The following is a 118,854-nucleotide window of genomic DNA, read 5'->3' on the forward strand; positions in this document are numbered from 1 at the left end:
AACCCACCAAAAAGAACGCCTTTTTCCGTTACCCTCACTCGTAACCATCAGATCCAGGCCACCACCGTCACCGTAACTACCCATTCCAAAGAAAAAGGGGAAAAAAAATAAAGAGCCTGAAAATTTTGATTGCATGTGAGGGAGGGAGTGAGTGTGAGAGAGACAAAGAGAACAAGAGGAGGAGGAGGAGGACGACGAAGAAGAAGAGCGAATGGGCATGGATTACTACAACATTTTGAAAGTGAACCGAAACGCGAGTGACGAGGACCTGAAGAAAGCGTACAAGAGACTCGCAATGATCTGGCACCCCGACAAGAACCCCCTCAACAAGTCCGAAGCTGAGGCCAAATTCAAACGTATCTCCGAAGCATACGATGTTCTCAGCGACCCTCAGAAGCGTCAGATCTACGATCTCTACGGCGAGGAGGCTCTCAAGTCCGGTCAGTTCCCCCCGCCTCCGCCGTCGTCGTCGTCGTCATCATCTTCCTACTATTCTTCTTCCTCTTCTTCGCGCCCTTATCAGAACGGCAGCGCACACCACCACCAGCGCCAGAACCCTGGCACGTCGTCGTCATCCTTTCGGTTTAATCCCCGCGATGCTGACGACATTTACGCCGAGATCTTCGGCAGCGAAGGGGGTGACGTGGGCAGCAGTGGGGCGAGGGGAGGTGGTGGCGCGCGGAGGGATGCGTTCTTTAAGACGTCGAATGGGTTCGCCGGGGCGGCGAGGAAGGCTGCTGCTGTCGAGAACGTGCTGCCGTGTAGCTTGGAGGAACTATACAAGGGAATCAAGAAGAAGATGAAGATCTCCAGAACAGTCTGTGATACTTTTGGGTAAATATGAACCAGTTTCGAACCCTAACCCTAACCGTAACGTAACATGAAGTACATTTATTTTATGGAGTGCTTTTTTAGTTTATGAAATTTGAAGAAAAAACAAAAAGACAGAATAAGAAAATAATCAGAAGCAGACAGATAGTTACATTTGCTTTCTTCTCTCTTTTATTTTAAATTGTCTCTTCGTTTTTGAAGATGTGTATGCAAATGCAATCATATATGTCTGACAATTTAATTAGTTATTCTAATAGAGCCTCTTCTTTTTTTAGTCAAACAATGCTATATGCTGTTTTGAACTAAATAGGCAGCAAAGGTGTGGTTGGTTGTGTGGGTGAGGGTGAAAATACAGACCAAATTATACTAACTTTCAAGGTAGAGTGAAATTGAAATACATAATTTATTCTATATTTCAAATTTCCACCTACTCTATCTATAGGTCCTAAGTTTCGTTTCCTTGGTCTATGAGAGAGTTCTAGTTTCCCTACTTAAACTTCTAGTTGCATAACAGTGATCTTGAAGTCGAATCCTTGATTCATAGGTAGACAGGAAATGATGTCTTTTTAGTCTCTGACAATAAATGATTTCCATTTCCCTTCATTTTTTTTAATCTGTTGTAGTGGAATGTTTTACTAGTAGAGTGGTTGATCCCCTATATCTAAGGCATAGGATTTGTGGCTTTTGTTAACAATTTCAGATTTGATGCAGGATAATGTGGCTTAAGAAATGAACCTTTAGGGTATTGTTAAGCATCAATCACCCATGATTGTTGGGATATGCATATGAAAGTTAAATATGTGAAAAATTAATCTTTGCAGTGAATGTTATTAGGTTATCAATTTTCTCAACCAAGAAGAACAATTGTATAAGTAATTTTTTTTATTAGATAAACTAATCTCATGGCTTTGTCTTATTTTGTTTCTAATTTAACACAACAATCTTCCTTAAAAGACTGAATTGGTATTCAAACAAATGGATGGCATTCATAATTCACAAGTGTAACTTAAACTAGTTGTGTTTGCTGACATCTTCGGATCTTGGAAGTGTTAGTTTGTTGTGCTTCATACTTATTATCTTCATAGTGCCAAAATGACAGTGTACTTGGTGGGGAAAAGGCAGTAGCTAGTGGGATATAGCTTTGACATTTATGAGTTGTACTTAGTTAAGAGGGAATGTACACTTTGCACTTGTGTGGCTGAACTTAATTGTATAATGCATTGGAGGCGAACATATATGGTTGTGAATCCATTGCATACGCATCTTGATTTGAATCTTCCATTTTAGCGGTCACTTTAGAGGATGAACCTTTTGTTTCCCCACTTGGATATCAAGAATAATTTTATTAGCCTCTACATTTGCAGCATCCCCCACTGTTACAGTGTTACCTAGTCTTGTGAAAGATACAATTTAAAATGACACACCTCTGAGGATGTGGAATCAAATGATTAATATATCAAACTCTTGATTTGAAGAATATATCTGAACATAGCTGAGTTGAGCATGTTAAATAGTAAATTTGCTAGTAATTATGAGTTTTGGCCTTTTATAATATTGAGGATCTTACTGGCATTTCCCCTGGCTATTTGGACATTCTAAGACCAGCAATTGGCTAAGAAATTCTTTTCTGCTTGTTCTGTCTGGAAATTTCCTTTCATTATTAAAAGTGGTATTAAATTTAAATTATATTAAATTGATCTCTCTTATATTTGCCATTAGGAAAATCTAAATCATGTTATTCTTCCGTTAGATAATTTATGTTCATTTTCTTGATCTGAAGATTTTGGTGGCCTTGGCTTTCTAGGAAGGTAAATGTTTACCCTGCTTTTTTTTTTATTTTTTGGAATTTATATATATGGAATTTTTATAATATTTAAAATCACATTGCATATGCTTACTCAGGGATAACTTGTTGACCGTTTTTTACTTTTGGTTGATATGTTTTGATTAATGATTATAGAAATCCCACTTTGCTTTCACTTTGTTTTCTGTTTTCAAAATTATGTCAAATAATGAGAAAAAGATAAATCGATCCCTGACTTTTTGGTCCACGAACATTTAAGTCCCTGAGGATCTAAAAGTACATTTAAGTCTCGGACCTCTTCAAAATCTCGGACCTCTTCAAAATCTAGACACATCGATCCCTGGGTCTAATTTGTCCCATTTTAAAAACTCTCTCATATGTGCATCCGTATCAACCAGGTCAGTACAATGGGAGTTATGTTTGATTTTTCTGTTGGGTCTGACAGACCCAGGTGAACATGAGGGATTGATGTCTAGGTTTTGAAAAGGTCAGAGACTTAAATGTATTTTTAAATCCTTGAGGACTTAAATGTCCTCGGATCAAAATGTCAAGGGCCTATTTGCCCTTTTCTCTCAAAGAATTGTTGAAAATCAAAGTAATTTTGAAAGCAGGATAGGAAAAGAGAAGAGAAAGCGTTATTTCTGAAATCATTAATGGAAACATGTTAATTGGAAATGAAAATGGAAATCCAACCAAACTGCCTGTAATTATATGTATTGTTATCTCCTTCTTGTGATAGGTGTGATGATGCTGTGTGTATACTAGTCATCCTGCAATTTTTGACCAAAAGAAAGAAAGAAAATAGTCATCCTGCTATAAAATTTGGTTTGCTTGACAGATGATTTGCCTTTTGTAACAAGTCTACTTCAAATTAAATTTGTTTTGGCATAACTATTGTAGATTTTGATTGAGAAACCTGAAAAGTAGGGGTCGAAATAGATAAACATGATGGTATGGGTGTTATGCAGCTAAGTATAGAAGCCCATTATGAGGTTGTCATTGAATGGATGACGAGAATGACAACTAGATTAGTTCAGTTGGGGATTTAGATTATAAATAAATAAAATGACATGGGTTAAGGTCTTTAATAGTCTTTTCTGCAATGATAAGATTGTTTGTGCACCCTGTTGGTTATGGATTCAATATCATAAGTAACAGACAGCCTATTTATCTGTTCTCAAAAACTGACAATTGTGGACCCTCATGCAGTATGTTCATGCTGTTTGTGGCCCAAGTTGTGGTACCTCTTCTAGAGTTCTGTATCATGCTCTATACTGGTCTTGGGAAATATTGAACCATATATAATTTGTAGTTGTCAAGATAATTTCAGTTAAATAAAAAAAAATGTGCTTGAGTATAAATTTTGGAATTTAATTCTGAGATGCTGTTAGTGGAAAAGTGTCTTGTACATTTATCCAATTATGTACTGCCGTGTTATTAAAAATATTTGACTTAGTAGGTTCTTCAAAAGTCATAATACTAGTATCTTTTTGTTGAACAGTGTTAATTACTATATTCTGATTATGTATCAAAATTAACTTTATACTGCGAGTGGTGTATGGCCATGTTGTTAGAGAGAGAGGGGGGGGGGGGGAGAGAGAGAGAGAGAAATGAGATTGTATATGAGAGAGAAGAGAATTAGAGTCATTTAGCTTAGAAACTAGGCCGAACAAAACCCAGACGAGATAATAGTCTCTCAAATGCAACTTGTATCTTCCTTTTCTTATATTTCTTACATCCCACTAGTCATTTTCAGAGGCAAGAATGATATTGAGACATCAATGTATCATTCAGCCCCTCTGCCTCTCTTCCATCTTCCTGTATTCTCTAATCTATCCTTCTGCATTATCTACTATAATACTCTATATTCTGCTTTATTCTTTGTATTATCTGTTTAGTTTAGGTGCATTGGTACTAGTATCTTACACTTTGCCTTGTTATACTAATTGCATGATCATGTCTTCAGAAAAGAAAAAAATTCTGCTGTGGTTCTTTTACACCTAGTTGAGTTGATTTCTATATTTGTTTGCTATTTTGACACAAGCAATTCTATTTCAGAAAGTTCCGGAATGTGGAGGAGATTTTGACAATCGAGATAAAACCTGGATGGAAGAAAGGAACAAAGGTTACTTTCCCGGAGAAGGGTAACCAGGAGCCAGGTGTCATCCCAGCCGATCTTGTTTTTGTGATAGATGAGAAACCACACATTCTATATAGAAGGGATGGTAATGACTTGGTGATACACCAGGAGATATCACTTTTGGAGGCTCTTACAGGTAAAACTTTGGACTTGACAACTTTGGATGGAAGGAGTCTAATGATCCCACTCACAGATATTATTAAACCTGGTGCTGAGGTTGTTGTCCCTAATGAAGGAATGCCCATATCGAAAGAACCTGGGAAAAAGGGGAATTTGAGAATTAAGCTTGATGTCAAGTATCCTTCAAGGCTAACTCCAGAGCAGAAATCTGATCTCAGGAGAGTATTGGGTGGAGTCTCATAGTCTTGGTATATCTTAGTGATGTGGAGTGTGGTGTTTAGCGACATGTAAATATATTTATGTTAGGCCTGATTGGTTTCTGCTTGCATTGAATGCTTTCCTTTTCAGTGTGCTCTATTTTCAAAATTTTGTGAAAGAAAAACTAGAAATAGTGAAAACAACTAAATCTTGTTGTCACTGTTTCTAAAATCTTGAAAATATAAAATATTGAAAATGGAAAGAAATTGAATAGGCATGTTTGGGTGCTATATGGTGGATGTGAATAACAAGAAATGGAATACTCTACAGGGGTAAAATAGGAGTATTAAGGGGCTGGGTATAGGGTGGGTTCATACTTTAACTTTTGGATTTTTGGCTGAGTAGGAAACATAATGTCTCGTGGATTAATGAGTGGCTTGGTAGGTAGGATAAATTCTATTGGGTTGACTTTTAACAAAATCAACTTGTTTTGCTTTTTGATTAAACTCGTGTCAAGATTATAGAATCATAGGATCACTTTTTAGTCATGTATTGAAAGCTGTATATATTGTTGATTCTTGAGCCACCCCCTCCCCTCCCCTCCCCTCCCCTCGTTTTTATGTTTTATTTATTTTTTGTGGCAGGGGGTGACTCATTATGAGTTGAATTTATTTATTTCTGTTTATTGCTACGTTTTCAGTTTTATCATTATGGCTTTTTATGTTATCTATTTGTATTAACATTTTCTAATTGTGGTATTAAGTCTGCATCTAGATATTAATGTTGAAACAAAAAACAGAGATAAAGAAGAGATAGATATTTTCTGTCTTCATTTTCATAAATTTATTATATTAACCGTTAATTAGGGCTATTAAGTGTGTATTGTAGTGTTACCTAATATGTTACATTAATAAATTCTAATGCCATTAGCAACAGAAGTGATAGAAGGTCTAATATGATTAATTTAAAATTTTTAAAAGACGAATTCGATTAAAAAAATTTTGGGATAGTAATTTGGAGAATAAATAATCTTTTGTCTATTTATTCATTTTTCTGTTTCTTTATAGATAACATTTTATGTCTTCATTTCCTAATATTTAATGCTTGAAACTTGAAGGTATTTCTTTACCGAGGGAAATAATGTGCACAACTAATAATTTCTTTTTTTTTTTACATTGAATAGCTTTTAAAAATTTGAGGTGTAAAAGTTTTACATAAACATATAATTATATAGATTTTAATTTTGATATACTGATAGTGTAATTTATATAGTTGTATAAACACATTTATTATTTTAGATGATTATTTATGTGGTTAATGTAAAAAATAGTTATTTTATTGATATGGCATTACAAAATTAAATGTATGTATGAAATTATTTTACACTGATGGTATCAAAATTAAATTCAATTATATATTGTGATCTTAGTAAAATAATTACTTTTCAAATACATTATTGTTTATATAGTCATTCAATTGTATAAGTATAGGAAAACAATGCTTATAATAACAACACGAACAACAGATTAAAAAAAAGGTAAAATTAAAATTCAGATTCTTAAATTAAAATTCAAAATTTTAATTAATTAATTATTATCTGAATATTGAACTTAAAAACGCAGTCTGTTATGTACGTTGTTCGCAACTTTAGTTGTGCTATTGAATTTTATTATTTTTTTGGTGAGTCTATTGAATTTTATTATGTGGCAGTGCAAAATATACTGTGCTTCTATTTAACTTTAATTTTAAAATTTTTATATGTTTTAAAAATATTTGTCAGTTTTAAATGATCAGTTTATCACAATTGAAAATTGTTAGACCTCCTGTCCGAATTTCACTTCTTCTACCCATAGTGGGTAGGCTACTCGGTACTGGCTTTAAGGTTTCATGAACAATGCATTCGCTGGTAAAATAAATAAATAAATGAATAACAGAAAACGAAAAAAAAAATATCACTATAATTTAGTTTGCCTTGTTTCTAATAGTGGAGTAAAAAGCAAGCATTACCTTTCTCTCTCTTCATGCATGCTTCAAAAGTTCAAATCATTATTTCAACTAAAGAACGTTCAATCATGGCACGTTGGCAACCCCCTGAGGTCTACCCCATTCTCATCACACTACCAACCTATGGATTCATCATCATCCTCACTGTTCACTTCACTCTTTCTCAGTGACTGCAGCCAGTGACTAAACTCCATTCTCCACCCACTTCACTTTGCAAATTCTGAACTAGAATCCATTTATAATAAGCCGGAAATGGAAAGGGCTCTGGTAGCTTGGGTGATTTTGGTGATTTCCACCATTGTTTACTTCCATTCCTCTCTTGCTCTCTCACAAGATGGTAAAACCTATGGACCCCTTTATTTTACTTTTTGGTCTTTTGGCTAGATTTTTCACATTTTATTCTTGTTCTAAGTAACTTTAATTGATTGAGTTTTCAAAATTTTGATTTTTCATTGATCTTCTAGGTGTCACATTGTTGGAAATCAAAAGCAGTTTGAATGACACAAGGAATTTTCTCAGTAACTGGCAACATTCTAATATCAAGTCCTATTGTAGATGGACTGGTATCACCTGTTATCCCGAGAAAGAACAGCGAGTTCGCTCAATGTATGTAAGAAGCTCATATTCTTCATTCTCTTGTCTTTTCCGTTACTAGAGTATAGTTCATAGTTACTAGGTAGGCAATAATCTGGTACAGTAACGTGTATGTTTATCTTGTGTTCCTCAGAAATCTGCCTTACATGCAACTTGGTGGAATCATATCTCCCAGCATAGGCAAACTCAGTCGATTGCGGAGATTGTAAGTAGTTTTCCTCTTCCACTTGTTCACTACTTCAATTCTCAAAAATGGAGATTTAACATCTATGATTATACCCTCATTTTATTCAATTGTTGGTTTGTATCGAAACAGGGCACTTCATCAGAATGGTTTACATGATATTATTCCTAATGAGATTACCAATTGTACTGAGCTAAGAGCATTGTAAGTGAAATAGTGCTTTGGCTTTTTATGATCATTCCTTTAATTTTCTTGGGTAAGGGCTGATACAGTTTATTTGGTTATAATGGAAGGTACTTGAGAGCCAATTATTTTCAAGGAGGAATCCCGCCAGATATTGGAAACCTATTGCATTTAAAAATATTGTAATCCTTTCCTCTCTTTCAATTCTTCGCATTTTTTGTCGAAATCCTTTTTGCTTTCAATCATATCTGACTTTCTTATTGAACTATTAATATCAGGTTTCAGTGAAGTTGTTAAAATATATATTAGATAATGGCATTTTGATTCATATTTTGGTTATAACTAATGGGAATTTTAAATACAGGGATTTATCAAGCAACTCATTAAAGGGTGCAATACCTTCTTCTATTGGACAGCTCACACATTTGCAACTTTTGTAAGTTCATTTTGCACTGCATAATGATATTGATAACCATAACATTCAACATAATAAGCTTGATCCTGATTTTCTTAGGAACTTGTCGACGAATTTCTTTTCTGGTGAAATCCCTGACGAGGGAGTACTAGGAGCCTTTGGGAAAAACGTGTAAGTACTTCACACAGCAAAAACAAATTCTTGTCATATTATCTGCTATTTTAAGGTGCAGCTATGCTATATTGTATCTACGAAGTACGAATATTGTTTTGTTGGAATATTGCTTAATGCAAATATTTCTTCGCGTCTGAATCTTAAGCATCACATATTTACAAATGATTACTGTATCAAATAAAGGGGATAATCTGTCCTAATTGATTTTAACAATCTCTGCTAGGTCACAGTAGAAGTAACATCTATATCTATGTTGAATTTATTTGTTTATTTTTTATCCTATATGAATTCAGTTGTACACAGTATATTTATATGAGAGAAGCTGCAAAAGTTTGATTGTAAGAAAAACATTCTATTGCCAAATGAGAAGATAATTCAAGTTAGGAAAAAATGATGGAAAGCAAAATTAAAAGATTGGAATGCCCCTACAGGTTTCACATATTTATGACATATGATTCTTAATGATGTTATCTCCAAGTCTGAAGTGTGAACTATTTGTTTCAAATGAATTATGGTCATCTTATTTGAGACGTGCTTTATATGGGGGTTCAATCCTTTTGCTTTTTTATGTATGGGAACAGGTTTATTGGCAATTTAGATCTTTGTGGACGGCAAGTTAAAAAACCATGTCACACAACACTTGGTTTCCCTGTGGTGCTACCACATGCTGAGAATGATGAATCGGAAGGCAAGTCCTACAATTTATATTCTTAGATGTGGTTTTACATACTAGATTTTTCAAGTGTTTACTTATTGATTAATCAAGGTTTGAGCTTGTAAGATAAATATATAAACTTTTAAAATTTTCAGTAACTACCAAAAGAATATCACATTATGTGAAGTGGGTGTTAATCGGTGCAATATCAACAATGGGCATTGCACTTGCCTTAGTACTTCTGTTACTCTGGATTTGTTTGCCGTCGAAGAAGGAAAGAACTGCTAGGCAATACACAGAAGTGAACAAACAAGTCAATCCAGAATCAAGTACAAAGGGTGGTGTGTTTCACATTTGACTGAAAAAAAAAAATAATTTGGCCTTTTATTCTTGATGAACATATAGTTATTTACCTGCTCCTGTAACAGGTACAATACTAATTACTTTCCATGGTGATCTGCCATATCCATCATCTGAGATCATAGAGAAAGTGGAGTCACTTGATGAAGAGGATGTGGTAGGGTCTGGAGGATTTGGTACTGTTTACCGCATGGTGATGAATGATTGTGGTACATTTGCTGTTAAGCGGCTTGATAGAGGTCGGGAAGGGTCAGATCAAGGATTTGAAAGGGAACTAGAAATCTTAGGTAGTATCAAGCACATCAATTTGGTAAACCTTCGTGGTTATTGCAGGCTTCCTTCTACAAAGCTCCTTATCTATGATTATTTGGCACTGGGAAGCTTGGATTGTCTCTTGCATGGTATAACTATTTTTTTATGCGCTGGCCATCTCCCTCTTTCATTAAGCTAAATTTGTGTAAATGTTTCTTGGAAAGTGAGAACATCCTTTCGGTGGTGAACTTTGCAATGGAATCTGTTAAGTAGTTAAGGAAAGTGGAAAATCACACATTAAAAGCTAGCTATTAAGGGAAAGAATCACTCTCCTTTGATACAAGATCAAGCATACTGTATTGCCTAATGTGAGACTTTGAGCACCCCATAATACCCAAGTCTCTAACAACGATAAACTGGCTTAGGAGAGCTAACATCCATGGTGGCTCATTCTATCAACACTGACCTAGTGGTAGCCACTTGGCTATTGTCTATAACTATTTCAGTATTCACCTTAATCCAATCTTCAAGTAGCTCTTTTCATGCCGTCAACAACCAGTTTCTGATACCAGTTGTAACAACTGGTACCCAGATTTAATAAGGAACAATACAGAAGTAATAGAAAGACAAGGAAACAAGAATGAATCAAGTGTGATCACCCTTTTCATGTTTGTAATATACTGAATTCTAATGATGAAAATAATGACACTGGCAGAAATTATAGGGTCTGCGTCCCTCCTAGTTGTGAATGGTTTTTTTTTTTGGTCATTTTTTCATGTTGAGGGTGGATATCTCCTCACTATCTTTTTCAATCTCATTTTAGAGGAACCTTATTGATAAACTTTATCACTCATTGTAAAGTAAGTCTTCTTAAATCCTGATGCCAGTATGATGAAAAAGAAATTGGCAGCATAAATGAATTTCACGTTTGTATAGTGACAATCTCTCTCCTACTGGCTAAGTGTGTATACGGCAAAAGTTGTTGATGCATATCATTTGTCAGCATCCCTGGCAACGGAAAGAATGATACAGGGTTCACTAACTATGATATTCAATTACAAATTTACAATTGTTGTCTGAATGAGTTGGAATTATTGGAGAACCTTAAATACATGAGTGGTTCTCATGACTTTGGTCTATCATCACCTTTGTATATTTTCTAAAAATCCAGTTTAATTATGTTTTTCGTCTACTATGATTCATGATGACATGCTCTTTAGTTCTATGATTAGCTAATTTCTTTTATGAATCCATCCTCTCAGGAAACAGTGAGCATTTTATGAATTGGCACACTCGCCTAAAGATAGCCCTTGGTTCTGCCCGGGGTTTGGCTTACTTGCATCATGACTGCTCCCCCAAAATCGTGCATCGAGACGTTAAATCTAGCAACATCCTTCTTGATGAAAACATGGAGCCTCATGTCTCTGATTTTGGACTTGCAAAGCTTTTGGTTGATGATGACTCCCATGTTACTACAGTTGTTGCTGGCACATTCGGCTATTTGGCGCCAGGTATGCACTTAGTTCTGAATACTAGCACCTTTATTAGGGTGAAAATCATCTGTTTTAGAGTCGCAACATAGAAATCTGCCAAAAGAATGACATTTATTTAGGTATTTTTCAGGTAAGGCTTCAGTATTTGATGATTTCCAGAGAATCAATTTTCAAGATCTATTTATATAATCTGTTGAGAGATAATTTTGTAAAAAATGTCCATGAATTATTCAATTAGTAACTAACATTATAGCTTTAGGTGGTCAATTTTTATGTTTTGGAAAAAGGTATTACTAGAAGAAATTTTATTTTTCTTCTTGTTTGGTATAATCTTTTGAAGTTTTGAAGTGTTATAATTCTTGTTCAAACATTTGATCAAAACACCTGCAAACAAAAATTGCTCAAATCATATCAGTGAATAAAAGAGAGAGTAGAGTGTGTGTGACAAAGAAAGTGAGTAACATAATACACAGGACACAAACTGCAAAGACTATAACAGACACACACACACAAAAGAAGCACAACACAGTGACTAAACATTGGCCGCCGGCCTGGGGAAGGGTGCGGGGGAAGAAAAATGTTTGATAGTGAGAGGGAATAAAATGGTCATAGAGATAATTGGGGTAAACTTTATCCCTAAATGAGCCCAAATTTCACTCGTTAAAATTCTATACATCCTATTATAATCATATCAAACCTCCTCCTAGTTCAGAAAATTTTTACTTGTTTCATTGTTTATATTTCATCGAGTAACTCAAGTATATGTAGCCTTCCTTACCACGCTGCATCTGCTTGTGGTAGACATGTGTAGATGCTACACCTGTTTTAATAGTGTCTTATATTTTCTTGAAGAGGATTAATGCTTACCTTTATCCTTGCAAGTATATGAGTGAGTTTGCAAAGTTTTAACAAGTCAAAATAGTCTTCATAGGTAACAAATGTGAGTCAAGTTAGTCCTAGTAACTAATTGAATTCATGTTTTTTACATACGGAAAATATTTTGACTCATTAAAACTAACCTATAGAGACCAAAATGATTCATGTATGTACCAAGACCAAAGTGAACATTAACCTTCTTGAATATGAATGGGGTAAACATTAGAGATACAAAGTATACTCAAGATGAATGTATTCTTGGCCAACAACAACTAAATCAGTTACAAAAGCAAGTGATTAACTGATTACTATAAGAGAAAACAACTGAATAAGTGATATATATATATATTTATTTATTTATTTTGATGTTTTTCCTGGGTCAATAATAGAATATCTACAAAGTGGGAGAGCAACTGAGAAGTCAGATGTATATAGCTTTGGAGTTCTATTGCTAGAACTGGTAACTGGAAAGAGACCAACAGATCCTTCCTTCCTGAAGAGAGGGCAAAATGTTGTTGGTTGGGTAAGCTTTAGCTCATACAATTAAGCCACACATGCTGCACATCTTTTACTTGAGCTTATCTAGGCATTGGTTAAGGATCCCAAAAAGGATAACTTGCATTGATGAAATAAAGTTTGAAGTTACCAAATACAATAAAGGGTTTTGCTAAGAGAACTTCTTCGGTTTTCAAAATTATGAATTTTGCATCAGTAGTTTTGAGCTTGAAATGCATTTATTGAATGAAAACTTCAGAGTTTCTCACAAGAGACAAATCCTACAATAAATAACATGAAAAGTTTCTATTACTTGTATTCTTAACTAGTGCATTTAGGATACTAGTTAGTAGAACCGTATTTCATTTTCTTCTTTACCACTCATGTTTTAAACCATGTGTACCAAGTTTTGGAAAATAATTTTCAGATGAACACAGTCCAAAAAGAAAACAGATTCAAAGAAGTGTTAGACAAAAGATGCACCGATGCAGATTGGGAGTCTGTCGAAGTGATCATTGAACTGGCAGCAAGATGCACGGATGCAAATGCAGACGACCGTCCTATGATGAACGAAGTGGTACAGTTGCTGGAGCAAGAGGTTATGTCTCCTTGTTCAAGTGATTTATATGAGTCACAAATAAATCATTATTGAATGGCTCAATCAGATACAGGATGCTAACAATGCTGTGTATATTATTCTCCTAGACTTTGTAGTAATTGACAAATGAGCAATGTGACTTTTATTAATCAACATGGGTTCGCTGATTAATAAATGAGCAAACTTTTTTAATGCAGTACTCAACAAAATTCAATTGTTTTCATTGAAAAGTATTAAAAATTTAGGATAAGTTTGGTTTGTGTTTTTATTTTTTGTTTTTATTTTTAATTTTTTTTAATTTTGTGAAGTAAAAAGTAAAAAAAATAAAAAATTTATTTTATTTTTACTTTTTTTTTACAAAATCTAAAAATCCAAAAATAAAAATGCAAATTAAATGCACCCTTAAATTTTCAATGCATTTGTTTTATATTTATTAAATAAATATTTAAAAAATTTTACTAATAATAAGACACATATTAATTAAACTCTTGTTTTAATAGGGCAATTAATCAAGACGAAAACATCAAGTTATAGTCTATTGTTACTCTATATGTATTGGTTTTTTTCAATATATCAAAATTATCAAAACAATAGTTAACTCCTATTGTTTAGATTTGTCATTATGTTTGCAAGTCTTCTAAATATTTCTTCAAATTTTTTTGTTGCCTTTCATTTGGAAGCCTTCATATTCATAACTAAGTCTATTAATTTTAGATTGTTTAAGGTAACTTGTTCTTTTATAGGTAAAACTTAACTTTTCCATGTTTTTTTGAGTCGTTTCGCATGTTAAAATTTTCATATAATCATTTTGGGTGATGGTACAATGAAGAAAGTTATTGGCTTTGTTGGATGAAACTTTCTTGTAATAATTTTCTGGTTTAATTTTGTTATCAAAATATATTTGTTCCCAATTTTGTCGGCCACTGTTTTCTTCGAAACGTTGTTACCATTTTCAATCACACTCCAAAGTCCAAATTCTTGCATCTTGTGATTTAATCTATATTTTTCATCATATTTTTCTAATAGCCATAATTTATACCATTTAAAAGATGAGATCATGTGTGGATAGTCCTTCAACGTGGTCAAAACTTATGCTTTTCCTACCATGTTCGATTCTCCCAAAATAGTTAAGCTTTGCAAATGTTTTTTTTTTTTTTTTCTTCAATAACTTTCGAACTCACTGGCTCCCAGGAAGGAAAGTGAGAGCTGTCTAAAGCACAACAAAAAAATAGAATACTTAAACAAAATAGAGACAACAATAAACTACTTTAAAGAAGTAAAGAAACTATAAACACATATCTAACAAAGCAAGACTCCTAAGAAGCATTTGTTTTCGAAGACAGGACACAGAAATATGGACAATAAATGATTAAAACGTGTTTGGAGGTAGAGACATGGATACGGAACACTTTATTTTCAGGACATTATTTTATATTTTGGTGTCCACGCACGGACACTTTGTTAAGTTGTCGTGTCTGCGTATCGGACACATTTTGGACACGACACTCACTTCCACACGCGTGTTTGCTGTGTCCAAACCGTGTCTCAATAAAAAATAAAAAATTCTTCTTCGGACACACTTGGACACACCTAAATACCATTACGTGTCAGCGTGTCCGGTCTTATTCTTAATATATATTTTTAAAATAAATTTAGATATGATATATATTATTATTTATTAAAACAAAAATATTTTAAATACTTGATATAATTAAAATAAGACATTAAAAATAATTTAAAAATTAATTTATATTTTAATATCAATAAAATATTAAAATATCAATATGGTTTATCTAAAAAATATTTTATATTTTATATGTACGCGTGTCCCGTGTCATGTAAGATTTTAAAATTCGCGTGTCGGTGTATCCTGTGTCAGTATCCATGTCAGTGTCCGTGCATCATAGATGCTCACTCTTTTACGAAGGACAATGATAGACACAAGATTTGAAAATGTAGACACAAACTTTTTTATCAAAATTTTTTCCCTTTCTGTCTATAGATATTTTTTATTATTCTACTATTATCTCTTCTTATTTTTTCTAATTTTAGCTCCTTCTCTACATAGTAATTTTTCTTTCTCTGGGTTCTTTTTTTTTTCAGATACTTTTTTTTGTAGAATTTCTTATTTGACTGGATAATTAATTTATTCCTTTTTATCGTTCATTTTCTTCTCTATGACATGCTGTATTAATGGAGACATAATTCACTTTTCTACTTTATGTTACTTTATTTATTCTTAATTTTGTTACTTTAATACCATTTTTATCTTATTGGTTCATAAACCAATTCTTCTTGTAATTTTCTGTACTCCTACATACTCTTATTTTTTATTAAATTAATTTATAGTTGATGTAAAAAATTTGGAATCACATGGCTATTTTAGTCATTTCGCATAATATCTTAGTTTTGTTCATGTCTATCCAAATATAATATAAGACATTACATTAGTGTTTTGTCTATCGTATCCAAACACAATATACAAAAAATAATTTTTAATGTCTCCGTTCTATTGTCTCTATCTTATTGTCATGTCCTGTCCTGTCTCTAAAAACAAACGCAGCCCTAGGGTACTCATCCTCCATAGAGAGATCACCATTAGACACATATACTCCTTCAAACCGCTGTATCTCCTTTATGATACAAGTTCTTTCATCAAGGCAAATCACACATAACTATTTTCCCCTTATCCTCCAACTACCGGTTAGCAAAAATTAGATTTCGTTAATGCAAACATCAAGAGCTCTTGCCTTATTGAAAATTCGGGGGTCATGATCCTTTCAAATCGCCCAAAGAACAACTAAAAAATACACCATCTATTCCCTTTTGCAAAGTTTGCTAATAAACAAATTCATTCAACATTGAAAGCAATCCTTAGGCATTTGATGCCAAAGTCACGTCAGATTTCATCTTTTGAAAATTGTGCTCCATATTCCCCAAGACCACTCTCACCCAAAAAATATATGATGCACCGACTTCTTACTCGTACTGCAAAGAACACAGCTCACCTCATTGTTGGACAACATTTTCAATTTACAGAGTCTGTCCATGGTGTTCAACCGACTAAAACCCCAAAGTGGTCCCTGAGATTGGGCGAGTTACCCATAATTGTCCTTGACTTTCAAAATTCTCTAACAGCATCCCTCACATTCAGCTCCGGGACTCATAGTTGCCCTTCGACCCTTTCCGGCGCTCAGTCAGCAAACGGAGGGATGATCTGGCACCTCCAATGCCACGCTGGAGCCAGCAACGGCTAGCTGATGTGGCAAATCTGAATTTTGTACCTAATCTGGTCCCTGGTCCCATTAAAACCCTAAAAGCTAAGATCATCCTCTTCATTGCCTGAGCTTCAAATTGCTGCTGCTAATTCCTTCTCAGATCATCCTCTTCATCGCCTCCAGCTCCAGGTAATAACACATACAGATCATATGCCTTCCATTTCGATCTGCCATTTCTTTGTTTCCTGATTGCTAGCTGCTGCTACCATAATACGAATGTAACTTGGCTAAATTTCAGTTTCCTCTAAAACTATAATCACTCAATACTCAAAACTATAAGCTGTCGCTGCTTTTGTCAGTTTGCAATTGTTTGATGTAGCATTGCATTGTGTTACTTACTGTAGACATGTGCTGCAAATGCAAATGAAAAAGGTGACAAGGCTTCCTTGATTCCTTACTCCAGACGGCCTGCACTCCCCTCTCTGCAAATACCCCCATAGTCATTAGATGCCGCATTATCTTGTTTCGCAAAGACAGATGGTCCTTCCACATCCACCTACTTCAAGGACCCTCTCTCTTAATGGTAAAGGTTCATTCTCTCTATTGTCAAAGGTTGCCCACTCATCACCGGTTACTCCAATCGCATCTTTGGGTCAAGAAAGTGTACATGGCAGACATCTGGGATGTACTTCTAATTTAAATGTATGTCTCTTTTCTTCAATCAAGGCAACTGTTTTCATACAACTCTAAAAGCTAAGAATCGTTATTACCTGGAGCTGGAGGCGATGAAGAGGATGATCTGAGAAGGAAGCAGCAGCAGCAGTTGGAAGCTCAGGCGATGAAGAGGATGATCTTAGCTTTTAGGGTTTTAATGAGACCAGGGACCAGATTGGGTACAAAATTCAGATTTGCTACATCAGCTAGCTGTTGCTGACTCCAGCATGGCATTGGAGGTGCCAGATCATCCCTCCGTTTGCTGATTGTGCGCCGGAAAGGGTCAAAGGGCAACTATGGGTCCCGGAGCTGAATGTGAGGGATGCTGTTAGGGAATTTTGAAAGTTAAGGACAATTATGGGTAACTCGTCCAATCTCAAGGACCACTTTGGGGTTTTAGTCGTGTTCAACCTCTCCAAAATTATAAACCACGTGAAGAGCTCAATTCTCGAAGGAAAAAGGCCAATTCACAGTTTCGACAAAAAATTGTACATGTTAGACTCAAGGTCCCTATATCGGTCTTTATATATAACACTTAGGAAATACTTTACTGAATACTCATTCAATTTATCATGTTTCCACACCAATTATTCTATTTTGTTTGCCTTTAGAACTACTTTATAGAGCATTTGCATTATAGAATTTAAATCCTTTATCTTTCAATCCCATAGCTCTCTCCGCCAAGTCAGGCTCTATATCCATCTGTAGCCATCAACCCCACACTCGCAAACCCTAATGTCCACATTATTTGAGACTCAGTACAACTGCAGGAATACCTCCCTTAATCTACCTTCGTTAAGCCATAAATCATGCCAAAACTGAATTCTTGTACAGTCTCCAACCACAAGTTGCATACCATCTTCAAAAATCTCCATCAATCTAGCTTCCCTTTGTTGTAGACTTCCAATTTCCTTCCCACATGCTCCCAAAATCCCTCCTTATCAGATTCCTTAGTATCTTGTCTAGTTTAAGGTTATTACACGAGCAAATTACTTACTTCTATAATGGACACCCTTCTTTGTCAAATCGCTACCACCATTTGAATAAAAATGCCATATTCTTTAGTGTCACATCCCCACACTAAGCCCTCCTAGGTTTTTAGGCCGCTGCACCACCTTCCAACTTACCAATTTTAGGTCCCTACCTCCCAAGAAAAATATTGATTGAAGTGAAGCAATTTTCTTAGCCATTGACTTCGACATCTTTAAAATACTTAGGTAATACATTGATAAATTATTCAAAATTGACTTAATTAACACGAGTTTCTCCCGCTTTCAAAATATATTTACCTGTCCATCCTTTCAATCTCTCCTCTATCTTCCTAATCACCAAGTCCCAAGTATGAATCTGCTTGGAATTAACTCTTAAGGGGATGCCTAACTACTTGATGGGCAAATTTACTCTCTTACAACCTAAAATACTCCACGCTTTATGGATCTCCTCCATCTCCATATTCAATCCAATCAGAATAGATTTGTCATAGTTTATTTTCGGCCTAACATCATCTTAAAACTAAGTAAAATTTTTCTATCCAATCTTGCAAGCATTTTATTTAATACTTTCCCAACAAAAACAAACAGGAAAGGGGATAACGGATTAATTTGGTGTAAGACATTGAAGCTGATGTTTGCCACAGCTGAATCCACTGCTGCCATGTTCCGCCAAAATCTATGCCGTGTAGCACCTTGTCCACGAAGTCCCATCTAACCCTGTCATACGCCTTCTAAAAATCCAGTTTAATCAGCCATACTAGCTTTTTAGACCTCTTCAATCAATGTACCATTTTGCATGCTATCAAGGCTCCATCATGAATCCATCTCCCACTTACAAAAGCATATTGCACTTCACCTACTAGCCCTAGCATCAGTGGTTGCAATCTACTAGCCATAATTTTTTAAATTACTTTATACAAGCATCCAACCATACTTATAGGCCAGTAGTCCTTAAGCTCATTTGAGTCATCCTCCATGTGAGCCAACGTTATCCACGTCAGATTCACTTCTTTTAAGAGTCAAAAATCAACAAAGAACTTTGTCATTGATTTGCAGAAGTCGTGGCCAATTACATTCCAAAGTCTTCTAATGAACTTAAAGTTATATCCATCTGAACCGGTAGCTCAGCTCAGCTCTATATTCCTCATTGGTTGGGATGGTTTCAACCTGTTTCACTTTTATCTCACTGATAGTTTCCTTCAATGATTCATCAAACTGGATATTGAACCTTTGCTCCTCGCCGTAAAGCTTCTTGTAAAATCTCTGAACTTCCTTCTTCACTCTACCCACACCCCTGAAGCATTTTTCATTAATGTGGATCTCCTCTATTATCTTGTTCTGCTTCTTCGATTTGGCTATCGAGTGAAAGAACTTAGTATTCTTATCCATTTGAGAAGCAAAACGTGACTAGAATAGTTGCTTCCAGTAAAATTTTCTCTTTTGATGCTATACTTTTACCCGACTTCTAACTGCCTTAGATCTCGCCAACAAGCATTCATCATCATTACCTTCTTCAATTTTATTATCAACTTTTTGCATTTCCGCCTCCAACCTCTTTATATTACTATTAATGCTTCCAAAGCATTCCTTATTCCATAGCCTTAGCGGCCTTCTCATACCCTTTAACTTTTGAAGCAAAGTAGACTCCTCATTTCTCCTTTACTTCCGAGATAACCTCCTCATTGTGATAGCCATACATTCAAGGATTGGAAAGGCTTTGGACCCCAATCGACATCCCTAGAATCCACCAAAAGTGCACAATGATTCGAAGGCGAACGAAGGAGACCTTTTAAACATAAGGTATTAAACACCTCATACCATTCACTATTCACAAATACCCTATCAATCCTACTGCAGCTCTTCCTCCATACCATGTGAATTTTCACCCATTAAGATCTAGCTCTAGAAGTTCTATATCATCTATCCATGTCCTAGACTCATAGCCACTTTGGATCAATGTATTACACCCAATTCTATCTTCAAGCTTCATAATATCATTAAAATAACTTTCCATAATCAAGGAGACACCACAACTCATTTTCAAATTTGATATCTCTGTCCATACATCCAACTTATCTTTTCTACTGTGGGCACCATAAACAGCACAAATCAAACCAGCCATATTTTTTTCTTTTATAAAGTCCTTCACTGCCAACCACCTAGCGCCTGAAAAAACTTGAGATCCTTCAACAAAATCAAGCCTCCAGATACAAATTAGACCCCCTGAGTTTTCTATCGCATCAATGGATACCCGTTTAAATGAACTCAGTCCCCATAGTTTCAACACCATATTTCTATCACAGTTTTCTTTCTTAATTTTCACTAACCCTACAAAATCAATTTTATTCTTTGAGCATAACCTCCTAACTATCCCTAATGTCCTTTTTCCCAAAACTCCCTAGTGTTTCAAAAAAGTAATTTCATTTAAGAGAAGAAACTTCACCTGGATTCTGTGTGTGCCAGCCACCGTTACTGTGCCCCTTTTGTATACCATGACCGTCTTTGCCCTCTTTCTCAGGTTATAAGGCGTCCCCTCTTTTTGTTTTCCAATCTAACAAGCATTTCCAGAATCATATCTTCTTCCTCCTTAAAAAACAGCATACCCGGCCGCCTCCTTACAAACCTTCCTCGTTGCCACTGCTTCTTCCACGGAGCTGTTTACCCAAACGGTATTCCCCGACCCGACAGGTTAAGGACTAATCCGTCGCGGATCTGAGCTCCATTTAAGGGTCTGTCGCTGGCCAATGGGTTGCTGCATGCACAAGGCGGGATTCGAACTCTCGACACTTGCTTAAGCGGACGAGTGAACTGACCACTTGACCAACCCAAGTTGGTTAGGAGATGTTCTTTTTATGATCCCTTGTAGAAGGAGACGCACCTTTCCCATTCGCCCCAGTGCCTCACCAGAACTCTGAGTGTTAATCTCTTTAGAGTTACCCAATGGGAAAGCTCTTTGGTGCATCTGAGCTGTAGAGGAGCAGAGTCCAAAACCAGGTGGGTATGGGCTAAACCCACCAGAAAGTTCTTGTTCCAAGTTTTGTATTTGCTCTGTCCAATGTGAAGTCCTTAGCTGCTTATTTTTATCACTAATACATTGGGCCTTGTAACACCCCAATCTAATAGACTTCACATATGTGATTCCAAATTTAAATTAATCCCTTCCTCCTAGCATTGTTGACCACTTTGCCAAGCTTCCCGTTACTCCCCTCCTCAGATAATAATCATATCCCTCCCAAGCACTAAACCCCACATTCTTATTAACACCTTCTAGTCGCTTCTGCATTAACTCCTCTACAAGTGGATCCCGCCTCACACAATGACCTCCCACCTTGAAGCTTCATTTTTTCCATGGGTTTTGCTGCCATTCGATCTACTCTCTAGACCTCCTTCACTTTCACTTGCCATACTTTTCAGATAGAATTACATACTATAAATCTTCCATCTGAACTCCCCCATAAAAACCTCAAATTTTTTGTATATTTATCTAACACTGACTGGGCTATAAGCTCTGTTTTTATTGCAGAATGGCAAAAGCAGCAACTGCCGATCTATTTCATCAGCAAGACCCTACAAAATATCGAACTTCGCTATCCAAAGATCGAAAAACTGGCTTTAGCTCTGGTATTTTCGGCACGAAGACTTCGACCATATTTCCAAAGTCATGCAATATATGTTCGGACAGATCAACCCTTGCGGCAAGCTCTTCAAAAGCAAGAATTAGCTGGCCGACTAGTAAAATGGTCGGTTGAGCTCTCTGAGTTTGATATCCGGTATCAAGGACACGGACCAATCAAATATCAATATTTAGCAGACTTTATTGCTGAATTCACAGTCCCAGAGACAACCAAAGAATCAACCAAATGGTCTTTATACGTAGACGGTTCTTCTAATCCACAAGGGAGTGGAGCCGGAATCATACTTGAAAACGAAAATGGTAACGTCATCGAACAATCTCTACACTTTTTCTTCAAAGCAAGTAACAATCAGAGTGAGTATGAAGCTCTTATTAATGGCCTCAAATTTGTCGCCAATCTAAACAGTGCCGAACTCAAGGTGTATTGTGATTCCTTGCTCATTGTACAACAGGTAAACGATTTATACCAGGTAAAGGATCCTTTATTATCCAAATACCTTGCCATTGTTTAAACCTTACTTTCAAAATTTCGTAAATGTGAAATTCAACACATCCCTCGGAAGAATAATAGCCGAGCTGATATCCTATCTAAGCTCGCTAGTACTCAAACAACTAACTCTTCCCTTTACCAAACAACATTAGTTATACCCAGTATAGATTTAACTGAAGTTCTAAGTGTCACACAGGATGCAGATTGGAGAACACCCTACTTAAACTATCTTAGACAAGGATATTATCAGAGAGTATGAAAATGCTCGGCATTTTTGCCGACAAGCTTCGTTTTTTACAATATATAACAATTGCCTATATAGACGAGGATTCTCTCGTCCCCTGCTTAAATGCCTCTCCAGGTCGAAGGCCAAGCTTGCACTTGCCGAGGCACATGAAGGAATTTGTGACTGATAAACCACTATTTTATGGTTTATATTGTATTTAATTGAGTAGTTTTATCAAGCTTTTCACTCACTTATTCATATAATTTGTATGATTTTACAATTCCTTTCTAGTTTAGTTCTATGATTGAAAACATGCTTCTTTAGTCTTAATTTAGCTAATCTTAATCCTCTCTTATTACCATTTGATGCCTTGATCTGTGTGTTAGGTGTTTCAGGCTTCATAAGGCAGGAATGACTTAGAGAATGAAGATGAAGCGTGCAAAAATGGAAGGAACACAAGGAATTGAGGAGATGACCAGCGAGAAGTCACGCGGTTGCATGGCTCACGCGACCGCGCGAAATGGAAGAAATCAGAGTGACGCGTTCGCGTGCCTGACGCGACCGCGCAGATTGGAAGCTGCACGAACGATGCGAATGCGTGGACGACGCGCACGTGTGGTACGAAAAACGCTGAGTGACGCGACCGTGTGTATGACGTGGACGCGTGACGTGCGCGATCTGCAGAATTACAAAAGTCGCTGGCAGAGGTTTTGGGCCGCATTTCAACCCAGTTTTCGACCCAAAAACACAGATTAAAGTCAGGAAACATGCAGAGACTCAACATGTTTTTCATAATTCATAATTTTTAGTTTAGATGTAGTTTTTAGAGAGAGAGGTTCTTTCCTCTCTCTTAGGATTAGGATTAGGATTTTTTAGAACTTAGGAATATTTTTACCTCATCTTTTTATCAGGTTCAATATCTTTTTATTCCGACTTCTCTTAATTGTTGATTATTGATGTTGCTTATTTGGCTTATGACTCTTCATATTTGGATTGATTTTATTTTATTAATGCAATTGAGGTATTCCAGACTTATATGTTACTGATGCTTGGGCTCTATCCAAATTATTTTCATTCAAGTAGATTTTATTCCCTTTTGGCTTTAATTGATTAACTGGAAGCTCTTGAGTTATCAACTATTCATGATTGATTGTTATGTCGACTAATTAACTGGAATTCCATTAACTCTAGTCTTCCCTTAGGAGTTGGCTAGGACTTGGAAAATCTAACCAATTGGTTCACTTGACTTTCCCTTGCTTACGCAAAGGTTAACTAAGTGGGATTAACTTCCATTCTCATAGGAGTAACTAGGATAGGACTTCCGAATTTTCATATCTTGCCAAGAGTTTATCTTATAGTTAATTATTTTATTTTATTTGTCATTTAATTTACTTGTTCCTCACTTTCAAAACCCCAATTTACAAAATCTATAACCAATAATAAGAACATACCTCCCTGCAATTCCTTGAGAAGACGACCCGAGGTTTAAATACTTCGGTTATCAATTTATTTAGAGGTTTGTTACTTGTGACAACCAAAACGTTTGTACGAAGGGATTTTCTGTTGGTTTAGAATCTATACATACAACGCGACTTTATAAAATTCTTTACTAGCAAAAATCCTAACGTCAGTGACACACACCTCGGAGCCCGTAGTTTATCATCAAAGATACACCGAGCTGGTTTCTATTGGCCAACATTGCAACAAGACTGTAAAACAATAATTAAAAGCTGTGACAATTGCGAGAAGCACAATCCGATCACACACCTTCTAGCCGAACTCTTCCACAGTTCCGAGGTAAGTTGGCCCTTCAATCAATGGGGGCTTGACATCCTCAGTCCTTTCCCTCTAGCGGCAGGACAGGTAAAATTTTTAATCATAGCAATTGATTACTTTTTTAAATGGATAGAGGCACAACCTCTAACAAAGATCACATTGCAACAAATGGTTTCCTTTGTATGGAAAAATTTTATCTGCAGAGTCGGCATACCTTGGCACATTATCACTAATAATGATCGCCAGTTTGCCGATCATAAATTCACCTCCTTAAAGATCAGACAACATTTTTTATCAGTAGAGCACATGCAGACCAGTGGCTTGGTCGAGGCTACAAACAAGGTTATCTTACATGCGTTGAGAAAGAAACTTGACGATGCCAAAGGTCTCTGGGCCGAATTAATACCCAAAGTCATATGGGGATGCAACACCACCATCCACTCAACAACAAAGAAAATGCCTTTTCGGCTGGTACGGGTCGGATGCAATGATACATGTGGAGATCTCCCAATTCTCCCTGCGAACTCAATTGTCCGCCTATAGTACGACAGATACAGGTCGGCAAAATGACCTGGACACTATTGAGAAAATCCAGTCCTCAACAGCAATCACACACTGAGCTATGCAACAGCATATAGCTTAGCAGTACAACAAGAAGCTCCACCCAAGGTCCTTCAATGTAAACAACTTGGTGCTGAGACGAACTGAACAAGCTAGAAAACCACCTAACCATGGCAAACTAGCAGCTAACTAGGAAGGCCCTTTCCAAGTTATCAAAGTCTTCAGAAACGGAGCCTACCGATTATAAATCATAGATGATAACTCTGTGCTTAACACTTGGAATGTATCATCTTTAAAGTTATATTACAATTAAAAGCCAGAGCCAGACAAGTACTCTTCTTTCTACTGCCAAGATTTTTTCCAAAAAGGATTTTGCTTGGAGAGATTTTAACAAGACTTGTCTACCTGCACCTTTGTAATCAAAGGTCCATCCATGCATCTAAAATCTTATACTTTCTACTTTACTATATCTTCCATTGAGTATTTTAATCTCTTTTCGAATTAAAGATATCATTCTGCTGACTTCTATTCAGAGTTTGCTGATCTTTATCCAGAATCAAACAAACTGGGTAAACAAATAGCCGATCTATAACCTTACAAATCGGATAAACCGATTGCCGATTTTTATCCAGAATCAAACAAACTGGATAACAAACTACCGATCTATCAATCAAATCGGTCTTCACCAAATTACCGATCTATCAGTTAAATCGGTCTGCACCGATCATATAACAAATCGCCAAACTTTATCAGATATACATATCAGACACCTAGTGACTATGGTCATACCAGACATACAGTCAAACATACTACCATCAGACACCTAATGCAAACGCATCAATCAAACAAACAGATACCAAACACATTTTTAAACATTGCATCTAAACCATCACATTGTGTTTAGATACCACAAATAACACGTTTCTAACAACCACAACAAGGGCTAAGCATCTGTCGAATGCATAAAGTAAAAGAGTTTAAAACAAACGTACAAATTCCACCAGAAAACTAAAAAAATCCACCCAACATTTTTATCTTCTTCAGCATCACCATCATACCACTCTTTAGCATAAATAACCATTTGATAAAGCAACTTGAACTAGGGGGCTCCAAGGCCATATTAGTCACTGAGTTATGAACTCACTCAGAGGCCAACTTATGATTCAATACAAGCTCAACCTGCTTCATTAAATATATTCCCAGGCTAAGCTTGGAGGCTATGATCCGGCCGTTACAAATCCAATGCCTTAACTCGGCATTATACACCATAACTCGGCAATTTGCGTCATAACTCGGCAGTTACACGTTATAATCGGACTCAACGAACTACATCATGGAATAAAACTATTTGACCAGGTATTTATTGCTTATTAAACCTAATAACTAATCATCAATTCAGATAAAGAACGTAACTGACATATCTTACTTCACCTATAAAGGTAGGATGTTTTATCCTCAACAAGGATACACTGAATTCTCAGTACTAACTTAACATCAGAGTGCCTTTTGTAGGTACACTCTCCCTTGGCTCGTGACATCCCTCTAGACGAGAAACTCGGACCATCCCAGCTTATAGCTCGGCGTCAACTCCTGTAGCCGAAGTTACGTCCAGATTGTTCACACAAGAACAATAATATTTAGAATTTGCCCAGAAATTGAAAATGCATCACAAGTATTTGTCAAAAGTTGACTAGAGTGGTCCTTAATTAGCTATTATGCATAAAGTATTTTATAAAGCCTATTAGAATTTAGATGTTGATGTTGCCTTCCTTTGAAGTAGGGAATTTAACCTTCTGACTCGGGAGATACAGTTTTTTCATTAGCCACACTAATTCATAAGCACAGAATCTCCTACATTAGGTGAAATCTATAATCATCACACAGACCAATTCCAATGATAAAAACCAATATATGTTCACCTAAATTCGTTTGACTACCATCTTCAAACGTCGGAGCAAAACTTTACTTGACCCCTGTTTACTCTACAAAAAATATTCATCTTATCCTAATTCATGGGATTCCTTCAATTTCCGTGATTCACTTCTAAAAAATCTCATTCCTAACACCTTCTCACATCAACAATCAATAGTACAACATTGATTTACAGCAGCTGCCAATATACAATACTGTTTAAACGACAGATAAGACACATCTTCGCAATTCAAGTGGAGAAATGGACACATGCGCTGCTCCTTTCGCCTATGTATGACAATGTTTCCAACCCTTCGGAGCAAGGGATCAACACCACCTCACCGTCAGGTAGCGAAGGTTTCACCTCCCCAAATTCAAACCCTCCACTTTTTACCTACCCAATCAATATAATAGACTTTGCAATCATTATGACCCTCAAAGCAGAGCTCATATCGTGGCTCATCCTTCCACGTAGGCTGTCAATTTTTATCTCTAACATGGAAGCTGTCTATAATAATCTATTTAACATTGAAAATGGGGGTATATTGGTAATTGACGAAACCGATAAACCACAAAATTATACATGTAACTTGATCGTACCTGACATACTGAAATGCTACACCCGTACCTTGCCATACCTGAAACCGTTTCCAAAATTATATTGTTTGTTTTTTTTTTAGACTAAAACCGCAAAGTGGTCCCTGAGATTGGGCAAGTTACCCATACTTGTCCTTGACTTTCAAAATTTTCTAACAGCACCCCTGACATTCAACTCCGGGACCCATAGTGGCCCTGCAACCCTTTCCGGCGCCAAGTCAGCAAACGGAGGGATGATCTGGCACCTCCAATGCCATGCTGGAGCCAGCAACGACTAGCTGACGTGGAAAATCTGAATTTTGTGCCCAATCTGGTCCCTGGTCCCATTAAAACCCTAAAAGCTAAGATCATCCTCTTCATCGCCTGAGCTTCAAACTGCTGCTGCTGATTCCTTCTCAGATCATCCTCTTCATCGCCTCCAGCTCCAGGTAATAACACATACAGATCATATGCCTTCCATTTTGATCTGCCATTTCTCTGTTTCCTGATTGTTAGCGGCTGCTACCATAATATGAATGTAACTTGGCTAAATTTCAGTTTCTTCTAAAACTGTAATCACTCAATACTAAAAACTATAAGCTGTCGCTGCTTTTGTCAGTTTGTAATTGTTTGATGTAGCATTGCATTGTGTTACTTATTGTAGACATGTGCTGCAAATGCAAATGAAAAAGGTGACAAGGCTTCCTTGATTCCTCACTCCAGATGGCCTGCACTCCCCTCTCTGCAAATACCCACATGGTCATTAGATGCCGCATTATCTTCTTTCGCAAAGACAGATGGTCCTTCCACATCCACCTACTTCAAGGACCATCTCTCTTAATGGTAAAGGTTCATTCTCTCCATTGTCAAAGGTTGCCCACTCATTACCGGTTACTCGAATCGCATCTTTGGGTCAAGAAAGTGTACATGGCAGACATCTGGGATGTGCTTCTGATTTAAATGTATGTCTCTTTTCATTTCATCATCTGGGATATGCTTCTGATCTGTTAATTTGTTCTTGCCTACTTTATTTCATCATCTTTTATTGGTTCATTTCAGACAAGAAAAAAGACTTGGTGTGATATGTTTGTTTGGGCTGACATTGTTTAAGAGAAAAGTGCTGGAATAGCAGATTTTAATAGAGTCAATGGTAGAGTGAAGATGAACCTAACATGGAGGGTTGGGAGGTTGGAAAATGATGTAAGAAGTCAGAAATTCATGACCAATTTGTTGATGGTAGCTGTGTTTATGATGGTAGTGTTTCTGTTAGTGATGTGTGACAAATTTTGAAGAAAAAATTATAGAAGGATTCATGTGTAATGTAATGTAATGGAATATATATTGTGTAAAAATATTTGAATGGAATGAATAAAGAGTAATTTGTGGTAATCCTGTGACTTACACATGATTCAACAAAACTGAGTTATATTTAAATAGGATTACAATAAGCAAGTTACACAGCAAACTGGATTTATATTAAATTAGTTATCAGAGTTGAACAAAAAAGATGCATAACCAAGCATCATGAGTATTAACATCAAAAGATCCACTGTGATATCAAAATAACCAGGACTGATCTTAGTAGTCATTGTTTAAATTTTAACAAAACATTAAAGGCCTAATGCCACATACTAATTTTCATAACCTCCCTAAACACATCTAACTAATTTCTTCAAGTCTTTTTTCTTGGTGCTTTGAAACCGGGAGTAGGCACAAACTTCATTAAACTTGCCATCCTTGATGTTGTTCCTGAGCTAGGCCTTATATTTCCAGCAACCTATATCATGTAAAAATATTCAGGTTCCAAAGTTAAAATACAGTAATAGGTTATGATATAACAATGGCATTTACATCTTTACCTGCTGAGAATCCTCTTGTTCAAAACAGGTAGGTTGAGACAACTCAAGTTCTACTGGTTGGACATCACTGGCTGCTGAAACAATAGGTGCTAAATCAATAGGTTGTACATTTCCTCCTTCACCTTGTTGGTTCGTTTCATCAGAGGTAGCAACGCATGTTTGGTCGGCTGTTGGATCTCCTCCCCCTTCGCCCTCTTTGTTTTTTGTAGCAGCCTCAGCCTCAGCCACAGCAGCAGTAGCTACTGCTGTATCGGCCAATCTCTTCTTTTTGCAACCTCTCTTGGTGTGACCTTTATCACCACAATAACTGCAAGTCAAATTTTCAAGCTGCCTTTACCAACCTCCAGCACTAACTCTCCAAACCTTAACAAATGTAGAGGTAGAGGCATGTTTAAACTTAAGAGAACTCCTCCTACCTTTGACAGACACAAACCCTTCATCTTTCTTCAAAATGCATGTTGATAAATCCCCCATCAACTTGAATTTTCTGTGTAAGATTCAAAATTGTTCAGAGATGAAAACCCAAATTCAAAAACCAGTTTAAAATTGCATAGCCCTAACCCTATCAACATCATCCCCTGTTCCATTCATAAAAAAACAGAGCACCCCAACAACCCAACCCAACGTATAAGCAATCAAAGAAACTCTAGAAAAACTAGTTGCAACAAAGCATAAAGGTTCTCCATTTACAAGAATACCAGCACCATAGAGTACAATCATACATGCATTTCAAAAATAAATTAAAAAAAATTAAAGCCACTAAACCCCAACATTAACGCTTACCTTGGCTAAGAACGAAAGGAGAGTAACCTCCTTCCTTTGAAACACGATTCCACTCTAACCTAGCCGTGGGTTAGTTCAACTTGGGTGATGAATGATTTCAAAAACTCTTCACTGGCACCATTGATTAGAGATGAAAAAGAATGATGGAGGTAGAGAAGAAGATGAATATTTTGTATGGGATAAAACTCGTTTCTGCTCCTTCATATACAAGTCACAGCGTTCTTCTATTTATTTGGGCGCTAAAGAGGAAAACGACGTCGTTTAGAGAGGGTCCAGCGTGGCAGCGAGAGTGCCACCATGGCACTCCATTTGCTGAGTCATCACCGAAAAGGGCTGAGGGACTACAATAATGCCCGGATCTAAATCTGGAGAACCAGTATAGGTAATTTTAAATCTCGAGGACTAAAATGAGTAATCGTGTAAATCTCAAGGATCAAAATGGAGTTTTAGTCTTTTTTTTAATTTTCTTAAGCTATAATGCTATAAGTCTATAACAGTCAAGACCCTCGAGTTTTTCTTGATTTCTATTTTGTCAATTTTGATATATAAACAATAAAACAAGAAACAAAGAAAGTTTTCAGGTGTCCCACTTACTTTATTGGAACTTTAATACCTTTAAATAGATCTCTATAATTAAAAATGATTTTTTTCTTTTTATTTTTTTCATTCTTTTTAAATTTTCTATTTTTTTAATTTGCTTTTGTTTATCTACTTATTTATAATATATTAAAGGTGAAATTAAATATTATTATCTTAAAAAACTAACACATAATATAAGTAAAAAATATTGCACATATCTTAATGGTAAAATTGATATCTATTTAATATTTTTTCGTCCATCTTTAATTTACTAACATTAAGATCCATTTCGTTTTGTTTACTTTTTTTTTAATTATCATAGGGTATGAAAAAAAAATATTAATAATGATACTTATTACAATCTTAATTAAAAGATGATTATTCTAAAAAGATTCTAAAGAATCACAATAAAAAAGTTTATATGTGCTCATTTATTTCTCTTATAAAAATTGTCATTATTTTTTAAAATGTTAAACTAAATTTTATCATAAAAAAAATAGGAAAAAAGATTCAAACAAAAGAATATTAATTTAAGACAATTATGATTATAATTTTTTTATCTAATCAATTATAAGTAGCATAAGTAATTATCTTTAACTTACAAGTATAAATAATTAGTTAATAAAATGAAAATAGATTTAATATTTATTTTGATTTTTTTTTATTAAACGGTTTCTTATATAAAAAAATTAATTCTTATAGTTTTACAAAATTTGTGAGTTTATAATTCTAGTTTTTTTTTTAATTTGACTACGGTTTGGTTTGATAAAGCTTTTTGAAGAGGTGTTTGTAATTTTTAAAAGCACAAGCTCTTCATTTTGTGTTTGGTAATCAAAAAGAGTATGCGCTTATGTTTGTAACTTTTAAAAGATAGAGATACTTTTTTGAAAACAACTAAGGTGGAGCTTTTTAAAATTGGCTTGTGCTTTTCAAAATTTAAAAATTTAATATAACCTCATATATTAACTAATTTTAAATTTATGTCTTTTATAGTATTTTTAAATTTTAAAAGTTATTTTACCAAATATAATTATTATTACTTGTGTTTATTAAAGGTCACTTTTTATTTGATTTACCAAACATAAATGCTACACTTTTCAAAAAATAAAAATTTTATTGAACTAACCCTACATATGTCTTTCACCAATAATAACTTAATATTTAATTTTTTTAATAAATATTTTTCACCAATAACGTTAGCGATGCACAAAATTTATTATTTATTTTTTTTCTATCAACCCTTATTACTTATCTATTGTCAATTTCTAAGTTATTTTTTGGGGATAAGTATGATTTTAGTCCCTAACGTAGAGGTTGAAAATTTATTTCGTCCCCGACCTTTTTTTCCCTACAAAATGGTCCCCAAGGTTTCAGTTTGTTTTAAAATCGTCCTTCGGACGAAAATACCCTCCCCTCCCATCTTCTTCCTCAACATTAACGGAAGCAGAAGTAAATGCACAAACGCAGAAAAAAACAGCAAACAACGGATAACAACAACAATAATAACAAAATTGAAAATCAGAAGAACCCACCACCACCACCGCCATTATCATCATGGTCATTATCATCATCATCAGAACCATCAACAAAATTGAAAATCAGAAGAATCATCAACCAAAAACAGAAAATCAAGCAGAAGCGGAAGAACAGCAGAAGTAATTTTCCGCAATTCAATAACAGAAGCTCAACAACAACAATAATTCAGCAGCAATTTTCAGCAATTCAATACCCTAAAATCAACTAACAGAAAATTAAAATCCAGCTAAACTAATCCAGAATCAAATCAAGCATCTAACACTAACAAAAAACAGAAATTGAAAGCAAAATGATAACTAAATTATGAAAATAGAAAACAGAAAAGAGGGAACAAGGAAGACAGTGGTGGAGCGTCGGTGGTCTGGACATGACAGGAAGGGGCTGGAGGGAGGGTAATGGGCGGCGGTGAGCTCTGATTCCTTCTGTGACAGGGATTGAGGGAGGGAAAGCAGGGAGGCTCGCTGGCGGTGGTGAAGCAGGGGAGGCTTTATGTTGCTGCGTGATGGTGAAGCAGGGGAGGCTCGCTGGCGGTAAGCTCTGGTTCGAGGAGAAGTGGCGGGCGGTGCGACAATGGGAAGAAGAAGAAGCGGCGGGCGGCGGCATGGCATCCCTCTTCTCTCCCCCCTTCATACTTCCCCCCTTTCTCTCCCTCCCCCCTTTTTCTTTCTTTCTCTCCCCACCCACCCCGCTTCTCTGTATCCCCCTTTCTTTCTTTTTTTATTTTATATTTATTTTATTTTAAATTTTTTAATGAGGGGTAATTTGGTAATAAAAAAATAAAATTGGTAAAAAGAACGATTTTAAAATAAACTGAAACCTTGGGGATCATTTTATAGCGAAAAAAAGATCGAAAATGAAATAAATTTTTGACCTCTACGTTAAGGACCAAAATCGTACTTATTCCTTATTTTTTGATAAGTCTTGATTATAAAACTATCCATACTACTATCCTATATCATAATTTAGTTAACAAGCTAAGAACGATGGGATTAGCTTTTTTTTTCTAAGGTTTATTATTAATTAATTTATTGAAAATATTTTAATAAATTTATTTCTTTAATTAATGAATATTAGATAAAATTAATTTATTGTGAAATTCTATTTTATCCTTAAAAATTTAGCACATTGAATTTAATTTTTATACTTTGAAATAAGTTTAGTTGATAAAATTAAAATATAAGTAATATTATTCTTGCACAAATTTTTATTAATATTATTACAGTAGTGTTTATTTGAGCAATTTAATTTAACTTATACTAGTATTAAAATTATCTTATTTATTGTTCTATTCATTTAAAAAATATATATTTTTAACTTATTTTACATTCAATTAATTAAATTAAAAATATATTTAGTGACAATTTCATCAATATATCATTTTTCTTTATTTTTTTCCAGTGAAACAAATTAATAACACTTACCTTACTAGTAGAGTATTATTTTCTATTAAGCAACCTTTTTTTATTAAGCAAATATGTAAGCTCATTTTTTATAAAAGAATAAAAATCTTTACAATAAAAATCATCAGCCTAACTCACTCAATGATGCGTTTTAAATATATATACTCAAACTAGCTTGAAGCTAACTTGGACAAAAAAAACATTTTCAAATCAATTAAACTGTTTAAAGGATGTTACGGTTACATACCTACCATACAATTTCTTTGTGAATGTCCACAAAATTTTTTTTTCTTAAATCTAGACCATTTATATTTTTTTATATTAAATCTGGTTGATTACAAATAATAGAATAGTCATATTCCAAAAAATACACTGAAACAGGTGAAAAGCTTCCTATAAACAAAAGATAGAAGACAAAGATAGGTTAGGTAGTGACCAATAATTAATGGATGCATGTGAGAACATAAATATATAATAATAATAATAATAATAATAATAATAATAATAATAATAATAATAATAATAATAATAATAATAATAATAATAATTGTGACCTTCAGCAATCTCTGCAGATAACGAGACTATTAGTCACCAAACCTACATAAAAAAAAATGGAAAAAACATCAGCATCTCCCAGGCGGCGCCAGCGGCATCGGGGAAGCGACTGTTCGTGTGTTTGCGGACGAGGGCGCCCTTATGGTGGTGGTTGCGGATGTCCAAGATGATCTTGGGAATCAGGTAGCTGCCTCCATTGGTACTCACAGGTGCACCTTCCTCCATTGCGATGTAACGGACGAAGATCAAGTGAAAAGCCTTGTCCAGTCAACTATCTACAATCATGGACAACTGGATATCATGTTCAGCAATGCTGGAATCCTTAGTCCAGCCGAACAGGTCAAATCTTATTTAGTTATTTTTTTTTTGACTTATTTAGTTAATGGTTTAGTTGATTTGATTTGGTTCGATGAAAGAGAAATAATATTTATATGATCGAAGAAAAATGTTAAATAATTAACACTTTCTTTGTCTTATTTTAATTAAGGTTCTGACAATAAAGTCAATGAATCTATAAAATTAAAAGTTTAATAGTTTAATTGAAATTCAATCTGGAGTTAAATTTAGAGTTGAATTGGATATAATAAAATAATTAATATATTCATATATAAAATATATAATATTTTTAAAAAATATTTTTTATATTTTATTATTTTAAATTAATTAACTGTTAAAAAAATTCGTTCAATTAATTAATTGGTTGTTTTACTGTTTTTCAATTTTTTGTAATTGATTCATTGTTGACCAATAATCTTCATTCTAAACTAAATTGATTCGATAACTAATTTCTTCATTCTAAACCAACATTAATAATTTTGTTTTAATAAACTACCATTTCTAATAATATTTTAAAATATTAACAAATTTAACCATGAAATAAATTAAACTAGTTTGATATTTATAGAAGACAGTTTTTATGTAATAAAAATATTTAAACGTTAATTTTATTCAGCATAAATTTGTTAATATTTCAAGCTTTAATACATAGAATGATTATTTTTTATTTTTTATGAATATAATACATCTACAAATTTAAAATGAGATCAAATTCCTCTAAAGTAAAAATATTGATAAATTAATAAAATGAGAGATTAAGTCCATTTAAATTTAACATATTGTTAATAAAAAATAATTGAATTCGAAAAAGAAAGTTGTTCGAATTATTAAGTAAGCTTTCAGAAGAGAAGTTGGTGTCGAATGAGGCGTATTTTGGAGTATCGAGTAAGAATTCAATTAGCTTAGCAAAACGAGGAGTTACTCGAGTAATGAAGATCGGAAAATTTTTTAAATAGAAGGTTATTCTGCAATGCAACTGTCACATGATCAGACAAAAGAGCGGGAACAGTTACTCATATTTTCGCACAAGTAGGAATGCCACTTCAAATTGATCGGTTGAGGAAATTGCTATAAATACTAGAAGACTCGAAGATACAAAAGTTGGAATTTTGCTTTAGAAATTATTCACGCACACTCACATTCCAGCGAATTTCTGAGTTTGCTTCGAGTCAATTTTCTGTAGGGTTCCTTCCACTTGTTTTTACTTTCTATTTACATTTTCTGTAAATTTTACTTTTCTCGCAAATTTATCTTTCAAGCAACATTTAATTTCCTTGTTTAATTTACATTTTTCAGTACTTTTATTTTTGAAATTCGAAGTCTTTTGATCTAATCGAAGGTATTTTATTGCTTTATTTTAATTCAATGCTACCATTTTTAATTCCAGTCGATTTTATCTTCAAAACCTTTTACTTAATTACTTTTATTGTCTTTTCAACCTTTTTTTCAAATCTTGTCTAATTCGAGGAACTTTGATACATTTCTAAAAAATTGGTACTCACATAAAAGAGAAATAGATTTCGCTCTCAGGCTATTAGTAATAAACTCAATTTGCTAAAAATCGACAAAACTCATATATAATAAACTACAATATAATAAGACTTACAAATTTAGTAATAAGTACTCCAAGTCCTAACTTTATTACTTTCCCAAATTTGTATATAAATTCTTCAAAATTTATGTGGGATGATCATTAGTTTTATTGTTTTAGATTCATCCTTATTATCTATACGGAGGTATTTAGTTGTGTCACTTTATCACTTTCTACGCCTACTATGCTATAGCTGCACTATTCTCAATGGCTTGCGACATTCTCTTTAAAACTAAAATGTTATTCAACCAATCATCAGACCCTCCTGGAGTTAGACATGTCCCAATTTGAACGTCTGTTTGCCGTCATTGTCCGCGGCATGGCACTATGCCTAAAGCACGCAGCACGTGCAATGGTAGAAAGGCATGTGATGGGCAGAATAGTGTGCACATCAAGCGTTCTTGCCAGCAGAGGAGCACAGAGAGTGACGGACTACGTCATGTCGAAGCATGCCGTCTTGGGTTTAATGCGCGCCTCCAGCGTGCAGTTGGCCGAGCATGGGTCAGAGTCAACTGCGTCTCACCAAACGGACTGGCCACTCCAATGACATGTACGACGCACGGTAACTACTTGGAGGAGGTGCAACAGATTTATGGGCGCTTCGCTAGGCTTGGCGTGCTCACACCGCAACACATGGCGGATGCGGTGTTGTCTCTGATGACTCGGCGTTTATTACCGGCCATGAACTCTGCCGTCGACGGTAGATTCACTTATGGCAAATAGATTTTGCAGCACTTTGTTGATTCTTTTTGTAATTTGATTTGATTTGATATGGGTGAAGTGTGAACCCTCTTCTTTAACAATGGTTTTACTTTTAATATTCTAATAGATAAAACTATTATAAATACGAATTTTGATATTAATTTATAAGTTTTCATTCAAAAATGGGTTAATGAGCCAAATTAACTAGATTGGATCCAAACCGAACTTAAGGTCCATGCCTCCATGGTATAAAAGTTAAGACTTGCATTTTTTTTCTAGAATTAAGGTAGCGTTTGTTTGTAGAGACTAGAACTAAGATTGGGGGACAAGAATTTAGTATTATGTTTGTTGAGGTAGAAACTGGTACTTAAATTTGTGTCTCTATCTCAACAATTTCAATATTTCAGTACCTCCAAAAAGTAGGGACACTGGAGACTGATATTTTTAAAGACAGAGACAAAAACTTTAATAATATTTTTGTACCTAAAATACCCTTATTGTAATTAACTAATGCCAAATTTATGCTTTCTTCAAATCAGATTAGGATTTCAGTGTGAGCAGTCCCTGACTCCATCTTCTTATTCGTGCTTCAAAGTGTAGGTTCCAGCCTCTGCATCGCCAGTGTCAGCACAGCCCCGTCGTCGCTGCCCCCGTCGTAACCACCGCAAGGTAAGTGAGTCGTAGTTGAAGTTCCTCTTCCCAGGCCGCGAGTTCTCATGTCTTCATTTGCTCCTTCACAGGATAACGTCCGAGGAACCCAGTTCAAAGAGTCTCCCCTGTTACTGTTGAGTTCATCAGACTTCGTTGTTGTCATCACAGTTTGTGTAACCTAGGTTAGTTGGGGTCAAATTTTATTACTGGTTTGGGACGATTTTTTATATCGCAAGTTTTGCTCTGTGGATTTCTTTCGTTGTTCAACTAGATGCACAGAAAGAATCTGGGTTTTTCTCTCTTCAATTCGATCTAGTTCTTTGTTCTGATGTATAGATACGTATATGTTTTTATGCCTTGTTTCTTTAATTTCGTTTGTGATGTGCTTCTTATGAATTGGTTTTGGTCATGCTTGATTTTTTTTGTTTTCATTCTTATGCATCTTTTGATTCTGAAAGCTGGAATGTTCTGTTTGTCTAATTTATGTCTGTTTAATGTGAGAATGTGTAAATTGTTTTCTGAAATGTATGATTGTTGTGGCTATAACCAGCGCACCCATTGTGATTTCTGAAATCATATTAAAGAAGAATTTGTTAGGTTAGTTGTAGTTTATAGAGTAGTGGCACTTCAACTTTTACAAGACTTTGATTTGCTTGAAACTAACTTAAAATTGAGAAGTACACTTCAGTATAAATATGTAACGAGAATTTTTTTAAAGGTTGGTATATATATAAATTTTAAGTTTTTCTTGTTGGGAATAAGGAGTATGACCACAATCCAATCAATCATGTTTCAAATAATTTGTTAGTGTTATTATATTAAAATGTTAATATAATAACGTCCTAGATTAAATTTAGAGATTTATCATTGTGATAGTGATCACAATATTGAGAAATAAATCTTTTATAATTTAATCTAAATTATTCTTGGTCATGGGATTATTAAAAAGGACATTAATAATCCGGAAAGATCAATATATATATTTATATATATATATATATATATATATATATATATATATATATATATAATGGTCTTCATTGGATGAAGATTAATAGATCTCATTTATTAAATTATATATATAGATGGTGCATATAGAGATATGACCATTGAACTGACTCACTTTGAGAATTCCTAATGGTTATAATTACCGCATATTTGTCAATAGGATATTCTCAAGATGAACATAGTAATAGAGTTTCCTTTGACCTGCTACTGTCATAGTAATTAACAATGTATTTATTATACTTTGATTCCGGACACCTAATACCCTAGGGTGCTAGTTTAATGGACATTGGGTATGATTTAAATACTTGTAGAATTAATGATTAGTCAATAAGGAATCCATCAACTCTCAGTAAAGAGTTTGAGCTCTATGATTATAATGACTGAGATGAATAAAATCTTGGTCAAGGGAATTGAATGAATGAAAAAATGAGTTTCTTAGGTCATTTACAGTTCATTATAATAATGGTAACATGTTAGAGTTTGACAATTAAACCATACTCTAAGGGTTAACCAAGAGCTGGAAAGATAGAAGGAATTATACTTTGTTCTTCTAAGGTTCTTAGTAAAAATATGTTACTTCATACTATCGGGTCGTTGAGGAGTGTTGCTAGACGCCAACCTTGATTAGTAAATTTAGTACGACTAATATACTACCCGCTTAGTATTGAACCTATGGGGTCACACACTAACGAGTGTTCTAATATTTGCTATATAATTATTTAATTATTATTTTGATTTAATCAAATAAATAATTATATTAATTCAAATAGAATATTATTATATTCTTTGCTAGCACCAAGAATATAATAATAGTATGATAATTGGAAATATTAAATGAGATTTGAGAATAATTAGTTATTCTATTTCTAAATTTGGATGAGATCCTAACTGATTTTGTTTTAAATTAAGTTATGATATGATTCATAAATTTGAAGGATTCAGATTTAGAATTTGAAGATATGGTTTAAATTTGAATTGAGAATCAAATTTAAAATTAGTAACAAATCTCATACTATATATATGTGTGTCAAGAGTAGAGGAAAGTAGTGAGAGTAAAATACAAGAATTTTATTCTTTTACCTCTACACACATAAACGTATGTGAGCCTGATTCTTGGAGAAGAATTTTATGGCATGCAAAGAGTTGCAAGAGGTTTCTCAACTTAGATCAAATATCCATTGGTCAAAGAGTTGACAGCAAAGGTTGGTCTCGGTGTGGATACGCATAGAGTCTTCGTACAATCGAAGAATAAAGTTTTTACTAAAGCGTCTAAAGGTATTTAGATCTGATCTACTATATATTTTTTATTGGAATAAAGTTTAAGCACAAAATAGATCTTTAGGATTATCTTATTTTTCTTTCGCTACGTGTTACGAACACATGGTAATCCTTCAGTGGTATCAGAGCTTTGGCTTTTTTGTGTTTAAATTTTTATTTCTATTTTCTTAAAATTTGTGAATTAATAGGATTAATTCAAATTATTTTTAAGCATGTGATGTATTTATTTCCATCGAGATGATTCTATAATAAATTAATAGTTAATTTATTTTAATTATTTAATTATGATTAAATTATCATTTTTTAATATAAAAGTTATATTTATAATCAAATATTTTGTTTGATTTTATTTATTTATTAAATTTTATTGTAATTTTGATCACAATAAAAGGAATAAGATGCAAAATATCTCTTGTTCGTTTTTTTATATATACAAGTGTATATATGAAGGTCAAATTTGATTTGATAATTTTTTTAAGGCTAAACGTTAGTACATAAAAAATCAAATTTTGATTTGATTGATGTGTTTTGAACACTATAATTTTAGAAATTAATTTTTTTAATGTTCTTGATTATAAAGAGCGGCCTGACAACTAGGAGTTTTATTTTCAAGATAATAATCAGTGTATATATTTGATGTATTAAGGATTTAATTTTATATTTTTACCTAGACAACCTGGGAGTATAAAATTTAATCCATGACTACTGATGAAAAATTCTCTTAACAATAGAGATAAATCCTAAAAGTTAGGAGGTTGCTAAATAAATAAATTTATCTCTTGTTTACAAGGAGTAACCTGACAACCAAGACACTTGTACTCAAAGATAGAATTTATTTATGCATATGATGATGTATAAGGAGAATTAATTTTATGCTTGAACCTAGACTATCTAGGGGTATAAAATATAATTCAATTAAATAATTGTCTGACAATCAGATAATTATTTGGGATTATAATTATATGGGATATAATTTAATCATGTTTATTTGGAATAGGTATGAGTAACAACTTGACAACCAAGGTACTCGTTCACGATTCTAAATAATTTTGCCAGAAATATAGATTTCTTGGTTTACTTTCATATTTTAAAATTTTTAAATATGTCCATTTTTCGTATGGCATACTTGAAAGTAATAAATTGGCTATACATTGAGAATTATTCTTATGTATAAAAGGATTTCATGGACATGATAATTCTATTGAAATAATATTGTCCAATAAAATGTGGTGATAGAATAGTAAGTACTTGTGAAGTATCTAAATATTATTTTATTACAATATGGATTGTTTTGACAACCATGAGTTCTAATTTCAAAAACATATACCCACTATTTACTATTGAACATCTTGAGAAGATGTATGGTGCCCAAAGTAAGATAGTATGACTATCAAATATTTTATTTAAACTAGTGGGAGTATTTGATAATATATTTTGAATTTTAAATAACTTTAGAAGTTAGAATGCCATTAGCCAAATGGCTTCAGCGAGAATTGTTTTTACAAGCAATTTTAGAGATTTATTTTGTCACAAACAATTTATAATTGACCCTAATATGATTAAGGTTTGTGGTCTTTTTAGAAAAGCTCAATATGAATATTGAGAATGCGTATCAAAATTGCTCTTAAGGGTTGGTTTGACCAATAATAAAGATATTGAGTATTTTTATTATAAGAATTTAAAGTAAAATCTCTAACATCTAATTAATATTTTATTGAATAGAGAATGAGATTCTCTCAACGCACAAATATTAGTATTCTATGTACTCCATCATGTATGGCATGCAAAGAGTTGCAAGAGGTTTCTCAATTTAGATCAGATATCCATTGGTCAAAAAGTTGACGGCAAAGGTTGGTTTCAGTGTGGATACGCATAGAGTCTTCGTACAATCAAAGAATAAAGTTTTTACTAAAGCATCTAAAGGTATTTAGATCTGATCTACTATATATTTTTATTGGAATAAAGTTTAAGAACAAAATAAATCTTTAGGATTATCTTATTTTTCTTCCGCTACGTGTTATGAATACATGGTAATCCTTCATTTCCATATTCCCAAACTTAATATATGTAGTTTTGTCAAGTACAGGATCAATTCGGTTTATTAATTATTATATCATACTCTCTTTATATATATATATATATATATATATATATATATATATATATATATATATATATATATTCTATTATGACATAAATTTATGGTCACATGTGAGTGGTGCCCTTACTTTAATTTGCCTCTTTTAATAATCAGGCAACCTTGTAGTAGGAGCTCGCATTTGATATGATAATTGTGGATGTTTAATTAATTTATTTATTTTAAGTTTTCAATTAAATCTACTAGGTTTTTTAATTAAGTTTTCAAAGAAGAGAATCCGATTCTTAAGTTTGATAAACTTTAATATATATGATTAGACCTAGATAGTATTAACTGTCTTTTGGTTCTATTTTCTTGATCTTGTTTTTGGTTTTAAGAAGATATAACAGATTTTGCATCAAGTAGTATTTGATTTCTTTGAATGTTTATGTATTTTTTGATGTAATGACTTTGCTAGGAAGAAATGGAGCGGTCGAAAATTATTAAGCGATGCGTGTCTTTTTATGAAGAGATGAGATCCAACCATAAAGATTTGATGTTGTTCTTTGTGCTTACGCTATTTGTTTACTTTAGGGATAGAACTAGTGGCCAACTATTGTTAGGCGGAATAATGAATAGTAGAATTAGACGTGAGACTTTAGAGCGTGTTGTTAGTGAGGGTGATAGAAATTGTATCTGGGATTTGAGAATGAACACAAATGTCTTTGCTAATTTGTGTGAGTTGCTCCAAGTTCAAGGAGGACTTACAGAAGATGGTCATGTAAGCCTGCCGGAGCAGGGTGCGACTTTCTCAATTATCTTAGCACATCTCAAAAAAAAATCGTAGTCTACATGTTAGATTTTGTAGGTCCAGCGAGACAGTTAGTAAGTATTTTAATAAAGTTTTGAAGGCTGTAATATGAATTTAAAGCATTTTATTTTCCAAGGCTACACCAGTTGAAGAGGATTGTCTTGACTCCACATGGTGAAGGTTTAAGGTAGAGCTTATTCGATGTTGTGTATGATTCATATTTTTCTGAAGGATTCTATATCTGAGTATCATAAAATTCTATGGATGATAGGGTTGCTTGGGAACATTAGATGGCACTTATATAGAGGTGACAGTCTCCGAGTTTGAGAAAGCAAGATACCGAACAAGAAAGGGTAAAATCTGCACTAATGTCTTAAGAGTGTGTAACCGGGAGATGGGTTTTATCTACGTACTCAGTGGATGGAAGGGATCGGCATCTGATTCACAGGTACTTCGAGATGCAATAACTCGTCGTAACAGTCTTAAGATACCCTACGGTAATGATGTCATCTTTGGAGTTAAGCCTATACAATTAGCTTGAGTTCACAATAGCCAACGTCTTACCTTTTTTGCATTACTTGTCTATAGGTAATTACTATTTAGTTGATGCTGGTTACACAAATGGTCCGGAGTTTCTCGCCCGTATAGAAGAACTCGATATCATGTAAGAGAGTGGACCTAGGGAGCACGTGCACCGCGCAAATACCAAGAATATTTTAACAGGATTTATTCTTCTGCAAGGAATAGCATAGAGTGATGCTTTGGTTTGTTGAAGAAGAGGTGGTCCATCTTAAGAAACCCTAGCTTTTTTCCTCTAAAGACACAATCTTAGATAATTATTGCCTATTGTTTGCTGCAAAATTTCATTCGAAAGAGTATGGAGATGGATCTAAAAGAGGAAGGTAGCATATTGTATGAATTTATGCCTGATGGAGACAAAGAATAGGATGGAATGATTGATGTGGTTGAAAATACGAACGAGTGGACTCACTGGCGTGACAACATAGCAAATGAGGTAGATGAAGAGTCGCATACAAGTCGTATGGAGTAGTGTTGTAAGAGTAGTGTAAAAAACACCGTAATCGATTGAGTATTGTTGTAATGGCCGCATTTTAATTTATATGACTTGTTGAGACGGAAAACATTGTAATAGCACATCTTCATTTATAATGTCAACTACCTATTTGTGATATTATTTGCTGTTTTATTATTTTTTGTAATGGCAACACAGACTATAGAAACAAGAAGTTGAAGGAACGCTAACAATTTCAGATACACAACATCAGTATGAAGATTTTCCACTCGTTCGCTCGTCTTCAAATTAGAATTCAGTTGACAAGAGCGATCATCTCTAATGTCAGAATGTTGGATACTTGGACCTGCCCATCTAAACCATCCACATCGCCTTGCAGGACACGTGTAATACTTTCTTCCCAGGTTGGCTATGCTATTCGAGACTTGTAACGATACTCTTAAACCACACTCACAAAAACGTTCTCTCGTTACGTTGCCGCTACTGTATGAACCACTTGTAGATCTTTTACTTGTGGAAGCCATTGTTAACCAGGCTATACATTTAATAGTAAGCAAAAATTATTTACCAGGTTAACAACAAATAGTAACACAACACAATAATGAATCAACTAGTCGAAATAAAATTATTTAATGAATCTAATCAAAACAAATTTTCCAATTCAAGATATCTCCAACAAAGAGATTCTTTGTTGTATTTAAAATCAAATGTTGATGCCTCTAGCTTTTCCAATAAATTTTCACACTCCTAGTATGTTAGACAATAGTAAAAATATATTCCCAAATCAATATAGCACACTAGGTCATTTATTATAATTTTAACTCAATAAATCATATTGATTATTGCTGGTCATATAAACTAATTTTGGATTTAATAAATTTTGGAAAATTAACTAGATTTGTTATTTTATAAAATGTTGAATACTAAGTCAGGATCAATTTAATTAAGTGAGTTAGTCACTTGTTTTATGAACCTTCGAGTAGCTACCGATTAATAACTTATCAATTGGTAATAATATAAAGTAACCATAGGTTGTAACGGATAAAAAGTTAAGTAAGAAAGTAATTCAGTTATAATTTTCTCAGGCTAAAAAAAATTCAAAGTCAAGAACGGGCAACTTAATTATTTCAACCATTGCATCTAAAGATATAATAATAGAATGCCATAAAAGAAAAGAAAAGAAAAAGAGAATTCAAAGGAAAATGGAGCAAAGACAGTAGTATTTAATTTTCACAAAACATCAACACTTGAACCAAATCAACTTGAGCAATTTCCTACCAACCCCAATTCCCCAATTTTATTATATTAAGGACCACAAAAGATCACAGGTTCATGTGAAAATGCAAACAAATTAGCGAACAAAGGTAAATTAGAAACATAACTATTTCATTTTTCTAAAATAATTTTAAAATTATAAGCGATTCTAAACTTGAAAAACAAAAAAATAGATTCAAAAACGCAAATACAGCAGGTTCCAATAAGTCATTAACTACATACATAACTCTATCTCTATACCTTCTTCATTTGGTTAGGTGGCATTATCAGGAATTGAATTTAAAAAAAATGTGTTGTAAAATGCATGTTCAGAATCAAGACTCAATATAACAAATCAGATTAAGTCAACAGATGCCAAACTAGATTTCAATATTGTACTTCACAAACTTACTGGAAGCACGCAATCTGCAACAATGAGAGGACCGTCAGAGGCTTCAAGACACGATTGTGAACTGCTGGAGATAGGCGCGCCATCATCGCTCGGTCGTATTCAGCGTTTCTACCGGCGACGGGGAAGACTGGAAGATTTAGGGAGAGGAGACAAGAAGAGGTCTAGAGTGGGTTATATCTACAGTGGGTTATTAGGGAGACATTTCTGAAAAACTGAAATATGAATTTGGGATTAAGGTTGCATACAAAATTTAAGAGTATAATTGTAAATTTAACAATTTCAGTATCTAGTTTTAATTCAAACCAAACAGGATACTAAGACAAAATTCAGTCCTGTACACTACTACGCCAAACACAATACTAAGACTTTTTTAAGTTTTTGTCTCTCGGTCACTGTCTTTCAGTCTCTGTCTCGCAAACAAACGCTACCTAAGTGAGATATGCTGAGAAAGAAGCATCAGCCATGAAAACCTAATTTTATTTCCTTCCAATTTTAATTTCACTTAATTTTTAATTATGAGTTTCGATCGCTGCACTGTTTGTAGCCACACAATCATCACGTTAAGTTCTTCGAAATTATCTGAACAAAATGGTAAAAAATTAGTTATTTTTTATTTAGTCACTTCTTTCTTCAAATTCGAAATTTTGGTTAATGATGAGTATTAAAAATTTTGATGTTTTAAAATTGAATTAATTTGAGAAAATTGTTGGATTGATTTCTTTATAAATAAAATTTTTTTTTTCTAAATATATATGGCACATATAATAAATCCACATATCTAAATATAATAATAACAATAATTACTACTCTATTATTTCTTACTGAAATGTTCAATCAATAAGGATGCTAATATAATGTCTTCTACAAGAAAAAAGTGTCATCGACTTATATGGGATACTTTTAGTAAATTTTCTTCATTTATTTTATATTTTGTTAATCTATTGCATGCAGAATGAAATTCTTTAAATTTATTTAAACAAATTAATACAAAATAAATTTTTCAGAATAACTATATATTTAATGTAATGATTCATATAGTTTTGATATGTGGTTATTATCAATTAATTGAAATAGATTAGATAGAGGTATATTATGAAAATGATTGAGGGTTTCCAATTTTTTAAACTTAATTAAGAAGATGCAAATATTGCATTATTACATGAAATCAAAATTAAAAAAATAAGAAATAATAAATAAATAATAAATCAACTTAATTAATTTTTGTCATGATATTTCTAGTCATTATTTTATTTAGAACTATATGTAACATAAAAGAATTTTTCGTTTACTATTTATGACTTTTTTCATTATCTATATATATATATGTGTGTGTGTGTGTGTGGGGATAAAAATAAAAAATAATTATTTATCAATTGTAAAAAACATGAATAATATAATAAAATAACATTTATTTTGAATATTAAAATTAAGAAAATTTTTAAAAAAATATAGATCTTTTGAAAATTTTAGACAAATATTAAAAAATAAAATATTATTTTAGTCTTTAATGTATAGACTAAATTCTAATTTTATCTTCATGTTTAAAATATTCTCTTTTATTTTAAATATTTTATTTTATTTTATTTTAGATTTCAGACTAAAATTATTTTTTTTAATATTTATTTTTTCCTATTGTTATATTTTTATTATTACTCTATTATTTTCGCTCTTAAATCACTACAACAACTCTTATAACTCTATAATCACTATAATAATTATGATTTTTCTCATTTAAAAAAACTCATAATAGAAAAAAAATATTTTTAAAATAAAAATTATAATAGAACAAAATAAAATATTTAAAAACGTTAAAGAACAAATAAAAAACTTAGTTCAAATATTAAATATTAAAATAATACTTTATTTAATGTTAACAGTAAAAAATATTTTACCGATTCTCATATTTCTAACACGTGACTGGTATAATTTTTTGTATCATTTAATATTCACACACAAATTTGGAGAATTATTAAATTAAGAATTTAATTAACATATATCTTAAAAATATATAATAAATTTATTATAAATAAAAAATTGTAAATATTTTTATTTAATAAATATAAAATAAATATATTAAAAATTTAAATTTTTTATATTTTTAACAAAAAAAATTAATTTATAAATTTAACAATGTTTTTGTAAGACATAAAATAGATAAATTTTAAATTAATTAGAGGATATTGGGTCGGTTTGGGTGAGTAATAAATTAAACTGTCCCCACATGTCAGAGTCAATAATGAATGAATTCTTAATACTAACTAACAAGCATACATACAAGACTGCTCCATTCTCCATCCATAGTGTTTCCCCATAACTATCGTTCAAATAAAAAAATGCCTGAGACAGCTAATTCCGTTGGTAGTTCCGGCCACAAGTTGGCCGGCAAAGTAGCCATAGTCACCGGCGGGGCAAGCGGCATCGGCGAAGCCGCAGCCCGTCTGTTTGTAGAGCAAGGTGCAAGTATGGTGGTGATAGCAGACATCCAAGATGATCTCGGCAACCAAGTAGCTGCATCTATTGGCTTTCACAGGTTCATCTTAGATATATGCTATTATTTAATTATTTCCATGATGTATTCATAAATAATGAAAAATACTTCTTTAAAAAAATAAATAACATTTGAACTCCGTCTTAGGTCAACGCTAGCTTGCTGTTTTATCTAGGTAATTTTATGTGACTTGTATATCCTTAACACATCAACGCTAATATTTTTATTTTTCTAGACTATGGTGAGTATATTTTGAGAAATACTTTGATGAATTAGGTTTGGATATAATCATTTAAAAAATTTTCAGTTTATTTATTTTTTTATAACATAATCGATCCAATTAAAGAATTATTTCAAGTAAACAACAAATTTAAAAATATATATATATTTTTTTCAAAGTAAATAGCAAAAGAAAAAATTGACTAAATATTGTTTGAGAAAATTAATATAAATTTTTTTTCTAATATTTATTAAACTGAATTAGTTTTCAGTAGTATTTGAGTAATCCATAAAATTTAACATTAACATATTTGAATATCAGCATCCATTTTACCATATATAAGAATTTATAAATTCTACTCACACAATAATATTTTACACAAAGATAACAATTAAAAATTATTAAATAATTTATTTTTATATATAATTAACTTATTTAACACAATATTATTAATATTTTAATTATTATATATATTACATAAAAATATTTTTATACGAATAATTTTTTTACAGTAAAAATTTATATACAATTATTTTTATGTAAAATTGACAGTTAAATAATATTAAATAATTTAATAAATTTGACTAAAATATTTTTTAATAATTTTTCATTATTAATTAGACAATTCTACGTGAGTTTTTATTTTTGGATAAGTATAAGTAGATAATAAAAATACTAAACAATATAAATTTAAATATTCATTTTACTAGATATGTGAATGATTATTTTAATATTAAAATTTAAAAAAATAATTTAAAAATATAATATGTTTTTATTTAATTAAAAATTATTTATATTATTCAAAAAAATTATTAGTTACCTAACATTATTCTTTATTTTTTTTTTATCTTTTATGTATATATTTCGCTCTCAGCTGATATAAAAGCAGTGATGGGAAGTGGGCACGATGAAGCCATCTTAAAAAAACGTGCTCCTTTCTTTTAATTATATATTGGCTATCGCAATCACCTGTCTAATTCAATAATTTATTAAGCGTCCTTAATTAGTTCCCTACCAAAAGTATTTTATTCAAAAGTTTCAATACCATATATAATGCAAGGGATATATTATGCATCAAATTCGAATTCAGCACAATTCATTTTTTCCATGATTATTATCATTTATTTCTACTGAAAATACAGTTGTTAAAAATTTGTTTACAAAATATTAATTTAAACAAAATGTATAATATTTAGATTAACATCATTATTATTAGAGAAAATTTCATTCTATTCTTTTAAAAAATATTAAAATAATATTTTCCTTTTCTTTATTTGTAAAAAATATATTTTTCTCTCTTATGACTTTTAAAATACCTCTTTTTTAATTTATTTTAAATTTTTTGTGTTAACTAATATTAATTTTATCTATTTTTTTAAAAAAATTATTTTTTACAAAAATATCCTTTAACAAAATTCTTTTTTTGTCATTAAATTTTTCTTACCAAAATATCCTTTAATAAATTTTTTTTATTGATTAAATTATATTTTTATCAAAATATTTTTTAAAAAATTAATAATTAAATTATTTTTTCTAAAATATCCTTCAATAATTTTTTGATTATTAAATTATAATTTTACTAAAATTTTTATTAACAATTATTTTTATATTATTATAATTTGTTGATATCAATATATATTATTTTAACATTAAATAAAAAAATCTTATCACTTTTACTATGTATAACAATTAATATATATTAATATCAAAAAATAATCTTACCAAGATTTTTTTATTTAATATTAAAATAATATATATTGATATTAGAAAATTAATATTAAAATATAACTATAATTGTTAATAAAAATTTTGATAAAATTCTAATTTAATAATTAAGAAATTACTGAACGGTATCTTAGAAAAAAATAATTTTAATTATTAAATTTTTTTAAAAAAATATTTTTACAAAAATGTAATTTAATCAATAAAAAATATTTTATTAAAAAAATTTTGGTAAACAAAATTTAATGATAAAAAAATAAAATTTTTGTTAAAAAATATTTTTATAAAAAATAATTTTTTTTAAATTGAATAAAATTAACATTAGTTAATACAAAAAATTTAAAATAAATAAAAAAAATTTTAAAAATTATAACAAAAAGAAATACAAATAAAGAAGAAGAAAATATATTTTTAACATTTTTTAGGAAAAAAAAATAAAATTTTCTCTTATTATTAACATGCCCCATGAAAAAAGTATTAGCAAAATTAAAGTAGTACATCTAGAAACTAATCCTAAAGTGTTTTTGAGAGGAAACTGGGAGTAAGTATATATAGGCCATAGGACACAAGTACAAATAAAACATATGTAAGGTTGGAGATAGAAGATGATATGACATTAAGACAGAGATAATAAAATAAAAATATTAAAAATTATTTTTTGTGTATTGTGTTTAGATACTATGAATAAGATATTAATGTAATGTTTTATATTATATTTAGGTAGATATGAACAAAATTAAGATATTATATAAAATAATTAAAATAGTCATATAATTCTAAATTTTTTACATTAAATATAAATTAATTTAATAAAAAATAAGAGTAAATAGGAATACAAAAAATTACAAAAAGAATTAGTCTATGAACTAATAAGATAAAAATGATATTAAAGTAACAAAATTAAGAATAATAAAGTAACATAAAGTAGAAAAGTAAATTAAGTCTTCGTTAATACAACATGCCATAAAAAAGAGAATGAACGATAAAAAAGAATAAATTAATTATCTAGTCAAGTAAGAAATTCTATTAAAAAAAGAGAATATTTAAACAAAAGAACGTAGAGAAAGAAGAACTATCATATAAAGAAGAAGCTAAAATTAAGAAAAATAAAAAGAGATAATAGTAGAATAATAAAAAATATTTATGAATAAAAAGGAAAAAAAATTTGATAAAAAAATCCGAGTCCACATTTTCAAATTTTATGTCTATCATTATTCTTCATAAAAAAGTGAATATAAAAATATAAAATAGTGTCTTAGAGATAATATATTTCGTGTCCATATATTTAAACATATTTTAAATATTCGTTGTATATATTTCTATATCCTGTTTTCGAAAACAAACACTACCTAGACTACATACTAAATTGTAACCGTGCGCAACAAATATTTCAATAAAACACTCGACATTATAAACTAACTTCTTTTAAAATATTTGCGTATTTATTATACAATATTTATAATCTTGTAGCTATAAAATAAGTGACTATGCCACAAGTATTTAAATAAGTATCCAACCATGCATCTATTGTATATTGTATGGAAAAAGGTGTAAAATACAAAAAAGATTTGGGTGCTTAACAAAAATATTCTTGACAGATTAAAATAATAAAAACACTTCTAAAAAATTTAAAAATATAATGAAAATAATCAAATATTATATACGTATGTATGTATTCTGAATTAAAGTTTTTTGGATCAAATTTTCATAAAATAAATGGGCAAATTAGTTCTTAAAATATTACTCATTCTTTAAATTGATTTTCGAAAAATTCTTTTAATTAAATTCGTTTCTTAAAGATTTTAAATTAGTCATATTAGTCTTTCCGTCACTTCTATTGCTAACAGCGTCAGAATTTGTTAATGTGGTATGTATCATAACACATATCTAATAGTCCTAATTGACTATTAATATGATTAGTTTATAAAAGTAGATCAAATAAACTTTAAATTAAAGAATTCCAATGCTTTAAATTTCTTCCTCAATTAGGTTTTGATTTGATCTAATTTTATAAACTTATTATGTTAATAGTCAATTAAGACTTCTAATTGTGTGTTGTGGTGTCACTTAACGTGTTACATTAGCAAATTTTGACACCATCAACAAAGAAAATGACAGAAGGATTAACATGACTAATTTAAAATCTTTAAAGGACGAACTTGATTAAAAAAATCTTTCGGAGATCCATTTGGAGAGCGAGTGATCTTTCAAAAACTATTTGACTAAAACATTTGTTTCTCATATTCTTGAATTGAATCAAATAGTCATCGATCAACTCAGATTTTTTCTTTCTCACTGTGAATAAATCAGACAATGTTACTTTCATTTCACCTCTAAAGAATTGATCATTAAAACTTCTTTCTAACTGAATTCAGCTATAGATTGAGTTAGGTTGCAAGTTTGAAAATCATGTGAATAAATTCTTTGTCAGAGAAGAGAGAAAATATATTATTTTCAAATATTCATTACTAGCTAATTCATCGATTTTCACTATATAACGAGCTATGTGCTCGACCGTCGATTCCCCACTTTCTTCTGCAAATTTAGTGAGGGATTTGGGAGTTTTGACTCCCTTGGAGAGTTCAGTCTGTAAAGCATAATCTGAAAAGGGGGATATAAAATAGAGTTGATTTGTCATTCCTATATTTAACTCTGTTTTCTTTAAAATCTGTTTGATAACTTGGATTATATTCTGACCATAAACTTGAGCAGCATTGTTTGCTCTCGTCTTATTCAACATTTTATTTGGATCATCTCCTCTATTTAACATTAGAAGAAGATTATTAACCGGCATTCTACCTATTGGCGATACAAACGGTTGATCGACTGCTCCTGTAATATCATCGACACGTAGCTATCTGCTCTATTCTTGCATAATTATTTTTCATTATAGGATTTAAACTGTAGCCATTTGCTGTGTAAGTATATTGACTAAATCATGATGGCTATTCTCAATTTGTTGTCTAAACATGGCCAAAGATTCGACCGCGTTAGGAGACGTTGTTTTGTCAGAAACTTAATTGTCTCGACATCCCGAGAAATATAGAGGCACGTCCTCCACCAACTGGAAACTTCATTGGGTTGCCCCGTGCCTTGTGTCGAAACAACATTTAGCATTACTACATCAGATTGCAAGGATATTGGACCGATCCTAAATATGAGTGATTGCTTATCAAATATTGATAAGCATTATAATTTGTCATATTAGGGTTATAGTGAGTCGGTATACCCATTGGAAAGTATCCTAGAGGAGATGTCGTGTTATACAAGGATTATTCCTCGTAATGGTCATACTTCCTATAAATCCCATGTTAGGGTCTTTCATTGGTGGATAGTAATTTAGAGGTAGTCCATATGGAGGCCATGTATTGGATACTGTAAAAGAGACTTCTTCTATTATCACAGGGTTCATCCTTTGACTTGATGGGCCAGTCTCTGCCTTTAGGCCTCTTGTATTTTTACCAATGTTATTATTCGACATATTCGTCAAAGTAGAGGCTCTATCAAACAGAATTAATTTTCCACTACGTAATCATATGTAAAATTTGACACGTTATTTAACCCAGTGTCCCGCTGAGCGTGTCAATTTGTTTCACTTGATTTTTGGTAACCTTGATAGGGTGTCGAATCAAATTTGTATCAAAATCTCAATTCGGAAAACAGATACAACTCCTCTGAAAAAGAGTGGATTTGACTCGAGAATTACTTAGCATTTGTGCAAAATAAGCTATGTCAAAATACTGTTGGCAAATTGTAGCAAATAAAAGGAAGTACATAAAATAAATGAAAGAGTAAAATTGAAACTAAAGGAAAGAAAAATAACAATAAAAATATTAAAAGCAAAGAAATGAATTAAAACAAAAAAAAGGAAAAATAAAATAAAAATAGACTCCTAACACTCACATGCACTTGCACTCCATGATCTTCCGTTGGTTATTGCGTTGCTGGGACTGAAAATTTTTGCAGAGTTCTTGTGTGATGATGAAATATTTTTTATTGCAATCTCTGAACTCATATAGACTTCTCTTACTTAGAGAGACCATGAAGATAAACTTGACCGTGAAGAATCTTGACCACAATCTATCTTTCTGATTTTTTTTAAGCAACGACCTTGCCTTGACCATGAAGAATCTTGACTCCCAAGTTTCGATATCCCACGTCTTCTTTTACTTTAGTATTCAAATCTCACGTTCTCTTCAGATTACACCCCAAAATTCGCACCTATATTCTCAATTCGGTTTGAAGATGGAGTAAAAAGTCTTGACGTTTGATGCATGGCTAAACACTAGTTTAAAAATTCACAAGTTATAAAACTCAAATTTCGTTGTAAGCATAATTCTAAATAAGAACATAACCCTATCAAAGTTTAGAAAATTGTCACAATTCAAATCGATTACCGAGAGTTTTAAATCTCAGGTCATTCTCCCTAAGAATTATAATTGAGTGCTCAATTATTGGCTATGAGAAATCGGAAGTTTTTATTACAATAAACAAAAAGCTAAATCACAAGAAATTAAAGAAGTAAACAATAATTAAATATCAAATGGTAATTAAACTAAGACAATTAAGGAAATTAATTAAGAAAGATCCTGAAAAGGATTGATGGTTAAGGATCACTATCCTGGTCATTAACTACAACATGATAATTATAAAGAGCAAATCCCATTCGTCAACCTGTAAATGGTGAGAAAAGTCAACCGGGCTTAACTAATCATAATCCATAAGTTCTAATCAATTTACTAATTGAATTAGCAAAAGATTAGCGTCAATAGAAACAAGATTAATTAAAATCTCTAAATTATCAATCAACTTGGATATTAGTAACTCAAGGTCACATAAGTTACCAACCCAAGGCAAGAGTTAAAAATTCTACTCCATAATTAATCCAAGCATTTTATCAAACACCTAGAATGTATAAAAGTAAAACATCATACATTGCAACATTGATAAAACCTACAACTACCAAATTCAAAAAAACAATGTCAACAACTTAAATAAGCAAATATGAAACTTAAAATATCAACTTTATTAATAAAACTCAAAAATTCACAAGTTCATCAAATAACAAAATGGAAGAAAGCAAACTAAGACCAAAGTCTAAGAAAATTATAATGCAAGAATAAGAAAACAAAATTAAAACTATATAATTAAACAAGACTAAAATCTAAAACTAACAAGAAAATTAAGTAAAATCTTAGGAATTTTAGAAAGAAGTTGGAGCTTCTCTCTCTAGAATCTCTCTAAAAGCTAAAAAAAAAACAATATGTAAAAAATAAATGTATAAATGTGTCCTCTCTCTCCATTATCTTGGCATCCAAAATGCTTCAGAATATGGCAATTGAGGACCTTTTGGAAGTCCAAAACGAGAAAGCGCATGTTTTTATTAATCCAAGCACGTGGAGATTTTTCGCTCACGCGGAAAAGTCTCGCGCATACAAGAATCTCGTGCATGAGAGAATCTTGCAGATGCGAAGAAAATTTGCTTTTGCGGATAATTTGCACGAGCGACAGAAGCTCGCCTACGCAAATAACTCTCACGGACGACATAAGCTCGCCCATGCGAGGACTTTAGCAACTTTTGTTCTAAATTGCTTTCCGAATTTGCTTCTTTTCTCCGTTCTTTTCGATTCCTTGTAGCTACTGAAGGGTCTTAACTCTAAAACACTTAAATAAAATTGATCACGACATCGAATGACATAAAAAAGAATTAAGAAAGATCAATGATTAAGAGTATAAAAAACATATTTTTCACTCATGAGTTCATTGGAAGTAATAATTGAAAAACTCCATAAATTAAGCCAAAATTGTGTGATTTAGTTGATAAACTCCATACTTTTTAATACAATTTATAACAACAAAATGAAATTTATCAATATTAAAAAAATAATAATTGTTTTTCAATTTTTTTTTGTAAGTATTGAAAATCTTCAACTTCGATGCTATTGTACCATCTTTATTTCGAATTCGACTTCCTCGTATCTGTATCTATTACTAATTTTAACTAATTTTATTAGATCGACATAATTTATAGTCAAAATACCTTCTTATTAAAAAAATTCACTTTTAGTACCAACAACACCCAAATTGATTTTAGAGAATTCTATATTGAAGACTTTCGTCTAATAAATTTTTATTTTCTTTAAGTCCTTAAAAGATACTTCCCTCGGATATGTCTCTCTGTCATTTTGAAAGGAAACTAATTTTTTTTAAAGTGTATTTTTTGACATCTAATTATCTAAAACATATGTAAAAAATTTGATTGAAATCCATGAAAGGATCAATTGTCTCTTCGATAAGAGTGATATCTTCGAAAACTTTTAAAGGATAATATTTTTTTAGAAGAAAGAGTCCTGGGAGTCCGTATTTTTTAAACTAATAAATATGTAAATTGAATATTAAATATAAACATCTAAAATTTAAAACAATAAAAACATAAAAATAATTAATTAAAAAATATTTGATGGTAAAATAAAATAAAACTAATTTAAAATATATAATTTAGGATTTATAGTTTAGAAACTATAATTTAAAATTTAAATTTAGGTTTAGAGTTTAAAATTTAAAGTTATCAACAACGAATAAGAGGTGGTGAATAGTGAATGGCGATGAGCCGATGACAGATAGTGGGTGAATAAAATTTTAATATTTAAAAAATAAAAAAAAAGTGAAAAGGAAAAAAAGAATAATTTAAAAAAGTTTGAGTAATTAAATAAGTTTATTTGTTGAATGATGTTGATTTTTTATTTTTATTTTTTTCACTCCTAACTAAAATTTTTATTACATATCAAAAGATTCAGTCTAAAACTTTTCAAAGATCAATTTGAGTGATTAGGCCGTTTATTCTACTTTTTCTATATGATATTTTTCCTTGGAAACATTCGCAGGTGCACCTACGTCCACTGTGACGTGGCAAACGAGGATCAAATAAAAATCCTTGTGAACACAACAGTCAACTCTCACGGAAAAGTGGACATCATGTTCAGCAACGCTGGCATCTTAAGCCCTTCAGACCAGACGGTCCTCGACCTTGACATCTCCCAATTCGACCGCCTCTTCGCTGTCAATGCTCGCGGCATGGCCCTCTGCGTCAAACACGCGGCGCGTGCCATGATGGAGGGGCGCGTGAGAGGCAGTATCGTGTGCACGGGAAGCGTGGCAGCCACACACGGTACTCCCCGGCGTGTCGACTACACCATGTCAAAGCACGCGGTTCTCGGGTTAGTGCGCGCGGCAAGCCTACAGCTCGCAGCGCACGGCATTAGGGTGAACTGCGTTTCCCCCAACGCGCTGGCCACGCCCCTGACCTGTGCGTCGTTTGGGTTGGAGACGGAGGATATGCAAATGCTGTACGCGCATAACGCAAGGTTGAAGGGTATGGTTTTGACTCCGAAGCATGTTGCCGACGCGGTGCTGTTTCTCGTGTCCGGTGACTCCGAATTTGTCACCGGACATGACCTGGTAGTCGATGGTAGTTATATCGGTGGTTGACACTTTTAGTTGATGTTTTATATATTGGAAGCGGTTCTGGTGTTTTTCCGTGTGGGGACGTGTTGAATCACGTGGGGACGTGTTGAATGATTTTTATAATATTATAACGGTGTTTGTTACAACACGATAAATTTACATGTATCGATATATTTAATATATGAACAAATAATAATTAATTATGTGAAATTTATTTTTTACATTAACATTTGATTTTTTTAAAATATATAGTATATTACTATTTTTATTAAAACACTTTTTTAATTAAATAAAAATAAAAAATATTTATTTATTTAATTTTATAAAAAAAATTTAAATATCATTCCTTTATTTGATTAAACAAAAATATCTTTTTTAACTTAATCAAATTTTAAAATTCAATTAATTCTAATTTTATAAATTTAAATAATTGAAACAACAAAATAAAAATATATTAAAAAAATAAAAATTGTTCTTTATCTGGATTAAACATATTAAAAACAAAGAATTTGTCCAATTCTCCTAGATTAAACATATTAAAAAATCAATCTTTGTTCATCTTTTCCTTCCTCTAATCAATCTGTCCTCCTCTAAAGCAAAGCAAAATATATCAATTAAACTAAAAATTAATGGTTCTTCATCTTCTCCAATTTTCCTAATATCATTCGTGCCCCACTTTTCTGAAGCAAATCAAGAAAAGTTCCAAACCAAAATGCAAAACTCTAGTCCCAAGTCATCCCCTGTCTCAACGCTTCCGCTTCATCGTCTTCCCTTTGTCCGGAACCCAGGTAGCTCGGCACGTTGTCCCCATCCTCGCTGGTTTCTCTGTCCGTGGCTTGGAGCAGCTTGCCATCGGGTCACCGCTTGCTGTCGTCTTTGCTCTCGCCGTCGTGTCGCCGGTCGCTGCCAAAGCCAGTCGCCGGTCGCTGCCGTTTGTGTGCAGCGAAAGCTCTTGGTCAAATCAAACCTCCTAGAGTTGAGGTCAGTAATTTATGTCATAGTTCATGAATTTTTTCCCTTTGTAAAGAATGAAATTCAATTGATTGATTTGTACATAGTTTCATTTGTACAAAACTAAAAGAAAATTTTTTTATCTCATTTCTTATTTAACACTATCGAGTTTTCTATTGCATTCTATATTGCATATGAAATTTCATTCTAGTTTCTTTTGAAATTTACGGGTCTATGCTTGTTCCTGGGCGAGAATTTTCGGCTTCAAGTTTCAGATTTTTTATCCCTGCTGCTTGCTCTGTTGCACATTCATATCCGGGCGAGTCTAGAACAAAAACAAGACCTAGGTAGGTAAAGGTTACAGAGTTACAGCCATAGAGGATCTTTGCATTAGAGCTAACAATTTATGAATATTATGACTATCTGATGAACTTTCTGCCATTGTCTCACAAGATCTCAAGCAGGATGATGCTTTATGTTTGAGTACACCTTGGAGGGTAAGCACATTTGCTTTTACTAGATCTCAATTATCATCTCCTTTGCAATTATATATAAACAGATCTCATAGAGTAATGGATCCAGGAAGCCTGCTTATTTTTTGTTTGCTTGAACAGGGCTGGAAGGATACCATAGTCAAGCAAGATCAGTCTCATGAGAACCAATCAGATATGAGAAGAAGAAGAAGGCTATTGCTATTTTTTAAGGCCTTTAGGCATATCTATCTAGAGTAGAAGCATGTTATGACATTTCCTTTTTTTTTTCTATCTTTTAGGTGATTATTCTTTACGTGAGAACTAGTTCAAGAACACAATTATCTAATATATTATTCTTTATTATTAAAGTTTAAGGGATAGAGCATCTTTTAGTTAATAATATCTATTACATAGTGCTAAAACTATGTGGTTCAATGATTGTGAACTAGTAGCATATATGTGTTTTAAATTGGGAGGAATCCAATGATTGTATTTATTTCTTCATTTTACTACCTAGTCGGTCCCTTTTTTTTAATAGTATGTTGTGGCTGTTCTTGAATTGATCATGTCAATGAACGGTGGGTGATCATTCTTCAATGAGATGTATGGAGAGCCATTAGAAACCCCTTTTAAAGTTGTAACGGTGGGTGATTATTCTTGGAAGGTGCATATTATATATTTTTAATGTCAAAGTTGCATTCATATCCATTGAACTTTGTCACTTTCCAAAGGGGATTGGGTTGTTTTTCATTTTCAGTGGTTATCAGAATAATTTGGTAGACAGATAGAGAGATATGGAGAGCTAGAAGGAGGATGAATGCCATGGTAGATAATGCATATTTTTTGTTGCTTGTTTTGGATAGAAACAAGCCACTATTGTCTCTGTTCCTATCTTAGAATATAAATTCATTTGAAATCCAACACTAGAGTTAATGTTAGGGAGTCAACGGTTGATATGCTAACAAAATTGATGACTATATGAAAAGCAAAATGGCGTCATTGTTATGAGTCAGATTAATATAGTAATTTCACTTGCAAGTAATTGCAATAAGATCATAATTTTTCTGTTCAACGGTTGATATGCTAACAAAATAAAGCTTGTAATCTATCATTCATTGTCTTACTTGTATATATATAAAAATTAAACTCAACAGTGTTTCGAGGTACATGCTCTTGATATACTTTGAAATGTGCATGTTGCACCACTCAATTGTTGTTTTCTTTCTTCTTTCATGTATATACTTTGTTCATTTTCAGAGGATGCAATCATGATTATAACTTAACAATTGCTTGTAACATTCCTTGATTTGATTCCTTGTACATTAATATCCACAATGGAATTTATAAATTGCATAAGTGAAGTCTATGTAAGCTTTATCAATGAGTAGAAACGTTGTAACAAGGCCATGGATGCTAAAAATTCAGTGTTTTATATAAAAATAATAGTAACAAAACATAGCTGAAGAATAAAAAAATGCTAATGTCATAACTTTCCAACACCAGAATTCTTCGTAAGAGATCTAACTATTCTTACAATTAATATTTGACCACAAAACTTCTTTCACTTTCTTTCAACAAATGACAAGAAATTCAATGGAAAAATGAATTGTTCTAGTTAATTCCAAGACGACAAATTGAATTTTTATTTATGAGGCCAAGATCCACCTGCATCAAACATGAAGCATATATGATTTTGTGACAATATCACTTGTAAAACTTATCAAGAAAAAAGTTGTTGCACGGGATCATATATTTGGTATAACTTAACAATACCTTAGGACCAAAGAGATCTCTGATGTTATCGATCCCGCATAGTATCATCTTTGGCTTGTTTCCAGAGACAAAAGAACTTGTCAAAATCAATTTTGAATGAAGTTCAGTAGTTAGTTAATATGTTGTACTAAAATTCCTAGTGTTTTATTAGATTCAAACAGAAAATGAGTACCGAAACAGAAGAATTCATAATAACTTTAACAAATGGTAGCATACAAAGAAGGAAATTTTTTTCCATTATTTGTTACCTAAAAGTACAAGGGACTGGCCCCAGAGAATTAAATGGCACCAGGGTCAAGCACCAAAAATAAACTATAAAGAATAGACTAAAACAAAAACAAGGTTGGGAAAAAAGAAAAAGAAAATTCACTGACATGCAATACACTTTTTTTTTGTGTTTGTCAGAATCTCTCAAAATTGTTCTAGCCATATCAGCCATTAAAGGTGTGAGTTAAAGCTTCTTCAAGGGATGACTTGGCATTGCCTTGCAAATCCTCGAGTACAGCAGATTTCTCACCAGGTGACAGCTTGTACGGTGATTTTTTTAAGAGTGTATTCAAAGCCGAAATTGCAAGTATCCTTGTTTGAGAAAGTTGACTTTTCAAATTCTTCAAAAAGTGGCCTATACGAGCAAAAGCATAAATAGTAAACACAATGCACAAAAGATAGCACAAAGGAGGATTCAAAAATATATAACAAGCAATACAAACCAGCTGTTTCACTCAGGATTCTAGTCAAATATGAAAAGAAAGAAGGCCAAATGAGTTGCCATTTACCGCCAATGCAAGCCAGTGGAATCAAAACTCATAGAGCCAATCTGAGAAACCAAATCTGAAAATCCCAGTCCACAAGTATGGTTGTCTTTGTCTGATATCCTAAAAAAACTTTTAAATACTTCAAAAAATTGAATGTTGTACTTTACAAAAAGCTGTTAAAAATCAGGAACTATTAAATTATATCAAGACAATAAAACTACAATACAAGTCAACAATCATCTGAAGGGGATAAGTCTACCCCATTAATTTCTTTCTGAGCTTTCAAGGATTCATGATGAGAACTTCAAGGAAAAACCAGCAACGTATTAGTCTCTCAAATTACCCATAGCACAACAATTTCTAACTACAATGGGAAACAATGAAAATGGAAATACCTTAAGAGAATAGCCATGATAAATGAAGAGAATGACTTCAAATCCTGGAATCAAATAAAGCATATAAGAAACATGAAACTAATAACCACCCAAAAAGACAATTTAAAGAAAATGCTTGATCATCATTGTAGTCAAAATGTAACAGAAAATGAAAATAGAATTGAAATTGCAACCAAACAGGCCTAAAATCCTGTTTTCTGATTTCACTTTTTCCTTCACAAATCTTAAAAATAAAGAAGATTGAAAATGAAAGCTGAAAATAGAAACAAAAATGCCAACCAAACATGCACTTTCCTTTCCCTTGAATTTGCAAACACAACAAAACTTACACAACCAGCTATATACATACCTGTACTGATCTATTGGATAATAATGAACCTGACTTCCAAGAAGGGATCATAGAAGATGATCAGTAGCCCCATTAACCTGTCATTGAGAATAAGAATAACCAATGTCAGATATGTACTAGTAGACCATTATCAACAAGGTTGAGAGAGAATAAAACCTTCCAGGATGTTGAGTCAAAAGCCAAGAAGACAGCTTCTTTAAATTGATCCTTATAGCGGAGTATTGCCGGACCGCCAAAAGTGATGCCAACTGATAATATTTTTAATTGATAAACTCTTATAAACTGATAAACAAAACCAGTCATTTACCATCCAAAGAAAATGCTCAAGCAGGGCTAGTTCAAACTACACATAGATCCAATCCATGCCCTGAATTTCACACACTAAAGTAATGCATCAAAGCAAAACTCCATGAAAAGAAACATATCAATAGTTTATTATCACACATAATCCTCTCCCCTCACCTTTCCTCCCCTTTTACCATAATGCCCTCCGGTTCACCTTTCCTCCCCTTTTACCATAATTCCCTCCGGTTGGCTGGTCCCAAAAGACTGTGGAATCTCACAAAGTACCGTTCTACATGGCAATGCACATTCTCCAGCTGTACAAATAGGGAACAGAACAGTTAAATTTAGAAGTAAATATGACTTGTTCAATGTATATGCTACATAAAATTGATGAGCATACCTGTGATAAAGTAATTTTTGAGTCATACATGCTGATGAATGAATCAGCTAAATCATGTGCCTCATCTATTTTCTTCAACCAACGTTAGCCAAAATAATAACAACCAAGACCAGAATATCCGGTTTATTAAAGAAAAAGTTGAGCTAAAAATAAATGAATAAACCCAGAGAATTTTCGAACACTTATGATAAGGGTATACAATACTGCCTAGTAAAAGTTAGTTCCAGTTGTGTGCTAAATCAGTAATGAGATGCCGAAAGTGGCCTAACTAGATTCAAACCAAAAGAGATCCAAATTTGACCAAAATGGAGTATATTTGGGAAACCTTCATTAGCTCCCTTGAAATTTAAACTTAAATGAATGAAAACAAAATGAGTAAAGGAACAAAAATTAAATGAATAAACAAATAAATAAATAAGCTCTCCTAGTTTCTGCCATCAATAAAAGTTGGTAAGCAACAGCATATTATCTTTCTATGCAACTGAATTCTGAATATAAGCATATCCACTGAAATCTAAAGACCAAAGCAGAGAGATAACAAATAAGTAAAACCCAAAATCACATCCACTCAAAACCTAAGAGAACATGTGATAATGACATTGAAGAAATATTAAACCAAATATAAGATTGATAATGACAATGAACAAAGAATTAAATAGCAAGTATTTCCTTCTTTCATTGCTGTCTTAGTTCCTTAAAACTCTCTGGTTTGCTCATCAATTTTACAGTGATAAACTAAAAGTCATTAAGAGAGAGAAAAATCTGTTTAGTCAAGAAGGTAAAAATAATAAAAATTTAAGCTAGATAAGTAACAAGGATCAAATTCTTTGTAACATTACATGCATATTTAAACCAAATGCCTATTTCTGCTATTGACTACTAGGAAAGATTAAAACAGTACTATTAATTTGGTTTCAACTTTCAATAGGCATGTGGCTTTTCAATTTTCTTCTGAGTTTTATAAAAATGATTTGTAACATGCTCTATGAATTATAATTAGCCAAACTTCAAAGATTTAGAGTTGTATTATTAATTATGATATAAATGAAACACTCGTATATGAAATAACATCAAATAGCGTGCTAGGGTGAATCATGATAGATGCAGTGAAAAATCAAGAATCCAAAATCAAAATCAAAGAACAGAATCAAGTCAAGTACAGAATAGGAAAAAATAGAAGCATTAAAAAATCATAACAATAATCAAGAATCAAGAATAGCAACCAAGAGAATATTAGAGAACTGCAGAAAATATACCAACCAAGAATCAAGAAATTTAAAAATCATAACTAAAATCAAGTACTACAATATTTAGTAGTTAAGTTACAGTGGTGATATCACTTAGATGCATGTCAATAAAAAATAAAGAATACATAAAAAAGCAACACAGCAACACACAAAACAGCACCACAGCAGAAGCTCATTCAAAAAAATATCAAAACACACAAAAATAGCAACACAGCAGAACTAGAGCTCATTAGTAATAAAATATTCATTCAATAAAAAATTAAAACACAACATTTAAATATTCAGTAATAAAATAATCATTGAAAATGGCATAAATAAAAAATACAGAAGAAGTTAGCAGTGAACTGACCGTCGAAGTCTAAGATTTTTTTTCTTGGTTGAACTTCTGCTCTCTGAGCTCGAAGGAAGGAAACTGGAATGGAGATGGGTTTTTCATCTGAGCAGTCTGAGAAGAGGGGGGCAGAATCGTAACAGAAACAGAGGCAGGCGACGAACACAACTCAGAAGATGGTGGTGAGATGGAAGAATCTGCGACGACCAGACGAAGAAGATGGTAACTGAGCGCCCGACGGACGGCGGCAGGAGCGTGATGGAGCAGATGAATACCAGGAACTGACGCGCCGAGGTTGAGGAAGAAAAAGCTGTGATTCTTGAAGGAGGAAGAAGCACGGACGACCAGACGACAATAGTAGTGCCTGAGAGCGACGAACGGCGGCAGTCCTTGCGGCGGTGGTGGAGAAGCTAGGGTTTCTGTTTTAACTTCCTTTTTTGATTTGGAGAGAAGCTGTTAAGATAGGGGTATTCAAAGGGTATTTTTGTCTAATCAAATAAAGGAAGGATGTTTAAGTCTTTTTATAAAATTAAATAAATAAATATTTTTTATTTTTATTTAATTAAATGGGTGTTTTAGTAAAAGTGATGATATATTATATATTTAAGAAAGAAAAATCAAATGCTAATGTGGAAAATAAATTCCACGTGGCTAATTATTATTTGTCCATATATTAAATATATTGATACGTATGAATTTATCATCGTACCGTAGCAAACACCTATTATAATATACTTCAAATATTAATATTCAACTAAAATCATAGTTGTCAGAATCGAACCGGTGATCGAATCGGTCAGATTACTGAGTCACTAGATTACTGATTCAACCGGTGAATCACTGGTTAAACCGGTTGACTCGGTCCTATATAAATAAAAATAAAAAATAGTTAAAAATTTAAAATTAAAATTTAAAATATATATTTTTACTAACATTTTAAGAATTTCAAACTATTTTAAAATAATATGGAATAAGAATAATAAATATTTTATTATTTTTACTCTATTATAGATATTTTTATTTTGTTTTTTATATTAAAATAACTATTATTTTTAATTTTCAATAATTTATTAATTAATTTATATTTATTATACTATTATAGAAATAAAATTAAAAATTAAATACATATTTTCAAAAATATATTAATAACAATCAAATATCAATTTTTATATATAATTTATGGTGTAAAATGAGATAATAAATTAGTCACTAATATAAAATACTTTCTCAATTTAATGAACAAAAAAATAAAACATAACACAATCAATATCAATATATTAATATATTTATATACTATGTGTTGTTACTATGTGAATCCATATTTAAAAGGATAAAAAACACATAAAAATTCAGTTATAGTTTATTATATATTTAATTTTTGACATTTATTATACTGAGATGCATGCTGGTGCAGTGGTAGGATGAGGGGCGTATTTGCTAGCTTGTCTGGGTTTGAATCCTGCATCCCTCATTTTTTGAGTAATCTGTACAGGAACTTCTACCATGGTACGGCGACGCGCGGGTGTACTGTGAACCCGCACGGATCTAGTGGAATATGGGTGCAAACCGACCGGTTTTTAACGAATTTGACCACCGTTGACCAATTTAATTGCGGATCCGATTCAAATGTCTGTCGAACCGGCCAGATCACTGATACTGATCGAACCGGCCAATTCAGTCCAGTTCTGATAACACTGACTAAAACACTATTTTTCTTTTCATATTAAAAATAATTTCTGACTAAAATATACTATAAATTATTGGAAAACTTTTATTAAGTGAAAACAATAAAAAGAAAGTTTTACAGACTTCACACAACCGGTTAAAAAGTTGTTAAGTATATAAAGATAGAAGATATCTTTTGTACTCTTTGTTACTTGTCTCATTGTTAATAATTTACATTTTTCACCATTTTTACCAATAACTTTAATATTACTATAATATTTATTTATTTATATCATAATATGCAATTTACAAACCAAAATTATAGTATTATATAATTTAAAATTTTAACATTTTAAAATGAAAGTGTTGAAAAAAATTCGATTATTAGTAAAAAAATAAACATTAATCCTAACTGTACATCCCTTGATTAATATAAATGTACTGTTAAATAAGAGTAAATAAAAAAAAGTCAATTTCAAGAAATATGTAAGTAGGTATTGGTAGAAAATTTTAGCTTTTAATAATTTAGATTTCTTTTGGACATATAATAAAAAACTTTAGGTGACAAAGATGTGAAATTATATACCATTAGATTTATATCCTTGTAAAATTAAAATAAATTAATTTGTAAATATAAAAAATAGTTAATAAACAAATTAAAAAATTAATATTAAATTATTTTTATTAAGTTATTTGAAAATTTTATATTTAATTAGAATTACTTATATAAATTAACTAATTGTTTATATTAGTAAGTTAAAAGTAATAATTTATGCTTTTATTACTTTTTTTTGTAGTGTAACTTTTTATTCATGAATAAACCTTCCTTTAAAAGAAAATTGTAATTAGTGAGATAAAATATCAATTATTGTTATTCATATAAAAAACACATTAATAATAATATTAGTATAAAAAAATAAAGTTGTATTTATATTTATAACTATAGATAAAAAAATTAAAAAATAAAATATATTAACTATTGTATAAAGCCATAAACCATTTATGAATTTAAATATGATTTCAACTATTCTCTAAATATGATATACAATATTAAAATTCAAATCATTAATATAAATTAACATTTTTTATACTTGTTAGTAAAAAATAACTAAATTTAAAAAAGGAGGTAAATCGAAATATTAAGCAACTTTTAGAATAAAAGTCTAAAATTTAGTATGGAAGAAAGCGTATTTAGGAATGTTAAGCAAGAGCTCGATTAGCACAGTAAATCAAGAAGTTATCCGAATGAAAGAAAAAATTGAAGAGTTTTAAAGTCGAAGATTATTCAATAACGGTCACAGAATCAAAGCAAAAAAGCAGGAATAGTTACCTATGTTTTCGCTCATGTGGAGGTGTTATTTCAAAGTTTAGCAATTGAGGACATGGCTATAAATATTGGAAGACTCGAAAATATAGGGGTTGAAACTTTATTTCATAAATTATTCACACACACTAACATCTCAACGACTTTCTAAGTCTGCTTCGTGTCAAATTTCTGTAGAGTTCCTTCCACTTGTTTTTACTTTTCATTTATAATTTCTGCAAAACTTTACTTTTCGTGTTCAATAACTTTAATTTTCTTGTCAAATTTACATTTTAGCACTTTTATTAATTTTTAATTTAATAAAATTCAATACACGATTTTATATAATAAATTATCCATAATTTAATATTAGAAGTTTACAAATAACTATAAAAGTTCATAACTAAAAACAACCAAGGTATGATGGTATGAAAATCTGTAGTATCTGATTCTCTCTGTTTTCTACTTCATAGGCAATTATCATAATGTTTGACAAATTGGATAAGTGAGCTGTTACGCATAATAAACTTGTTAAAAAAAATATTCATACTCTCGTTCTTTTGTGTGTTTCTCTTCTCGACCCAAATGTGATAACCTAGATAAATTAAAATTCATGAACGACGATATTCAAAAAGCTCTAAAATTTTAGAAAATACCTAATATAAGAACCAAAATACGCCAAAAGACGTACAGTTTGAACTTCTATTGCACAAGCAAAACACAAATATCCACACACTAAAAGTAACAACATCAATTAATCCTAATAAAGACACCATTACCTGAAAGTCACTTGTTATCCCTAACACTATACTTCATCAGAAAATCTTTTAAATTTCTATCAAATGATTCTTTTGTAAAAGAGTTCCAAACAACATGACTCATTTTGTGTTCAATTTTTTTGTATCGTTTGTAGCTATTTAATTTATTTGGAATCTTTTCATGATATGTCAAATAAATCACTGATGAATTATTGTGGACATACAAGCCTCAATAACCTTTTGCATGAATGCACATTTCAAAAATATTGACTGACTGTAATAATTCACCCCAACAAAAAAACAAAAAATCAGATTATATCTAAATAAAACGACACATAAACATTCAAACAAATTATATATACGCCAAATAACTATTTATATACACAAAAGTATTTTAAAATAAACATAAATTAGAACAACATATTACCTATTTGTTGTTGACTAAATTCCCGTTAGTTAGCTAGTGGAATTGATATATATATATATATATATATATATTAAATAAATTATATATAAATATAACAAATTAGATAAATATAACTAAATAGATTAATTACAATATTCGCGCTTGATAGAATAGGCATACATTGTTGCTATGTAGCTCAATAACATCTACCCAACCCAATATCAATGCACCTCTCCTACACAACAAGAAGACGCCCGCCCCTAACTATTTATCTTGAATCTTTGAGTCCTCTGCCTTTTAACTGTGCTCATCACTGCACTAGAATGTTCTAAGCTTATATTTCTTACATCTTAAAATCAATTACTGTGAGGAACAGCCCGTGGATAGAGAGCTTCGGATCAAAGTTCTCTAAAATTAAAAAGTTAAATAATTAAATAAGGAGTTAAATGCTCTTAAATTAAAATAACACTCATATTGAGAATTACAAATCTCCGAACTTCTGTGGGTAAGACAAGTACACACAAGGTGGGACTCGATTATGATTTAACACAAATATCACTTGTTCATACAGCTTTCCTTGTATAAGAATATGGCAATCTAAGATCGAACAATCAAACCAGGACAATCATATCCGTCCACAACATGCAGTGCAATCGATGTATCTCAGTATCTTCTTACAGACAGTCAAATATTGTCCCTTTCGTTTTCCATTAACACATCAACCCGGCGGGGGGAAGGGAGGAGGGAGGGATAAAAAAGGCAAATCACATCTTTTACCCCCCAAAATCAACTAACTAACAATATAATGTACATTTGAACTAAGAATCAATCAGCCTCTTGCAACCCATCTAGCACAACAGACCCAACAAACAACCCAACCGCGCCAACTCCAAGTACGGCGGCGACAACCGCCTGTACGGCAACAAGAGCAGCGGAGTCATCAGGGATGAGAACAATCGCCGCGATGGCTGCGACGAGGGCTGGCAGAGCCGCGGAGGCGAGGGCGGAGGGAGAGAATCCGGCGGCGTTCTCGAGCAGGCTGAGCAGTCCAAGCTCCTCGGCTTTCGAGAAGACGCCAAGCTTCTCGATGGAGGAGAGCGTGAGTCCGAGCTCCTCCGCCTTGGAGAGCAGCCCCGCCTTCTCGACGTTGCTGAGGACCTTCCTCTTTTCCAACTTCTTGAACACGTCCACTTCAACTTCCTCGCTTCCCTCGTAGAAAATCCCCGCCCCAAACCACTCCTTCTTCCAATTATCGTCGTACTTGTTCACCTTCAAGTATGAAACGGTTAAAAAGTTAGTTAGACGGTTACGTAGGGACGTACAGTTGTTATGGTTTCTTGGTTAACAGTCACGGATGCAGAAAAATTAGTTAGTCATGCAGTTGAGAAGTTAGTTATTGGCCGTTAGAGATGTTAGATATTGAAAATATAACAGAGTGATGAGAGGTGATTTGTGGGTTTGTGTAATTCTTTACCTTCTTTTTGGGAGCCATGGCGAGGATGGTTAAGGGTTTCCTGGCGGTGGCGGTGAGAAGGGAAGGTTTGCGGCGGAAGGAGCTGAAGGAGAAAGTGGTGTGATTGTTGTGGAGGGATCGAAGAGAAGGAGATGAAGAAGTGGCAGGAATTGCCATGGATGAGATGGGTTTGGGGTTTCCTTTCGGTTTGGGAGCTTGGGTTGCAGGAAGAGAAGGGTTCTGTGCTGTAGTGCTGTTGGTGTCTAAACTGCCACGTGGGACCACCATGAAATACTAATAAGTAATAACCTTGTTTCTCCGTAACGCGATCTTCTTGTTTCATTTCCACCAATCAGATTGAAGATAGCTTTATCTTTGGCTACCTATCTAAAGCTTATAAAGACATAAGGAAAGTTGAAATGGGTCAAACTAGTCCGACTAATTTGAGGATTTTTACTCTTAAAATTAAATTCCTTTAAATTTTAGGTTAAATGGATTGGAGTTCAATTAATCTGTATAAAATTATAGAATAAAAGATGAGCGGTGGAGTGAGCGGGGAAGAGACTTTGAGGGTGAAACACGGTGAGGCAGCCGATAATGTCGGCGGAAGAGATAAGGGGGAGAGCGGGGGAGGGATTGCATCAGGAGAAAAGGAGGATCATATTTCGGGAGGGGTTTCTAAGCCTTTGAAGGTTTCTTTCAGGGACAAAGTTGTGGGTTCCAAGATTGTTAAAGCTTTTTCACTTGTTGAAACTTTATCGGGAGATAACATTGCGATAGTTTCTGGGAAGCAAGGAGATCTCTTACCACCGAGTGTCACATTTACCCAAGAAGCTAAGAATTGCTTGGCAGAACCTTGTAAGGATGCTATAGTGATTAAGGTGCTAGGTAAACATTACAGCTACACTGCATTGTCTCATAAACTCCGAACGGTATGGAGGATTAAGGGAGGTTTTGATTTATTGGACGTGGGATTTGACTACTTTCTTGTGAAGTTTGATGGGGCTGAGGAGCGAGAAAAGGTTCTCTTAGGAGGTCCATGGATGATTGAGGGAAATTATGTGGCTGTGAAGCCTTGGGATCAAGAGTTTAGATCAAGTGAAAACTGTTTTGGAGCAACTTTAGTGTGGATTAGAATTTCTGGATTACCAATTTGGTGCTACCAAGAAGATGCAATGCTCCGTGTTGCGGCTGCAGTTGGCATTCCCGTTAAGGTTGATTTGGCAACAAAATTAGCTGAAAGAGGACGATATGCTCGAGCCTATGTTCAGATAGATTTAGGATTGCCAGTGACTAAGAAGATTCTTGTTGAAGGTGTTGAATATGAGGTTGAATATGAAAGTCTTCACCTTATTTGTGGCTCCTGTCTCAAGTTTGGTCATGATATGAAGGTGTGCAAGACTGACAGCAATGCAGGAGGAGGAACTAATGCTAAGGTGATCAGCGATGTAGCAAAACAGCCAGAAAGCTCAAATTCAAAAAATCCAGTGCATGTGGAAAAGGCAAGTTTTCATTTTGGCAAGAATCTTGGAGATGAGACTGTAAATGTTACTGTCCCGAATTTGGTGGAGAGTGATTTGCATGCTGTTCATATAGACCATGCACAACATGAGGATTTGGAAGGTTGGACTCAAGTGATTAGGAAAGGAAAGTATAAAATGGGTCAAGAGCCTTCTCCTAGTACCCATCAGGTCCAACCAAAAGTAAAGAAGACTCCTAACAAGGCTACCAGTACTTGGACAAGGCCTAACCACCAACGTACAACACATGCTACTGGATCCAAAGTAAAATTAAGCAGGGGCATCAATATTGGAAAATCGGTTAGTGTGGCTTCTTCGGGGACCCGGCACAATGTTCATTATCAGCAGCAATGTGAGACAACAAATGGCATTGTGCGAAAGCGTCCTCGCCCAAACTCTTTGCAGAATTCACCAGTAGATAAGGATGGAGCATCGACGGCAGGTATGGTGCAAGTTTCGACGGAGAAAATTGGGCTGCCACTTGAGAGTCCATTAAAGGCAGGATTGTCGAAGACAGGGACAACATGTTGAGTCTCGGGTTTGTTATTGGAGCTCCCTTTTTGCTGTTTTTTATGGATAGTTTCAATATCATAGCCTGGAATGTGAGGGGTGCGTCTAACAAGATGGCCCGTGTGCATTGCAAAAATTTGGTGAGAATATATAAACCATCTTTCTTCTTTCTTTTTGAGACTCATACCATGTTTAATAATTTAAAAATTTTTTGGGATAAGTTGGGTTTTCATTGTGTTGGTATTAAGGAAGCAGTAGGACACAGGAGTGGCATTTGGTTTCTATCTTCTATTGCTAATGCTTCTTGTGTGGTTATTGATCAAATTGACCAATGTATCACAGTGAAAGTGAGTGTGGGTAACTTAGTTTGGCTTTGTAGTGCAGTATATGGGAGTCCTCAATTCGAAAAAAGATGTATGCTTTGGGATCATTTGCGTTCTATTAATTCAGGCCATAATAGACCATGGATGGCCATTGGTGATTTTAATGAGATTGTGGCACCAGATGAGAGTACAGGTGCTTATTTTTCTTCTCACAGAGCTAGTCTATTAGCTACTACTCTAGATGACTGTGAGCTCTTTGATCTTAAAGTGACTGGTAGGAGATATACTTGGTATAGAGCAGTTCAGGCTAGCAGGGACTTGGCTAAAAGGTTGGATAGAGCTCTAGTTAATGAGGCGTGGAGGTCAATGTTTCCTGAGGGTTATTCTAAAATTCTTAGCAGGCTTCATTCTGATCATTGTCCTATTTTAGTTCGTTGTCATGGTAGCCCCAGAGTGAAAGGTTCTCGTCCTTTTAGGTTCCAAGCTGCGTGGGCAACACATCCTTCTTATAAACATGTTATTAGTAACATAAGGCTTGGAATCAAGAGTTTGGAGGCGTTACTGAAAGGCTTAAGATGGTTCAACAGGCTTCTTTGGACTTCAACTCAAAGATTTTTGGAAATATTTTTGTGCGAAAAAATAAGCTGGAATATCAGATTGATCAGATTCAACGGCATTTGGAGGTTACCGATGTGTTATCTCTGAGAATTAAAGAAGCTGAACTGAGGGAAGATTATAATAGGCTTTTATTGCAAGAGGAACTTTTTTGGTACCAGAAATCTAGAGAGCAGTGGGTCAAGTATGGGGATAAAAACACTAAATTCTTTCATCTTCAGACTTTGGTGCATAGAAACCATAATAGAGTACATGGATTATATGTTAGAGATGGGTCTTGGTCTACTGATCCAGATATTCTCCAGGAAGAAGCCCTCTCTTTTTACAAGAATCTCTTTGGTACAACGGAAGAGGTTGAGGTTGATTGTTTAGGGGATGTTCCGATGCCCACTCTAAGCACTGAGGCTTGTGCTAGGTTAATTGACCCTGTCTCTTTTGCGGAAGTCAAGTCAGCAGTATTCAGTATGAGCCCTTTTAAGGCTCCTGGTCCAGATGGCTTTCAAGCTTATTTTTTTAAAGAATATTGGGAGATAGTAGGCACTGAGATTTGGAATATTGTCCGGAGTGCTTTTTTGGGAGAGTTCTTAAATCCTAGCATCATGGAAACTCTGATTGTGCTTATTCCTAAAATTGATAATCCTACCTTTATGAAGGATTTCAGGCCTATTAGCTTGTGTAATGTTGTTTATAAAATTATCACCAAAGTATTGACTAACCGACTTCGGCCTTTTCTTCCAGATATTGTTAGTCCTTTACAAGGAGGTTTTATTCCGGGTCGTGGTGCTCCTGATAATATTATTGTGGCCCAAGAAATTTTGAATTTCATGAAGCACACAAAATTCAAGAAAGGTACTCTTGCTTTTAAAATTGATCTTGAAAAAGCTTATGATAGGGTGGATTGGAGGTTTTTGGAGAGTACTCTCATTGCTTTTGGTTTTCCTATCATCACTGTTAATTTGATTATGACTTGTGTCCGTGCATCCTCTCTTTCTATTATGTGGAATGGGAATAGATTGGATAGTTTTGCTCCTAGAAGGGGGCTTAGACAGGGCGATCCAATGTCTCCTTACTTATTTGTGCTTTGTATGGAAAGACTTGCCTGCTATATATCTCATAAGGTGGTCGAGGGTGTGTGGAAACCAGTTTCTGTCACTAGGGGTGGCCCAAAATTTTCTCATTTGATGTTTGCAGATGATCTCTTACTCTTCTGCCAGGCTACAAAAAGTCAGGTCCAAATGGTCATGTATTCTCTTAATATTTTTTGCAAGGCATCTGGCATGAAAGTGAATCTTGAAAAGTCTAAAGCTTTTTGTTCTAAAAATGTGACTGCTCGTAGAAGAAATATTTTTACTAGTGTTTCTTCAATACGTTTTGCTTTGGACTTAGGAAGATATCTTGGAGTTAACCTTAATCATTCCCGTACCAGTAGGGCTTCTTTTCATTCGGTGATTGAAAAGGTGAGGGGAAGATTAGCTAATTGGAAAGGAAGGCTTCTAAATAAAGCAGGGAGACTTTGCCTGATCAATTCTGTTGCAGCATCCATCCCTGTCTATCATATGCAGGTATCCTTTTTTCCAAATTGGGTTTGCGATAAATTATCTTCTATGATGAGACAGTTCCTTTGGAAGGGTCAAGTTGATGGTAGAGGTCTTTCTCTTGTTAATTGGAGGACCGTGATCACTCCAAAAAAATTTGGTGGCCTGGGTGTTAGAGACCCTGCGTGTGTTAATATATCTTTACTTGGTAAATTGGTGTGGCAACTTTTTCATTGTCAGGACAAGCCTTAGGTTGCTCTATTGAGGGCGAAGTATCTGAGGAATGAGGGAGTTTTAGATGGCCCTGTCCCTTGCAATGCTTCTCATGTTTGGAAGAGTATCTCAAAGGCTTTTGGTGCTCTTAAGGATGCCTTCTCTTGGTGCGTTGGGTCACTTGATCAATCTTTTTGGTTTGACAATTGGAGTATTGAGGGCCCAATTGCTCAAGATGTCCCTTTTGTACATATATCTGACTCTGATTTAACTATTAGAGACGTTTGGAAAGATGGTCAATGGAATCTCCATGATATTTTCTCTATCATTCCAGAAGATGTCAAACAGCGTTTGAATGCTTATAATCCGGATTTGAATGCTGGAGAGAGTTCGGGTTGGTCGTGGGGTGTGGCATCTTCTAGACTCTACTCAGCTAGGAGTGTGTACAATTGGCTAGCCAAAAGAAAGTTTGACTGGAATGAGCATGATAATTGGTTGTGGGTATGGCGTTTGCATATTCCTGAGAAGTATAAGTTCTTGATTTGGCTCAGTCTCCATAATGCTATTCCTACAGCAGAGTTTCGTTTGGGTCGTGGTTTAGCTTTCTCTAGCACCTGTCATCGGTGTCAGAATGGTTCTGAATCCATTCTTCATTGTCTTCGGGAGTGCCCTAGTGCCAAGGAGGTCTGGACCCTTTTAGGCTTGTATTCAGATAACTCGAATTTACATGATTGGCTCTACAGAGGTGCAAGGAGTGGAGATGCTTTTCTTTTCTTTTCGACTATCTGGTGGATTTGGAGAAGCAGAAATCATGACTTATTTAATATAGATGATTCATGGAGTGCTAGTAAAGTGGTGAGTTTGATTCGTAGTTCAGTAAGGGAGTTTCACACTATTTTTGCTATGCATCAATCTCTGTCTCCTCCTTCACTTTGTTTGCATTGGGTTCCACCTCCAGTTCATTCTGTTAAATTGAATTGTGATGCTAGTTGGTTTGCTCCTTCTGGCTATGCTGGTTTTGGTTGTATTATTCGCAATCCTGATGGATGTTGGTTGAAAGGTTGCACTGGAAAAGTCGAAGTGTACAGTGTTCTTTTTGCTGAATTGTATGCAATTTGGAGAGGTTTGCTTCTTGCTTGGGAGAGTGGATTTCGTGAGGTTATTTGTGAAACAGACTGTTTAGAAGCTCTTTTCTTGGTAAACCAGAGAATGCTTAGTAAGGATATTCCGGAATGGGATTTGGCAAAGCATATTCAGGAGGTTATGAATTGGAATTGGAGAGTCTCTATTCTTTTAATTCAGAGGACTGCAAATAGTGTTGCAGATTGTATGGCTAAAGCAGCTGCTTCTGTTGCGGACATTCACTCGAATTGGAGCCAACCATGGAGTGAGCTTCAACATCTAATAGATTTAGATATGACCCTAGCCAATTAATTTGGTTTTGTCTCTTTTTTCTTTCTTTTCTATTTAGTCACCAAAAAAAAATTATAGAATAAACAGATTAGTTCGCGTATTAATCGGACAATCCATTTAAAAGAAAATATGCTTATTCGATATAAAATTTCGATCCATTAATTAAAAAAATATTTGTTAAAAGTTTTTGGTATCACATTGGCCTTTTTCGATTTAAAATCTTTTTTAGCCTAAAATTAAAATTTAAACGAATCAACCTATACAAGTTGTCCGAACTTAAAATTTTAACCTACCAACAAACAAATGATAAACTAGCCAACCGGTATAACGGACAGATTTAAGAAAAGGTATAGAAAATCAAGTGTCACTCAAGAATTAAATTATTTAATTAATTATAATTATTAATAATTAATTTTAAATTATTTAAATTTAAATTTAAATAATTAGAAACTGATTAAGTAAACTTAATTAAAAACTATAAAAAAAATTTTATTTTTTTATATTAACCTGCACACCCTAACAATAACACACGTACAGATTCTTTCTCATGACAGGTCCTTTTCACCCCTGCCCTCACGCAAGACTATCTCAGGAAGTTCGTCGTCGATAAAACCGTCGAGTACGTCAAGTCCGACATGATTTTCGGCAACGATTTATGAGAACGGTAATAGATTGATTTTTCAAGGGAATACCGTGAAAATGATGCTTGTCCATCTCGTTGGATTTTGCTGTATTTGTATTACTTCCTCTTTGACGTCAGAACTTTTTGTGATGTAACAACTATTGATGTTGTTTTGAGTTTTTAATAAAAATGATTTTTTCTGTAGCAGGTAGCAGGTATATCAGGGTCTTGATATTGGATCTACAAAGCCTTCCCAAAATGATAGAAAGGTGCATACTATGACATCATCTGCTACTCTGCATTAGTTTATCAAATAGAAAAAAGAAAAAAATGCCAAAAATGTTGGTTTGGTTGTCTAAATTTGGATAGAGTTAGTAATCAGGATTTTGCCGATGAGGCATTTGGCGAGCCCAAGAGCGAGGCGGCTCTTGCCGGTTGTTCAAGAAGAAAGGAGTGATGGAGTACGGACTGTTTTTAACAATAATTGCAAAAATATATAAAAAAAATCTATTTAATATAAAAAAACATTCTAATGCTTAAGAAAAGAAATGTCTAGTTATAAGATTTAAAAAAATCCATATAATTCTTAAAAATATAGAAATATCCACATTTATAATACAAAAAATTTGAAAAATACATTAAAAAACATCTATTTAATATGAAAAAGAAATATCATAATGATTAGTAGAAGAAATATCCATGTATATTAAACCTTTATTAAAATGAACTTTAAAATTCAATCTATTAAAACATTGACAGAAATTGATTGGACCCTAATTGATTCTATAGGAGTACTCCAAATTTAAATAGATAGTACCTAAATTGTATAAACTAAACCTTTTATCATCTCTACAAACATCCCTACTAATTACAAGATGCGAAAGATCAGGCTGTGAGTGTTTGGATGGCAGCTGAAGAAAAGAAAGTGAAACCCTAATTGAAAAAATATACGGCAAAACAAGAATGCAACAAATTCCACTTATACTACGTGTTTATATCAATACTCAGCGGCCATAACATTGAGTTACTTTTTTCCTACCCTTTTAGGCACCAATCATTCTTTTTTATTTTTCGTCATACTGTTTCTTCTTCCATACCAAATCCCCCAAACTGGAATTTCAAACTATTCCGGCAGAACAATAAAAATGTCATTCAGAATGATTTTTCATCATGCATTATTCACCATGTCTTTTTGCTTCCATATAAAAAAAATAATTTTTCATTTTTAAATATTTTTTTATATTTTTTAGTTTTATTTATAAAATAAAAAATAAAAAATTATAATTTATTCTTTAAAATAAAATATAAATTTAAAAAAATTTTAATTTTTAATCTCCCCGGCAAGAAATGGGTTCCGAGAGAGAATTACCCCAACATAACAGGGAAAAAGATCCTCTCCAGTTTTTTTAACAATTGATAGAATCTAGTGTGATCTATCACCTTTGATTCTATGAGTGGGATCAAAAATAAATAAGAGAGAGAGTGCAATGAATGGTTAGATTGAACACTGGATACCATCCAGTTTTTTTCTCACTGGAGAGGATCCACTCCCACGTAACAGTGGCCGCATAAACATTAAACAGTGTCCATCTCCCACATCTTGCCATACACGCGTCTAGACTCCAATTCGCCACGCAGAGACAGCATCATATGGTAACTTCTGCCGTTCGCACAACAGAATTTTTTTAAAATATTTATTTATTATAATTTATAAAAAATATAATTTTTTATTTATTTTTATCATATTTTTAAAAATAGAGAATCGTTTTTATTCTCAACGTTTGGAATAAGTTTTAAAGTTGTCTCTAATATTTCAATTGTCTTATTTAAGTCTCTAATGTTTCAAAATTTACTCGATGTTGTCCTACCATTAAAGATCTGTTAACAAAATTGACGGCAGAACAAAGTTAAGACGATTTTAAAACGTTAACAACTTAAATAGGACAAAAACGATATATAAAAATAAATTTTAGTTTTATCCTTTAACAATAGCAATTTTTTACTGTATATAATATTTAATTATTTTTTAATCACATCTAAATAAATTACACTTAATTACATTACTTTTATTCAAAATAAAATTATTTTTTTATAATTTTACACTTAAAGTTATAAGTTAATATAAAAATATAAAAAAATTTTAGAATGAAAATAGTGTGATTAAGTGTAATTTACTTAGATGTGATTAAAAAATAATTGAATACTATATATAGTAAAAAATTGATATTATTAAAGGATAAAATTAAAATTTATTTCTATGTATCAGTTTTGTTTCTAATGTTTTCGTTCTATTTAAATTTCTAACGTTTCAAAATCGTCTTAATTTTGTTCCACTGTCAATCCTGTTAACAAATCTTCACGGTAAGACAATATTGAACTAATTTTAAAACGTTAAAAACTTAAATAGGACGATTGAAATAATAGAAATAACTTTAAAACTTATCCCTTTGGAGATAAAAATAATACTTTATTCTATTTTTAAATTATTTAAAAATATTTTATCAATAATATCTTTTATAAACCTTTTTGTTAAGGTCTGAATTATTTTTCAAATAACAAATTGATAATTAACTCGTAGACAGATCAAAATTTTTTGATTTCCTACCCTGACAGTAATATCATATTATTTATACGGTTTGTTTTCTTTGTTTCTCAATTCATGAAAGATTCAAGTCTGTTGACCTGTATTAAATTAAAAATAATGATTGGAAGAGTAAAATCAAAATTTACATGACTGAGAATGTCCACTAGGGACACAGGGCCATAGAGAAGCCAAGCTTGGGAATCATCTCTTCACGGCCACCGAGATCGATTTCGGCAGCCATGGTTACATAAAATTTCTTCCAGAAATCTTGTTGAACGAGAAAACCTGCCTTGCCGTAGGAGTCAAGTCGTGCCTTGATCAGAGTCGAAGGAAGCAGCGCGTGCTGCGCTCCCATGGTAACACTGGTCACATTTTCCGAAAGGCTATGATTCACTTCGGCTGCAATGGCACTTCTTGTTAAGGGGTTCACATCCACAAAGAATGAGCCTCTCAGAGTGTCGAATTTGTCTTCGTCGCCACGCCTGCATAACACCCAACACTCTTTTTCATAATACACTCACTCAGGATTTTCAACAAATAATTAATGATTTGTTTTATGTTGTGATGTGATTTTTAGTATCTACATCTTGTGAGATGGGCTCACTCTTCCCATGGTCAAGGAAGCAGCAAGGTAGGGACTGCTCAAGTTCAAACCAGCATTGAGCCTTTCAATCGCTTTTGATGATATGTCAAGGGCAACACAGCCTCCCAGGGACACAATGCTCGTTCCTATTAGACCCGACACGGTTGCAGCCGGGACCAATTCTTCTTCCGAATTCGCCAGCAATCCAACACTCCCTGTAATCCCCATGTATTTATTCAAGTATTGAAGTTCAACCTGTATTGAAGATCAGTTTATATATTGTGTCACATAAGTAAATGATAATAAACTAGATCATATATGAGGTACCTTCCCAGAATCGGGTACCGTACATTCTAGAACGGTCCTCAGTCCTTGCACAGCTTGTTCTACTGTAATGGATAGCAGATACAGAACATCACAATGAGACATGGAATAATTCCACAGCTATTTCAAGATTCTTAGAAACTCACATTCTTCTTGTATGCTGTGGACAATCTTTAGGACTAATTGCTTTTTAATAAGTCATGGTTGGGAAACATAATTAAGAATTTAAGGGTAAATGTATGTTCTTCAAAAAAAAAAAATTTAATATTCAAGTCAGTTCCTAATTTTTTATTTGTTAAATAAATCAATTATCAAATCAAATTTTGATAAAAAAAAAATCATAATAGTTTTTAAATTTTGAGATCAATCTCTTTATATAGATAAATAATTTGATACAAGAGCTGATATATCTAATGCAATAAAAGTTTGTAAACTGATTTAATAATTAAAATTTGCAAAGACTAAAATATTTGACTAAATATTTCTTTGCAACTTAAAGTACAAATTAAATAAAGAAATAAAAAACCAAGAAGGGATGAAGTTGGTATGAAATTACGTTCACAGGAGAGATCTACATTCCAGTCGAAATATTTATAGTGAAACTGCATTTCTGGTCGTTCAGCATAGTCCTTGTAAAGCACATCTAAAAATAAAGGCAAATACAAAGTTGATTTATAATATGAGTATATGATAGCATATTTGCTCTATATTCTGATGAAATATTTCAAATAATAGAAAGGTAAAATAATACCTCTAGCCCTCTTCCCAATATCAAAATAGCATCCAGGGGATGACTTGCTCATTTTTGCTATGTTGATATGAATGCTTAGAAATCAAATTTTCATTTGATAGTCTCAGTTATGATACAGAGAGTTTAATGAGATGGGAGAGAAAGGTTGCAAGAGTGAGCAGTGAGGTTGGCTTGTCTGAAATGTGATGTTTCCTCGTGTACAAAATAACAAAACGGCAATTAATTGGGTATGTATAGACGAAATTTCCATTAACCAAATCGTAGCTATAAACTAGGACCCTATTAAACATGGGGGATAGTGAACAAGAGTAAGGCAGAAGTTAGCTATTTAATTATCAACGTTGGTACGGTTTACAGAGTGAACGAACCTGGGTCCGGAATGTTTTATTTTATTTTCTTTTTTTATTTTTTCTTTTTACCCATGTGGATGGAGTGTGAAAAGGACCTGTTATTTTTGTCCTCTTTCCTTCTCTCTCTTCTTTTTTATTTTTTCACCAATAAGGTTTATTGACAAAAAAAATGGCTAAATTTTCAATAATTTGTAGGTGTTTTGTTGCTGTTGGGCAGAGCAGCCAGCTTAAAGTTTTTAAAACTCATGCCCGTGGCAAGAATCAAATTTTAAGTTCTTAAAAGAAGACAAATTCTATGAGAAGAAAAATGAATGAACTTATGTAGTATGTGAATGTGTTGTGTGAACGTGTATTACATGAGTAATGTTTAGAATTAAGGGCTGTCTAATCCATTTGACTATAAAAAAAAAAGACAAATCCCTTTTATTTAACCATACTCCTTGATGTAGAAATGGCAAAATAGTTGATGAAATGATATGACAATAATAAATAAATAATTCCCAAAATACAATAGAAAAATATGATGAGAGAAATATTGTAAAAAATCAAATATAAAATGACAAAAAAAAAAGAAGAAAGTTAAAAATTAAAGAAAAAAATATGATGTTCTGTTAAGCTGTATTTGGTATAGGTTATTGGGACTCAATATTGTGTTAGATGGCTAGAAATTAAAATTAAAATTTTAATTTCAGAATACAAAATTTCAGTCCTTTTATTAGGCTCCTGCTCTTACACCTAAGTTGAGACAGCCTCAATCATCTCCACCTCAGCCTCAGCCTCAACCACCTCCCACTCCTCTTCAACCTTAGGTAGACCCATTCGACCTTGGTGCAGGTTGCGACCTCGAGCACTAAGAATACCAGGATTGAGTTGTATTTTGACGACTGTTAGAGAATATTAAAATATTTATCTATTTATTATCTTAATAATGATAGGAGACTTGGATTTGTTATTTGATTATTTTCTAATTTCTCTATGACCTACAAATAAGTAGTACCTTGAATCATATTAGACATACAAATCTTATAGATCATCACAACGAAATCTAAATGTATAATTTACTATTGAGTTTATTATCATGAATTCTAACTTGGTATGAGAGGCATTAAATCCTCTTTAAACTTTCTAAGATTGTTGTCTCAAACTCTCCAATGAGAGAAAGTTTTGTTCATATTTTGATTGCTCATATTTCATTAACTTTTGATATTTTGATTGTAACACAACTATTATTACTAAAATATTGTTTTTCATCTTTCTCTATTCTTTTTTTTTTATACATTTGTTTTATGTCCTCTTTGATATTTTAAGTTCAAGTTTTTCAATGACAGTACCAAGTATTTTTAGATAAAAAATATCAATTCCTCACTTGTAAACATAAGAAAACTTATTGTCTCCTACTGCTACTAGAGGTGTTCATAGACGGATGCAGTTAAATTTAGTTAGATTTGGACTCGACCTTAATAGTTTATTAGGGACTATTTTGATGTAGCTCAAAACAAACTGGATTAAATTGGTTTAATTAGCAAATTTGTAAATTTTATATAATAAATTAACAAAATTTTATTTTTAAAAATTAAATTTAACAAATGTATATCATATTTATAGCAAAATAAATTATTTTAAAGTAAAAATAGTACGATATTATATAAAAAAATATTGTTTGAAATATAAAAATATAACGTGAACATAACCTGAACCAACCTGAAAATAATGCGAGGTAAAGTTGACAAATCTAAACCCAAAAAAATATATTTTGGGTTTGGACCAAATTTTGGATCAGATTTGTAAAAATAGTAAAACTATTTTTTTAGAAAGAAATGAATGGAATCCTAATTAATAGCAATCATTAATTAATTTATGGAACAGACATAGAAGCTCATTATGGATGGTTTATATTAAAGAAGTTTGCCTATAAATAAATTTTCATAATGTTTAATGAATTCAATCCGGCAAGAGAAATAGAAACATTTTAGTTTTTTTGAGATTTTTTTCTCTTTTTTTTTGAGAGGTATTCTCCTATCTATTTAGAGAGAAGTCTATTTCCCTTATTTTTCAAAAAAAGAGTGTTATTGTAATTTTCTTATGATAGAGAGAAGTTGTAATTCTAAAAAATAGTTATTCAATTATTTTCATGTTTTGTACAGATTTTTAATTTTTCATCTCTATATTTTATCTACATCATTTGTCTAGTACCTAACAATGATATCAGAGCCAAAAGTTGAGGATTAATAAGTTTATCTTTTCGCTAAGAGTTACTGCATATTAAAGAAATGGCAGCAAAGTATGAGAATAAAAAATTCAGTGGGAGTAATTTTTTTATGGAAATTGAAAACAAAAGCAATTATAAGGAAAGATAATTACATGGCAACAAATGAAGATAAACCCACTAGGATTATAGATGAAAAATAAAAGGAGATAGATGACAATACCATTGCAAAGTTACACTTGACACTGGTAATTCAGTCTTATCAAGTGTAGCAGAAAAAAAAATAACAAAAAAAATTTGGGATGTTCTCACCAAATTATATGAAGTCAAGTCACTTCACGATAAGATATTCTTAAAAAAAAAGACTTTATACTCTTTGAATGAGTGAATCTATATCGGCAACAGATCATATCAACAATCTAAATACGTTATTTACCCAACTCTCATCATTGGATTACAACATAGTAAAAAACGAACGTACAGAGCTTCTACTTCAATGTCTTCCAAATTCATATGATTAGCTCATCATTAACACTACAAAAAAATCAACGGATACTATCAAATTTACAGAAAAAATTACAGAAATAAATCACCGGTAATCTTATTACTGTCGAATTTACCATCATAAAAAAATCGATGGTAACAGCCTCACCGATAAATATTTACCATCAAATTTTCTAATTCAATGGTAATTACCGTTGGATTCTGTGAAGAATGTGATAAAAGAAAGTAATTGTTTACCATAAAAAATATTCCGCGGGTAAAATTGGTGATACATTGCATGGTTTCATACAGTGATGGACCAGAAAATTTTAGGAATGCGGACAAAAATATACATATATATATATATATATTAAATAAGTTTTGTTAAATATTATTAATTATACGGAGATATAAAAATTAGAAAGAGTTAGAGAATATTTTTATTCTTAAAATACTATTCATTATATATAATTTATAAAAAAATATTTTTTTATTTCTAAAACTTAAACTTAAAATATTTTTATTAAACTATAGATAACTTATTATTTTAACTAATTTTTTTATACACATTTAATAAAAAAAGACTGAATTAAGTCAATTAACTAGCATTTTAACGATTAATGATACATTAGTATTTATAATTTGAAATTAGAATTATATATAAATACTAGAAAAATTAAATCTTTATATAAAAAGTATGTTTATATAAAATAATAGAAATATAATTTATAATTTTTTATTTCTTTTTAAAATAATTAAATTTGTTATATATTTTTTAATTTAATTTTGATATAATGTTAGATGAAAGATTTTATACATCTGTTTAGTTATATATTGTAATTAAAATATTTTTTATCATTATTTTTAAAAATAAAAAATATTTTAAATTGGTAAATTAATCAGTTTATTTTAAAATTTTATATGCAACATAGGCACATATAATAGAACAAAAGATAAAAAAAATAAGTAATAAGGATGAATAGATCGAGAATAAAATAAAATATATAAAGTCACAAAAAAATAAAATATTAAATTAATACCTAAACTATAATTGTTTGAATTAAAAATTATAATTAAAAATATAAAAAAGAGAAATAATAAAACTGAAAGATACATAGAGTTATGGAGAGTTATATAAAAAAATTGGAGAATTTCAAATTTATTTTTTGATGAAAAGAAGATGACCACTAAATAAGGAATAGAAAAAGAAGGTTGAAAATATAAAAATAAGAAAATGGTTTAAGAGAATAAAGGAGTAACGGTACAATAATTAAATATGATTAGGTTAAATAATAATCAAAATGATAGAAAAAAAAATTAAAACTTTAGCTAATTGAATTTATTTTATTTGTAATGGAATCATTTAAAATTTAAAGTGGGAGCATATTATATATAATTATATTTTTAAAACAAAAATTAATAACACCGTGGGGCAAGTGCCCCCTCATTGCTGTACTTGGGTCCGTCCCTGGTTTCATACCTACCGTCGGATTTTTTTCAGTGAATCTGACGGTAAATTCAATTATTTTTTTGTTTATTAATTTTTAAATTTTTTTTAACACAATTAATAGTCAAATCCTAATTAAGAAAAATCAAATAACGATTTTACTAGATACAATCAGTTATATATATATATATGAAATATAAGTGTACGTATAAAATAAAAAGTCAAATAAATAAGATACAATCAAATAAAGCAAAATGAAACCCTAATTGCTACGGATTTGGATAGTCTTCGTCATCATCCCCTTGGTTCTGCTGAGGTAGCAGTCTAGACGGTGATGTTTGTAAGAACCGACTTAATCACTTTATCAAAAATAATAATTTTTAAGTGCCTAGAGTAGATTTAAAATTTAGAAGTTTTAATTTGAAAATTTAAAAGTTAAATTTGATTTCAATGAATTTTTTCTGAGTTGAAAAATGTATCTTTTTCGAAAAAATTTTGTAAAAATGCGTACTGGCGCTTAAGCCAGTAGTACCGGCTCTATTTGTCCAATACCGTGTATTTTGGAAAATAAGATTTTGAAAATTAATTTATTGTTTTGAAAGGACAACAAATAATGTAGAATTGAAAATCGGGCGCTAATCTTAAAGGTTTTGGCTCAAAGTGGGCTAAACGAACCAAAAACACTAACAGGTTGGACTGGGCTAAAACTGGGCCTAAGGCCCAACATATATATACATGTTTAATGAGCTTTCAGCTCATTTCAACCCTAGAAACATGAGAGGGGGCGCTGAGATGGTGAAGAGAGGAGAAGATGGATGACATTATTCACCTTCTCCTTGTTCTAGCCATAACTTGAGCTACAGAACTCCGATTGCGAGCCGTTTGTAGCCACGTGAAGTTCTTTTCGAGTTCTTCATTTCTATCTAAGAAAATCTGATTTTTTGATTTTACTTGTTTAGGTGATCTCTAATAGCGGGTAATTGTTGAGCTTTGTTCCAATTCTCTTTGGACAAGGTAAAGTTCCTCATATACCCTTGTATTATTGTATGTTATGGTTTCTAGGTTTTGATTTTGGTGATACATGTATTGTTAGTTAAGCTTTGGTGCTTTTTGGAGTTATCTTGGCTTTTGGTGGTTTCGTGCATAGAGGATAATCGTCGAAGGTTTGGTGTTGGTTTCCTTTATGTAATATGTAGTGTTTCGTGAACCTTATGCTAGTTGACCTTAAGATAGGATTGAATATTTTGGGTGTATGTTTAATTGTATGTGATTTTGATGTTTGAAGATAAATTGTATGATGGTGATGATGATATGGAATTTTGAAATGAGGAATATATGATTTTGATGATGATTGTTGGTATTTAATGATTATGAAGGTTGATGATGAATGTGTTATTGTGTTGATGAGAGTTTGTTGATATAGTTAATGATTGATGATGAATATTGATGTTGTTAGTAATTGAAGGTGAGTATTGAGATTGTTGATAAATGATGTGGATTATGAAGTTAGGATGATGATAAGTAGTACCTTGAATCATATTAGACATACAAATCTTATAGATCATCACAACAAAATCTAAATATATAATTTACTATTGAATTTATTATCATGAATTCTAATTTGGTATGAGAGGCATTAAATCCTCTTTAAACTTTCTAAGATTGTTGTCTCAAACTCTCCAATGAGAGAAAATTTTGTTCATATTTTAATCGCTCATATTTGATTACCTTTTGATATTTTGATTGTAACACAACTATTACTACTAAAATCTTGTTTTTTATCTTTTTCTATTCTTTTTTTTATACATCTGTTTTATGTCCTCTTTGATATTTTAAGTTCAAGTTTTTCGATGACAGTACCAAATATTTTTAGATAAAAATATCGATTCCTCACTTGTAAACATAAGAAAACTTATTGTCTCCTACTGCTACTAGAGGTGTTCATAGACAGGACGCAGTTGAATTTAGTTAGATTTGGACTCGACCTTAATAGTTTATTAGGGACTATTTTGATGTAGCTCAAAACAAACTGGATTAAACTGGTTTAATTAGCAAATTTGTAAATTTTATATAATAAATTAATAAAATTTTATTTTTAAAAATTAAATTTAACAAATGTATATCATATTTATAGCAAAATAAATTATTTTAAAGCAAAAATAGTACCATATTATATAAAAAAATATTGTTTGAAATATAAAAATATAATGTGAACATAACCTGAACCAACCTGAAAATAATGCGAGATCAAGTTGACAAATCTAAACCCAAAAAAATATATTTCGGGTTTGGACCAAATTTCGGATCAGATTTGTAAAAATAGTAAAGCTATTTTTTTAGAAAGAAATGAATGGAATCCTAATTAATAGCAATCATTAATTAGTTTATGGAACAGACATAGAAGCTCATTATGGATGGTTTATATTAAAGAAGTTTGCCTATAAATAAGTTTTCATAATGTTTAATGAATTCAATCCGGCAAGAGAAATAGAAATATTTTAGTTGTTTTGAGATTTTTTTCTCTCTTTTTTTTAGAGGTATTCTCCTATCTATTTAGAGAGAAGTCTATTTCCCTTATTTTTTAAAAAAGAGTGTTATTGTAATTTTCTTATAATAGAGAGAAGTTGTAATTCTAAAAAATAGTTATTCAATTATTTTCATGTTTTGTACAGATTTTTAATTTTTCATCTCTATATTTTATCTACATCATTTGTCTAGTACCTAACAATGATATCAGAGTCAAAAGTTGAGGATTAATAAGTTTATCTTTTCGCTAAGAGTTACTGCATATTAAAGAAATGGCAGCAAAGTATGAGAATAAAAAATTCAGTGGGAGTAATTTTTTTATGGAAATTGAAAACAAAAACAATTATAAGGAAAGATAATTACATGGCAACAACTGAAGGTAAACCCACTAAGATTATAGATGAAAAATAAAAGGAGATAGATGACAATACCATTGCAAAGTTACACTTGACACTGGTAATTCAGTCTTATCAAGTGTAGCAGAAAAAAAAAAAAACAACAAAGAAAATTTGGGATGTTCTCACCAAATTATATGAAGTCAAGTCACTTCACGATAAGATATTCTTAAAAAAAAAAGACTTTATACTCTTTGAATGAGTGAATATATATCGGCAACAGATCATATCAACAATCTAAATACGCTATTTACCCAACTCTCATCGTTGGATTACAACATAGTAAAAAACGAACGTGCAGAGCTTCTACTTCAATGTCTTCCAAATTCATATGATTAGCTCATCATTAACACTACAAAAAAATCAACGGATACTGTCAAATTTACAAAAAAAATTACAGAAATAAATTACCGGTAATCTTATTACCGTCGAATTTACCATCATAAAAAAATCGATGGTAACAGCCTCACCGATAAATATTTACCATCAAATTTTCTAATTCAATGGTAATTACCTTTGGATTCTGTGAAGAGTGTGACAAAAGAAAGTAATTGTTTACCATAAAAAATATTTCGCGGGTAAAATTGGTGCTACATTGCATGGTTTCATACCTACCGTCGGATTTTTTTCAGTGAATCTGACGGTAAATTCAATTATTTTTTTGTTTATTAATTTTTAAAATTTTTTTGACACAATTAATAGTCAAATCCTAATTAAAAAAAATCAAATAACGATTTTACTAGATACAATCAGTTATATATATATATATATATATATATATATATATATATATATATATATATATATATATATATAATATGAAATATAAGTGTACGTATAAAATAAAAAGTCAAATAAATAAGATACAATCAAATAAAGCAAAATGAGACCCTAATTGCTACGGATCCGGATAGTCTTCGTCATCATCCCCTTGGTTCTGCTGAGGTAGCAGTCTAGACGGTGATGTCTGTAAGAACCGACTTAATCGCTTTATCAAAAATAATAATTTTTAAGTGCCTAGAGTAGATTTAAAATTAGAAGTTTTAATTTGAAAATTTAAAGGTGAAATTTGATTTCAATAAATTTTTTCTGAGTTGAAAAATGTATCATTTTCGAAAAAATTTTGTAAAAATGCGTACTGGCGCTTAAGCCAGTAGTACCGGCTCTATTTGTCCAGTACCGTGTATTTTGGAAAATAAGATTTTGAAAATTGATTTATTGTTTTGAAAGAACAACAAATAATGTAGAATTGAAAACCGGGCGCTAATCTTAAAGGTTTTTGCTCAAAGTGGGCCAAACGAACTAAAAACAGTAACGGGTTGGACTGGGCCAAAACTGGGCCTAAGGCCCAACATATATATACATGTTTAATGAGCTTTCAGCTCATTTCAACCCTAGAAACATGAGAGGGGGCGCTGAGATGGTGAAGAGAGGAGAAGATGGATGACACTATTCACCTTCTCCTTGTTCTAGCCATAACTTGAGCTACAGAACTCCGATTGCGAGCTGTTTGTGGCCACGCGAAGTTCTTGTCGAGCTCTTCATTTCTATCTAAGAAAATCTGATTTTGTGATTTTACTTGTTTAGGTGATTTCTAATAGCGGGTAATTGTTGAGCTTTGTTCCAATTCCCTTTGGACAAGGTAAGGTTCCTCATATACCCTTGTATTATTGTATGTTGTGGTTTCTAGGTTTTGATTTTGGTGATACATGTGTTGTTAGTTAAGCTTTGGTACTTTTTGGAGTTATCTTGGCTTTTGGTGGTTTCGTGCATAGAGGATAATCGGCCAAGGTTTGGTTTCGGTTTCCTTTATGTAATATGTAGTGTTTCGTGAACCTTATGCTAGTTGACCTTAAGATAGGATTGAATACTTTGGGTGTATGTTTAATTGTATGTGATTTTGATGTTTGAAGATAAATTGTATGATGGTGATGATGATATGGAGTTTTGGAATGAGGAATATATGATTTTGATGATGATTGTTGGTATTTAATGATTATGAAGGTTGATGATGAATGTGTGATTGTGTTGATGAGAGTTTGTTGATATAGTTGATGATTGATGATGAATATTGATGTTGTTAGTAATTGAAGGTGGGTATTGAGATTGTTGATAAATGATGTGGATTATGAAGTTAGGATGATGATAAGTAGTACCTTGAATCATATTAGACATACAAATCTTATAGATCATCACAATGAAATCTAAATATATAATTTACTATTGAGTTTATTAGTTATGAGTTTACAGCCGGTGACATAGGTATGGAAGGTCTGTGTATTTTCTAGCTTGAATTGGTGAATGTTAAGTTGTGAAGTTTATGGTTGAAGAAATTATTGAGAAAAAAGAATGCTTATGATGAATTTGAAAAGTGGAAACCAGTGATGGGATGGTTATGATGCGTTGAGAACTTGGAAAGGAATGATGAAATTATTGGATTATATGGGAGTGTGAGGAGCCTAAATCTCCGGCGTGGCAGATTTTTCTGCTGCATGACTAATTGTTGTTGAGAGTGTGTGGAGCCTATATCTCTGGCATGGCAGATTTTTTTGCTGCATGACTAGTTGTTGTTGAGAGTGTCCAGAGCCTATATATTCGGCCTGACAAATTTTTCTGCTGCATGAGTAGTTGTGGTTGTCTCCTTCTCTGTTGCATGAGTGTGCAAGGCACTATATCTCTGGCATAGCAGATTCTCTGCTTCATGAGTGTGCAGGGCACTATATCTCTGGCGTGGCAGAAAAGGCTACATCTGGAAGGTGTGTCGGGTTGGCATTTACGAACCGAAAAGTGATATCACGAGCCAATAGGACAGACATTCATCATATGCATCTCTTATGTGCTTGTTTGGTTTGATTACTTGAGTTTGCCTAATTGTATAATATGCCTACTTGCTTCTTGAATTACTTGCTATACATGAATATTACTTGTATATTACTTGCTTGTATTATCTGTGATTGTCTAGTGCTAGGGAGGTTAGGTCGGCAGTGGCGATGGAATCGAACGGAGGTTAGGGTGGCGAAGGCTGTGGGATACAGCGGTGTGATTAGTATTAGTTAGAATTTCTCTAAGTTTAGATAACCTTGCTTATGGTTTATGCTTTATGTTAATTTTATTCTAAGCTTAAATATCTGTATCGATGTGAAGTTCTAGGATTTTCTTCGGCGTCTCGAAGCCTTACATCTTACATATTGGACACTGTTACCATAATGAGAACCTTCGGTTCTCATTCCATACTTTGTTGTTGTTTTTCAGATGTAGGTTGTAATTCACCTCGATGAAATTATGGACATGGTGGCAGAACGGAGTATGGTTTCTTTCTGGTTTATTTTCTGTTTTATGTTGTTGTAGTACTTTCTCTCACCCTTTTTGTTTTAGACTTTATGGCCTTAGAGGCTTACTTGAGAGATAAGTTGTATAAGCTGTTTTAACTCCAAAACTCTGTATTTTTTTGTTTGTAACTAGTCGGCTTAAACTGCGCAAGCTGTGGCTAGTTCCCTATGATTATTATACTCTTATATCTATATGTGTTCTATTCTCTTGCATCTATACCTTGTGTCTTGTGCGTTAGCTTCGTGTGAATATTTTGCGCTTTTGTAATTCTGTTTTTGAGCTTAATCCTTCATCGGACTTCTAGAATATATTATTTCCTTCCATATAAATATGTATAAGCCTTAGAATTGTCATAACCTTCGATTAACCTTCGCTTTACGGATAGAGGTAAGGTTTAGGGTAATTAGTGTGTTACAATGTCGGTGCCCCTCCAATAGTGGCTAGGACCCAAGAGGATCGAGGAGCAGCCTGTGACGAGGAGCGCCGCAACTGTGGTACCAGACTGCCGGGTGCGACTGTGCGATACTGCGAGCATTAGCGTGACTGCGGCTGCATGAGCGTGAAAGATGAGCAACGGGCCAACGGGCCCATGATGGCAATGGCAACGGTGCCGGATGCTGGATGCAACATGGTTGGGAGCTGCGGCTGGTGTAAGTGTGACTATGGGAGAGGCTTAGTGTGTTGTGAGAGAGAGTGAGTGAGTCCGAAGGAGTAAGCAATAAGGGTCTAAAGGATAATCAATTAGGGTGGGTAGGGTTTTATTGGGTCGGGTCGGGTTAGGGGAAGCTGGTTTTGGGCCAAAAAAACCCTGAGCCTACCGGGGAAGCCCTCCCCGCCCCACACTGCCAAACCCCACGGTTTAAACGGTGCAGGTTAGGCGAGTTTTTGATGTGTGACGGTCTCAATTTTCTATCCCGACTCGCCTTTTTTGGTGGGTTATGCAGGTCGGCCCAGCGGGTTTAGGCCCATTTGCCACCCCTACCTGTGTACGTGATGTACATTTTCCAGAAAGAACAAAGCTAGACCCAAAGTCTAGGAAATGCATATTCTTGGGTTATGCTAACGGAGTTAAGGGGTATTGCAAGTGGGATCCTACTACAAGCAAGGTAGTTATTAGCAAAGATGTGATATTTGCATAAGATAAATTGCAAAGAAAACAAAAATTACAGCATTATTAAAGAGATAGCCACTGTTCAAATTAATGAAAAATGTAGAGAAGGTGATTTTTTTTCTGAAGTAGAATTAGAGCACAAAGAACAAGAGCCAGAGGCCAAGGACATAGAAGTTTTTCGATCTACTCGACAAAGAAAAATACCATCATAGCACTCACATTATGTTTTACCAATCCATGATGCATATTGTCTTCTGATAGAAGAAAGAGAGCCGACAACTTTTCTAGAGACTATGTGCAATCCAGATGCTTCTATTTGAATGACAGCAAAGCAAGAAGAAATCGAGGCATTATATAGAAACCATACTTTAGAACTTGTTATACTTCTAGCAGGTTGAAAAGCCATTATTAACAAATGGGTTTACAAGATCAAGCGAGATAGTAATGATTAGGTGAAACGATATCGTGCAAGATTGGTTGTCAAAGGATATGCTCAGAAAGAAGGTGTTAACTTCAATGAAATATTTTCTCCAGTGGTGAGACTAACTATTATCAGAGTAGTTTTGGCTCTGTGTGCTTCATTTAATTTACATCTAGAGCAATTAGATATAAAGACTACTTTTCTTCATGGAGAACTTGAGGAAGAGATATATATGCTCCAACTAGATGGTTTTGAAAAACAAGGAAAAAAAACTTGATTTGCAAGTTAACTAAATCTCTGTACGGTCTAAAGTAAGTGCCAAGGTGTTGGTACAAGAGATTTGATTTTTTCATTATTAGCCTTGAATACAATAGACTTAGTTTAGATTATTGTACCTATTATAAGAGGTCTAGTGATAATGATTTCATCATTCTACTGTTGTTGTATATGGGTGAGATGTTGGTGGTAGGCCCGAACAAAGATCAAATCCAAAAATTGAAGGTACAATTGGTTAGGGAGTTTGATATGAAAAACTTGGGACCAACAAATAAGATTTAAGGGATGCAAATCCACCGAGATAAAAAGGATAGGAAAATTTGCTTATCACAAAAGAATTATTTGAGAAAGATCTTGCAACGTTTCAACATGCAAGAATATAAGCTAAGTTCAACCTCACTTCCTATGAATTTTAAATTATCCTCAAGTATGTGTCCTAGTAGTGAAGCAGAGAAGATGAAAATGTCTCAAGTACCATATACATCAGCGATGGGAAGCCTTATGTATGCCATGATCTGTATAAGGGCAGAGATTTCTCAAGTAGTTGTGGTGATAAGTCGATTTATGACAGATCTGGGTAAAGAACATTGGAATATTGTTAAGAGGATCCTAAGATATATCAAAGGAACCTCGAATGTTGCATTATATTTTGGAAGATTAGAGCTCAATGTCAATGGATATATTAATTCAGACTTTGCAGGTAATATTGATAAACAAAAATCTACTACAGGTTATGTTTTTATAATTGCAGGAGCTTTATGAGTTAGCTATCTAAGTTACAAACTGTTGTAACTCTATCTACTACATAAGCTGAATATATGGCGGCTACACAAGAATGCAATGAAGCTATTTAGATCCAAAGATAAATGGAAAAACTTGGGCACAAACAACAGAAATTTTTTATGATTTGTGACAATCAGAGTATCTTGCACATTGCAAGAAATCCTGCTTTTTATTAAAGGACAAAACACATTAGAGTATAATATCACTTTATTCGAGAAGTAATAAAAGAAGAGAGTGTGGATATGCAAAAAATGAACACTAAAGATAATCCAACTACCATAACAAAGCCAATCAATACTCAAAAGTTTGAATGATATAGATTCTCATATGGCCTATTAAATACATAAGCAACATGGATTTTGAAAATTTATCAAAATTAGTTTTAGTAAGAGATTATAAAAATAATAAAGCTAAATTTTTTATAGTTAAAAAGCAAATATGTTTTTTTGAAAAAAAAATGGATAGAATCCTAATTAATAGCAATCATTAATTAGTTTATAGAAGAGAGATAGAAGTCCATTACAGATGGTTATATTGAAAAAGTTTTTCTATAAGTTAAGTTTTCATATTTCATTTTTAATTAATCCAATCCAACAAGAGCAATAGAAATATTTTAGTTTCTTTGAGATTTTTTCTCTTATTTTTTTTTTGGAAAGGTGTTCTCCTATTTATTTAAAAAAAAGTGTGTTTTTAAGAAATAGTGTTATTGTAATCTCTTGTAATAAAGAGAAACTGTAATTCTCAAAGATAGTTATTAAATTATTTTTAATTTTTCATCGCTATACTTTAGCCGTATCATTTATCTTGTTCCTAACAGAAAAGTTTTGAATAATACCTTAGCTGCTACTACTCTCCATATTTAATTATTTATTATCGATCAGTAATAATATTTTTAGATTCATCTTCATTTCAATTTTTTTAATAAATATCCATTATTTAATTTACACAACCGATACAAATAACTGCTCATAGTTACAGACCTTTAACTTTGATTCAAGAAATTAAATCATACATGCTAGGAATTTAGTTTATTACTAGAAAATTAAATACAAACTAACTTTTAATTGTATAAAATACAAAATCCAGGAGTTTAATAATAATACTGCCAATACTACTAAATATTGGCTAACTCCCACAATTGTAGCATAATTACATATATATATATATATATATATATATATATATATACATATATCATTTATAGATATACATACATTTAGAAATACCAAACAATGGTTAATGTATTAATGATAAGGGTTTAGAGTGATCTTAAGATGTGACTGGTGTATCAGTTTCAGTAATGGCTTCATTGGTGGAACCTTGTTCAACATCATTAAGAAGCTTCAAGAGTTCATCTCTCTTAGCCACCAAAGCTTGCATCTTGGACTCAAGTTTCTCAAGCTTTTGCCTCAGTTTGGCAGGATCTTTCTTATCTTCAGGGTTTTTCTCTTCTTTGTTCTTATCCTTCTTCTTATCCTTCTTACTCTTCTCCTTAGAGTTTTCTTCATCACCATGCTCATCTTCGTCGTCTTTCTCTTTCTTTTCCTTTTTATTCTTCTTCTTATCCTTTTTCTCATGATCAACTTCTTCATCCTCATGTTTCTCGTCTTGTTCACCTCCTCCCATATTGTTGCACGCTATATTTTGATTTTGTTCCCTCTGAGAATGAAATAAAGTATTTCTTAAAATTGAACTACTACTATTTGTATCTTAGAATATAAGTATTTCAAATTTGAAATATTCAGTTAAGAGATCAAAGTATCTATTAATTTGATAAATTTCATAACTACTTTAAGTACATTGATAATTTAAACTTTTTTTCTTTTAAACACCAACATCTCTATATTATCCAAGTAATTTTTTAAAAAACCTAGTATTAAATAAAAGTGATTGATAAAAAGTGAAATAATATTAAATTTTTGTCAAACGTAAGAACTTTTTAGCTATGACATGTCAAATAAATAAAAAACATCATTAGAAAATGTAATAAAGAAACGATAATTTTCAATATTAAAAAAGTTGATTTTAGAATTAAATATGTTGTAGAGATAAATTAAAAATTTGAATCTATCAAGTAACAATCACAAAATGTTTTTATGTAGTTGTAAACTAGCTGGGAAAAAAAGGCACATGAATAGGGAGATGCAGAGGAATTAAAAAGCGAAGGAACATGTCACCTGGGGACAAAGGTTTGAAATCTCTTGGGATGCTCCAAGATCAACAAAGATTTGCAATTAACTCTTAAAATTGCTTAACCATGTATGAGCAGTGTTTCAATTTGTAATGCATGGACAAAGATGAACAGCCATTTCTCCTTCACTAATTTCTGTGGTTTTACCGCAGAGTACATAGTAGTAACTGCACATTTGAAAGGGTTACAATTAATTTACTTTATTTAGCTATGCTGTTAACTATATAATTAGTGATTCCTAGTTATCAGTTTACTAATAATATGAGAGAAAACGTGTGGTGCTCTCATCTGCTTTAAATAAATAATTCTTACTAATAAATCATTTTATTTATTAAATATATGTAATAATAATAAATATAGAATCAATAATTTTAATTTATTCTCTTAATAAATGATCTTGAATTTAAGTTTTATAATATGATGTACAAATTCTGCGCGAGGGCTAGCAAAATTCTTGCAACAAATCCTAGCTAATATGTAATTATGTATATCTTTACTCTAAAACCAACTCTCCCAACAAAATTTGAAAAAAAATAAGACTAGATATAGATTAGATCCAAAAATCTTGCACTTTAAATCTGTTAACGGAGTAAATTCAAATAGTTATGCTCTACATTCAAATATTTTTGGCAACTAAATTCAATTAAGTTAGTTCAAGTTCAACAAAAACTAATTTCATAAGCAAGAGCGTATACACACACGTTGGCGCCACTTTTCACTAAAACAACGAGACATTTCGAAGCCCGCATTATGAAAAACAGTTCATCTCTCTTCCTCAAAACTTCAACACAAAAAATTCAAACGACACTCAAAATATCTCAAAAATCTCTAAAAATCTTTGCGAAAATTCAAGAAAGTCTTAGAGTTACGTTCGAAATCTTCAATAAAAAATACTAAAAGAGAAGGTGAAAGATTATTGAAGGTACTCAAAAATTAATCGTCCATGTTTTTTCACTTTTTTCTTTTGCATTTTCGATCACGAAATAATAAATAGTCATATTTTTATATATTTAGTTGATTCAATTTCTGTTATCGCAATAATGTACTTTTATTTTGTGATAACTGTGTTAGGTCGGTGTAAGAATGTTGTTGTAGTGATTCTGGTGTCATTTAACTTATATTAATCACATTTTCTTATCCAAAACTAATTTACATGTGTTTTTGTACATGTTTGAGTTATTTTCATGTGTTTTTGTGCATGCTTGAGTGATTTGCATGTTTTGAACTGAGTTTGTGTGTAGTAATCAAGAAGTACTCTCAGTGCATTTTGTCTGAATTGAAGTGCAATTGGTATTGTTGTCCTGGATTTAGTGTAACCAATATATAAAATGTTGCTGTAATATTTCTGATGTTATTTTGTGCATATTTGAGTGATTTGCATGTGTTATTGTTCATGTTTGAGTAATTTGTATGTTTTGAATTGAGTCTGACTTTAGTAATTAAGAAGTATTTTCGGTGCATTTTGTGTGATTTTAGGTGCAATTGGTGTTGTTGTCCTGAATTTGGTGTAATAAGGCCTTAAAATGTTGTAGTAATTCTCGTGCCATTTCGTACATGTTTGAATGATTTTCATGTGTTTTGTGCATGTTTGAGTGATTTGCATACTTTGAACTGAGCTTGTATCTAGTAATCAGTAAGTAGTTTTAGTACATTTTGTGTGAATTGAGGTGCAATTGGTTTTATTGTTCTGGATTTAGTGTAATTTGGCCATTGAATATTGCTGTAGTAATTCGGGTGTCATTTGTGCATGTTTGAGTGCTTTTCATGTGTTTCTGTGTATGTTTGAGTGATTTGCATGTGTTTTTGTTCATGTTTGAGTGATTTCCATGTTTTGAACTGAGTTTGTGTGTAGTAATCAAGAAGTACTTTTAGTGCATTATGTGTGAATTGAGGTGCAATTGGTGTTGTTGTCCTAGAATTGGTGTAATTAGGCCATAAAATGCATGTTTTGAACTGAATTTGTGTTTAGTAATCATGTGATAACCGGAGAGAGAGAGGAGAGAGAGAGAAGCATGTGGAGGGCACATGCCCCATTAAAATCTCCTTTTTCTCATTCCTTCATAAAAGAAAAAGTCAAACCCTCTCCTTTCCTTCATCTTCTCTTTCATTCTATTTTCTTCATACCAAAATTTTTACACAACCACAACACACTAGATTTCATTTTATCTTTCTATTTTATCTCTATTTTAATATATCACTTTTAACCAAAGAAAAATTTTATTCTCATAACCCCAAATCATGGAGTTCATCTTAATGAGTGAAGAAAGCATTCAACTTTTGAGTTTCGGTTATTATTGGGACTTCAAGATAATTCTTTGACTCAATAATTAGCTATATCTCTAATTTTTGTCATTTCTATACTTGTGGGTTTAGCTAAATCCGAAATTAGGGTTATTAGGTTAGGAAATTTGAAATTTTTGTCAAGTTGAGTAAGATTATGTTAATTGACAATATTAGTAGCTCAAAAATATTATTATTGTCAAATTTCTAGAATTGTAGAGTTATTGAACATCACTTGATAGCTCGTTGACACATTCATTGTTGCTTCCAATTTTTTAGAATCAGATTGTGAATAGATATTATCTCTATAATTATTTTTAAATGTATTACTATAAGTATTTAACTTGGATTTTGAGTTTTTGTATCTAAAAGTATTTGATTTTGTAAATTTTGAATTTTAGAAGGAATATTTATTTTTGAAAACTCATAACTTTATAAAAATACACATGAGACGATATATATTTTATGAAGCATACATATTTTTCATATTTGACTTTGTTAAACTTTAATTAAATTTTTAATATGCATTTATGTGTGTATATGTATTTATTATGAAATTTAGTAATATGTTACAAATATTAGAAATTTGTTATAAGTGATTTAGCTTGAATTGGTTTGGGAGATTCTGACTAGAAAAACGTAGTTAACGACGGTTATGACGTTAACTTAGATGGATCTTACTCAGATCTCAGCTAGCAGGGACGTTGCTAGCCTAACGTGTAGGTCACACATTAGATCTGTTATATCATATAGGCACACTAGAGGAAAGGGTTACCCATAATGGTGGAGCCACCCTATGTATGTAATATTCGGTTTGATTTGACTTCTGGAATGAGAACTCTAATTCAGCTCATCCTTTTAATTACTTATCTAATAATTTGCATATTTACTTAATATGAATTTCTTATCTCTAAAAAAAATATAACTTTTAAGGTAAAATTTGTATTGTCTTGTGTGGGTTATAGATATAATATTTGCTCACTGAATTGTAAAATTCATCCTACTATATTTTCATATTTTTCTGATACAGGTGTCATTGCAGATTCCATTTCACCCGTCCTTTAGTAGATCTTAGTGATTTCAGTGAGCCTTTGTTCTTTCCAAGGACTATGTGTTTATGTAATAGAACATTTGCACAAAAATCTATATTATGTCAATGCTCCATATATCACAGGAAGTCAGGAAGGGTCCTCATGTGAGTTATGTTATTTTGAATCTTAAATTATTTAGATAGTAATTATGATTTGGTTATGTAAAACTCATTAATTTAAATATATACCTTAGTTATCCTAAATCAGTGAATATAAGGAGTACCTACCCTTTCTTGACAAGAAAAAGCTAGTATCCTATCCATTTGTCAGTTTTTATTTGTAAAACTTCTTAAATAATATTTTCATTCGGTATTATTTAGACTAAAATATTGTCCTATTTATCCAAACTTCAGCTATTTGCCCCAATTTGCTATGGAGGACATTGATGGCTGTGGATTACGGATGTGCAAAAGAAAATCTTTTATGTTCTTGACCTCATTCACAAAGAATCTCTCTGATGAAAGGACACTAATGAATAAATTTATTCTAAGTTATTTATATAATGCATATTTTTTTTTCTTTATCAATTCTCTTGTTTGTGTGCTTGTTTTAAGGTGAGTTTATGCATCGTAATCATTAATTAATAGGTTAAATTACACAGTTGGTTCCTATACTTTTGGTGAAATTGTAAATTGTCCTTACACTTTAAAAGTTTGTAATTAGGTCCCTAAAGATAATTAAAATTTGTAATTTAGTCTCCGCCGTTCAAAAAGTGTTTGATTTAACAGAATATTCTCAAAATATTATCTATTTTGAACATGTGACCAGCACATGTTTGCAATAGGGACCAATTTGCAACTTTAGTGAAAGTATGGAGACCAACCGGCAACCGTGTAATTTAATCATTTGAAAATGACCAAAAATACCCTAGACTATCTGAATCCACCCTACTCCTCTCCAGCTCTCTCACTCTCACTTTCTCACTTTCCAAAATGGCACCTCAACCCCAACGCTCTCTGTCTCTCACCTCGACTCACCATCGTCGTGCCTCTCGCCTCCGTCACCACGCCAAATTCACTAATAAATTGAGTTGCTATTTTTGTGTTGATTTGTTGCTATTTTTTTCTTAGACATTAAGTTGTTCGCTTTGAGCATTCTTGGGATTGGAATTATTCTCTTTCATTTATCGTCGGTGTTCAGTATTAGGATTGGAAGAGAAGAAAAAGTTGTCGGATGAGAGAGGCGAGATGGAGAAAGGAGGCGAGACCTAACTCGTGAGCACAAATGCGGTGGATCCGGCGTAGCAACGGTGAACCGAGGTGAGAGATAGAGAGCGGTGGGGTTTGGGTGTCGTTTTAGAAAGTGAGAAAGTGAGAGTGAGAGAGTTGGGGAGGGACGAGGTAGGTTCAGATAGCCTAGGAAGTTTTTGATCACTTCAAATGATTAAATTACACAGTTGGTCCCTATACTTTCACTAAATTGCAAATTGGTCCCTGTTGTCAAACATGTGCAGGTCACGTGTTCAAAATAGAGAATATTCTGAGAATATTCTGTTAAATCAAACACTTTTTGAACAGTGGGGACTAAATTGTAAATTTTAATTCTCTTTAGGGACTCAATTATAAACTTTTAAAGTGTAAGGACTAATTTGTAATTTCACTGAAAGTGTAAGGACCAACTGCGTAATTTAACCTAATTAATATTGGTGCAATTCTGTGTGAAATCAAGTGCACTTATGCTTGTTTGTGTGTCATTATCCATATATGTATATAAATTCTTTCAGAACAATTTAATCCATCTGAGGAGTTTGTTTTCTCAGTCAGAGATGTGTTTGATTTCTATTTTTCTTCTCTATTATATGTAATCAATTGATTCTTAATTTCATTTTTCTTCTTATTTGTATTCTTAATTTTGGTAGAAAAATCTATAAGTTTAGAATATTCTCTGTAGAAGTTTTCAACTTCTTCAAGTGTGTTAAAAGTCATCCACTGAAAACTTATAAGCACTACACCAAGAATAAATCTATATTACACTAAATTGTATTTCAAAATACACCAAAAATGTCATTGAACGTAACATAAATAGACTAATTTAAAACTCTTATATTCCATTTAAATTTAAACCTTCAACCATGGCACTGGTTTTCACAAAGAAAAATGAAATTATTCAACTCGTAGATAAACAACTACACGAGCATCAACTATTAACAAACTACATTAACTAGGAACAAAGCAAATCTCGTCCACTTGATTGGATTTAGAACAATAATCCAATTTGTCCTGATTCAACTAATCTAAACTTGCATCATCATTTATTATTTTCAAAAACAAAAAACATATTCAAATTTAATTTCACTGCTTGATTTTAAGAAAAATTTTATCTAAATCTTCAAATCAGACCAAAAAACAAAAAATGGAGGGAATGGAGATAACACAGAGAAATTTGAAAAAAAAAATGAAATCCACAGAAAAAGAAGCCGTTTACGTCAAAAAGAAGTTATATATAATGGCGTGTTTAGTCAAAAAGTAATTAGAGATAATGGCATATGAATGTCAATTAGGTTATACTAATTTAGTTAGACTTAATTGAATAATTAATTTGATTGTAGAACATTATTGTAATCCAAATTAGTATTTATTTGATTTTGTCAAATAGACTCAGTTTTTTATGGGTATTAATTAGCTTCAATACCAGATGATTAGTTTTCTCAAATGTTTAAACTTTGGTAGTTAAAAATTGTTGTTTAATATATAGTAAGTATTTCAAATGTTCCATGGTATTAAGTGTTCTAGTATTCTTAACTATTGTTCTTAATCATGTATATATTTTATGATTTAAATCGATTATTGAAATCAATTTAATAATTGAGATCAATGACTAAAAATACTAAAACCCTAGGTATATGTGAAATACTATATATATATATATATATATATATATATATATATATATTAAAAGAGAGTTAAAAATAGTCTCTAGATTCATTCTTAGCTTTCTAGGCTTCTACTATTTTGCCATGTCAGTTTTAGTGGCCAATTTACACAATTTAAATACAACTTATCTAACTAAATTACCTTTTAATTCTCCTTTTTCTATTTGAAATACTTTTTAATCCTTTTACAAAATAAAAAAAATCCATTACTATTCTTATAATTTATTATACAATGAATGAGCAATAATAACATAACTTGAACCTTCTCTTATGTCATAAGATTATTATCATATTTTTATCTCTTCGTAATCTTCTTTCTTTGTATAATATTATAGGATTTTTTTAAATATTATTCTTTATATTCTCCGAAGGTTTTAAAAGGTTTAGAAAATGAGGTTGAATTTATGGCCTTTTTTAACTTTGATTAGTTAAGACTTAAAACCAAAAATTAAATTTTGTTTTTGTTTGGTCTGTGCAGCGGATTATGCAAGAGACAATTTTGATTTGTCTCATAAAAACCAGAAAAACAAAACTAGAGCAGAAAGAAAGAACGTGACACAGCCATAGATCCTGGTTCAATTGTCTTGTGCAATGCAACTTACATTCACTCTCTACCACAACGTTGGTAGAATTTTCACTATCAATCCAAGTATTACATACACCAATTTTCTAGGACTCAACATAATCCAATCTGGACACACAAGCTTCAACACAAACTTGACTTAGCTATGCTAATGCCTAGACTCACCACACTAAGTGCTTACCCAACTTAGCAAGGGATACCTCTCAGATACATGACACAAAACAAAAAAATACAACAAAAAAAAATCTAAAATCACTCTTGACTTTTCTCTCAAGTATTTTTCTCATCCTTTTTCTCTCTCTGGCTCTTTCTCAATACATCTCTTTCTTGCTTTTAACCTCTCAAAGAAAACTAAGAAAGATATACATTGAAACTGAAATACAAAGAGTAAAACATGAACGAGATGATGAATAACAGTTTTGACTCTATACACTGAACCTAGTATCTAAACTCATAACCTTGTTCTTCATCTTGGTGGAGTGCTCCCTATAGTGTAGGTGCAATGCTTTCAAGACATCAAACTAATGAGCGAAGTTTCTCTTTATGCTTTTCCTCTCGAGTTCTCTCTCCCCCTCTTCCAAACAGATTCAATTTTTCCTTTTATACCTTGTTCTAATCCAAGATTAAAGTTTCTTCCAAGTCAACTTCTTGGACCTTGACCTTTTAGAATTCATCTCTTCTTTTTCTTCAAATAGCCCCTGAGTTAGGAATTTCAAATCTGATTCATTTGCTTAATCGAAAACAACAGAGCAGCAGAAATGAGCTTATCCAAACCCTTGAAATTGTGCTTTGACTCTAAGTAACAATGTAGACCATAAATTTGAAGCAGAGATAAACAGACGCCACTTTCTTTGTTTATCCCAAATTGGTATTGCAGATATTTAAAAAAGAAATTAAAAAAAAATAACATGCAAATAAAAATAAATCACCTTTACCCTTTGACTTAACTTAACATGCTTTGATTAGGGCCATTGGACTCTCTCTCGTGTTTTTACCGAAAGAGAACAATGCTGAGACTTAGCTTTCCTTTTGCTTGAGATGCATTGGGCTTGGTTGGTAGATTTTCCATTCCTATTCATCATCCATGGGATTCCACGGTTTGGGCTTCAACCAACACAGATTTGGGTTGCAACTTTAATCAATTTTTGGGCCTGCATCATTAAATCAAACTATTAAACCCAATTGGATATTTAATTCTATAAATCAATGTTGGTCATCATTATTAATTAATTATTTTCTTAACTCAACATTCTCTTATTCTTTAATTTTATATAGGTTATTTTATACTTTCAATACTAATAAATTCTTTTTGATAAGTATAAATTGAGTTATATTCTAATTCATTCTCACCTTATATTTTTACTCTTTCTTATATCTACTATATAAATCGATATTCACTCTATATATATATTTTTTATCTTTTTCTATATAATTTTATATCTCTTTTTTTTATTTTCCTCCCACTTTTGCTAAATATATGTACTAAGTGATTATGTAATTGTACTTGTTAGGATGAAGATAAAAAAGAAAATGATGATGGCTCAACCAAATAGAAGAAGACTTGAATTAACATAATCACTAAATTAAGATTCTTTGTAAGTATTAGTTAACGAGCTATCTTAATGTTAGTTCTCATATTTTCTTTTATAGTTGGATTGGGTGTGAGACTTATCATGTGAATCATCTATCTTGTACAATAATAAAGTGTGCACTTTAAGGTGTGTATCTAATAAAAATAAATAAATCAATATATGTCAACCTTAAAGCTATTTTAACTTTTAGCAAATGACTACTATAGTAGTTCATCAAATTTGTTTGCAAGGTTTCATGAGATCTAAAATGAAGAGGACAAGTAAATCACATCAAGACAACAAATATTCGAAAATAAAACGATATTTCTTTTCTGTTAGTGCTTTGTAATGAATAAGTTCCATGTATTCTTATATGAAGAAGTGTGAATGGCTTTCAAATGACATGAATGTGTTTCATAAATAAAGTTGTATATCATGTGTTTATTTGATAGAGTACGGTGTGAATTTTAATCTTTCATTGTTTTTTCTCTTATGTTTCCTCTTAATTCCACTTATAAAATTAATGGTGAGAGATCACACTTTACTCCTTTAATTATTAAAAAAATTGACAGGATTCATTCTTTGTGCTTTTGTGTTTAAATTGTAAATGTATGTTGTAAGAATACAGTTTACCATAGAAAGTAGATGTATGTCTACATAAAGTTGTTCTATGAATAAGATTGATCTATATTTCTATAAAAATACACGTATGATATCTGAAAATTATATGTAGTTGTTTGTCTATCAATAAACTTTTATTTATTCTTGACCAAATATAAATAATCTCTTTAGAACAGAAAAACTTACATAATAAAGCATGAGAAAATATATAATTCAAAATGGCATTTATATATGTAGTCTTTAATTTCAACACAATATTTAATAAAAAAGAAACTACGAATAAAAAATAGGTAAAAAAAAATTACGTATAATCTCTTCAGATAATTATGTCAAAAAATATGATTCATAAATTCTAGAATAACAAATAAAATACCAATACACTAAACCGCTCTATTTTGATAAATAAAATATATAATATTAAAAAAATTCTTATTCAAAATATCATTTATATTAATTATTTAAATAAAGTTCCTATTTTTTTAAAAAAATATTATAAAAACTAACACCCTAATATTTTCAAACGAAGATTGCATATCAATAATCAAGACACTACGAAAAAATATAAAAAAAATATAAGAGACATTTTTAAATGAGAAACTTATATATAAAGGTGAAATATAGAAAGGACCATACAAAACTTAAACAAGTTAATATTTTAGAAAGAGCTCATCTCTACAAAAACATATGAGAAGAAGAACAAATAACTTCAATAGAAAATAGAAAATAAAAACAAAAAAATAAAATAAATACTACATAAGAAGACTAATAAGTGTATGTCAACTACAAATAATATAAAAATAAAAACAATAAATGCATATGTAACTTTATACGACCCCAATATCAAATACCTATATCTTTTGTTAAAATGCAGAATATTTCATTTCAAATTCTCTTCACCTTGAACAACTATATTGAATTATATACGAATGGCAAAATTAATACTTTGTATAATATTTTCAGATTTAATATTAATTTATATATTATTTTATCAATTTATAAATAATATAACACTTTTAAATCTATACTATATACTAATTTTTCTTTCGGGTTTTACTCTAGTATATATATAACACTACCCAAGAGCATTCTCCTTTAATTTATAAACCAATAGCACATTTTAGTTTTTTATTTTCAAATTATTTCTACAAAATTATATAAAAATCAGTTCAAAACATTTACTATAAAAAGGTATGAATCGAGCGGCACATTAAGGACCTATCAATCTACCAGTAATGAGGAAAAAGTTACAATAAAAAAGTTCAAATAATTGTTCTATAGGTTTAACTCTGGCGTTCATAATAAGTCATTTTTAAGATTTAAGAAGCTAGGTAGACACAAAAAGTACTAATAATACGAGGGAGATAGCTGAACCCTCTATGAAAGAAAAATATACAAAAGAACATGTACAATCCTAAAAACATTATCTATGACCCACCAGCTCCCACAACATACGGGTTTGCTTTTCATTGAAACCTGACTGAACTAACTTGGCTGGGATCAATTATAACCCCGTGAACTGATCCTGGTCGGCGCGAATTTCTACGGTGTCTTGCCGAAGCAGATGATGATAGTCGAACACCAGAAGGAACTGGAACTTTTTGTGAGTGACCAGAGATACATAGAGCACCAGATTCATCTTGCTCCCAGTATACTTCTACCATAACCCCTGTTGGGTACTCTTCAGACTCTGTTTCTGGAATTCCAACAAATCTAGCTCCTATAGGAATCTGCATGATTATTGTATTAATCAGCATAAAATCACAAGATGTCATGACTCAACAGCAATCACAACTGAAAAGTGTATTTCACAAATTCCATGTAGAGGTGAGTGCTGAAATCAACTTGGTTTGTTCACGGTGTAAATCCTTGACAAGTGTGTATATAAATTAACATTTGATATTCATCTTCTGCTAACAATCAATACAACTACTATAATTTGAATAAAAAATTATATTTGAACCAAAAATAAAAAATGAAGATTATGGCCCCTTCACACGGCTATTTTGAGTTGATCAAATAGCATTTTTGAATTTGAAGTTTGGACAAAACTCGACTTGTTAAGACGTATAACCCATATGAGAAATGTTATGAGGCCAATACTTTTTATCAATATTAGCCAACACTTTGTGCCAACACTTTTTTTTATTCTATTAGGATTTAGAGTCTAAGGTCTAGGGTTTAAAATTTAGCATCAAAATACTTTTGTTGGCCAACAAAATAATAAATTTTGTTTGTCATATAGCATTGCTCAACTCATATATAGAATAATTGAAAGCAAAAGATGGTTTGCACACACCTGCACAGACTCCCCAGATGTTAAGGTCAAAGTCACTAGGGTCCCATCAGCTGCAGCGCTTTCTAGCTCTGCTTGCTTTGCAATATTCAGGAAAACTTCTTCTAGAGTTGTCAGACCAAGCTGAATGTCAGATATGCCAAATTCTTCTTCTCTATCTTGGAGCTCCGCAAAAAAATTCTGCTTGGGAAGAAACAGCAATATAAGACAAGATACACCACATAAATAACCAATTTTTGAACCAAGATCTGCCTGTAGTGATCAGTATTAGATCAATGGTCACCCTCATCTTAAAAATGAATTTAAAGAAATAGAAATGAAAACCATAAAAGAAACAAAGCTTACTGTCAGGAGCCCCTCTTTGTCATGAGGAATCACAAAAGTTATGAAGTTGTTGTTCTCTTCCTTTGGCACTACATCTAAATGCTGTCAAAATATTATAAGAGGTCAAACTTTAATCTTTTGCTTGACATGGAAGAACTCTAAACACCCCATTATTATTTAGAGTACTTTTTATACACTTTCAGTAATTCTTTTACGTTATCATTCAGTCATATCTACTATGTAAAATAGTTTTCAATAATAGTGCATCAAAAATTAAATTCTATTATTATCTTACATTCTTAAAGAATTGCTTCACAGCCTCATGATGTACCGTAGAAACAGCATCCCTATTGTCTGTACGACTTTCAACATTGTTCCCATAGAAGCTGATATTAGCAATGAAACCAGTACCAAAGCGTGACTTCAATCTGATTGCGGTGCCAATACAGCGAAGCTTTCCCTTTGCCATGATTCCTATTCGATCACTGAGAATGTCAGCTTCTTCCATAGAGTGTGTGGTAAGGACAATGGCACGACCTCTTTTAGCATTTTCAATTATGTCCCATACGTGCCTCCTTGTTATTGGATCCATACCAGTAGTCTAAATTTTAAAATCAAGAGATGAATCTTGTAATCAATCCAATTGAATAAATTCACAAAAAAAGAAGTATCCAACTTTGCATACGTACTGGTTCATCCAAAACAACCAATTTAGGGTCACCAATAAGGGAAATTGCAACACTGAGTCGACGTTTCATTCCTCCACTGTAACTTCCAGCTCTCACTTTTGCCGAATCAGTGAGTCTCACCTCTGCCAGTGATGTTTGGGTAATCTATATTTTTCAAAAAGAACTTGAGTGTAAATTTCAAGGTAAGAAGGTATTATACATGACTAACTTATAATTTTGAAAATTGCAATATCCCCTTTGAGATTCAAGCGATGTTACATTCAACCAATGTTGGCAAAATGACACATGGTATTCTTGTGGCATGACTCCAACCCTGGAGTGGTGTCTATGTAGCCATAACTAACTAAAGGGGATGATGTGTAATGTCGCATAACCTCAATGAGGTCAGTGATAAATAAATTCTAGTGGAGAAGCCATATATGCATGCAGTTGTGTGTGACTATGAGAAAAATTCAGGAGAACACATACTGAGTTGATGGAACTTGGGGTTAGGCCTTTGATAGTAGCAAAGAGTTGAAGATGCTCTTCGCCGGACAGTGCATCCCACAAGATATCAAACTGCAAAAGAGAAAATTTAATAAAAGGTCAATCAGTTTGCTACAGAGGAGAAAGACAGTGTCATTGGCAAATGAGAGGGAGAGAGAAACACCTGGGGACATACTCCTATAAGCTTTTGAATGTTTGACATGCCAGTGGAGCTACGGATGGAATGTCCATAAATCAATGCTGATATGAAAGATGCAATTGTTACTATATATGGAAATATAGTTTTACTAATGATTGGAGAACAAGAGAGAAAGAGTTTCACCATCTCCATCAGTTGCTGGAGTTATCCCTGTCAAACAATTAATAACCGTAGTTTTACCCGCTCCATTAGGTCCTAATAGACAAAATAGTTGATCCCTTTCAAAGTTCACCCATAAATCCTGAAAAAGTTCAAGAACAGCACATTGTACATCATCCAAAAATGAGTCAGTTTCACGAAGAAGTAAATTATAAAGTAGTCCCACTATATTGCCAAATTGAAAGACGAAGCATACAGAGAAATAGCCAAACTGGTAATTGAAAATCATGATCCAGAAAGAAATCAGGTTAAAAAGATTTCTGCATGCTTAGTTTCTACGACCATCTAAGAGATGGATACTAAGATCCATCTTGCAACAGAAAAGCACCCAGACCACAAAGAAAACGGCTTCAGCAATGAAATATGTTGCAAGTACACAGCAAAAAGGACCAGAGAAGTGTTCTTTACATCTCCCAAACTTCAAAGACCAGAACTTTTTGAAGAATTGTGTACCTTAACGGCATTGTAAGGTTTAGTTCTTTTACATTTACAGCAGCAACCAATATTACAAGAACCAGGATATGTCTTTGCAAGGCCACGTATCTGAACAGCAACATTTGCATCAACCACACCTTCTGTTATTTGTCTTTTGACAGTATTTTGTTCTTCAAGGACATCTTGATCATCTGGTGTAACATGTTCTTGACGAGGCACTGAAACTATGCAGCAACTACAAACCCCACCCTCTGCAAAAGCAAGTTAAGGAAAGAAGGAAGACAAGTTCAGCCAAAAGTAGCTGTTAAGAAGAAATAATGAACACAGCTTAAATCACAAAATATTCAGTCACCTTTCACATTTTGGCCTCCTCTTCCCATCCAATAGTTCGGATTTAGAAAGTATAACATCGATTTCCTCACACCAGATGCATTGGGGATTATGTTGTCGAAGTAGATGGCCAGAACAAACCACAAAACGAATGTAGCTAAGAGCCATTGATAAATGTCATTCTGTCCATGGAAGAAGAAATGATAAGCAATTGTTGCATCAAAAATGAAGGGAAATGGCAAAAGGGGCATATAGAACCATAGTAGAATAGGTAGTCAAAAGCTTCTTAATTTGATTTTGTGGGTGTTGGTATAAATTATAAATTATTGCATACAATTGTAATCACACAGCCTTCATCTTCAGGACCGCATTGTCCCCGTTTACTCCATCGAATACCATGATCTTCAGAAGTTGAGACCGCCTCAGAAAGAATATGTAGAGCTTGAGCGAAGGGATTGGGCGGAAAGAAAGACCAAATTATTCGGAAAGTCTTGGAAATGCTATCTGAATAAGGAAATCCTGCTTGTATAACAAGCTGCAATTTGCAGAATTCCAAACAAGGATAGTATGAGTGATCTTTCTTTCTCTATATTCAGTAAACCTAGTCTACATAGTGTAATAGGGACTCATACCTGAGTCACAAAGCCAACAATAAATATGGAGAAGCCTACTGTTGTCGCTGAAGAGGATTTACTAATGAAAGCAGATAGCATGAAAGCTAAGCCAGTCTAAAAACAAAACAGAATTGATATGTATGAGAAATTATTCCCAATATACAAAAAACAACCAATGAACAAGCAAAATCTATACATGGTATATTGAGAGAAATCTGAAAAGTTTTCTTACCATACTGAGTTCAAATAGGAAGAACACAAAGAACACGACCAGAAAATCGTTTTTCAAGAAGAAACGAAACTGAAACATCATTCCAAACAGAACTACGAGAAGGGATGACAGGAGAGTAATGAATGCCTCCCAGATGAGCCAGGACAACCAGTAAGCAGAATCATAAAGCCCCATCATAGTCATTGCCTGTGTCAACAACATTAAGTACGCACAAGAATAAACTACAAACTATGATTGAAAAATGTTGAAATTGTGGGCTTTGACTTGTGAAACGTTAAATACCTGGCGAAGTTTAAGCTCTTTTTCTGTAACCAAAGAACTCATCTGAAGCACAAAATTGAACATGGCAATCGCAAGGAAAAATGTTGGACCTACGGAACTCACTGTTGAGAAAGGTGCCGTGGCTGGGTGTGCAAACTCCCTCAAAAAGACATTCCAGCTGAAGTTCGAGTCTGAAGTTTTTAAAAGTTGTAAATTAGATCATGGCTTTCAAAAGCAAAACATAAAGGGCATTAAACGGAATAATTTTATCATTCAAGGAAGATAATTTGCAAAATTCAAATAATGAACAAATTTACACCTCCAATCAGGTTCCTAGCAATTTCTCGCTCTGCAGCAAGCTGAAGTGGGAGTTGAAATGCAAAAGTGGGGTCTTCATATTTTCCTCTCTTTTGAACATATGTGGAATTTGTCTGTAAACCATAGCTGATGATAGTTTTACTTCTTTCCACAAAATGCAAAGCCCCTGGACAGTGCATAGGGTTGTTCAAAAGCCACTCGTCCACTGCAGCTTTATCACTAAAGGATTTCACCTGCAAAACAAGAAACAAAAAAAAATGTAAAACAAATAAAATCATAGTGACACATTCCCTCATGATCTCTCCAATTGTTATTCAAGAGGTCAATATCGATGCAACAGTACTGTTGCTCCTTTGTGACTTCGAGATCACGGAATCAAGCCCTCTATTTTAGACTTATTCTTTCAGGACCAACTCTTCCATGAAAATTTTAAGCCTCAAACAAACCTAATTTTATTTTTTGGTCAAATGATAGGTGTCCTTCTATCACTTCGATCAACTACGTATTGGTTATCAAACCAAGCTAATTGATCACCAAAAAGAACATTTAAACAAACAAAATTCCAATTGATGGATAGGTAAGCAAGGTACCTTAGAGGGAGGTATAGTCCTTCCAGGGTTATTGTTCATGATAGCTTCAACAATGGTCCGAATTCTAGGGTTGCGATCACCGCTCCATACAAAATCATAGCAAGGGAGTTTGACGAAGAACTTGTTCTCGCATGGAGGGATGGAAGGTGAAGGGCGAAGCGGAGGCTCAGGGACGCTCTTGTAGTAAGTTGTGTTCGAGTACTGAGCTTTAATTGCCTTGTCAATGGCGAAGATGAGGAACATGAAGAAGAGTGGTGACAGAACCTGAAGCAACGTTGCCTTCCTGTTTCGCCATGACAGCAGAAGGTTCTTCCGTAAGAGAGCGCTAAATTGCTGAAAGAGCAGCGCGAAACCGCTCGTCACTTCCATTTTTGGTAACTTTTTTTTCTTCTTCCCGTTGGCTTGTTATGGTTTTGCTGTTTCCAGAATGTGAGTGGAGAGTTAGAAGGAAGGTGCTGAAGTAAACGGAAGACAGAGCAGAAGAAGCAACGTTCCTGTTCTTGTTTTTGTTATTGTCGTTGGTGTTTTTTACTATGTCTAATTTTCTTTTAAGAGTAAACTATTAACATCTTTCTCCATTTTCTAAAAAAGTCCACAAAATACCCCCCTATCATTAGCTTAAACAGGTATGCTTTGAGATATTCGACGAGATTTAAATTTAATTATTTTCAACAATCAACTTGCCTTCAACATAATTATACCAAGATAATTGTATCTAAATTTTTATTAAATGAAAATTCAAGTAAAGTCGATTTCAGTTTAAGTTAATAGTTGATGGTTGTTAAATAAAAATTTAATCAAATCAGTCAAATTATTTAATGGCTTTCAGATATCAACTTCACATAATACATGAGTTTTCACTTTTTTATTACATTATTATTATATTAGTTCACAATAAATTATATTCTGGCCCAAACATATTAACGCAATGCATTTTTATTGGAGTTTGTTTACTTCTCTTTTCTGTTTTTTATTTTTAAAATTATCAATTCTAAATTATTATATTTGTCAATATTTAAAAATTAATTATGATAAAACTTTTTAATAATTATAATATTTTATTTCAATATTTAAAAATTAATTATGATCAAAATTTTCAATAATTATAATATTTTATATCAAGATTGGACAAAAGAAAGACCCATAAAAAGTGTTTCAATAAAGTATATGACAATAAAAAAATATTATATATTAAAAATAAGTTAAAGAGTATATATATTTATACAAAAATATATGATAGTTGATTTTTGTGTATATCTAACAGGATTGAATTGATACACCAAACGTTGCATTTGTGAATTTTATGACAACACTTACTCAAAGTTACGCTTTTTAATAGAAAACAGAATACAAGAGAATAATGGTCATAAAATTCTTGTAGAAAAGCGTTGCTATTTGTCAGGAGAAAGCAACTCGTTTCCAAATTAAAGTTGCCACGAAAATTATTCTAATTTATAAAAATGGAAGTTAATTATATTGATAATACCCTGATATATAATTTAATGTTTCTTATCAATATAGTTTTATTATTAATAGTGTATCATAATTGATCAATTTCTATTATACATATTTAATAATGATGAAACCCCGGTAGAAAGAAAATGACGAAACAAGTTTCATGGGATCTCAAAATATCATATACATCTAATTCATTTATAAAAGAAAAATAAATTATAATGGATTAAAAGGTAAGATTATTTAGTTTGTTTTTTATATAAATTTATATTTTCTATATTATATTATTAGAACCATTTTCTCATAATTATTATTCACATATTATCATATAAATAAAGGTATTCTAACTTTACTATTGGTTATTTTCAAAGATTATGACTAACAAATGAAGTTAGATAAGAATATAATATATATTTTGTACCATTAATAATATACTCAATGTTAACTTTGATGACTAAATAAAATTAATAAAAATACAATAGTCAAACAGAATTAAAAATAAATAAATAAAACTTAGACACAATATAATAAAAAAAAATGCATGTTGATTTACGCGGCCCAATTTTCCACACGCGGATACCACTGCACGAGTAGAGACATGACCTTTTTACTTTACTTGCAACCCAAGCAACCAATTTTCGAGCATTAACAATATATTAATGTTTTACTAATATCCCAAGCCGTCTTGAGAAATTTATAACAAAATGCTTTCATTTTTAACAAATTTAATTCTTAAATTTTTATTTCGTTAGATAAATTAATTTATATTAAATTATTTATTTATATAAAAAATAAATCTAAGCATTTTAAATATTATTAATGACCAGTGGCAGAACTTAATTCAGATAAAAAGATCATGGCTCTCCTAAATTTTTTATAAAAAAATTAGTAATATTTTTTAAAAGATAAAAAATAGTTTAATTGGATTAAATATGTTATTATGATTTAAAGTACTCAATAAGTTCAATAAACAACATTTTCTCTATTTTTAAGTTCAAATATAAAAAATTAGATCTTTTTTATTTATTTAATTTAATATTATTTTATATTTTACTATTTATTTAAATTAATTTTTTATATGATAAAAATAATAGAATATTTAATAAGTATTAATATTATTGTATTTGTATAAATTAATAAAAAAATTCAATAAATATTATAAATTTTAATATTTATCCTTTTAACTTCTTCTTTATATATTCAAATTTTTATATAAAATAATAATAAAAATTTAAAGAATTGATGCATTTTTTAAGAAGAAGGCTAATATTTAAGAAGGAGAACATATAACTTTTATAATATCAACACCTGTAAATAGTTCTTCTACTTTAATGAATTACGAAGAAAGTGAGATACGATCTTCAAAAGTTCAAAAAGTTACATCTGATGAGTTTGACCTTGATTTTTTAAAATGAGACTCTAGAAAATTTTAAATTTAGCAATATCACCCAAACCAGAGAGATGAAATTAGACGAACTTATCTTAAATAGGGTCCATATCAAAAGTATCTTAAAAATTATCCTCTATCTAACCTCCCAAAATTTTGTTTCAAATTCCGCCACTGTTAATGATTATTATGTTTTTATTAAACAAGAACTTGTGTGTCTAATATTTTTTTTTTACAATTTGATGCGAGTATTAATATTTTTAACAAAATTTTGGTGATTAAATTTTTTTATAATTAAAGTATTCAACTAAAATTCTTTAAAATTGGAGTATTACCATTAATTTTTAGTCACCAAATAAAAAATTACATTAATTTTTTAATCTTTTTTGGCAAACAAATTTTAAGAAAAACTTTTAAAATATGTCTTTTACTATTTATATAAGCTTTCTGTATTATTGATATATGTTCGAAAATTATCTTAAATAATAAGATCTACATGTGAAGAGAGAAGGGGTAACCTATAAATTAAAGATATTTCAGTGTTTAAATTAAAATAGAAAAAAATTTAGGGATAGCACTTTTATTAAAATTTAATTAGTATTTAATTATAAAAAAATGATTAATTCTACACTATTAGATATTATCATCTCATACTATTAAAAAAATTAATAATAATTAATTAATAATTAAACGTCACAAATTCTGTTACTCCTAGCACTCCTCTTAAAATAGATATAAGAAATAGGATTTTTGGAGAGGATCCACTCCCAATACCAGGAGCCGGTAACTCCTCTTATATGAGCGCTTTTCTGATTCTAAAGATCTTTTAAATAGAAAAAGATTCTATTCACATCTCACTATCTGAAAATGAATCATAATGAATGAGTTGAGGCGGTCCGAAAATTTTCGAATTTTTGGGCCGAAGAAACCGAATTAAACTTAAAGGTGGTACTCGTCGTTGGACCGCTAAGACTAAAATCTGAATCTACAACAATATACAACTCAAATTCATAACTATTCGCGTTATGCCGTTACCTGTAATACACAATTATTCTCTCATGTTGTTTTACATAAATTTTTAGGAAGCAGATTTATTCCTTGGAGCAACAATCAATATTTCGGGACTACCGTTTTGTTTGTGTTGAGTTATTTTTCTTGAATTTAGTCTAAAGTTTCTCTATTCGTTTTGGGTGTCCATATTTAATCACTGTGCCCACATGTTTTGTTGATGTTTTTGACAGACTAAGTAAATTAATTATCCTATAGGTTGGTCTTTATTGAAATTTATTAGGTTTTTATTATTATTATTAAACATTAGCTTAAATTGAAAATAATAAGGTGGCTCCAAGATGAAACTCATGTCTCATAGGCATTGCAGATACGTTTCTTTAATAACATTACATATTTCGAATGCACTTAGATGTTAGATCAATCCAAATCTGAATATTGCATATTTTTAATGCACTATATTCGAGATATGCCTTAATTTTTCTTATATACAACGTATTCAAAATGTAATCAAGTATTTAAATACATTAATTTATTTAGTATTACGAATATTGATATATAAAATATTTGTTTATTTATATATAAAAAACCTTTTTTCCTTACTAGAATATATAACGTGTATGAAAATGATTTTGTTTGACAAATTTTGGAGCGCATCTATGACCTAGTCAAAATCATTGTTCCACAACACCCTGGAAAAATAATCATATTCCAATAATGACTATATATTGGTCGAGAGTGTTATTGAAGAAAATCTCATGCCCTAAGCTATTCAAGCTGTGACGTTGATGGTTTGATGAATCAGAAGGGATTAAGAGAGGGAGAGAGATAGGTTCTTCTCATTGTTTGAGAGAATGAAAAATTCCCCTTAGAAAATATTTGTTGAGTTATTACACCTTATATACTATGTACCTTTTCTTTTTTTTTTATGTACTCTCACTAAAAAATAATTACAATGGTAAACCTATTATTGATAAAGAAATAATCTAGGTAACACCCTCCCGCAAGCTAGAATTGTGAAATCTAACAATCCTAGTTTGGAAACATTGGCAAGAAAAGGACCCGGTGGCAGAGCTTTGGTAAGAAAATCAGCAAGTTGATCCTTGGAACGAACTGGCATAAGATGAATGAGACCAGACAAATGCTTTTCACGAACAATGTGGCAGTCCACTTCGATGTGTTTAGTTCTTTCATGAAAAATGGGATTATTGGCAATGTGAATGGCTGACTGGTTGTCACAGAATATAGTGATAGACTTTTGAAGCGGCAAGCCAATGAAATCCATTAAGAAAGATAACCAACTAGCTTCACAAGTGGCAACAGCAAGAGACCTATATTCAGCTTCTGCAGAGGACTTGGCAACTGTGGTTTGCTTTTTACTCTTCCAGCTAATGAGCGAGTTCCCAAGCATGAAGCAATAACCGGAAACGGAGCGACGAGTATCGGCACAGGTAGCCCAGTCAGCATCGGCAAATCCAGTGAGATGCAGATTAGAAGTAGAGGAGAAGAAGAGACCAGTTGCAGGTCGGCCTTTTAAATATCGGAGTACACAAAAAGCAGCCTGTAGGTGAGAAGTTGTTGCACAGTCCAAAAATTGGCTCAAACGTCCCACAGCATAAGAGATATCGGGTCTAGTATTTGTGAGGTAAAGGAGTCGGCCGATGAGCTGTCTGTAAACAGTGTTGTCTGTTAAAATGGTACCTGATTCCTTTGAAAGTTTTTTACTATAATCAAATGGAGTAGAGAGAGGCTTGCAATCTAGATAACCAAAATCTCTGAGAAGGTCCATGGTGTACTTCCGCTGATAAATGTGAATTCCAGAGTTAGAGCGTGCTACTTCCATTCCCAAGAAGTATTTGAGATCACCAAGATCCTTTATTTTGAATTTGTCATCCAAATCTTGCTTGATGGAATTGATTTCACCAATGTCATTCCCGGTTAAAACCAAGTCATCAACATATACTAGAATGACAGTAAAGCTTTCAGATTGTTTCTTAACGAAGAGTGAATGATCATCAAAAAACTGCTTATAACCAGCATTCACAAGAGTCTGAGTGAGCTTAATGTTCCATTGCCTGCTTGCTTGCTTAAGCCCATATAGAGATTTTTGCAATTTACAAACCAAACCTGGTTGTGACACAGCCAAACCGGGTGGTATCTTCATATAAACTTCTTTGTCCAAATCTCCATGAAGGAAGGCAGTGTTGACATCCAACTGTTTCAAATGCCATTTCTTTGCCGCTGCTAATGCTAACATTACTCGTAGGGTAGTCATTTTGACAACTGGACTAAAAGTATCACCATAATCTACTCCTTGCACTTGAGTGAATCCTTTTGCAACTAGCCTCGCTTTGTGCCTTTCTATGGTACCATCGGGATTGAATTTTACCCGAAAAACCCATTTGCAACCCACAGCCTTCTTGTCTTTTGGGAGTTCAGTGAGACACCAAGTTCTGTTCTGATCTAGAGCTGTCAATTCATCTTGTATTGCCTTTCTCCAACATTCATGTGCAGCCGCTTCCTCATAAGTGCTAGGTTCTTGATTTGAGGTGATGGCTAGAGAAAGTGACTTATATTTCGGGGTTAGTTTATCATATGACAAGTGTTGTGAGATAGGATATAAAGAGTTAGAGTTGGAAACATTGCTAGAGTGAGCTGTGTGGGTTGTCATACAATGATAGTCCTTCAAATAAGCAGGCGGTTTCTTGACTCTTTCAGACTTTCTAGTAATGCAGTCATGTGTGATGTCAGAGTGTTGTGATGCAGG

General features: G+C 32.2%; 9 protein-coding genes, 1 long non-coding RNA gene and 1 pseudogene across 28 annotated transcripts in view; 5 read left to right on the forward strand and 6 right to left on the reverse strand.

Annotated features, from left to right (window-relative positions):
- The window catches only part of LOC112802618 (uncharacterized), a 5,947-nt gene extending 163 nt beyond the window's left edge, over positions 1-5,784 (forward strand). Inside the window, exons 1-2 of the mRNA XM_025845900.3 lie at positions 1-834; positions 4,694-5,784. The exon at positions 1-834 is cut by the window's left edge and continues 163 nt beyond it. Of these exons, the coding sequence (XP_025701685.1) occupies positions 212-834; positions 4,694-5,138 (1,068 nt within the window). The 5' untranslated portion in view covers positions 1-211 and the 3' untranslated portion in view covers positions 5,139-5,784. The remainder of the gene's footprint in view (positions 835-4,693) is intronic.
- A 1,369-nt stretch (positions 5,785-7,153) lies between these two features.
- Positions 7,154-13,568, forward strand: LOC112802617 (LRR receptor-like serine/threonine-protein kinase FEI 1). Of its 5 annotated transcripts, none has more exons than XM_025845896.3 (13): positions 7,154-7,434; positions 7,562-7,703; positions 7,825-7,896; positions 8,008-8,079; positions 8,169-8,240; positions 8,423-8,494; positions 8,573-8,644; positions 9,229-9,335; positions 9,458-9,643; positions 9,731-10,063; positions 11,177-11,425; positions 12,673-12,806; positions 13,206-13,568. In XM_025845896.3, the coding sequence occupies exons 1-13, from the start codon at positions 7,350-7,352 to the stop codon at positions 13,428-13,430; spliced, it is 1,821 nt and encodes a 606-aa protein (XP_025701681.1). In that variant the 5' UTR covers positions 7,154-7,349; the 3' UTR covers positions 13,431-13,568. The 5 variants fall into 5 exon arrangements, with proteins under 5 accessions (XP_025701681.1, XP_072093873.1, XP_072093874.1 ...); XM_072237772.1 differs by having other exon boundaries at positions 7,162-7,434; positions 7,562-7,707; XM_072237773.1 differs by having other exon boundaries at positions 7,162-7,434; positions 7,562-7,707; positions 9,458-9,640.
- Positions 13,569-32,733: 19,165 nt separating this feature from the next.
- LOC112799840 ((+)-cis,trans-nepetalactol synthase NEPS2-like) lies at positions 32,734-36,953 on the forward strand (annotated as a pseudogene).
- Positions 36,954-47,620: 10,667 nt separating this feature from the next.
- LOC112802620 ((-)-isopiperitenol/(-)-carveol dehydrogenase, mitochondrial-like) lies at positions 47,621-59,169 on the forward strand. 2 transcript variants are annotated; one of them, XM_072237776.1, is made up of 3 exons: positions 47,621-47,869; positions 56,654-58,681; positions 58,799-59,169. In XM_072237776.1, the coding sequence occupies exons 1-2, from the start codon at positions 47,673-47,675 to the stop codon at positions 57,255-57,257; spliced, it is 801 nt and encodes a 266-aa protein (XP_072093877.1). In that variant the 5' UTR covers positions 47,621-47,672; the 3' UTR covers positions 57,258-58,681; positions 58,799-59,169. The 2 variants fall into 2 exon arrangements, 1 of the variants encoding a protein (XP_072093877.1); XR_003202456.3 differs by lacking the exon at positions 47,621-47,869 and having other exon boundaries at positions 57,758-58,531; positions 58,638-58,681; positions 58,799-59,031.
- Positions 59,170-60,070: 901 nt separating this feature from the next.
- LOC140184760 (uncharacterized) lies at positions 60,071-60,569 on the reverse strand. Its single transcript, XR_011882404.1, has 2 exons — positions 60,431-60,569; positions 60,071-60,322 (listed from the first exon to the last, which is right to left on the reverse strand). It is a non-coding gene; the product is annotated as an uncharacterized lncRNA (long non-coding RNA).
- Positions 60,570-60,595: 26 nt separating this feature from the next.
- Positions 60,596-64,686, reverse strand: LOC112802621 (proteasome activator subunit 4-like). Of its 14 annotated transcripts, none has more exons than XR_011882401.1 (9): positions 64,211-64,686; positions 62,615-62,679; positions 62,392-62,528; positions 62,086-62,177; positions 61,930-62,006; positions 61,581-61,624; positions 61,445-61,487; positions 61,207-61,305; positions 60,596-61,052 (listed from the first exon to the last, which is right to left on the reverse strand). XR_011882401.1 is itself a non-coding variant. In XM_072237778.1 (8 exons), exons 5-8 carry the CDS (start codon positions 61,978-61,980, stop codon positions 60,944-60,946), a joined length of 312 nt encoding a protein of 103 aa, XP_072093879.1. In that variant the 5' UTR covers positions 61,981-62,006; positions 62,086-62,177; positions 62,392-62,528; positions 62,615-62,679; positions 64,211-64,636; the 3' UTR covers positions 60,596-60,943. The 14 variants fall into 14 exon arrangements, 4 of the variants coding, with proteins under 4 accessions (XP_072093879.1, XP_072093881.1, XP_072093878.1 ...); XR_011882400.1 differs by having other exon boundaries at positions 61,141-61,305; positions 64,211-64,682; XR_011882402.1 differs by having other exon boundaries at positions 61,141-61,314; positions 64,211-64,636.
- Positions 64,687-68,798: 4,112 nt separating this feature from the next.
- LOC112802622 (uncharacterized) lies at positions 68,799-70,149 on the reverse strand. The gene is made up of 2 exons (XM_025845904.3): positions 69,799-70,149; positions 68,799-69,593 (listed from the first exon to the last, which is right to left on the reverse strand). Exons 1-2 carry the CDS (start codon positions 70,063-70,065, stop codon positions 69,150-69,152), a joined length of 711 nt encoding a protein of 236 aa, XP_025701689.1. The 5' UTR covers positions 70,066-70,149; the 3' UTR covers positions 68,799-69,149.
- A 164-nt stretch (positions 70,150-70,313) lies between these two features.
- On the forward strand, positions 70,314-72,835 carry LOC140173276 (uncharacterized). Its single transcript, XM_072196111.1, has 4 exons — positions 70,314-71,739; positions 71,892-71,947; positions 72,056-72,164; positions 72,258-72,835. The coding sequence occupies exons 1-4, from the start codon at positions 70,314-70,316 to the stop codon at positions 72,833-72,835; spliced, it is 2,169 nt and encodes a 722-aa protein (XP_072052212.1).
- Positions 72,836-79,117: 6,282 nt separating this feature from the next.
- Positions 79,118-80,968, reverse strand: LOC112802623 (mitochondrial outer membrane protein porin of 34 kDa). The gene is made up of 5 exons (XM_025845906.3): positions 80,771-80,968; positions 80,576-80,662; positions 80,023-80,084; positions 79,697-79,950; positions 79,118-79,594 (listed from the first exon to the last, which is right to left on the reverse strand). Exons 1-5 carry the CDS (start codon positions 80,820-80,822, stop codon positions 79,276-79,278), a joined length of 774 nt encoding a protein of 257 aa, XP_025701691.1. The 5' UTR covers positions 80,823-80,968; the 3' UTR covers positions 79,118-79,275.
- Positions 80,969-95,233: 14,265 nt separating this feature from the next.
- On the reverse strand, positions 95,234-96,410 carry LOC112799842 (uncharacterized). Its single transcript, XM_025841849.3, has 2 exons — positions 96,276-96,410; positions 95,234-95,757 (listed from the first exon to the last, which is right to left on the reverse strand). Exon 2 carries the CDS (start codon positions 95,722-95,724, stop codon positions 95,368-95,370), a length of 357 nt encoding a protein of 118 aa, XP_025697634.1. The 5' UTR covers positions 95,725-95,757; positions 96,276-96,410; the 3' UTR covers positions 95,234-95,367.
- A 10,141-nt stretch (positions 96,411-106,551) lies between these two features.
- On the reverse strand, positions 106,552-112,905 carry LOC112802624 (ABC transporter A family member 2). Its single transcript, XM_025845907.3, has 16 exons — positions 112,238-112,905; positions 111,649-111,880; positions 111,351-111,520; positions 111,069-111,254; positions 110,855-110,950; positions 110,557-110,757; positions 110,245-110,404; positions 109,911-110,143; positions 109,422-109,539; positions 109,263-109,339; positions 109,082-109,171; positions 108,614-108,757; positions 108,220-108,525; positions 107,946-108,026; positions 107,604-107,780; positions 106,552-107,034 (listed from the first exon to the last, which is right to left on the reverse strand). The coding sequence occupies exons 1-16, from the start codon at positions 112,604-112,606 to the stop codon at positions 106,771-106,773; spliced, it is 2,904 nt and encodes a 967-aa protein (XP_025701692.1). The 5' UTR covers positions 112,607-112,905; the 3' UTR covers positions 106,552-106,770.
- Between the last annotated feature and the right edge of the window lie 5,949 nt (positions 112,906-118,854).

This window comes from Arachis hypogaea, chromosome 5, assembly GCF_003086295.3.
Source record: "Arachis hypogaea cultivar Tifrunner chromosome 5, arahy.Tifrunner.gnm2.J5K5, whole genome shotgun sequence".
In the NCBI taxonomy this organism is placed as follows: domain Eukaryota; kingdom Viridiplantae; phylum Streptophyta; class Magnoliopsida; order Fabales; family Fabaceae; genus Arachis; species Arachis hypogaea.

Coding starts and splice junctions, on each gene's coding strand:
- LOC140173276 (XM_072196111.1), top strand. CDS start 70,314: ATGAGCGGTGGAGTGAGCGGGGAAGAGACTTTGAGGGTGAAACACGGT. Junction 71,740..71,891: donor GGATGGAGCATCGACGGCAG/GTATGGTGCAAG, acceptor TCAATATCATAG/CCTGGAATGTGAGGGGTGCG. Junction 71,948..72,055: donor GTGTGCATTGCAAAAATTTG/GTGAGAATATAT, acceptor GTTGGTATTAAG/GAAGCAGTAGGACACAGGAG.
- LOC112799842 (XM_025841849.3), bottom strand. CDS start 95,724: ATGGGAGGAGGTGAACAAGACGAGAAACATGAGGATGAAGAAGTTGAT.
- LOC112802617 (XM_025845896.3), top strand. CDS start 7,350: ATGGAAAGGGCTCTGGTAGCTTGGGTGATTTTGGTGATTTCCACCATT. Junction 8,080..8,168: donor TGTACTGAGCTAAGAGCATT/GTAAGTGAAATA, acceptor TTATAATGGAAG/GTACTTGAGAGCCAATTATT. Junction 10,064..11,176: donor CTTGGATTGTCTCTTGCATG/GTATAACTATTT, acceptor CCATCCTCTCAG/GAAACAGTGAGCATTTTATG.
- LOC112802622 (XM_025845904.3), bottom strand. CDS start 70,065: ATGGTGGTCCCACGTGGCAGTTTAGACACCAACAGCACTACAGCACAG. Junction 69,594..69,798: donor CCATGGCTCCCAAAAAGAAG/GTAAAGAATTAC, acceptor TCATACTTGAAG/GTGAACAAGTACGACGATAA.
- LOC112802624 (XM_025845907.3), bottom strand. CDS start 112,606: ATGGAAGTGACGAGCGGTTTCGCGCTGCTCTTTCAGCAATTTAGCGCT. Junction 111,881..112,237: donor GGACTATACCTCCCTCTAAG/GTACCTTGCTTA, acceptor CTTGTTTTGCAG/GTGAAATCCTTTAGTGATAA. Junction 111,521..111,648: donor TGCTAGGAACCTGATTGGAG/GTGTAAATTTGT, acceptor TAAAAACTTCAG/ACTCGAACTTCAGCTGGAAT.
- LOC112802620 (XM_072237776.1), top strand. CDS start 47,673: ATGCCTGAGACAGCTAATTCCGTTGGTAGTTCCGGCCACAAGTTGGCC. Junction 47,870..56,653: donor GCATCTATTGGCTTTCACAG/GTTCATCTTAGA, acceptor AAACATTCGCAG/GTGCACCTACGTCCACTGTG.
- LOC112802623 (XM_025845906.3), bottom strand. CDS start 80,822: ATGAGCAAGTCATCCCCTGGATGCTATTTTGATATTGGGAAGAGGGCT. Junction 80,663..80,770: donor TATTGGGAAGAGGGCTAGAG/GTATTATTTTAC, acceptor CTTTATTTTTAG/ATGTGCTTTACAAGGACTAT. Junction 79,595..79,696: donor GTGAGCCCATCTCACAAGAT/GTAGATACTAAA, acceptor GGTGTTATGCAG/GCGTGGCGACGAAGACAAAT.
- LOC112802621 (XM_072237777.1), bottom strand. CDS start 61,980: ATGATCCCTTCTTGGAAGTCAGGTTCATTATTATCCAATAGATCAGTA. Junction 61,315..61,580: donor ATCATGGCTATTCTCTTAAG/GTATTTCCATTT, acceptor AGTATTTAAAAG/TTTTTTTAGGATATCAGACA. Junction 61,053..61,206: donor TCCACTGGCTTGCATTGGCG/GTAAATGGCAAC, acceptor TTGCTCGTATAG/GCCACTTTTTGAAGAATTTG.